Source organism: Cupressus sempervirens, chromosome 5, assembly GCF_028749045.1.
Source record: "Cupressus sempervirens isolate cs-2001-9-10 chromosome 5, ASM2874904v1, whole genome shotgun sequence".
NCBI classification, from domain to species: domain Eukaryota; kingdom Viridiplantae; phylum Streptophyta; class Pinopsida; order Cupressales; family Cupressaceae; genus Cupressus; species Cupressus sempervirens.
In genome coordinates, this window is record NC_143122.1 from 863,409,118 (window position 1) to 863,553,296 (window position 144,179).

Genomic DNA, 144,179 nt, shown 5'->3' on the forward strand with positions numbered 1-144,179 from the left:
TGACATATCATGATGCTAACTTCTATGCATTCTAGAAGCTCTCCTGAGGCCTTTATATTTAGGCACTCCTAGTGTACTCTTAAGCACTTATTGAATGAATATCATCATTATGATCATACTCTATCTATTTTGGTTTACTGTGTGCTTGTGTTGAGTTCTTTAGTTCTTGGGTGAATTCTGGCCTAAGCCAAATTCTTATAGCTATCATATCCACTATCATATCAATGTTGAGAAGTGAAAAATCATCCCTTGGACATGCTAAATTCAAATCTTGGAAGTCTGTACAAATTCAAATAGACTTGTCATATTTGGAGACTGGAACAATGTTTGATATCCAATCAACATAATCGATAGCTTGGATGAAACCATCTTTTAGAAGCTTTTCCAATTTGGATTTAACAAGTAATGCAACATGAGGATGCATTTTCCTAAGTTTCTATCTGACCAGTTTTACCCCTGGTGCAATAGATAAATGATGCATTATAATATCAGGATCCAAGCTTGGCATGTATGAGTATGTACACACAAAATTTATCTTTTTCTCTTGAAAGAAGGCAATGAATTCCTCTTTTTCTAGTGGAGATAAAGATTGTGCAAGATGTATCATATGAGGTTGTTCCTTTGTTCCCAAGTTGATCAGCTATGTTGGCTCTATCAACACTAATGATCTCTCTTGAAAATGTCTAGCAAGTGCATCAGATATCTCATCTTTAGGCACCTTAGAGAGGTTTTCACCTTTGGATACATCTTTTATTTTTACTATTTTAGGTTTTGATACTACCACAATGTCATTTCCATCATCAGACCTTCTATTTCTTTTTATTTTTATTTTATGACTAGGATATTCGATGAGCTTTAGTCATGTTGACACTTTGTTCACTGATGGAAGACATTACTGTGTAAGGCCCACACTTGTACCCTATTATAAACCATAAGGAATGCATGTGATTAGGAGTTAAATTAGGTCATGATTGATATTTTCATTACTTAGAATGATTTATGAGATTCTATTAGGAACAAATATAGATTTTGAATATTATAAGTTTAATACCCTATTCGATAATATGAGGTTGATGAGATAAGACCACATGAAACGAGACTCAATATGTTCAAGCTGAGAACTTGGTTAGGAATTCAAGGTATGATCTACTAGACAATTAGAAAAGAGGAATTAACATTTACTCTTGTGAGAAATAACAAGGAATTTAGATTATAATGACAAAAAACCATAAAGGTTGTATTCAAGGATGGGTTCTAAACCATGATAACATAATTATGAAAGTATTCTAATGACCTGAGAAATTGACCTGAGGAACAAACACCTCATAATGTGATAAAAAGATACTAGTTAACATGTTTGCATATTAGTGATTTTCACTTATGACATATTCCAAGATCCATTTAATTATTTTAATGATTCAATCAATGTGACTTCAGTGTTTCATTGTTATGATAGAAAGGATTGTGATAATATTTAGAATGTTAATTTGGCTACGTTAAGTTAAGATAAATGCTAATACACATATTTTGATATTTCAATGTTTGAATATGTTATGGAACTGATTAGAAAGGGGAAAAAATTGTGTATGTTAATCTGATAATGGATTATTATACACCTATATACATGTACTTTTATACTATTTTCATTAGACTATTGACATTTAAGTTAAGTGTGCAGGAAAAGTTGAACCATGGAAATTATTTGGGAAACAAGGTTCAAACCTATGTGAACACGGTAAAGCCAAAGTGAATCTTTAGAAGATTCAAAACCTCATTTTATAATTTTTATTTCATAATGTGATTGTTCATGGGTGTAATAAATTTAGAAATCATGAATAATTAGAGACATGCAATTTTTTTGTGTAAAGTATCTTAATGTGTGTCATTTGACACTTGTGTTGTCTATGTGTAAATGAAATGTCATATAGGGCTTTTGTTCATGAAGTCACTCAACCTAAATCTAATCCACATTATGAGTTCAAGTGAACCCACTTGGGAGAGTGTCAAAATGAGTCACCTTCATGATGGAATTCGAATTCAAATGTGATAGGAACTTTAGAGAGTCTAATAGATATTCCCAAGTGTTATTTTTGTGAAAATAAGTCACTCATATGGTAGTAGTATAGGTTGGGGGTCTAAATATTACCATGAGTTGGTCTAGGGGACTTAGGAGACCCTCTAAACTAGTTATTTTCAAGTCAATTCGAAAGTTAAAGTGTCACATGACTTCTTTCTCACCCCTCCACTTGGTTAAGTTCCTATTGGTAGAAAGGGACAAGGGGGTAGGAAGGGTTGGTGGGTGCTACCTAGGGTTTTGAAACCCTAAGTATTATCCCTCCCAAACAATTAAGAATTAAAAAAAGAAAAGAAAAGACCTTAAAAGCAAAAAGCATTATATTTAATTATTTAAATAATTAAATATTAATATTTGAAAAATAATTTAAAATTACACTTTTAATATGTTCTTTCAAATAATTAATTCTTTAATTCCAAAAGAATTAATTATTACTATTGTAATGTGATATTAAAGGTCAAATGATAAATGAAGTTGGTGGGGTAAGGTAAATGTAAAAAAGGAATTTGAAATAATTAATTCTTTTATAAGAATTAATTATCATATTAAAGTGCCAAAGAAGATATAGAAGTTCGGTAAGAAGGTGTGGTAGTTGTCCAACTTCTTGGAAAATTTATTTAATAGGGTCAAAACATTTGTAAAAGGGTTCTTTTTTGGGTTGGAGTTCTACAATTGCTGCTACAGGGAGAAGACAGTTCTAGTTTGTAACAGGGGAAGCAGTTTTATCTTATGCATATTGATTGTAATAGGGGGATAGAATAATACTATTATTATTTTATCATGTTTCTTAAATAAAGAGAAACACAAGTGTGTTTGATCTTGTGGTCATGTACATTTATATTTTTGATTTGGAAGGATTCTGAGTTGTTTTAAATTTGTTTTAGATGATGTCCTCTATTACCATGTGGAATGTGATATACGTAGTCCTGTGGTTATGTATTCACACTTTTTCATAAAGACATTTACAAATCTCTCTCTCTCTCTCTCTCTCTCTCTCTCTCTCTCTCTCTCTCTCTCTAATATGAAAGATTGGGTAGATAGTCTTGTGGCTATTTTCTAATTTTTCATTTATTAATGACTTATTAATATGATAATCACATTCATTCCATATTGATGGATGAATGTTAGAAAACCCTTCGTGTCTTTAAGTTAAAGACATAATCAATTTATCACATTCATTAAATATCTTTTATGAGGGAGCCGTACCTCTCAATTTAGAGGAAGATTATCAATAGAATGATAATCTATCCATTTGTTAGTTTATTTTATTCTTCTTTTGAAGCATATCGAGTCATTGTTTGCATTTCTATCTGAAGGACAAAACTGTTTACTAATAGTTTTTGGCAACTCTACTAGGGAAAGAAAGCAACTTCTACTGCTTTCCCTTTCCTTGGATATCTGAAGGTTACCTCCCTGAGGATAGAGGTTGGCAATTCTAAGTTATTTTTGATTGAATAATTTTGGTGTATATTATGGCTGTGGTTGCCACCCAACCATGGAGGGCTTGAATCAGACCATTTGCTTTGGTCTAGTATTTAGCCCTGCCTAAAAGATCATGGGAATACCTTCCCAAGTTTTCCAGAGACAAGACTCAGGATCCAAATGACCACATGCAAGAAGAAAATGTATCCATCAGGCTGTTTGTTCAAAGCCTTGTAGGAAAAGCCACTGAATAGTTTTAGAATCTACCAGCCAGATGTATCACCACCTGGGATAATCTTAAGAAAAAGTTCCTTGAGAAGTTTCAACTTACAATTGATGACTATCAATTTGTAGTGCCTGCCCCTAGTTCGCATTTTTTAATTGTTGTTGGACTCTTTTTTTAGAGCTAATTTTATGTTGTTGGTTAGTAACATTCTTTTGAGATTATCAGATATTGTGCTATGGATTTAGTTTATTATGTGATGAGATTACTTAGACTTTACATTTCAAGTATGCATGATGATTATTTTCAGTGCTTTCAGTTATTAATGATGATTAGTAAGATGATTTACCATAAGTGTTTTCTTATGGATACTTACCCCATACTTGCATGTGTATGGTGTGTGTGTTTGCTTTGCGTGTTTGCTTTTGTATGGCGTGTCTGATGTGGTTAAGTAAGGGAGTCCTAGTCACCTGCTAGTCAGGATCTACACGATGCACCACTTCCTGCCATTGCCTGTTTAGTTTAGTATATATTGTGTTTGTACATGCATGGTTTTTATGCAGGTTGCAGGTACTGGGTATCGACTTCTCTGAATTTGCCAGGATGAGCATACCCTATCATATTATCTTAATGATAAGAGAGGGGAGATAAATTCTCAAGTCTAAATCCCTACCCTTTAAGCCATTTGTCCTAATTGAAAATTAGGACAAGTATCTGAATTGAGTAACCTTTGAATGCGTCAGATGACGTAATTCGTGATATTAAACCCTTTAGATTTATTTTGTATGATTTGTTCTATGATGGGTTTTCATATTTTATCTTGGAGGTCTATGGTGAATTTTCCATTAATTAAGTCTTAACAAATAGATTTAATTAATAAATTATTTATTTGAGAAAATTAATAAAATATCATGATCTTTGATATTTTGATTGTGATTAATTAAATGTGAATTATTGAGGTAAGGAATTAAATAAAAGAAAATTAGAAATTAAAATTAATAATAATTATAAAATAATAATAAAGTAATAAATAAAATAATAATAATAAAAGTTATAAAAATTAAAATGAAAGTTATACAATTTAAATAGAAATTATTTAAAAAGTAATTGGAGTTATAAGCTTACATGAGAATTAACATGTGCCAACAACACGGGGGTTAGTGCATTAATTAAGCACAAGGTGTCTACAACTCTATGACTCATCAAAAAAGTTGGAAAAGACCCATGCTTAGTTGGTGACACCTTCCAGCTGTTTCAAGAAGCATTCCAAAGGTTTCTTGAGAGCTCTTTATATTCAGACATTCATAGAAGCTTAGGGATAGCGTGGAGAGCAATTGGAGCATTGGAGGACTCAAGAACTCTGAAGAAGGGAGCTTGCTCTGTGGGTTTTTTGAGGAAGAGCAAATTAGCATCAGAATCCGGTACTTCTTGTCATGTGAGAATTTCGGTTGGCTTGGATCATGGAGAAATTTGCGAATGTTGGAGAAGGAAGGCATTTTCTATGGACTTCTGAGGCATGACAAATTAGCATTAGTGTCCAGGTGCACTCATGATATTCTCATATTCCCTTTGCACTATTTCTCTTCCTGTCTTCATCATGTTTTTTTTATATGTGACTGAATACTCTTTGTGATTGAATCTACAATTAAATTGGAATCTAGATATGTATGGTTGCAAAGAAAATAATAGGAAAACCTTAGATCCAATTAAGGAAGAAATTAGATCTAAACGGGTTTGGGTTCAAATTAGAATCAAATTGAAATAGATTTGAAAATGGTTTGAAGATTTATGGCCAAATCCATAAGTGAAATTATTGGATAAATTTAGAGAACAATTATTTAAGAGGAAATTCTTAATTCATCACAAATTGACCTGTCACTGCCCCTTGGATAGACCCGAACTCAGTCATTCATAACTTTTTATTGTTATCTAATTTATTCGATCGCTCCAATTAAAAGTGGCGCAACTTGGCCCTCTCCAACATATTTAAATTTTAGCCCGATCCAACGGTTCATTAGGAAGATATGGCCGTCGTACTAAGACTGTTTTATTTAAGGACAGATATTTCTCCATTTTTCCATAACCAAGAGTTCTTTATGCTTAAATTTCACAAAAATAATATATCAAAGCATGGAATGAATTTAAGATATTATTGTAATTTTCCCTTATTAGAATCTTATTAATATGAATTAGTTTTATATGGTTTATTATCTAATCTAATTAAACCAAATTTAATTAAGATTAGTTAATAGTAGAAGAAGTGTAATTAATTGTTAGTCAATCTAAGTAAATAGATTTTTAAATAAGAGAAAATTAAAAGAAAAGAGATTTTAATATAGTTTATATAGTGGACTTTTTATAATGTATATTAAATACTATTTAATATATATTAAACAATTTTAGAGTTGTTTAATGAAGATGATAATGTTAAGAATTTGGAGATTATTCATGTTAAAATCTACAATGAGTCTTATTGGTTTGTGATAGGGATATTTTTCAAACAACGTTTATATAGACAAGATATTATTAAAACAATTAGAAAATGGAGTCTAATGGTTGATTTTAATATTGATTAAATAATTGTAAGATGATAATTTATATTATGTTGATTTAAATTTAGAAATTCTGAATGATATTGGATTAAGACTGAATTATTATGTTATTGGTTAATATGTTTGAATACCTTAATGGAGTTAAGAGTTAGCCAAATATTAACTAATGAGTTTATGGAAGGATTCTATAGATCAAGTATTTATAGTTTGAGGAGTTTATTATTTATTAATGTTTGTAAGGACTAGCAAACTATTAATAAATAATGGTTTAAATAGTTATCAACAAATTTGATTAGAGATAATCTAGTAGAAATTATTTAATGATTAAAAGTTTTGTAAAAGATATTAGCTTTTGGTTTGAAGTATGATTGATTTTTTAATAATATTCATTGAGTTGTCAATATAATAATGCGATTGAGATTTATCTTGAAATGACTATCATTAATACGAATTACTTAAGGAAACATTAATATTCATAAAGAATGACGAATATGATCTATTATTAAGATTTTCCATATAGCTTGTATTTAAACATATTCAAGATATTATTATTGAATTATTAATATGATCATTTGAGTATTGAATTATAGTTGACTTTCAACTTATAGAATTCTAGTTGGTTATTAGTCAACTGATATTAATTAGAACGTTGCTATGGTTATGCAATTATTAATTAAATCAATTAATGAGAGTTAATTATATTTAATTAGTAATTAAGTTATGTAATAGAGATTTAATTGATATAATTTTTTTAACGAGATTGTAGATTATCTATATCGAAGTTGATAAGTCTTATGACTTGAATTATGACTTTAGATATTATATGGTTGTCAATGATGATAACGATTAAATTAAAACAATCAAACTTTAGTAATACTTAATTAAGTTTCTAATTGAAAACTAATAAGATGTAATAGGTCATGGATGGTGTACCTATGTTACTGGATTGAGATAAATAAAGTTATCTTCTTCTTATTCGAAGATTGATAATTGGTTCTTTTATAAATGAATAATGGTCCTTTGATTATGTTGAAATGTAGAAGTAACATTAAGGAAAAGTTATCCAATTAGTACTATGGATCTTAGCAAATAAAGAAAATGATTTAATAAGTAAATATTTATCCTTAAGTTATTCTTAGAATGTAATTCTTAATAATGGAAAGATAATGCTATCGGGGAACAAATGGGTTGACTTGTAGGTCAAATAATGAAACTTAAGACACTTGAAGTATACTTGCAAACAGAAAAATGATACCTCCACACATTATTCAACTATGTAATATAGCAAAATCAAAACATGTGTTTGCATCATGTATTCTATATGCTTCTTGTTTTGGATTTTGGGTTGACTAGTGTTGACCAGTCCTAGGTTGTTACCAGAGGCTTGGGGGTTATGAGATGTGATGGCATGTTGATCTTATTTGGTCTTGATCTTTATAAGCCCAACCATGGTATGTGATCGTATGCTCTATGAAATGTTTGTATTTACTGATTGTTATTGTTCATCAATCTTCATGTGTGAAGATGAGATGTATATGTATCTGAGACACTTGAGCTAATCATTTTTGAGTCATCGATCAGTTATCCTTGGATTATTTTCTAGTCGCCATGATGGGACTGAAATGTTGATTTATTTCTTGATGATGTCATCTTGTGACATGTTTGACTCAACCATTTTGGAGTCTTCGATCAGTATGATTTTGAGATATTCTTGGTTGCTTGTTGAGAACCAATGGATATTGTGATTTATCTTGAGATATATTTTGGTTACTGAAGAACCAATGATTATTATGATTATTAGTGATACCTTCAGTTGTTAATAGAGAACTGTTGTGGTCATGATTTTCTATGAATGTTTTTCAAATGCTCATGGAGATTTGATGATTCTTATTATGGATATTTGATGCTTTTATGCATATTTGATGATTTTATTATGAATTATCTTTTGTGATTTTGAGATTTATGGTTCCATGAGCTTAGGGTAGGTTATCTACTTGTAGTGTTGGGAAGTGGCTTGCAATGGGGGTCGGGGCCCTAAGTGGCTGCCAGGGTAACTCATTGTAAGTTTGGTTAATAAGTGATAACATTTACACACTAAATGGGGATTAAATGAACCTAAAAAGATAATTGTTGATTTTTTTGCCCATGCCTTGAGCACTTGTACAGGCTAGGATGGGAGTAGTGAGAACGCATGGTTGTGACCTTGCATTCTGTAGTATGCTTCGTCAGTATGAGAGGATACTAGTGGCCGCATGAGATTATTATGGACCCATGGAGTTTAGCTAACCGTCAGGGTAACTTGTACGTGATAAATGCGATGACACTTTCCCGCTTGCATAGTAGGTTTCCTACCTGTCATTGTTGTGCCTCTAGGAAGTAGATGTCGATTTTGTGTGATGGAACCTTTGAGTTAGTATACTTTTAGGATTCCTGGACTTATAGAGATTTGTGCTTTATGAATTGATAGCCTATTTGGGACTTGAGATTATCTCCTCAGCACGGTGGGAGTGGACCACTTAGGTTCCACACGGTTGGGTGGTAGTGTATTTTTCACTCTTATCATTTGAGATCCATCTGAGACATCGTGGCTGATGCTTTCTTGGTTGGTATTTATCTTCATTATGTTCTTGGATCATTATGATAGATGATATACCTTATGATAGATGATATACCTTATGATAGATGTATTTACTGGTATGTTCCTTACATGGATGATTTGCATATGTTAGTTGATGATTTATTATGCTTTACTTTGCATGTTAGTAGGATGTTTTTAGAAGTGACATTCCTACTATGTTAATACCGATGATCTCTTCGGCGCTTTGGAATGTTACGCACGGAGGGATGCTAGGATCCACGATGGTCTAATGATGCTATTTACGGTTGGGAGGAACCATGCACTTAGTTATTTATGTTTTTGATGTCTGGTTATCTTACATGATGGATGTCTATATCTTTATGATGATGATGTATCATGTATTGTTTATAGTTTCATTTACTTTTATTGCATCATGGATTAATATTGGATGATGATGTACTTTATTTACGTGGATGCTTTATTCTTTTAAGCTTTTCATACCTTGTAACATGTACAGTGGATGATTGAGCAATCTAAAATGTAATTACAAAAAAAGGACACTTGTATGTAGTTTAAGAATGTTGGTTGTATCATTGTTATTTCATAAGGATGTGATGTTAGATGAATAGTTAATTTAGATGTGATACTACGTTAAGGGATCCATGAAGAATGTAATCTATTATGTTATGATTACTTTCAATTGGATGTTACTATTGCTTCTGCGAATGTTATGAATGGTTTATCTTTCATGTTTAAAAAAAAAAAAAAATTGTTTCGTAAACTTAGTGTAATTCTTTGGATCCCTTGGCGGGGCATTACACAATTATTGACAGATCTTTTTCAAATTCAGATGAAAGAGTATGAATCTGTAAGGGAGTTTGTTGATAAATTTAATCAAAGTGTTGGTAAAATCCCTCTAGTCCATCAGCCTAATGAAATCAATTAGTTAGGCAGCTTTACTATTGTAATGGAGGTTGAAGTTCTATTTAGGTTAAGGCATCTTGCAATGAAAAGTTTGGCAGATGCTCAAAAGGAGGCAATCAAGTTGGATGATGACTTGATTCTTAGTGGCCTAAAATCTACAAGGACTCTTCCAATGAAAGATTGCCTTGGTGGACAACAACATTATCTAAAGGTTGGGCCTTCTAAGAAGAAGTTTGTTCTAAAAAAGAAAATAAAATCAGCACCTCTTGTCTCTTCTTGTAAAAATTTGACATTTTTCCAAGAAGAAGATCTTCTAGTACCTCCTTTAATTGAAAGCAACCACTGTGATATGGTGGGATCATATCATTTTATTTTTGAGTATGGTGATGAAGACTTTCATGAAGCCACACCTACTGAAAATGATTCTTTGGATATGGTAGAAGAATCTGGTTTGCATGCTGACAATAATGATCAACATCTTCCTCAAACATTTGATATGATAACTTGCTTTGCTAGGTTTTCCACCGAGGGAAACTTGGTGATAATCAACTACATGAAAGCTCTTCATTGGTTGTGTCCTTGTAGGAACTCAAATCTTTTTCTTTTGAAATATCTAATGATGTCTTAGCTATTGGTGATAATTGGGAAAATGTTGTAAATCAACATAAAAAATAAGGTAGCTATTATCTTGATACACAGAGGGAAAATGAAAATTTTCATCTTTATTATACCTCTCAAGAAGAAAGATTAAATCTTGAATTACCACATGAGCAAGAAGAACCTCTAAAGGGCATTGTTGAGGTTGAATCAAGTAAGAACTTGTTGTGAAGTGTTTTCTTTTCAGAGTTAGAATCTTTTAGATCTGATACTTGTGATATATATTTAGTTGGTTACTCTGATCAAGAAAGTTTAATAGTTCATCAAGATCAAGAAACACTTAAGGGTGGTAATGCTAAAATAGAAAATTTCTAGCATGCTGATTATGAATGCTTATATTTTGGTTACATGGAGATTAATGAAAAATTTCCATAGTATAAAACACAAAAGGGTCTTGAAAATACTAAGGTGTAGACTATTGGGAATCCTTTCTTTTTCACGATGTGTTTATGTGCAAAGCCTGAATTTGAGTCTTATCAGGCTCATCATAAAGGTGTGTGGGATACAAATCACCTCATTAAAAATCATTTTAGGACACTACAACTAGATTTCTTTGGAGCTAAGTGGTTTTTTGGAACCGGCATAGTGATTCATGGTTTGCTCCAAAATATGACATTTGAATCTATGCTTTTATCTACTGCTCAATGGTTGCTTGGAGTGGTGCATCTCATTTTCCAGCTAGTTTTTCATACCAACGTATATTTCTCTCAACCAGTTGATGGTTTTCCATGAGCAACTAGGTACATTCTTCTGAGTATGGGTTGCTTGTCCTATTCTTTGTCCATAAAGTTTTTGTTGTGGCTAGGTGTAGTTTGTTTGTTAGTTTTGCTTGCTGCTAGTGTAGGTGTTTTTGTTGTTTTCCTTCAATAAAGTTGCATCAGCTTTAAGCCTTTCCCCTTTTCTTTGAGTCAATGCATACTCAAAATTTTCTAGAAAATATAGGCCCTCTCATTGATTGGTCATATCCAATGCTCCTTGAGTTTCATTTTCAGAGTTGTAAGGTTCATTCCTTGTTTGAAATTCATTTTTATTTCTTGTAGGCCATATGTGGAAACATAATAGAGTGTACAATTTAGTGCAAGTTATGTGCATTGAAAGGTTCAATTCACCCACAAGAAGAAGACTCGAGACCCATAGCAAGTTTTCAAATGGTAACTTTCTCTAACATCACTAATTGATGTTAACCCTAATTAGGGTTGAGATGTGGTGGCTAGAAAATAAGAGAAACCAGTTGGAAATAATGATTTGTCAGTGTAATCATTTGCAAAAGCATTCATTTGTGAGACCTTTGAGAGTTTCCATTGTAGAAAATGCTTTAGTTACATAGCTCCCTAATTTTGGCAATGACACATCATAATCTCCCACTACCATTACCAAATAGAAATGAAATGATATCGTATATTATTATTGCAAGGGATGGTCCAATTGATGATGATGACAGACTGAGTGAGCTAAAGGTTATAGTTGATCATAACCTCATTTCTCCAGTAGAAAATGACATGGACATTCTCCTTAGAATGTATATCCTAGGTCTTGATGAGGCAAGGATGTTGTAAATGTTGAGGCTCGTGATCCATTAGTTGGTGCTTTGCACACCCTTATGCCACCAAGTTTTGATGCTAATCATGCAAATATGAGGGTAGTCAAAACCCAAAAGTTTGAAAAGTACTTTTGAGCGTCTGAGTTTTTAAGGAACTATTTTTCTAGTTTAGTAGATTGTGATAAAGAATTGATCTAGGTACACTCAGTCATATTCATTATGGAGGCAACAAGGATAGCTTGTAAATGGGTGAGGCTTGACAATCCTAATGATGGCTCTTTCTAGAAAAATGATCATGAAGTTGACCATATATTTGTTAAGTTATGAAAAGAGGCATCTAAGATTCTTGTAACACCTAGTACAGGCTCAATAAAGAAAATTGGTGCACATAATTGTGCAACTTGCTCAAGGAATTTTGCCATGGAATCGGTAGTGTCATAACATAATGCTACCAAGCATGGTGGAAAGAAAGGTTGATAATGATGCTTTGTCACCAACCATTGATGAGTATTTCATAGATTTCAAGGATGAGTTGTAACTATGTGGATATGGTGGATGTTTATATGTGGCAATTTGAAGATCTCAAACACACGGTGACAACTGAGATTCTATTTACTAGCTATTGTGTTAATATAACAAAAATCATGCTCAAGATGCCTCAGGATCTGGAACACCAAAATATTCCTATTTATCTTGCTTTTCCTCTATCAAAAGGTGGCAGAGCCTAGTTCGAGTTCATCCCATATCTAGACCACATGGCTATTGTGCAATGTGATTTGATCCTCAACTAGATTCACAATGAGCTACTACTAGCAATGTCAAAGTGTCTTCAAAGAGTTAGAAATGAGGAATCTTGTTCAATCAAGGTTGTGCACTGAGATAAGAGATATCTAATAGTTGCAAGTTTTATGAAGTCTTTTGGCACAAGCACGAGTTCACTTTGAACCATGTGATTTATGATACAATGACATAACTCACCCAATGAAGGCACCAACTCTCAAGGAAGCTTGATCCATAACATATTTGCAATTATAGAGTCTCCAATTAAAATGCAATAACCCTAATTAGGGTGGTGACATGATAGCTGGAAGATATGAGATGCTAATTGGAAATAATAATTTGTTACTATAGTCACCTTATGTTTATTAGTTTGGTCAACCAACAAAAAAATAATGGCATGTTTGAAGCACTAAAAGATGATTGAGAATTGTAATGCCCCACCAAGGGATCCAAAGAATTTTACTAAGTTTGCCAAACAATTTTTTTTTTAAAAAACATGAAAGATAAACCATTCATAACATTCGCGGAAGCAATAGTAACATCCAACTGAAAGTAATCATAACATAACAAATTAAATTCCTCATGGATCCCTTAATGTAGTATCACATCTAAGCTAACTATTCATCTAACATCACATCCTTATGAAATAACAATGATACAACCAACATTCTTAAACTACATACAAGTGTCCTTTTTTTGTAATTACATTTTAGATTGCTCAATCATCCACTGTACATGTTACAAGGTATGAAATGCTTAAAAGAATAAAGCATCCATGTAAATAAAGTACATCATCATCCAATATTAATCCATGATGCAATAAAAGTAAATGAAACTATAAACAATACATGATACATCATCATCATAAATATATAGACATCCATCATGTAAGATAACCATACATCACAAACATGAATAACTAAGTGCATGGTTCCTCCCAACTGTTAATAGCATCATTAGACCATCGTGGATCCTAGCCATCCCTCCATGCGTAACATTCCAAAGCATCGAAGAGACCATCGGTATTAACATAGTAGGAATGTCACTCCTAAAACATCCTACTAACATACAAAGTAAAGCATAGGATACCATTATCTAACATATGCAAATCATCAATATAAGAAACATACCAGAAAGTACATCCATCATAAGGTATATCATCAATCATAATGCTCCAAGAACATAATGAAGATAAATACCAACCAAGAATACTCCAGTCACGGTGTCTTGGACGGATCTCAAATGATAAGAGTGATAAAACACTGCCACCCGACCATGTGGAACCTAAGTGGTCCACTCCCACCGTGCTGAGGAGATAATCTCAAGTCCCAAATAGGCTATCCATAACACATAGCACAAATCTCTATAGTCCAGGAATCCTAAAAGTATACTAACTCAAAGGTTCCAATCACACACAAAATCGACATCTAATTCCCAGAGGCACACAAAGACATGTAGGAAACCTACTCTATAAGTGGGAAAGTGTCATCGCATTTATCACGTACAAGTTACCCTAGCAGTTAGCTAAACTCCATGGGTCCATACTGATCTCATGCGGCCACTAGTATCCTCTCATACTGACAAGGTATACTACGGAATGCATGGTCGCAACCATGCGTTCTCACTACTCCCATCCTAGCCTGTACAAGCACTCAAGGCATGGGTGAGAACATCAAAACAATTATCTTTTTAGGTTCATTTATTCCCCATTTAGTGTGTAAATATTATCACTTATTGACCAAACTTACAATGAGTTACCCTGGTAGCCACTTAGGGCCTCGGCCCCCATTGCAAGCCACTTCCCGACACTACAAGTAGATTACCTACCCTAAGCTCATGGAATCATAAATCTCAAAATCATAAAAGATAATCTATAATAAAATCATCAAATATGCATAAAAGCATCAAATATCCATAATAAGAATCATCAAATCTCCATGAGCATCTGAAAAAAAGCATCCATAGAAAATCATGACCACAACAGTTCTCTATTGGAAACTGAAGGCATCACTGATAATCATAAGTATCCATTGGTTCTCAATAATCAAAATATATCTCAAAATAAATCACAATATCCATTGGTTCTCAATAAGCAACCAAGAATATCTCAAAATCATACTGATCGAAGACTCCAAAATGGTTGGGTCAAACATATCACAACATGACATCATCAATAAATCAACATTTTAGTCCCATCATGGTGACTAGAAAATAATCCAAGGATAACTGATCGATGACTCAAAAATGATTAGCTCAGGTGTCTCATATATCTCAGCTTCACACATGAAGACTGATGAATAACAATCAGTAATACAAACATTTCATAGAGCATACGATCACATTACCATGGTTGGGATTATAAAGATTGAGACCAAATAAAATCAACATGCCTTCACATCTCATAACCCCGAGCCTCTGGTAACAACCTAGGACTGGTCAACACTAGTTAATCCAAAACCCAAAACAAGAAGCATATAGAATACACGATGCAGACACATGTTTTGGTTTTGCTATCTTACATAGTTGAATCAAGTGTAGAGGTTTCTAGTTTTCTATTTGCAAGTATATTTTCAAGTTTCTTAAGTTTCATCATTTGACCTACAAGTCAACCCATTTGTTCCCCGATAGCATTATCCTTCCATTATTAAAAATTACATTCTAAGAATAACTTAAGGATAACTATTTACTCATTAAACTGATCATCATTAATAAATGAAAACAATATAATGATCATCATGCATACATGAAATGTAGAGTCTAAGTAATCTCATCACATATCAACTGAATCCATAGCACAATATCTGATAATCTCATAGTAATGTTACTAACCATCAACATGAAACTAGCTCTAAAAGAGTTCAGCAATGATAACAAAATGCAAACCAAGGGCAGGCACTACAAGAATGGAGTTGATTTTTCACTAGGTGCTACTAGAAAATTTTCCAATGGTTGACTTATCTCATACTTTCTCTATGATATGATGGGTATATAGCCAATTGAGACATATTGGGTTCTTGACTATGTGAAAGAAAAGTGCTTTCACAATTGGCTAGAGAATGCAGGGGATTGGGCTGTAAGTTGAAGCGGATTTTGGGGTATACCCCTTCCCATATGGATTAGTGATGATGGACATGGAAAGAATAGGTGCCATACTACAAATATATTTTTTTGGTATGGCAATAGAGGTAATGATAGTTGGAAATATCATTTGAGACTAATGCAGGCTGGTTGAGAACTCCAAACTATCAAAGTTGTCTAAAAAATGTGGATGCACTTTCTATGCAATATAAGAATGTCAAAGAGTTACTATTAAAAAATCTAAATGTGGTGTGAAATAATTTATGTCCCTGACATTTATACTAAAAGAACATGAAGAACTTTTCAAATAGTGTGAATATTAATATATCTCAAGTGAGCAAGTGATAGACCCTTTGGTTTTAGAAGATGCTGAATAAATTCTCGAATGGAGATGTTTCATACACTAATGGGAAGGCATGTACAGAAGTTACACCTGCAGATATGAAAGCAGTGCAGAGAAACTTTGGTGATTTGTTGCATGTCTTTGGTGCTCCACATTTCACAAATGATGGATCAGGATATTCTCTTGTTAAAGGAGCAAACATAATATGATCAAGAGGCTTTGCAACTAATGGATGAAGTCCTAGTTAAGTGGAGAAGGTATAATTTATTCTCTTGTTAACTTTGTGTGGCAATCTGAAGTTGTAATGGTAGATGCAATCAACGCTGCCAAAGAAGCTCCTTCCCAAATTGAATCTAGGTCAAGTTAAATCCTCCATGTCAGGTACATACAATAATCAAATCTTGGGAACATAAGGAAAGCCGATTGATTAATGACTCTATACCCAATGGACAACACTGGACAATAGAAGATAATTTTTTTGGAGTTCTCTACATCCTGGCACAAAATGTAGCCCTCAGAAAGAGCCACTATTACTTAGGGTTTTGAAACCCTAAGTATTACCCCTCCTAAACAATTAAGAATTTAAAATAAAAAGACCTTTAAAGAAAAAAGCATTATATTTAATTATTTAAATAATTAAATATTAATATTTGAAAAATAATTAAAATTTACAGTTTTAATATGTTCTTTCAAATAATTAATTCTTTAATTCCAAAAGAATTAATTATTACTATTATAATGTGATATTGAAGATCAAATGATAAATGAAGTCGGTGGGGTAAGGTAAATGTTAAAAAGAATTTGAAATACTTAATTATTTTTGTGAAATAAAATTGTAAAAGCTCTTGGGTAATTGATTAAAGTTCAAAAAAGATGTAAAATAATTAATTCTTTTATAAGAATTAATTATCATAGTAAAGTGTTGGAGAAGATAATAGAAGTTCAGTAAGAAGGTGTGGTAGTTGTCCAACTTCTTGGAAAATTTATTTAATAGGGGCAAAACATTTGTAAAAGGGTTCTTCTTTTTTGGGTTGGAGTTCTACAGTTGTTACTACAGGGAGAAGATAGTTCTAGTTTGTAACAGGGGAAGTAGTTTTATCTTATGCATATTGATTATAATAGGGGGATAGAACAATGCTATTATTGTTTTATCATGTTTCTTAAATAAAGAGAAACACAAGTGTGTTTGATCTTGTGGTCATGTACATTTATATTTTTGATTTGGAAGGATTCTAATTTTTTTAAATCTATTTTAGATGTAGTCCTCTATTACCATGTGGAATGTGATATACATAGTCCTGTGGTTATGTATTCACATTTTTGCATAAAGATATTTACAGCTCTCTCTCTCTCTCTCTCTCTCTCACACACACACACACAGACACACACACACACACACACACTTTTCTCTATAATATGAAAGACTTGGTAGATAGTCTTGTGGTTATTTACTAATTTTTCATTCATTACCAACTTATTAATCTGATAATCGCATTCATTTCATATTGATGGACGAATGTTAGAAAACCCTTCGTGTCTTTAGGTTAAAGACATAATCAATTTATCACATTCATTGAATATCTTTTATGAGGGAATTATACCTCTTAATTTAGAGGAAGATTATCAATAGAATGAATCTATCCATTTTTTAGTTTGTTTTGTTCTTCTTTTGAAGCATATTGAGTCATTGTTTGGATTTTTATCTAAAGGAAAAAACTATTTACTAACAGTGGGAATGAAAGTGGAGGTGCTTTTAGGGAGCTTGTGCCAAATTAGTTGTTGTTCACCACTCTCTAATTGTAGAGACAAAGAAACTTGGAAGCCAAGGAGGGAAAAAGTTCTTCATCACCATTCATCAGCCATTAGCTTTGAAGGAGGTTAGTGTTTCATGCCATGGTTTTTGTCTCATCTCATGGAAGTTGAAATATGGAACTTGTGATAGTGTTCATGTATGAATTATGTGATTTGCATATGGTGTATGTTGTAGATGTTTGTGCATGTAAATTAGCATGTTGGATTCACTTGCATTTGGTTGGTTTTCTTTGATTTGTTGTAGTGGATTGTATGTTGTGTTGGGAGTGAAGGCTTCACTCACCCTTGGGAGGGAAGAGAAGCCTTGGGGTGAAGGGGATAGTTGGGCTCAACATTGAAGTTGAGAAATCCTCCTCTTGGAGAGGGGATAGTTTTCATGGAGTATGGGCTCCATTGAAGCCACATACCTTTCTATTATTCCATGGGAGGTATAAGTGAGGATATGTGAAGAAGAGTAAGTGTTGATAGTCTTGTTGAGGCATGTGATTATTGATAGCCTTGTTGTGGCATGATTCTAGAAAGCTTTATTGGCATATTATAGTTGCAAGATTTGTTGTTCATAAGGATATGTCATTCTCCTCCTTGGAGAGCCCACCTTCACCCAATGTTTATGGTTAGATTTGTGAATCATTGTGTAAATCTTGGGTTGGGGTTTTAAATGTGTTACAAGATACTTGTATCCATTTTGTTGCTTGGGTTGTGATGTTGTTTGAATGTATCCCAGTTGAGCCTTGTTTCCCCTAGCTTGGTGGGTGGCCTCCTTGAGGCCTAGGTTGGGAGGTGAGCCTCCATGGTTCTCCACTTTTATCTCTTAGTTGCAAGTTTTATTTGATGATCTTGGAAACTTAGAGTTCTTGTAGTCTTTCCATGTGCATAGGAGAAGACATTATTGTATTTGTGTTGAGATAGAGAGAAAATTCCATCTTGTTATGTGAATTTAATTGTAATGCAAGAGTAATTTTATTGTCTTATTCATTGTCAATAGAAAAGTGGTGAACCAACTATGTTTAGTAAAAAGTATTTCCATTGTGTAAATTTTGATATGGTGTTTTCACCACCTTATGATCATGCTTGATAAGTGCATTGGATGGAAGCTTGAGAGTATCATGGAAGAGAAATTTATTGTATCAATGTTGTTGTTTCATTATCTTGGATATGAGTGTATTGAAGAGAAGAGATAAACATCATTGTAGATATTAGTAAAATGTAAATATAACTACCTCTTTGTTATCCCATTATTCTCCATTCTCACAGAAATAAGTAGATGCATTCTATGATCAATTTAGATTCATATATAAGTGTAGAGTATGCATTCGATAGATAATAGAATCATATTTAGTTATAGTCATGATATGGATATCCATCATGGAAGTAGAATACTTGATGTTCCTTGAGTTGCATGCAAAAGATTGCCAAATTGAATTTAATATCATAGAAGAAATTGTAATGATAGGAAGATCATCTTTTTTGAATGTTATTATCATCTCAGTTCTATTGTATAGTAGTTGTGTATGCATACTAAAACTGAATCTTGGCATGAGAATACAATATTAATTCTTGAGCCAATGGTTTCTAAACTTCATTATCCATAGATAAGAATAATTAGTTAATTTCATATATGATCCTGTCATCATATATATATATTCTTGTATTGAGTCTATTAACCAAATGATTAAATAAATCCATCAATCTAGACTATACATAGTATATTAAGTAACTCCAAATTATCATTGAAATGACATATCATGAATACCTTAGACTATAGGGATAGAAAATCAAATGGTTTCCATTAATGCATAAGTGTATAAGAAATCAACTTGTTGTAGGTGCCCATTCAACTCTTTGGAATTTGTATGGAGGAAGTGAAATATAAGACCTAGCCAATATAGACCAATAAATAATCAGAAGAATATGCCAAGGTATCTTCTAAATAGAGAAATAATAAAATCTCTAGGCAATAAAGTATGTTCGAATATAACACAACCCAAGAAATCAATTTTAAGTACATTACATTATGAATTTATTGGGTAGTTAGAAAACCTAGAATAATGAACCCCATCTATGGGTCAACCATGCAATTTGAAAAGGACATAAAGAAAGTAAATTATAAATTAACATATATTACTCTATCCTATATCATGCTAGGCATGGATTTACTAGTTAAAAAAAAAAAATTCACCCACCCAAGCACCTACATTTCTCCCTTGAAGTTACTTCCAGCATGTGACAAAGGTTATGGGGGAGGGAGCAATTCTGACATCATGACAGTCCCTAATCCCAAGCCAAAACTTTGACCTCCTACATCCCATTTCACCTTGGAAGGAGGGACCATGCCCTTGAAAAAGGAAGGAGTGGTAGTGGCTTGGGAAGTGGGAGGGAAATCAAGGAAAACAAGTGATATTAATGTTCCCACCACCTTAGGGTTAATGCTGGATATTGCCTAGAGAGAGATGGGACTTTTAGTCACATCCACTTTTCAAGGAGTTAATGAGTGGGCATGTGATCCTAAGCCTAGAAAATTTTGCATGGGAGAATGGGGGGGTTGGTTAGGACATTTTTTCATGCAAGGTGAGGTGTTGGGTAGTGTATGGTTAGGAATTTATGTTTAGGACTATATTTTAAAGAGCATAATGGGTTGGTAATTATTAAGATTATGTAACCCATTGAATGTTAATAATGTTTTTTTTAAAATTAATGGAGTAGATAAAAGCATATGTTAGAGAGAGTTTTGATTAATATTAAGGAAGGTATAATCTTAGGTAGGCTAATAAGAATTTTAATTCATAACTAATTTTATGTGATTAGTAAATGAGATGATAATAATAATAATAGTAATAAAATAAAATAAATTAAAGGGTATGTAATAATTATGTTTGGGATAAATATTCTAGGAATCATCTATATAATGCTAAAATTTTGTACACAAATCTAATATATGAAAGGATATAATCTATATAGGATACATTGAGTGGCATACACAAATTTATATGATTAGCACCTTGATGTTGAAGGGCTATGATATAAACATTTTATGTCCTAGAGTTCATCTTGTAAAATGTGTAAAGATTGTTATGAAACTATATAACAAGTGTAAAAGTAAATCAAATGTTATTCTTATATTCATGTAATTTCTTGAGTTGGATACTTGGGATTTTAGAGATATTTAAGAAGGTAATGTGATTTTATCATTTTAACAAAATGGACTCATAAGAAAATCTAAATTAATTACATCAATATATTGACTAGGGTTTTCATACAATATTAGAGATTAAATAATAAAGGTGTTGGATAATTAATACATAAGACTATACTTAATTGATTACTCCATACAAAACTTTGTATTGAACTCGATCTTATACATGGATGATGTCAATTAAATGGGGAAGAGATTTCAATGGTTAATGGGGAATAGTTAGTAGAGAGATTGGAATTATATAATTTTTAAATACATGTATCAGATTAATGATAGGTTACATATACTGAATAAAATGTATGTATGGATCATGCTATTCAAATATGTATTTATGTATAGAAACCTTATATAGATGATTTCCCCTACAATTTTAGCAAAACACATGTCTTGTAGAACATAATGGAAGTCCCTTACTGACACTAATAATGATTAGTTATTAATTTTTTATATATTTATTATATGTCATGTGATGTTGAATACATCTAGAATATATATCAATAACACCTAGGGCTTAGTTGGGTTAGTGAGCGTAAGGATGACATCAAGCTCGATTAGGTCTATTCAACTACTAATACAACCACTCTATATTCAATGTAATGATAATTCAACTCATCATATCAATGTAATGTTTCATTATATTTATTTATTTATAAATTTAAAAAAGGGGTTGTGTTTTGGCTTATAAATTTTGGGCATGACACATTGGTTCAATAGTGTTTAAGTAGTTGGCAAGAGCATAGCCATTCTAGAATGTAGGGACTTCACTAGATGCTTTGGAATTCCAATCTATGATCTTGGGATAGGTGAGTGAAAGAGATGTGACAGGTTCGATGGCATTCATGATATAGTCATCAAATGCTTGGACCAGTAATTTGAGACCTAAAGTGACTTCATCCACAAGTGTATTTCAATGTCTTTGAGTTCTACCAACATTAATCAAAGGCTCATTAACACTAGTTGGATGAGACTCATCCAACCTAACCCTAGACAATTCACCTACTTTGAGTATATTTTCATAGACATGAACTTGATCTATATTTTTGTCTATAGTTACTTCTAAGAGAGAGTTGAATTCATAATCTCGAGAGTCTGTGGTGCATGAAGACAAACTATAGAATTCCCCAATAGTAATAGGGACAAATTATCCTTCATAATCTATATTTTTACAAAGTCACTTAATGACTATAGTGTAACTAGACTCTCCTTGTTTCTATTGAATGTGAGGAGGGTCAATAGTATTTTCAAAAGAGTCACTGTCAACATCCACATTGCCAACATGTGGTACAAAATCATTAGGTTCTACAAAGAATTTAGTAAGATCAAAAGGAATTTGATAAGGATAAGTATCCTCACCATCATAACTATCCTCATGAGTTTTTGACTCAGTTTGTGACTCATGTTCATATGAACTCTCAGATTCTAGTATAAATTTGTTAATCCCTAGATGAAAGGGGGTCTTCTTAAACCCTAGGCCTATTGTATCTCAAGACCTTATAGCTATTGCTTTGATCAAATCAATTAAGCCATTTTTGTTACATCCAATTGGATCATTCCCTTTGTAGCCAAAGCATTTCATGAGTTTAAGACCTGGACCATACTTTTCAGGAGTAATCTCATGAGATTATTCAGTGAGATTCACTGGAGTTTTCTCTTTGTGTATCCATGCAAAAATGACTCTATTTTCACCCTCCTCTTCTAGAGGTATAGTAGCTTTAAGAAAGGTACCATTGTACTTAGTTTGAGGTGATAGCACAAAAGGTCTCTTTGCTTCAAATGGTCTCCCATAATGACAAGGAGACTTAGGAAGAGATCTCAAAAACAAAACAAGTTCCATGTGATACTCACCCATCCCAATTTCTTTCAACTTAGGAGACTTCTCAATTTTTTTTAGCTTATCATCACAGTGATCTGTAGATTCCCTATTAGCAAGTACAAAGCAGATTTCAACATGTTACAGGTGTAACTAGTATTAGCAGGTGTGTTGACTTAATAGCTATGAAATGGAAACTTGACACATTGATGGTATGTGGAGGGCACAACTTGCATCTGATGTATCCATGGCCTTCCTAGTAGGATATTTTACACTAATGGAATATCAAGGACTTAACAAGTACCATCCCTTTCTATAGTACCAACTCAAAGAGGCAACACAACAAGACATAGGGATTTACGCTTGACTTCATCATATGCCTTGATGGTTATTTTGTGACACAGATCAATAAAATATTCAGAATAGCCCAATTTCTTGAGAAAATTAGCAAAGTAGATGTTTGAACGAGCTCCATTATCAATGAGCACACACCATACATGATTTTGATGTATCATAACTTCAATGTGCAATAGTTGGTTATGCAGATGACATAGTGAATTATCGTCCTCTTCAAAAAAGGACAAGTAATTAGGTGAAGCCAGGTGACCCACCATAGACTAAAACCTATCAAGATCAAGATCTTGAGGTACATTTTCCTCATTGAGGGATTTTTCAAGAATCTTCCTATGAGAAAGTGATATTTTGAGTAATTCAAAGATCATTATTTGAGCACTTGTCCATTGCAATTGGTCAAGGACACTATAGTTGGTAACTATAAAAGATGTTGCAATTTTTGTATTTTTTCCAGATGGACTAGCAAGAGGTTTGTCTTTGTGTTGATCAATCTTAGGAGCATAAGGCACAGGGCCTTTGAGTACTACCTTGGCATGAGAGCATGTAACAACAATGGCACAAGATTGTGATTGTTCATGATAAGATGTAGAGGATGTAGCACCTCTTAAGACAAATGACGTCTTAGGTTTTGTGTTATCTTGTTTTCCCTTAATTGTGATGACATCAATATATTCAAAATCCACAGGTTCAACCATGTTGATTACATCATTATCATTAGTGTATGTATAGTTGACCTTGTTATGATCTTTCTATTTAGAAGTTTCCCCTTTCTTGTAAGATGGAAATGGCTCCTTGAAAGCCTTGTGATCTGTATTCTTATTGTGCACATCCATAATGATTTCACCATCATCAATTAAGTCTTGAACTTTATGGTGCAAGTTGATGCAATTTCTAGTTTTGTGACCTTTTTTTGATGATATTCACAAAATGCAATCTCATTCTATCATGAAGGCCGTGGTTGTGGATCATAAGGATGAGAATTATCCGATGGAGAAATGAGTTTTTTTTGCAACAAAGTCTTATAGAATACATCTAGAGATTCACCAAGAGGTGTATACTCTCATTTTTGACATGTAACCCAAGATGAGTTCTTCATTTTGTTTCCAAATGTCTTATTGTCAAGAGGAGATTTGTCAACATTTTTAGATGCTTTGAGTTTGTTTGTGAGATTGAATGCTATTTTGACAACTTTAGGAGTAATGTTATCAACTACTCCATCATGTACTACCTCTCAATTCTTTTTAACATACTTGTATTTATCCTTATTAGAGGTTGTTCCTTTCTTAGTGTCCTTTTCAAGGGTTATCTCACCCTTTTTTACCATGAACTCTTCTATTCAGATAGCTTGTATGGTCATATCTTCCAAGGTGCATGGACCTTGAAGTTGAACTTTATAACCAAATTTAGGTAAAAGGTTATCCATGAATATGGTAAGTTTTTCCATTTTAGGAATCTTTCATGAGTATTTGGTGTATAGTTATTGCCACCTCTAAAGAAATGTGAGGAAAGGTTCCTTGACTATTTGTTTAAGGTTACACAAGTCACATATGTTAACTTGATGTTGTATGTTGTGTGAGTACTGCTAGACAAATAGGTTAGCAATCTCATCAAATGTTTTGATACTAGTAGGAAACCTTGAGAACCATTACATGGCTTGACCACCTAGAATTTGTAGGAATAAAAACATGAGATATGTTTGATTATGCATGAATTCCATAGACAAAGCACTAAATTCCCTCAAATTATATTAGGGATCGAAGGTTCCAAAGTATTTTTCATACTTAGGAAACTCAACTCCTCTTGGAAAAGGAGACATATCTAAACTCTTGTTGAAAGGAAATGGACAAAGAGTGTCTAAGGTGTATGTTTTCATTAGTTTGTCCTTGTCATGCATCATATGGACTAACTGTTCTTGCATGATTTTTAGTTGCTTTTCTAAATTGGATGTTTCAATTTATTTTTCATGTGTGATGATAGTTTTATCATTAAAATGATGAGGTAGTTTTGTTCCTTCTTGAGGGAGTTTGAGAAAGTATTTCTCTTTCTATTCATTAAGAAAGATCTCCATTAATTTATGAATGTGTTTATCCTTACAAAAAAATTTGATGTCTTTGGGAAGTATTTCTTCAATTTCTTCATTCTCATTAGTAAAAGGTTCTTTATGTCTTTCATTCCTTTGGTAATCTTGTCCTCTACCATGTTCTCCATTTTTATGGTCTTGATCAACTATTCTAGGAATGTGGTAAGTTTCAATGTATGTTGGTTAGAAAGGTCTTCTAAATGAGAATTCAACTATATTGTCTAGAGATGTAGGTATTCTGCTAGTTTCAGGATTCTATTGATACAGGGGATTACAAGTTTGCTGAAATTTTATGGAAAATATTCTTTGAACATGAGTTGGACTAATGGGTGAAGGAGATCTTGAAGATTCCTCACTAGATTCACTAGATTCAGACTATGTATATACTAGGAAGCAACCTCGGATGTGATTCTAACCTCTAGCTCTACCTCATCTAAGTCTATAGGGAGGAAACACATCTCCACTCCTTATTGTAATAGTCATAGACAATGATGAAAAGAAAATCTTAGACAAGGACCACACTAGAGCATAGCCTCAAAGTGAGAGAAGCATGTTGTACACCTAGGTATGAGTCATCTAAGAAATGGCTATAACAACCAAGAGTTATGACTATCATGACACAAGGTATGATGAACACAAGATAACAAAATAAGATAACCAAGTAAGGAGTGTAGACACCTAAAAACCTTTAGAAAATAAAGTATTTTTATTTTCTGAAAAGTCCCTGATGACATCATCATTTATTAATTAATTAATTATTTAATTTATTTATTTATTTTTATTCCATTAAATCCCTTTATCTTAATTAAAAATATTTAATTAAGGAATCCCTCCCAAAAATGTTTAAATCTTATTTAAACATTATTTCCTTATTTATTAATTATTTAATTAATAAATTGACCAAAAAACTCAAAATAAATAAAAAATTTATTTTTTGCCCAAAACTTGGCCAATTTCTTTAAGACCACTAACCTCTTCCAAAATCTTCTAATCCTTCTTTAATTTTGATTAAAAGCTAATTCCATCATTTCCTACCCCTAATCCCAACTCAAAATATTTAATTAAGATTAAATATTAATCCTCATGTTTATTAAAAAAGTTTTAATAAATATCTCCTCAACCCAAACCCTTGAAATAAATAAAACTTTATTTATTTCCTAAAAATCTAATTTATCCTCATCCTAAGAAGTTCTAGAATCTTCTAGAAAGTCTTCATCCTCATCCTAGGAAGTTCTAGACTATTCTAGAAAGTCTTTATCCTCATCCAAAGTCTAGACTCTTCTAGAAGATGTCTTTAAACCTAATCCTAATCCCCTCCTAACCTTGTCACATTCCCTAAAAATGGGTTAAGACTTACTAACCCAAGCCAAAGTTAACAAATATCTCCTCCTTCACCCACCCTCATTAAATGCCATCCACTTGCCTATCCCTAAGCTAATCCCAAACCATCCTAATCCATCCTCTAATCATTTGTACAATCCTAAGCAAGCTTAAAACCTTCCTAATCAAGCCCAAGTCAAAATTCCTCTCATCTCCCTCAAAATATCCCAACTATAAAACTTTATGAAGCCCACTAGGCCATAAATGACTCTTCCAAAGCCCTTTTATTGCTCTTACAAGCCATTATGAGGGTCTTTATGAAGATTTTATCCCTTGAGCCTCCTTTGTTGACTCATCCTTACCCTTTCTTCCATCCTCTCACCCTGTGACATGTGTCACTCCCTGATTGGCTGTAAGGAAGCACAATCCATGTGCTCTCCTCTCATGCAATCTGAGCCCTCCATGGGCTTTTCCCCATCCTTGCAGCTTAGCCCTCAAACCCTCAAGACTCTTGCCTATAAATTGGATCCTTCCCCTTTGAAAAATAACACAATCCATGAAGTAAAGTCATAATGCCATTTTAAGAAGCCATTTTACATCAAAACCATGCACTCACACCCAAATTCCAACTCCATTTGAAGCCCTTTTTGAAGCATAAGCTTGAGCATACATCCTATCTATTTAGACAAAGCCACTCAACAAGAGAGCTTCTTATTAAGAGAGCCCATTAATGGCTCATATTCTTAATTAAGAGCTCATCTTAGTCTATCTTGAAGTTTATGAATTTTGTTTAGTTTGTAGAAGCTTTATATAAATTTGGTTTATATTAGCATACTAACATTGCTCATATACAAGGAGACTAGTTCATGTGTAAATCACAAGTTTTCAACTAAGCAAGAAGTTAGAGTTGGACATTGTTGCAAATAGAGAAATGACCAAGTGTTCTAGACATAGATTAGACTTAGGTCAAGTTTTGAAGAGGGAGTTCAAAATAGCTCACAGTTTTTAAAAGTTTTGGATAGACTCATGTGAGGAAATGACTCCAGGGTGAGGAAACATAGAAAATCAAGTGAGAAAATACCTCTAGTAGAGTAATTTAATAGTTTTAGGACAAAATCTCATGCGAAGATTCGCAAAGAACCACATGAGGAAGTATAATGTATAGGCAAAATTTTAGAACAATAATTTTAAACTAGTTTTCTCACACAAAGAATTTCATAGAGCTACATCAAGAAATAAAAATTTGACTAAAAAAGATAGGGTTTTGGCATAAAAAGATAGTGTTTTTACATAATCTCATGTGAGGATTCATAGACAAGCATGTGAGGAACTGCAGAGAACTCTACAAGGAAGTGTAAAAAGACAGGTTTCTCACACGAAGTTTTGTAGAACTAGACGGGAGAAAAGGATAAACTAATAGGTTTCTAACTAAATTTGAAGATATTTTTAATGGTTTTGATAGTTTTTGAATAGAGGAATGACAATGCTTACAAGTTTCAGGCAAATATCAACGTTGTTTTCAAATTTTGGACATCATTTTGGTTTACAAGCAGTAGTCACAAACAATCGAACCAAGGACAAAGCAACATAGAGGGACAGGGGAGTCTTAACCTTTTATTTGTTTGAAAGATTTGGACAAGTTTAAAGACTCAAAAAAGACACTCTTTATCCCTATAACAAAAAATTGTAGAGAAGGCAAAACCTTTGTCTCACAACTTATGTGCATGTGTTCACCTCACACATCTGTGTCACCCCACTAGAGGGTGCTTGTATTTTTTGGTGTATTCCAAGAACTAAATAACATATACATTGAATGAGAACCCTTATGGTAGGGTTCAAGAACATATACCACCTTCCAACATCTAGGTACATGCCTATGGTGAGTATCTATAGGAGATATTCTTCCCCCTCCTTGCACAAAGATTATGCCCCCTTTTAGAGGTAAACCAAGGAGCAACTATCTAAAAGATTTTACTTGGCTTCTATTCAAATTAATCCATGGTAGCTTCATGAATGAGGTTGAGGCCAATAAACCACACCAACATCTAAAAGTTCACACACTTGACTAGCAAGACTAGGGGTGGGGTTGCCTAGTGTAACAGACACAGCCTCCTCTTGATATGTGATATTAGGAATCAAGAGGAAGAAATTAACATGGCTTTGGAGTCTTTCTCTCTATAAAGCTTCTTTATTATAGTGATTTGGAATCCCCAATGAAAGGTGTGTGCTTACTTGGGTCATTCCCAGAGGTTGGATTTCTCTAACATGCCCTCTAAAGGTTGACTCAAACTGGTGGTTCAGATTCAAGGGTCCAAGTTTTTGATTTTCGTCAAGGGGAAAGAGAGTACTCCTCTACCTCATTACCTTACCCAAACACACAGAAAATATTCATCACCGAGTTAGCTTATCAATCCCAACTTGTCTTTTCTCAAGATTTTGATTACCTTAAAAGGAAGTCATCATCTCTTCATAAAAAAAACTAAAATACGAGAACCACTAACTTTCTTGCCTCCCTCAAGTACCATCTTCCAAAGGCATCTAGGTTTTTAATTTACTCTTGGACATCAATTCTAAGTAGTAAAGAGCATACTCCCCTATTCCTTTGTCTAGAGGCCTACAAAGTTCACAAGCCCTATTAAACTATGTGTGAGAAAGTAGTAAAAAAGATGTGACATTTTAGTGGGTTTGAATTCATTTTTTGACATGTGATTCTTCAACTAATCATCCTACAATCAAACCATTAGTAATGTTTGTGAGTTGTTAATAGGGTGTCTTCAAAAAGCAACCTACACACCATTGTTAGGTTGTTAAAAATTAGAAATTAGAAATAAAATGCTTCAAAAACAAACATCAGATTAAATCAGCATGATAAAAACATAATGTAGAAATTTCATTTTGCAGTTACTAGTGTTAGATTTCACATCAAATTCTACACAAACCTGCATAAGAAACCACACAATTATACACTTTTTCATGCAATAAATGCAGTACTGGAGGGAGAAAAAAAAATCTTTGCACAAGAATTGGATTTTTCATGCAAGAAACTAAGGAACTATATGGACATAAATGACAAAATATGAAAAATTAGTAGAATAAACAATAGATGAGGCCAGAAACTTGATTTCTCGGCCCCACGGTGGGTGCCATAAATGTGGGTGTTAATTGTGGCCTAATGTAATCAACCACACTTCAACATGATCATTATCTAAAGGATCATCTTGAAATGAACATAGGATTGTCCATCCAAAATAACCAATAGGTTGATCTTTTGCCTCCTAATTGGATTGATTTTGCTATTCACTCTCAGATCAAGAAGCTAGCAACTAGACATTTAGATTGAAAGATTTTAATAACTATATGATGTTTAAGATTAAGCTAAATGAGATGCAAATTTAATCTAAGAAAAGGAAAGAAAAATTAATCTAAATGAGTACATGTCTAAGCTAGATGAGATTAATATGCAAGAAAATAAAAGCTATGAATGTAAATATGTGAGTAATTAATTCAATATAAGTTTGATACAATTCATTTGCCACCTCTAAAAATGAGGAATTGAGGGTATCTTAAATAGCATTCTAGAATTGATCAATAGTTAAGTTCAAACTAAATGAACAGTCGAGATTAGAAATGAGATCCAATTAGAACGGAAAGTTTCCTTATGAAAAGGAAGTTAACTAATTTCTTCAGAGTGTAAGAAAGAGTTAGGTGAATCAATTCCTTTTCCAATTCTAGTTTACTCAAAGTTTCCATTTCTGAACTGAAGAGAGGATTTGGAGATTACATTTGATTTAATAAAGTTAAATATGACCTCATAAATGCATAATCTTAATTAATTGAATAATTAAAATCAATAATCAAAATGAGGATATATTTAATTAAATCACATACATTTAATTCCTTAACGTGTATTTGAGCCAAAGGGGTAAATTTAATTTAATAAAAGTGCTAGGACTCATAATTTAATTAAATTAATTAATAGGTTCACCTTTTCTAATTTGATTAGATTTAGGAATTAAAGAAAGTATGTAATTAATGCAAATTAGGGATTTTTCATATTTGACACTTAGGTCAAGTAGTGATTATTAGAATTCAAAATTGCTGAGTAAAATAGGACTTTAAGATTGATTAATAGACTATAATTGGTTTAGCATGGAAATGTGTCATTTTTGGGGTATTACACCTATAGTCAAATCATTGCTGATCTAGAATGAGTTAGGGGAAAGGGTAGGAAAATGGATGATCATCTTATAATAATTTAATTTATAAATCCAACCAATGAAACTAGTAAGAGGATAAGGGTTAACAAAAATGATAATGCACAATGAAGAACAAAGCATGGTATCTCAAGTAGACATTAATGAAGGGATAATCAAAAACATCTAGTATCAAGGTATTGTATTTTAGCTCTTTCAAATCAATACCTTCAATTGATAAATAGTTCCCAATGTAGAGGACTAGAGATGCAATGTGAATCCTATATTCTTCAAGATAGAAAGCTTCATGGAGGGAATTTACTTGAAATGTTTTGGTTGTGAAGAAGCAAGAGAAGTACTACAATAATACCATGTCAAATATAGTACTAGGCATAGATCAATGAAATCTATAATGAATCAAATTCTAAGGTCAAGGTACTTTTGGCCTACCATTTTTAAGGACACATATGAAAATGTATGTTCTTATCACATTTTCCAAACAAATTCCAATAAGAAAAGGAATATGACTATGCCATTGTAACCATTTTTTGAGGTACACCCTTTTGTCAAATGGGGGCTAGATTTTATAGGGCCCATTACCCCACCATCATCCATAGGACATATATTTTTTCTAATAGCTATAGATTAGTGCACATGTTAGACTAAATTTTAAATTTTTAGGAATTGCACAGCAAAAGTGGTCACCAACTTCCAAGAATAACACATTGTGACTAGATTTGGGATGTTGTTCTTTCTAGTGTGTGATAATGGGTCATATTTTTCATCATTTTTTCTTGCTCAATGGGCATTGGAGAATAAATTCATAATAAAATTCTCATCCAACTATTATCCACAAGGGAATGGCGTAGCTAAGTCTACCAACAAGAATTTGATAATATTTTTAAAATGCTTGCTTAAAAAAATCCAAAGGACTAGCACACCCAATTGAAATATGCATTGTGGATGGATATGGTCAAAATAAAGAATGCTTTAGGGACATCCCCATACTTACCAATTTATGACCAGGAACTAGTATTGCCACTCAACCTCAAGATCCAAGTGCTAAAATTTATGAGGGGATATACTGAGAATGTCGATAGGGTCCAAGTCAAATGAATGAATCTTTTGGAATTGGATAAGAAAAGGAAAACACCATTAGAACATGTGTCAAAACTTCAAGCTATCATCAAATGTTGGTTCGACAAGAGAGCCATGATCAAATCTTTTAGAATATTAGATCTTGTTCTTGTATGAGACAAAGAAAAAGAAAAACTTGACAATCATACCAAGTTTCTATGTTTATGGATTGGTCTTTACTAGATCACAAAGATTTTGGGGGAAAATACTTTTAGGATAAGTACTTTATAAGGGGAACTGATTCCATTTCCAATTAATTACCAATTTCAAAAACATTATTTTGAATTCTAAAAGAGGAATTAAAAAAACTTGTGTTTTATTTAAGTTGTGTATTTGCTTTAGGTTGTTTTGTTTTACGTTTGGAGTTAGTGTGTAATCAAAATTATTTTTGGTAACAATACCATCTCAACTATCTCAAATTTTGGAAAGGGTATTTCTTTGTTAAACCATTTAGATAACTTTGTTTCTTGTGCAAACTAAATATGGGTGTTACTCGCAAGAAAAAGAGGACTTTGAGCCTTAAAATTAGAATCTAGATTGATCACTCTACTTCCAAAATTTAATGAATTGACCATCCAATTTGTCTTCAAATGTAGATGGACGGTAGCAAAGAAAAATTAAAAACTTACAAGTTCAAATGAAGGATCTCCCCTTAGACCTATAAAGATTACTATTTGGCATGTGAGTTTCCCAAAAGTTCATTAAAAGAGGAACACAAGAGTTATTAGACTAGAAATAGATCCAAAAAGGAAAAACCAATGCCTTGGCCACATAATCTAAACATGGTCAAGGTTAGAAAAAAGAGGAATAAAAAAAGAAAATCAGCATGGTGTCACATAAAAGATTCTATATTTTTGCAAGGAGAATCAAATACAAAGCTAGCACGTCATAATCACTAACCTAATTCAATAAACAAAAGAATTTAAGGAAGAATCAAGTGGAAATTTGTAAGCTCCATGAAGCAAGCTAAAGGATTACAAAGAACTCAAAGACAAGCAATCAATAACTCATTAAGAGCCCTCTCGATAGATTCTCACATTTGGTCATGCAATGATTAATAGAAGGCTTATGGGGATTTTTTATGCCTATTCTATTTAGAAAAAAGGTTGTTTATGTATTTTTGGATACTCACGGTGGTTGGCACCTAGAGATGTCAAGAGGAATTAAGACATTGAACACAAACTAAGCATGAAAATTGGAGATTCTAAGTTTTTGATTTCTAGGTACCTAAAGGCCCACTTGTGTTGTCTTGAATCAAGCTACAAACTTGACACAAATTTGAGTACTTGCTAATAAAGAACTAACTTTGTCATTTCTACCTTTTGTTGGGGCTATTTGTTGTGGTTTCAAAATGCACACCCTCTTTTGAGTCCATAATAGGGACCCCCTCTTTTAGGAAAGGGATCCTATTCTCCAAAATAAGGCACCCAATCAAGCGCCTTGGTGAATAAAGGTCTAACTTTGAGTCTAGGTTAGTTTAGGCTATCCAATCAATCGATCCAAAGCAATTCCAATTGGTCAAAAGAGCTTTTTTTCCTAAGTCATCCAAAAGTATGCATGTGTGCACCCTTAAAATGTGCATAATGTATGCATATAGCACTTAAATCCCTAAAAGTGCATACATGTGCACATGCACACCATTAGAGGCATGTTATGTGCATTGGATGACTCCCCTACCTATTAAACTAAGAACCCCACCTCTATTCACTCATTTGTTTGCATTGTTGACTCCAAAGATTTACACCATCTAAACCCCTGCAATATCAACGCATTTGCATCCTCATTCCTCAAGCCTTCCAAGGTAAACACCTAATACACACATGTTATATGGTGAAAGTTTGGGTAGAAAAATAAGAACATGCATAAGTCCACTCAACCACACATTCACATGTGCACAACATGCAAAAATATCCCAAAACACTTTCAAAAAACTAAGGAACCTAGAAGGCATGTATTGCATACCTTGCACATGTGTGTAGGTACACTTGGTGTACAACATGTGCAGTTGTGCATTTGAGTTAGGCCGTGTTTGTTAGATACTCTTGGGATTCCTCAATAAAGATACAGACATTTGTCTTTTGTGAAGATAAATGGCATCATCTTCATCTTTAATGGTCAAAAAGATTTCACCCAAACTAGTAGCTCTCAAATATCAGGGAGCACCAAAGAAGTCCAAATTCGAGGACAAACACTCAGAGATCTAAGATACCAAATTAGGGCACATCAAAGGGAATGCATTCCTACTTTTTTAGCTATCATTTTGCATGATGCTAAATGAAATAGATCCTTTCAAATCTCTCTCTTGAAAAGTTGATTGATGACCAACTCCAAGGTTCTAGATTTCTTTTCAACCTATTGGGTAACTCAATTGAAGATAAATGTGTATGTTCACAAGGAGGCCTTTGCTGGTTCCAACCAATCTGCACACATGTTGCTGAAATGCAACCACAAAGGAGTATATATATATTTATTTTATGTTTTATGATGAATGCAATTTACCAATGCAACTATATGAATTCCTATTTTAACCAAGTGTTTGAAAAGAAAATAATAGAGATAGAGTAGTGAGAGATTAAAGAAAATTGCTTGAAATGGAAATTCCTAATAGACATAAGCCAAAGTAACAACACATCTACGAATTAAATTATCAAAAGGATCTGGTGGAAAACCAATGAAATTAGGAGAAACACTTCCTCAAATCCATTGATGCAATCATCGATGGGAGCTTCAATAATAACCAAAAGATGTTTCACTTTCATTAAATCAAAAGACCGTGGAAAGTATGCTCACACCAAATAAAACACTATGAAAGAACAAAGATGATCCTTTCTCAAATTCATCACAACATCAAAGTTCATTAACATAAAACAAACACCAAAACTAAAAGATCACATAATCATAACAACACAATAAAACCATTGGCTCCATTATTATTCATGAACATGTATTCACAAAAATAACACACTTTGGAAAGAATAACTACACTTAGAATGAGAGCACCAAAAGCATACATTAATTTTAGAGTAATTAGATATTTCCTAATTAACTCTAGTTTACTTAACCTAAACTTTAGGCATCTAATAATTAATTAATTATTAATTATTATGATGCAACCTAGGTTAGACCTTTTTAAGGTTTTGATCTCCTTTATAAGGATGATCTCTCATCATAAATTCATTCACTTTTGATAATAGCAATCTATTTTTTGCTCATCAAGAATGTCTCATCTATTGATCTAGTTATTCAAGCCTCCATAGTGTTTTGCTTTTCTCTTTATGTGATAGGTGTTTGCATGTAGGTGATTCTTGGGAGCTATGGGGTTGATCTTTCATCAACTTCAACATGGTATCAAAGCTTCAGATCTTTATGCCCCTATTCTATTCTTGAGAGATTTGCAATTAGTTTTCATATTTGAGCTTTCAACATTTTTTTATTGGATCTAGGGGTCACTGATTTTCAAGGCACTTTGAGAAAAAGTGGACATCATCGTTGAGCTTAAAGTGCTAAAAAACTCCCATTTCCATATAAAATATGTTTAGTTTGGATGCTATTGAAATATCAAGAATTTTTTTTGTAACTGGGTCATCTTGACCTAGGCTCAAAAATCAAGGCAAAAATTATTTTATTTTTCTAAAATAAAAATTGGAGCATTTTTTTTGGGTTATTGTTTTTTTTTAAAAACAATTATTTGCATGGTTTAAAGAATCATCATAGATATGATGGCTCTTTGTTGCATCATGTTGTTTCTATGGTGACTACGACTAGTTCTATTTCCTTCACTTCATTTGATGGAACCAGAGCAGCTTTGGCTCTTGGTTTGAAGGGCATGAATTTGAGTCATAGTGGCTACTTAACCTCTCCATGAGGGCATACTTGGACCTCTAGCTTTAACATTAGCACCTCAAAAGGTTTCCTTTGGAGGCCCCTGCCTTGATTTTCACACTGCACCCAATGATCATTAGTCTTCATAGTACATGAGCCTCAGTCGACATTGTACTCTTCCCACTCAACAATCTATGATTTTTTGGAGGTTGGGAATTTTATTTTGGAGAGCCATGATTTATGGGATTTTTGGCACCATTTTGTACATCCCTCATGGATTCTTTGGAGTTATCATTGATATCAATTTTTTATTTGGAACATTGGAGAATGCATGTGAATGGACAATGATTTTTTCTTGGTTCTTTGTGTGAGTTTGGGATTGTGCCAAGCACCATGTCAATTTACTTTGATATGTAATCCTTGATTGGAGGTGTCTTTTGGAGGTAACAAGTCAAAAAAAAATTTTGCCCACACCTCACACCTAATTTAACTCCCATGGGTGTTTGCTTTGTTGACTTGGACTATACTTTTTTTTGGAGTGTTGATGGAGTGGAGTAAAGGCAATCTATTTTTTGTATTTCATGACTTCTACCTCGTATGTGAGTTGAGAGGAGAAGGTGCATAGGATCGATCACTTTGGTGGTTGGCCCATAGATAATGAAGTATAAATCCCTAGAGTGGTTCCATATTCTACAACTTTAGGTGCATTAGCCTCATTTACAATCCATGTGACTAGCATATGGCTAGGTCCAGCCCATTGTGTTGGTGACATTGTTGTAGAAGTAGAGATATTGGTAGTCTTGTGAGCATGTTTTGCGTGGAAGAATGATGCAAAGGGAGGAGTTGCATGGGATTTTTCCAAATGTTATGGATATGGTGGGGTTGAAGATTGGGTGTGGCCAAGAATATCAATTGTTGCAGGGTTTGTATTATGGCCAAATGAGATCACTTCCCATGTCAAGTATTGGATTGCTGATGGGTTTGAAGGTTTCCACCATTCAATGCATATGCTCGATGATTTAATGGTCTATATTGGTACCAACTTTATTGGAGGAGAAGTGGTAGAGATGCCTTGGCAATTTATGAATTGGATGCCACATTTTGTGCAAGTTTGGAGGGCAAAAAATTACACTTTTATGGTTGACTGTGGGTTCTGTAAGACTCATTAAAAGTCTTCATGATTCTGTTAGTGGTGGATGGCTAGCAATTTGGGGTTCCTGTGGCAAGTTTGGTGATAACATTTTTTTGCTTCCGCATGGTGTTTTTTTTGAATTGGAAATCCTTCCAGCTGGGACCACATTCTTAAAACAAACTACATGTGCATGCTTTGATGGGCACACTTCCTCTTTTAAAATGTATGGCTTTTTTGGCCATTATTTGGTGGACTCCCAAACTCTTCTATATTGAGTAGGATTTTATGGATTGTGAACCCTGATTTGGATGATTTTTTTATCTCTAAGATTTTCTCAAACTCATGTTTGACATTTGCATGCTCACATGCCTTGGTGTTTTTTGCATTTGGTGTTTCTTTTAAACACATGGCATATAATTTATTGCCCACTAGATTTTTCTTCTAGCACCAACTCTTTGATCTGATGATAGTAACTTTTTTGACATCTCTATCTTATTTTTGGCAGTTGTAATTTTTTCTAGCAGGGATCATTTTATGGCATTTTTTGCCTTAATGACCATTTTCCAGTCAATTTTGAGCTTGTCATTTACTAACATCAGTGCTACATCAACATTGTATCAATGATTATGTTACCTCCTTGGGCTCGATTTGGACCTACCTTCACTTTTTTTTCTCATATCTTAGGCATATAGACTCCATTTTCAGCAAACAAGACATCGTCAGAAAGATGGTTCCAAGCATGTCATTGTGGTACAGTTAGTTTTTAGTTTTGATGTTTTTTATGGTTTTTTCTTCTATCAAAGTTAGGGTACATTTTTTCACTCTAGGAGACATCTTTAGTATTTGATATCTGATTTGGGAATTCTTTATATTGTTTGAAAGATCTATTTGAGCTCTTTCTAGTGATGCTAGTTGTTTTTCTAGATTTTTCCCCAGGCACATTCTATTCAATCTTTTGTATTTTTGCATTCTGGTGGATATCTTGGTTGTTTCAGGTTTGAGGATTGATTTTGTTGCTTTAGATGATTCATCATGACTTGTACTATCTATTGTATTAGTCTTATGTCTCTTCTGGTCCATTTAGACATCATTTGTATGCATTCTTTCGAACATACTAAGATAAAGTGTCATATTCCATCTGTATTTTCATTTTAATTATATTTTCTCATTTTGCCTTCTAATTTGAGTAAAGTCATTTAAGGACACTCGTGTAGATTATTATATTCTTGGGATTCATCATGTCTTGTACCTTATTGTACATGCATTACTCATGATTAAAGTGCCATGGGGGTTAATTTTTTTCTTTTGTTTTCCATCTTCCTTTGTCCAGTGAGTGTCCCTTCCATGACATTATCGTCATGTTGCGTCTAAGATTGACCACCTTAGTACACACATATATACTCTTTTATGCATCTTAATCGTGGTTCCTTGACATGCAGTTCTTTTAGCCCACTTTTCCAGTTGCCTGTCATATCACCCTTGTTTGCATTGCGGGGGGGAGTTATCCTCTTGTTTCTCCCACTTCCTTGGTTCAATTGATCAACTATTTAGGCTTTGGTGTTTCATGCCATCTATATATTCAAGTATAGTTGTTTACCTTGGTTTTCCCCTTTATTTGATCTAGATTATAGTCTTCTCTAGCTAGTTAGGCTCTATTTCAGTGGAGGTTCTTTATATTAGAAGTTACTTTTGAAAAACCTTTGTAGCTTCTACATGTTTTAATGGTATTCTTCATGATCATCTTTAGTTCTTATCTTATGGAAAATTCCCTAGTTTGAAGGCTTCTTCAGTCCTTCACTAATTTCTTTTAGCATGTTTTTCATCTCTATTTGGAGTAACATTTTTGTGGTTTTTCTCTATTTCTCCTCTATTAAGAGATTTGGTTGTTCTTAGGTACCTCATTAGGATTTTTTTAGCAAGATCCATTTCCCCTTTCAGTGTTACTTTCTAGGTTTTTAGGTACTCCCTAAGTTTATCTTATGGGGGGGGGGGGGGGGTGGGGTGTTAGAGTAATTAGATATTTCTTAATTAACTCTAGTTTGCTTAAGCTAAACTGTAGGCATCTAATAATTTATTATTATGATGCAACCTAGGTTAGACCTTTTTAGGGTTTTGATCTCCTTTATAAGGACAATCTCTCATTGTAAATTCATTCACTTTTGATAATAGCAATCTATTTTTTTTCCTCATTAAGAATGTCTCATCTATGGATCTAGCTATTCAAGGCTCCATAACTTTTTTCTTTTCTCTTTCTATGACATTTTTTTTCATGTAGGTGATTAGTGGGAGTTGTGGGTTGATTATTGCATCAAAATAATGACCTCAACTATATTTTACATCCATGAATTTAAAAGAAATCCTCTCCTCCCTTTGTATTAGGGGAGAGAGCTCTGTAAATATAAAATCATACCAAGAAATAATAAAACAAATCTAACTATATACAAAATGACTCTCTAAATGGTGCTAAGTAGGTCTCCACCCTTGTTTAATCCATTAATCGGTGCATGAGCCTTTACATGACACAGAAGAATAGTAGAATGAGAAGATATGAAGATAGAAGTTGTAAGATGATGTAGAAGTCTCTGGGAGCTCCAAAAATGAAGCTCAACCTTCTTTAGGCATTTTTAAGAGTTTAACTACCATCAAAATGTGTTTTTGATGCATGGAATGCTCTAAAATAGCAACTGGTAGTTAACTATTGATGCACTGCTTCTTTTCAAAACTATCAGCACACCTTCAAGAAAAGTGCACCTGTGCACCTTGGTGATAGGTTCTAAAAATAAAAAATAATCTTATAAGTGTCAAAATTGAATTTCCAACATCTGGGGTTTCTTCCCCTTTATACCAAAATGTTGTCTAGATGTTTTCCCTTGAAATTATTTATTATCTTTGCTACTTAACTAGCTTCTAGTAAATCTAATGCATCATAATTATTCTTTACTACTTGTCAGTAGTTGTTTTCTTATATCCTTGTCCCCATAAAATCCTCAAGCATAGTATCTAGTTCCAATAATGCTTCTTCTATTTTTAATGTTTGTCCTACATCATCTTTTGACAAAGCATTTTTGAATGTGTCTCTAAATTTTTGAACTATTGATTGCACTTAGGAAATATTCATCTTTGACTCATCTTGAAAAATCTCAAGGCTATCAATGTCATACTACTTTTTCCACTTCCAACAATTACTCTTGATCTTTATTCTTTATTTGTTGGATTCCCTCATGTAATCTCTCTATATCCTTATTTCCCAAGGATATATTCTCTATCCAATTGTCTAGCTTATCTAGCTCCTCTACTGGGTATACTTCCATTAGCATATAGTACCTTTGACCCTTTATTGATCTGAGTGCTTGTAAATCATTGGCCTAGGTACACACTTCATCCATTAGCACAAAATATTGGTTTACAATGGAAACCATCTTGTCAGCATTAGTCTAAACATGGTGCAACATTTTTAAATTTCCCTGTAGTATTTTGAATCCTCTTTCTTCAAAAATTTGACACCGTTGCTGACATGCGTCCAAAAATGAATAAATTTATAACCCTACCTACTTCCTTCCAAGTGTAGCTCCAAGAGTGATCTTAGGATTTTCTAGGTCAATAGGTCCAACCACTTCCTTTAGTTAGCCTCTTAACATCTCATTCTAGTTTCACAACATTATCAACTCTAATTGATCTGGATCCATATTTTTAAACACTTCCTTGAGGCCTATGGTGATCAACATTTAGCTGTGTCCACCATGGGCTTTCCCATATTGATCTCCTTCATTTAGTAATCCTTAAGAGTTAGTTCTTTTGTGTTGGCATGAGGAGGAAGAATGGAAATATGGGCTAGAAGGTCCTAATCTTGATTCTTAATAACTAAGGAAAGTATTCTAGCATCACCCTTAGGTGGCTTAGGCTTCTTTAATGCTTTTATCAATTCCTTCATTCCTTCCTCTTTTTTTATCTCCATTTGCTTCTTTTGTTGAAACATGAACTTCTTCTTCAACCATGATGGTGTGGTCCCCATTGGTGACATATATTTGGCTAAGTAATTTTTTTTTGTAGGTTCCTTTCTCTTATTACTCCTTTCCAAAGTCTTCTCATGTTGAGGAAGTTCTTCAAAGAGAGTTTATGTGCTTAGTTGGGCTAAGGATCTAGCCTTTGTATCTAAGGTAACTTTTTGAGTTTCTTCTATTATTTTCCCTTCTTTAGATACTTCATCAGCATGAAGCTTTTGATATTCTCCTTCCTCAATGTTCTAATTTTCTTCTTCTACTTGGATTATCAGAGCAGGTGGAGCTACTAACCCTTTATCCATTATTGTGACCATGTCCTATGGTGGTGGTGGTGGAATTCTAATAGGTTTGTATGGTAGAGGAGGTAATTGATTCCAATCCTCTCCCAACAACTCATTTTTTGGGGTATCCCTTATCTTCTCGCCTACCATCTTGATGCCTATAAGTAGGAAGTCAAAATCTAAGAGGTCAAAAAAAATTTCTCCCTCACTTTTCATTTTAGATATCCATTTATGTTGTTTTTCTTCTGAAGTTTCCACCTAGATAGGTTCTCTAGGGGTATATGGAGGTGTTTGAATTGAGCTTCTCCTTCTTTCCTCCTATGCCACCTTAGTTGAGCAGGTTCTCTTATTAAGGAGAAAAATTCAAATTTTTCTCCTTCTTTCTCATCCTTTGCTTTAGGAATGGTTTATGGAACTTGTGATCTCCTCTTTGTAAAACCTACCATCATTATTTTCATTTTAGCTCTCTTTGACACAAATGGGGAGGATTCTTCCTCTGAGGTCCTTGGTGGTAGAACTTCTTGCTCTTCTAGTGCTTCCACTTCATGTTTCTCTAACTATTGCTCTTGTGATTTCTCTAGAAGTTGCTCCAGTTGAGATTGCTCTGCAAGCTTTATCCATGACTAGGCCTCTGTTACTTGGGCCTCAGTCACTTGCTTCCTTTCCCTAGGGGCTTTCTTTTTCCTTTTTCCTTTTCCCTTGTTAGCCTCAAAATACTCAACCTCCCACTCATGCTGGTGTACCATTTCTGACCTCACTAGTGATTTAGTAGGGTAGGCTAGTATGGTGACCTTGACACCTTTTCCTTTCTAAGGCTTGGTAGTATCTTGTAATGGTGTGACCTATGGAATTGGGTCCATTCAAAATGGCTTCTAGATCCATTCCCTCATCAGTTCCACTACATATCTGCCCTGATGATCTATGTCATCATTCTCCTCATGCCCTAATTCTACATTCATAATGGGTCTATTTTAGATCTTATCCCTATTATACAAGGGATCCATTACCTTTGTGACATCCTTTTCAATGGCTTTTGGGGTACCTTCATTTTGAGAACATTTTCTACTAGATGAAGACTTTTCCTATAATAGTTCCTAATGCAGATATCATAATCATCTATCACATTCATCTAATTATTTTTGAGGGCTTCTTCATGGATGAACTACTTCCCCACTAGATGTTGAACCATCCCAATATTATCAAAATATGGGTGGGGAGCCTAATAGTCTTTTATTGAGCTGTCATTTTGCATGATGTTGAATGATAGAGATCCTTTTTAATATCTCTCTTGAAAATTTGATCAATGACCAACTCCAAGGTTCTAGATGGCTATTTTTCAACATACTACATAACTCAATTGAAGATAAATGTGTATGTTCATGAGGAGGCCTTTTCTGGTTCTAACCAATCTACACACCTGTTGCTAAAATGTAACCACAAGGGAAGATATATTTTTCTATTTTCTATTTTATGATGAATGCAGGTAATCAATGCAACTAAATGAATTCCTATTTTAACCAAGTGTTTAAAAAGAAAATATAGAGATAGAGTAGTGAGAGATTAAAGCAAATTGCTTGAAAGGAAAATTCCTAATAGACATAAGCCAAAGTAACAACACATCTATGAATTAAATTATCAACAGGATGTGGTAGGAAACCAAGAAAATTAGGAGCAATCCACTCTCAATTTCATTGATGCAATCGTCGATAGGAACTTCAATAATAACCAAAATATGTTTCATGTTTCATCAAATTATGAGCCCACACAAAGTGCACTCACATGAGACAAAATGATATGCAAGAACAAAGATGATCCTTTCTCCAATTTTTCATAACAACAAAACTCATTAACATAAGGCAAAAACTAGAACTAAAAGATCAGACAATCATAACAACACAATAAAACCATTGGCTCCATTATTCTTCATGAACATGCATTGAAAAAAATAACACACTTCGACAAGAATAACTACACTCATAATGAGAGCACCAATAGAATATATTATTACATCAAAATAATGGCTTGGAGTACATATTATATCCATGTATTTAAATTAAATCCTCTTGTTCCTTTGTGTTAGGAGTGAGAGCTCTTTAAATGCAAACTTATGCCAAAAACTAATAAAACAAATCTAATTATATATAAATTGACTCTCTAAATGATACTAAGTAGGTCAAACTAATAAAACAAATCTAATTATATATAAATTAACTCTCTAAATGGTGCTAAGTACATCTTCACAATTATTTATATCCATTAATGGGTGAATGAGCCTTTACATGACACAAAAGAATAAAAGAATGAGAAGATAAGAAGATAGAATCTATAAGATGACGTGGAAGTATATGGGAGCTATAAAAATGGAAGCTCGATCATCTTTAGGTGTTATTGAGAGTTGAACTGTTGTCAAAATGTGTTTCCAATGCAATGGAATGCTCTTAAATAGTAACTTCTAGTTAACTGTTTGCACATTGATTCTTTTCAAAACTATCAGTGCACCTCAAGAAAAGTACACCTGCACACCTCGATGATAGGTTTCAAAAATCCAAAAAAATCTTCTAAGTGTCAAAACTAAATTTTCAGCATCTGGGTTTTCTTCCCCTTCATACCCAAATGATGTCTAGATGTTTTCCCTTGAACTTCTCTATTATCTTTTATACTTCACTAGCTTCCAATAAAAGTAATACATCATACTTATTCTTTACTACTTGCTAGTAGTTTCTTACTTCTATCCTTGCCTCCACAAAATCCTCAAGCTTGGTATCTAGTTCAAATAATGCTTCTTCCATTTTGAATCCTTTCCATACATCATCTTCTAATGAATCATTTTTTAATGTGTCTCTAAATTTTTGAACTATTGATTACACTGAGAAAAGCTTTCTCTTTGACTCATCTTCAAAATTCTCAAGGCTAGTAGCATCATAGTACCTTTCCACTTCCAAAAATTACTCTTGATCTTAATTCTTTATTTGTTGGATTACCACATGTAATCCCTCCATCACCTTATTTCCCAAGGATATCTTTGCTCTCCAATTTTCTAGCTTATCTAGCTCCTCCACAGAGTATAATTCCATCAACATCTAGTACATTTGACCCTTTATCGATATGAGTTCTTGTACATTATCCTAGGTATGCATTTCATCCATCAACCCAAAACCTTGGTTTACAGTGGAAACCAACTTGTTGGCATTAGTCTAGATATGGTGCAAAAAGTTCAAATTTCCATGTATTATTTGAACTCCTCTTTCGTTAAAACTTTGACACCATTGCTAACATGCATCCAAAAATGAATCCATTTGTAACACTTCATGCTTCCTTCCAAGAGCGATCTCAAGATTTTCTTGGTCAATAGGTCCCACTACATTTAAGTAGCCTCTTAACAACTCATTCTACTTTAACGACATTATCAAATCTAACTCATCCTGATCCATATGTTTAAACACTTCCATGAGGCCTGTGGTGAACAACACTTTAGTCGTGTCCACCATGGGCTTTCCCAATATGATCTCCTTCATTTGGTAACCTTAGGACACAAATCTTTAGTGTCTCCATGAGGAGGAGGAATGACAATATGGGCTAGAAGGTCCTGATGTTAATTATTCATTATGAAGGCAAGTGTTTTAGCATCATCCTTAGGTAGCTCAAGATTATTTATTTCTTTTATCAATTCCTTCATTCCTTCCTCTTCTATTAGCTCCATCTACTCATTCTATTGAAACATGATCTCCTTCTTTGGTCATAACGACGTGGTCTCCTTTGGTGACATAGATTTAGCTCAAGAATTTAGTTCTGAAGTAGGTTCCTTTCCCTTATTACTCTTTTCTGAAATCTTCACATGTGAAGGAAGTTATTTGGAGGATTTTTTGTGCTTAGTTGGGCTAAGGATATGGCCTTTGTATCTAAGGGAACTTGTTGAGATTCTTCTACTATTTTCCCTTCTTCAGATACTTCATCAGCATGAACTTGTTGATATTCTCCTACCTCGGTGTCCTAAATTTTTTCTTCTACTTGGACTATTAGAGGTGGTGGAGCAACTAACCCTTTATCCATTATTTTGACCATGTCCTATGGTGGTGGTGGTGGTGGAGTGCCAAGAGGTCCCTAAGGTAGAGAGGCAATTGATTTTAATCCTCTCCCAACAACTCATTTTTTTGGGTATCCCTTATCTTCTCACCCACCATCTTGATGCCTATGGGCATGAAGTCAAAATCTAAGAAGTCAAACATATCATCTCCCTCACTTTCAATTTTAGCTATCCATTCATGTTTTTCTTCTTCTTAATTTTCCACTTATATAGGTTCCCTAGGGTTAGATGGAGGTGTTTGAGTCAAGCTTATCCTTCTTTCCTCCTCTGACACCTTAGCTAAGTGAGTTTTCTTATTTAAGGTAAAAAAATTTATTGTTTCCCCTTCTTCCTCATCCTCTACTTTAGTAATGGTTTATGAAACCTATGGGGAGAGTACTCTTTTTCTTCAATATCCTCTTTCTGACACCTACCACAATTGTTTCCTTTCTAGATCTCTTCGGCATAGATAGGGAGGTTTCTTCCTCTAAGGACCTTGGTGGCACAACTTCTTGCTCTTCTGGTCCTTCCACTTATTTTCGCTTTGTAATTTCTCTTGTGGTTTCTTTGGGAGTTTCTATGGGTGAGTTTTCTCTATGAGCTCTAGATCTAGATAGGTCTCTTCTTCATGGGCCTCTGTTGCTTTCTTCCTTGCCTTAGGGTTCATTATTTTTGTTTCACCTTTTCCCTTATCAACCTTAAAATACTCAACCTCCTACTCATGTTGGTGTATAGTTTGCAGCCTCACTGGTGATTTAGCAGGGTAGGTTAGTATGGTGACCTTGGCACCTTTTCCTTTCTAAGGCTTGACAGTTGCTTGTAAAGGTATGGCCCAATGAACTAGACTTATCTAAAATGGCTTCTAGATCCATTCCCTCATTAGTTCCACTACATGTTTGACCTGATGATCTATGTCATCATTCTCCTTACACCATATTTTTGTGTTTATAATAGGCATGGTGTAGATCTTATCCTTGTTATACAAGGGATCCATTACCTCTTGGATATTACTTTCTATGAATTTTAGGGGTATCTTCATTTTAAGCACATTTTATACCAGATGTAGACTCATCCTAGAATAGTCTCTAATATGGACATCATAGTCATCTATTGCATTCACCTAATTATCTTTGAGGGATTTTTTATGGATGAATTACTTCCCCACTAAATGTTGAACCATCCCAATATTATCAAAATATGGATGACAAGGCTAATAGTCTTCCAAGGGATATTGATCCTACTCTAAGAAAAAGGTAGCTATATCCTATTTTTGTTTTACCTTAAATGCTTTGATGGTGATTGGCCAAAACTAGGTCTTCTTGTGTTGTTTCTTCACTCTGTCATATGCACAAGTGAGTTGGTAAGCTATTTCCAAAAGTATAAGTGATCTACAGGGTACCTTGGAAGCTTCTTGGGGCACAAAATAATCCCAAATACCTAGAGATATGTAAATGTTTTAAATTGGATGTAGTAGGCTCCTTGTTCATTTATTCTCATCACCCACTCGATGAATCTAATGATGGAAAATATGAATCCATCATTAACTACCTTTTATTTCACACTTTATAGTGGGAGCTTCTTCTTCACCAATCATAGGTAGACCACATGGGCCCAAGCATTTGTTTCTTGCATGATCCCCTTCCTATATAGCCATGGGTAATTTATGGTTTTGGCTACTAATAGATACACCATATAAGATGTCATATAGAAGTGTGGGTATGTCTTGACCAAGACTAATTGCTCATCCAAGTTGTCACTTGGGGTGGTGTCCAAGTCAATAGGCATCTTTGTAGTCGTAATGGTCTCAATGAAGTGAACCATCCATTTTTGAAGGTGACCTACTATAGGGAGGCCCATTCCTCTACCCAGGAGAACAATTCAATACCCAATGTCCTCCTTCATGTACCCTTGGGTCATGTCCACCTTTCTAACTCTCCAACCTAAAGGTGTTATATCGATCAAGAATGTGGATTGTACTAATTCCTTAGCCTATTTCTTTGTTTTCCTATTTCATCTATTCAATCCATCATAAAATATTTTGAGGTATTGAACTTCCCTCAGAAGGTGGAAAATATTCTTTATGTTGTGTGGTATAAGGTTGATGACTATCTCTCATGTGACACTCTTGACAAATTTCTCTTCTAGCATGTAGTGTTTAGCTAGTGTCATGATTAGTTCTAATACTGCAACATTTGGGGTCAAATTGTGACAACAATGTAATTTGTGGTCATTTACATGTTTTTTCTGAAATTGTCCCCAATGTCATCTTAATATTGACATTAGCATTGTAATTGCAATGCCCTCGTGAGCATAAAACAAAAAAAGAAAACACAAAAATCATTTTCCATTTGTTTTGATTTTGTAGAGCTACATGTGAAAGAGGTGGAGAGCTTTGAATTATGAGGGTGGAGAGCTGTGAACGTGTTTGTGGCTCTTGTGATCGATGTATTTGGTTGTTGTGCCCTTGTGATCTCTATATTTCATTATCATATCCTTGTTCTACAATTTTATTGTCATACCATGCTCTTGCTCTGTGATTTCATTGTTGTGTTGTGCCCTTGTGGTCTAAATGCCCTTGCTCTACAATTTTCTTCAAGGGCGAGAAGAGATACATATGTAAATGTTATTTTTCTTTTCCTAGTAAACATGTATCTCTTTATATATTCAAAGAGATATTTTTCAAGGTGCTTATTACATATATGATCTAGCTGCATACATATTCCAAAATTTTAATTATAAAACAATAAAACTCACTCAACCCATGTTAAGTGACTTACCTTAAGATCCTGCACAAAAATAATGTAGAACACAAAAAAATGGGCAAAGTTTACAAGAAATTTTACAAAAACATATCATAGTAAATTTTTTTAGAAAGAAACAAACCATAACCTAGTTAAATTGGTCTAGTTACTAATTAGTTGGGTTGATTACAAATTCTTGTAGAATTATCATCACATGAGGTACAATAAAATGAACAATCAGCTTTACCAAAAATAATCTAGCTACATACATATTATTGAATCCAAATAATAAAAAAATAAAACTCACTCAACCTGTGCTAAGTGACATACCTCAAGATCTTAAACAAAAATAATACAGACCATGAAAAATGGGTAGAGTTTGCAAGAAATTTTATAAAAATGTATCATAGTAGATATTTTTAGAAAGAAACAAGTCATAACCCAATTAAATTGGTCTAGTTGCTAATTAGCTAGGTTGATTACAAATTCTTGTAGAACTATCATCAGATTAGGTACAATAAGATGAACAATTAGCTTTACCAAAAATAATCCAGCTGCATACATATTCCATAACATTTGCCTTTGCATCATTTCACTTATTGTATAACAACATAATAGGGATGGTGAATTTTTCAAATAGATGTACAGAGTGCATTGTTGCATAGAAATATTCATGAGGAGATCTATATGGATCAACTATAGGGATTTGTTTAGGAATTATATGTTTCTTGTAGTATCCAACATTCATTATATGGCCTCAAGAAAGTCTGTGGGGCTTGGCAGCAGAAGATGAACTTTTTTCTCTCTCTTCTAGTTTCACTCATTGGCATTTGTTGGTTAATAGTTTGTCTGCCTTGCTAAGTTGGCTTTGCCTTGACTCTAGATGCCCAAAATGTAAGGAAACGAAAGGATGTTACCAAAAAATAGGTCAGTGTATGTGTTATATCACTACCCTCTGAATTGTAAGGTACAAATCCCTTATATGCATTATATGCAATGAATTATATTTTTACTAGATCATTAGAATATGAGGTATTCTCGTAACCTAAGAGCAGAAAAGGATAAACCAAGACGTTCATAACTACAAACACTTTGGGAAGAAATAGATTTGGGAAACTTATAACACCCAGTGGAATGGATATCACAAGCTACCTTGAAGTTTTTCTAACATCTACTCCTACTTCTAAGTGCATATTTACCATCTAAATGTAAAAGAGGAATGGATAGATATGCACATTAGGTCAAATGGAATTGCTTTTACTATCAACCTTGAATGAAATAGAATCCAACCAATAACTAATAGATTCATATACATTTATCTTTCATTTCCCAATGAAACTATCTAACATGATATGAAATGAACAAGAACGTAAGAAAAATCATATATAAGGAAAGCAAATGGAATCACTTCTACTAAAAATATCAAAATGAAATGGAATCAACTTGATTATCACAGGTTCACATATAATTGTCCTTCAACTCTTAATGCAATACTAATCTATGCATGGATAAAAAATCATGACAAGAAAATAGGGTAAATGGAATTACAAACCAATTCACCATCAAGTTTGTTGACCCTTTCATTATCAAATGAGGTAACATTTATAGTTTTTTGTTATCATTTGTAAATTCTAGCAGAGCAATAGTTATATAATAGAGAATAAAATATGGAAATATCAATCTATATCGCAATATGAGCACATGATATCTCTTCTATTGATGATTATGAATCCATGATATTCTTGAAAACACACCATGACTTTTCATCTTCATGCAATCTCAGAAAATCCTATAGAAAATCATTTATTCTTCATTTTCTATCTTTTCACACCAAATTCATATATTTCATATTCTAACGGTCACCGCATTTTCAAATTTTGAGCATCGATGTTAAATCAACAATCATGATTTAAACATTGAGACTTTCCTTTATGGTTTCCACTATGGGTCCGCAAGGTACATGTGCCTTCTTGTCAATTTGTCTCTAAGAATAATAGTCAAGAAACTTTGTACAGTGAGATACTGACAACCATGGATCTCTTTCCAACCTGACGGTGATAATAAAAAAATGTTAAATTTTTTTACTTTGTGTTGTGGGTCCCTCATTCCAACTAGGTACACCATGGAAAATAGATGACAGAATTTATTATCTGATATCAGACTATTTTGCCTTATTGGCACCTCGTGAGTAGACTCTGAATGTGTTTCATGAAAAGTGATGGCCCACTAGACACATGTCATTTCCTTGTTATGTCGCTTTACTTAAAGATCGATCAACTTTTTATAGCAACACGACAAGAATCGTAGATCTATTTTAATTAGGTAGTTGAGAACTTACTCAACCTTGCCAATGACATGCAGTTTTTCATTAATTTGAATTTTTTCCACTACTTATTTTATTATGATTTTCATCTACATTGTCGATTTTATTTTCAAAAGAAGTCGTATCACCTTTGATTGGTTTCTTTCACCATTTTTCATTTTTAAGCATGCATTCTATATTAAATTCTATGGAACTTGATTCTAAACTATTTTCACTATCTGTATATCAATCTCCAACTTCAATCTTCAGTTTTATCTTCTACATTTGCTCTGTATATATCTATGAAAATTTATCCTTCTCTAGATATAGATCCTTGAACATGGAATTATAAACTTTCAATGATGAAGAAATGATTTCATAAAGAACTACTCCTCAACATGAATCTTGTATTCAACATTATTAGGAACAAAGAATATGAGTCATTAGAGATATTCATACCTTCTTCTCATGAGGAAAATGCATAACAAACCCTCCCAAAACCTAATCACCTAGCCAAGAAATAATGTATTTCTCATATGATTTCTTGCATTAGGTTAACTCAAAGGGAGATGAGAAGAAAGACCATTTTAAGGGAATCTAGACTCAAATTCAATACTTTAACTTTTGACTGACTTAAAAACCCTAAAGTAATGATATAGATTGAAACTTAGGAAACAACATTCCAATCCCATAGTTTACACTCAATAGCAAGAGGGAAACAACAAGAGGGGTATAATGTTATCTTGGTACTATATGTATATTATTTGGTCCTTACAAATAGATCTCACTCTATGATTCAAAGTGTTCAGTGAACATTGATGGCAATTTTTGATATGAGAGATCTTGGGCATCTACATTATTTCCTTTGGATTGAGGTTGTTCAATATTTCCATGTGATTTTCAGTTGTTAACAAAAGTGACATGCTTTCAAAGGTTTGGCATGCTTGATTCCAAACCTATTGACACACTCTTTCAATTGGGTATTGTTTTGAATACCAAAAGCACTTCTTTATTATTTGATATGTTGTTTGGAAATCTTTTATACCTAACACATACTTGTCCTAATATTTCTTTTATGTTGACCTTTACATGCTCACTTTTCTCATGATCCACATGAGTGAGTGACAGACTATCAAATGCATTTTGAGGTAGTAGACTTTCTTTATGCATTAAGAGGTTTTACTAATTATATGAACCAATGCAGTGTCCTCATTGTTCTGATAGGGTTCTAAAAGCATCCATTAATGGAGATTTTTAGGGAAAACTTGTCAAAATGCTCAACAGAGCTTGAAAAAATAGAAAAACAAAGAAATCCTTATTCAAAAGATAGGGCTAAGAATAGAAATTTATGGTCATGGTCTTCTAGTGGGTAGTCCTTAACCTAGCTCATTCTCTCTTACCTACAAAGCAATATCAAGTGGGTTCTCATAGTGCATCGTAGTAGAATTCATCTGACCTCTCATCAAATGGGTATAAACACTACCATTCATTTTTTCAATATTACTTAGGGAAATTAATGCATCCTCCTCTATTTTAACCTTTGAAGATGAATAGGGTTGTATTGTGGTTCTACAAAGAGGACACGTAGAGTGAGAGTAAAACCACATATCAATACTTTTTTTATGGAAGCTATGGTTACAATTTGACAAAATTCTACATTTCTCATTCTCTTGGAATTCAGAGAGACAGACTACACAATCTTGTCCTTGATTGCAACTCTTTGGTTTTTACTCAAATATAGGCAAAGCATCTAGACTTTCTTTATTCAAGCCTATGGTGGGAATAATTCTAGGATTTTCTTTAGAGTCAGATTCATTAGGCTCTGTCTAGGCCACACTACCCATTATACAAAGATAATGTTGTAAAAATGCTAGAAAATTTACCAAAATAAGTATAGCTAGTCCTCCCAAGGCGTGATCTAGTCCTAAAAAAATAAATTCATCATTTGAATCACCCACTGTTGCTACAAAATATTTGTCACTCAAATTACACAATTGGATAGTGCTTTTGATGATTGAAAAAGAGGTTGTGGGCAAGGATTTTATATGTTTTCCTATGCCATAGAAGATTTTTGAAATTCTTAGAGCATGTTTAGACAGGTTTGATCATATCATTCTTAAAGAGGAATTACATTGCTTCATAACTTTACTTATCTTGGTTTAGGCCTTATTGCATTATCATTTACAAAGTATAAGTAAAAAGAAACAATTCTTAATTGTCAAAAGGTTTTATGGCTTAATTGGTTAATGATAGAGTTTCTCTTTCATCCTAATGGTCACATTATTCTTTTGTGTGATAATTAGAGTGTTATTGACATTTTGTGAAATTTAGTGGAGCATCAGAGGATTAAGTGTATTGAAATCCACATGTTCACTATATTTAACAATAGATTCAAGATGATATTCTCCACTTGGAGTACACATTGATAGAGGAACAAGTTGTAAGCATCTTTGTAAAGCCTTTGGCATCTCCATGCTATTTTAGATGTGTTTGGTTATTTTCAATGAAGGAATTTGTCTTTGAGGGGTCCTCTAGAGGCCTCCCTTTATTTTACATTTCATATAGTTACATCTCTCACTTTTGGAGAGGGTTTTTTTACCATGTGGTTTTGCTCCATTTTCTTCACTTTGAGAGGCTTTCATTGTGCAAGGGTACTTAATAAGGTATTTTGTTGTGAGGACCTATTAATGCATTTCATGCTTAGAATATGTTCAAGAATATCATCATAGACATTTTTATACATAATCAAGAACATTTTTTTACATTCATGCTATAACTTAAGTTCAATTAATCGAGCCTAAATTTATAATATTCTAGTCTAGGCTCTAGTTTATACATTGTGCATATCATGCACTTCTAACTTGCATATCTAGCTCTATTATATTATAAATTTAGTTTGAGTTATCTCTTCATTCTAATTCATATTTCATATTATGACTTTTTTTTAGGAATATGACTCCCTATTTGATTTTTGTTCCCTCTATTTTTTGCTGAAATTTTATGTACCAAGTGTTGATCTTAGATTGGTTTTGACAATTGAGTGTCAACACACTTAAGAAATTTTCTAAGTTCATGCCAAGTATAATATATATGTCGAGTTGCAATGAGTGTCGAGTCACTCATGTGCCAAGTAAACAATAGGTGTCAAGCAAATAGATAAAGCCAAGCAAGTTTCAAGTGCCGAGTGAACAATAGATGCCAAGCATGTTCAAGTGTCGAGCCAAATAAAAATTTTGTTAGAGCCAAGCATCGGTAATCAATAAGTGTTGAGCAACATAGAATTAACATAAGAGTTTGTGCCTTCACAAACTAAGATGTAAACCATTTTTTAGCTGACATATAGATAAATCTAGAAGCTTTGAAGATAAGATTAAATCTATTTGATTCCCTATGTAATCTACATGCAACCAATCATGAAAATGGAAGGAATTGAGCGAGAAAGTTGGATGAATCTCCATCATAGATTCATACCTAACCCTAAGTCATGAAATCCTTTTAAGGAGAGACAAAGCCCCATAATTAATAAAGTGTGAGAAATAATGCATGTGAGAAGATGATAGCAAAGATTTGAAGAAAGTGAAAGGGGTGAATTGATTAGGTTGAAGGTGACTTAGAAGAAGGACAAAATTGAAAAATTAGTTAGTAGAACAAAGGATCAAGGTTACAACATTTTTGTATTAGATTAGATAGGATCAAGATGAATTGAATTGGGATCTAAAATCACCAATATCATATTTTAAGTGTATTATGTCAACCATTCTATTGTACTCTCTAATAGTTATTATAGCGGAATGAAATCCTATGGACTTAGGTTGTTTTAACATCCATTGTACAAAGCCTTTAACAAAGTGACATTCCAAGTGAGTGTTTTAAATTCCTTTAGCCAGGCACACGTCTAACAGGGCGTTAAAATCCTTTAACAGGGTAGGATCTAACAATCCTTTGTAAGCCTTTAACAAGGCAGGCCTTTCATAGGGCCAATCATGAGAATGGTCAAAACATGTAACCTTAATAGGTAAAATTTATTGATGTAGTAGTGAAAAATTGTGGGTGTCATCCCCACCCCAATTTTACCTTCTCATTGGAGGCTTTCTAGGTAATCATATCTAGTCTCAAGTGTTTTTGTAGATGCATTTGATTTACATGTTATTTCTATATGTTTATGCATGCAATATTTTAAAAGTTAAAAGTTTAGTACTTTTCACTCACACCCCCCCTCCCCCCCCCTTAGAAGTATACTTCCTACTTGTTAATTCCAAAAATTGGTATCGGAGCTTAGTTCCCATCAGGAGAAGCCTTATAGCTTGGAGAAAAGATCTTGAGATTGTAATATCCTCCCCTGATTTGAACTTTGACTTGCAGAAATTTAACTTAAGGAATATTGTCAAATACTTTGTATGCAAACTCATAAAGCTGATTTCCTCAATAAATTTATTTCCAATGAGTAGATTTACGAACAACTATGAAGTGACATTAAAATGCATAATACACATCATAACATTTTCACAAACACTTGGCACACATTCAATAGTATATGAAAAATCTGGAAACTCTTTCAATCTACTAATAAAGGGTGATTTTTAAATGTAGATGTGCACTTACAGCTGCCTTAAAGGCTACAACAACTATTCAGACTTGTATTCAACAATTATTATGCAAAATATCAAAATTTGATAGAAGAAACCTGGAATTAGTTGCCGTAGTATTTTGCAAATGTAGTCGGCCAGCCCTCCAAACTTCTAATCAGTCAGAAAAACAAGTAAACTTGATACCAACACTGTTCATGTCATACTATAGCAAAATACTATTCATGCCGACTGTAGCAAAATACTGTTCATGCAGCACTATAGCAATAACTAACTTCAAATCTGCACCTCAAACCTTTGTAAATTTCTTTATGCAAACGCCCCAAATGAAACTCAGTGTGTTTTCTGAAGTGAAAACACCCTTGATCCTCCTGACTGTGTCTTCCAACAGTGAAGAGAATGCTAGCAAAGAGGGATTCTGTCCTCCAAGCCTGATAATCAAATATCCAGCAACATAACATTAATCTTCATCCAAGCATACAAAAAAAAAGCTCTTCCATTTCTTTTATAGTGTTCTCACAAGAGCTCAATCCTTCGTTTTCTCAATGTGGGATAAAACATAACTCCCTTTATGTACCTTATGTCTCCAATGTGTTTTAAAAATAAAGGAAACTCTTTTAATTTAAATATTTCCCACAAACTATAGTCTATGCATTAATAAAGTTAAATATTTAAATTTAACTTTATAAAATGGCTTTATCAATGCATAACCAATCTTATCAATGATAAATAAGTCTTCCTGTCGATTTTAAACAATTACCATCGACATACCACTGTGACTAAATGTCTGGCCATCTCCAAGATGACTTACTATAAATAGTAAGTATGCCTAAAGTTGCCTCAGAACCCCTCAGAAAGACCTGCAACTGAAACTGTCTAGGCCAAATGGCCTCTAAGCCCCTTTAATGTCCTAGTTAGCCTACGGGACTGTGGGGAAATAGGCTAACGACAACATCATGCTATGAATGCTGGAAAGGGGGCATTACAAAGATGGAGGTTTACAAGTTAGGAAAGACCATTGAGAATCAGGAGATTGAGATACATCTCTTACTGCAACAACTAGATGAAGCTAGAGATTCCTTGAGAAGTTTGCTAAAGAGAAGGAAATAGATTGCCATAGTAGAAAATGACACTCAATACAAGGAGATTGACACCAAAAAATTATTTTCATATGGAAACTCATGTGAATTTGATGCAACAATTGTAGATTTCATGGACAAGAACAGAGCACAAGCTGAGGAGATCAGAAATCTCAAGTTAGAGCAAGAATCACAAGCAATATTGCTATGTGAAGTGATTGAACAAAAGAATAAAGCCATAGAGGACAAGACCATGATTGAAGATGACAAAAGAATCTTGTCAAACAAATTGGAAGAAAAATTAGCAGAGTTGTCTAGGATCTCAAACATGCAGTTGGATACCCTAAGCCAAATGATGAATGTCCATCATGAGTTGAATTTCAAGGACATTCAGATAACTAAATTGAAGCTGCAAAATGAACAACTATAGAATGATCTAAAAAGAGAGAAAGATTTTGCTAAAAGTTTCAACAAGCCAAATGAAGCTATCAAGTACTTTGAACAATTACCAAAATCCCTAGATCCAGAAAAGACACATCAGGATTGGGCTATACATGTACTAAAGAAAGAGAGTCATCTAAGACTACTAAAAAAAGGAATGACAAAGGTAAGAACTCTAAACCTACTTTTCATCATTGTGGAAAGAAAGGACATTCAACTAATGTTTGCAGGAACAAGAATGCTAGTTAGAATGACAAGTCAAGAAACATGATCCATTGTTACAAGTGCAACAAACAAGCTCATCTGGCACATGAATGCATAATAAGGACCATGCATGCACCAAGATTTGAAGGACACTGTTACAATTATTATAAGTTTGGACACAAAGCCTTTGAGTGTAGATCCAATACCACATGGTCATCAAACAAGGGAAGAAGCCATGAAAATTCCTACAATTGGGACTACAATACAAGACATAGTTGTCACTACTATCAAGAGTATAGATACATCCCTAAGAATTGCATAAGAACACATTTCAGTGGAAGCTACAATAGATGGTTAAGTCAAACTACATCCTTTAGTTGTTTGAAGACTGGTTATATCAACAAGCACTGCCCAACAAGGACAAAGGCACCCAACTCAGAGTCAAACAAAGGAAAAGGCAAGGTAGATTTTGAGCACATCATAGGAGAAATGAATAAGACATGGAAGAAGAAAGATGGATGCAACTCATCAAATGGAGGGATAACTTCACCTAAAGGGTCAAGTGGTCATATTTCATCCAACTAAGCAAGAGAAGGTATGTGGGATTGATATTTAAATTGTTTATCATACATCAGTTCCTAAATAAGTTAGTACTAAAAAGGATAGATCAACATAAATAAAGAGACAAGTTTAAATCACTAGTACATTTGAGACCATTTTTCGACCATTATTGGTCAAAATTACAACCCAAATTTTGACCAAACTTCGACCAAATTCGACCAACCCATTGGTCAAAAAAATTTTGGTCAAAATTTTGACCGACCTATTGGTTGGTCAAAATTTTGACCAATACGTTGGTCAAAAAACTTCCATAGCCATGGTGCAAGTTCTGCTAGGAATTGGTTGAAATTTCGACCAATGAAGGTAGAAAGTTTTGACCAATGAAGGTAGAAATTTCGACCAATGAAGGAAGAAATTTTTGACCAATAAAGGTAGAAATTTTGACCAATGAAGGTCAAAAATTTTGACCAATGAAGGTAGAAATTTTGACCAATAAAGGTAGAAATTTTGACCAATGAAGGTCAAAAAATTTGACCAATGAAGGTAGAAATTTCAACAAATAAAGGTAGAAATTTCAACCAATGAAGGTCAAAAATTTTGACCAATGAAGGTAGAAATTTCTACCAATGCCTGGGTGTAAATTTTTTTCAGGCATTCTATAAAACAGTTCAAATGCCTTGCGTATGATATGACATTTTGCATGCATCCTGCACTCTCTCATCCGGCTGATGATGGATTACGGAGAGTGATCTGAAACCATGATACTAAAAAACACACACAATCAAATCCAAAATGAACTTGCATTACAAATGGATTGTGGAAATCGGATATTGTTGATTTTGCATGCATGTCTACTAGGACAATCACAACTTAAACATATCTATAAGTTGTGATTGTCTTGGTAGACATGCATGCAAAATCAACAATATCCTATTTCCACAATCCATTTGTAATGCAAGTTCATTTTGGATTTGATTGTGTGTGTTTTTTCAGCATCATGGTTTCAGATCACTCTCCGTAATCCATCATCAGCCAGATGAGAGAGTGCAAGATGCATGCAAAATGTCATATCATACGCAAGGCATGTGAACTATTTTATAGAATGCCTAAAAAACATCGACAATAACTAATCAAACTATCATAAACACCGACAATAACTAATATGCTTCTTCATTGATATGCCCAATACAATAAGTGAACTTGGCAACTATGCACAACAAGTTATATGCTAAAAGGAAATCATTTAGGAGATACAGAATTTGAACAACCATATGTTAAGATTTTACAATTTGTATCACCTACCTAAGTCTGACTGTTGAGAATAAGTTTGTCATCCTCCCTATAGTATACTCTGATGGCTTGCACATCCACAAAAGTTCCAACATCTCAAATTTGTAGAATATGAATTGTTTGGTAGCAAATGGACATGATTGACAATAAATCATCATATAAAAAGACTCCAATGTTGTGACCTAGATGAATAAAGTCATTGCGAAAATTTCGTACATCCATGACTTCCCCATCTGTCAACCTTCAAACAATGCCAAAGTAGGTTAGTGCAAATTTTCCTAGACTACAACAGGAAACTTCAATCATGGTTATTGTGATTGAATTAGTCATCTATCACAAGCATATAAATAACGTTTTAGTTCAATTATAACTTATTACTATTACATTAGATTCTATAATCACATTGAGAAGGGCAAGCCAAATGGCAAGGGACACCAACTACAACATCTATGTTTACTAGAAATGCTTGTCCATACAACATCTATGTTCACTGTAAATGCTTGTCTATGCACTAGATACCTCTTCCGTGGAAAGTATTTCAAAAGCCTCTTCATATTGTGACTTTTCAATTAAATGTTGACCTTTTGCATGAAGCATTAGTCCCATCATAATAGCCCTATTCAAGGAAAAGCATCCTTTAATTCAATATGGTTCACAAGAAAAGACTTATACAAGTTTATACAATTAGGATGAAAAACATTAGTAAGGGACATTGATTGCGTGCACAACAAATATATTGTTGATGGAAATGGCAGTGAAACTGACATTTGTATTTGTTCCAAGTACAATTAATTATGTTATGTATCACCACATGGGTATCATATGCAAAAGAAACATTAAAATTCATCATAAAATACTACCTTTGATCAGTCTCTAAAATAGATGACATCTTTTCCCCATGTTGATTCTCGAGTTTGATGCAAGGCCAATGATTCAATGCTCTTCTATCCATCTGACACTTTAAGTCAAAGATATGCAGTTGTTCCCTTGACACTACAATAAAACTTAACTTGAACATAGAGATATATTCTATGTGCAAGTTAACTCAAATACATTCTACAAGCTAGGCTGACAATAGCACAATTCTCTAATGAGTTATTCTTCACCAATATATTGATACGATAAAAAAAAGACAGAGTGTTAACCATGATGAGATACTAGGTGCAGACAAAGGAGAAATAACATAAAGAACAAAACTAAAGTGTTCTAATTACAAAGCATAAGACTGATAGTCCATGTTAAGGCCCGAAGAACACACACACACACACAGACAAGAAGGCATACCTCAATCATGCTCCTAATTTGATTAACTCTTCTCTCAATAGCCTCCTAAGTCGTTCCATCACTAACTATTCTAAATAATCTTGAATCTAGATATTATGTTGTATATGAAAAAAAAATAGTAAAGTAGTTCATTTAGAATCTAAAATCTAATTGTAGACGCACAAACAATGTATATCTCAAACACATTTACTAACACAAAGAAACAACCTTGTTGGAGTGCTTGTCAACAAATTACTAAACACCTAAAGTTGACCTAAAAGAATCTCAATGGAAGAATAGCTTGATTGTTTGTTTTCTTTGCTTGCCTACTTGTTCAATTACAAGCTTACTTCTTGAATATCATCTAATTGATTAACATGGATTGCATTCGTCTATTTAACATAAGCTCTAGATTTGTCTTATGCTTGTTGTCTGCTTTGAGTAGGTAAGCTGAGGAATCATTTATCTAATTAATTTGTCTTCATTTCTCTCTCAGAAGTGAAGGAAATAAAATCTTATGATTTTTACACATCTCTGTGAATCATTCACAAAATTTTGGACAAAACATAGGACAAGAGTAAGCTCTTTCCTTCAGTGTAAAATCTCTACTAGAAATATAACAGATTTTAACAAAAATGTATCCAATGCTGAGGATTAGAATCCATTTCAGCAGATTGCTTCTTTAGACAAAAAAATACTGTTGTCCATTCTAATTGCTCACAAAAATTGTTTGTACTCTCAACCAATACATTATAACTACTAAACAAGTGGGCTTCCAAAATCTTTTACACTCTTGCTAAGGAAAATCCAAAACAAGCATTCACTAAACACGCTTTCATTTTGAAATGTTATAAATTCATAACCCATTTGCTAAAAAAACTTAAAAGAGTACCATTCTTAATAGAAATAATCCATACTGTCAAATAAATCATTGAAAAGAAGCAGTTGTTCCACATGGGTGTTTAGGTTTCAACTTCCAATAATAAAAGAATCTGCAAATTTTGTAGGTGCCTTACAAACTCAATCTTGTCTTAAATGTTGAGGAATCAAATAGACTTCCAATCCACATTAAAAAATTAAAGAAGCTTGTTTCTTAAATGTTTTTGAAGTTTCAATAACAAAATCCAATAATTCAATTGACAAACACAATTTCCAACATAAAATGTTAAAAAACTCACAAAAAAATCCAATTCGCTATAAAATCTAATGAAAACTCATCCACAGTGAAGTGTTGAGGAATTAAATAGACTTCTAGTCCATGGAAGAGTTTTAAAATAAAAAATAAAAAGCCTATTTCTGTCATGTTTTTAAAGTTTTAATATCACAAGTACAATAATTCATCTGAAAAACAATTACCCTCTTTAAATGTTTAAAAACTCATACAAACATTCGACCAACAAAATCCAATGAAGACTCATCCAAAAAATTATAGAATCATTGTGCTTGTTGATAAATATGTAGTATCTCTAATTGTGAAAAAATATTTGACTACTAAAACTCAAGACACACATCCAAGAAACACATTTTCATCCTGAGATGTGATAGTTCTCAATTTGTCATCCAATGCACAATACAATGTTGTCCAGCAGCAAGCACATCAAATATAATTCATATGAATATTATGAATAGCAAAGGAAATAAATATGTATTATCTTGGGTAGAGAAGACTACTATTGTTATGTTGGCAGAGAAGACTACTGTTGTAATTGTATCGTCTAATATGATATTTATCTTTGAATGGCACACCCCCAAAATTATACATGTTATGCTATAATAAATTCTTGTTCATTAACAAATTTTTTTTGGAAGAAGATTGTAGAAAATTTTACATTAAACTAAGAATGCAAGCCAGCTCATACTTGATATCCGTAGTCTTGAAAGATTCGTATCACAATTTGAGTGGTTCTAGAGGTTTGGGAACCAATGAAAGTGCTTGTAAGACTTTCGCATTTGATTGATCTCTTGGTGTTTGTTGTTTGTTCCTTATATCTTTTTCTATATCGTTATTGTTATGCACTAATTTCATTGGTTTTATGGCTATCAAAAATAAAATAGCTTTTCATGCATGTTTGACCCTATGTTCTAAGTGTTCCTTGGTGGGGTAGTACAGAGGATTTAAGATGAGAACTTTATGTGAAGCGACGAACCGGCAAGAGGGAAGGAAGAAAAAGAAGCATGTAAAATTGTAAATGGTATAAGTCACTATAACAAAAATAGGGATACTTAGGCATGATGGAGCAGCAACAGGGTGTAGTTCCAGGCACTTCACCTACTGTTGCTCCTGCGCAGGTAGTTAATGCAAGTGTTCCAGTTGTTGAACTCTAGGCCCACTGAATGATTAGTGCGTAGCTTCCATTCTATATATATTTAGAAGCTTATTCACCTAATAATGATTTGGAAATTAATGCAAGGTGTATTCACTGCAAAGCTCTTGTTAGTAGCCTCTCATATATATATATATATGGACACACACACACACACACACACAAACACACACTATGTTTAGTAGAATAAGGTAGCAGATGTGGACATAATCTCCAAATTTTTCTATGTATATATCCATCACTGAATGTTGTTTGGTGCCAAGTAATGTCTTGCTTTTTATAAATACAGGAGGGACCCATTTAGCTCTCATTTTATTGAAAAAATAATAATCAAGTTACAGTGCAATGAAAGAAAATATGCAAGTATCAAAAAGTTGAAAACAAAAGCTATATTTATTTTCTATATTAATAATAAAAGTAATAATACCTGAAATAAGAAGTCATCTCAAATCACTTCCCAAGATCCACAATCAATGTTGGAGAGACGCTACCATTGGGGGTGTTTGCTTCAACAAGCTGAGTCAGACGTCATAAGAATTCAATTAAATTAGGGGCAAATATGTCTTCAAATCTCATATCACATGAAGGTTGCTGAACATGAACAACATTTGAACTAGTCATTTGGAAGATATGGTCCCATTAATTTGAACAGTAGTGACCATATATTGACAAAAGAGACCTCTGTTAATGGCAAATAATCAAATAGGCATAGAACAATATATAAGATTACCTAAATGATGCATCCATTAAAATGGAATAATTCCAATTCTGCATAATGTAAAACTTTACATAACAAGTTTGGTATAAAAGTGCACAAAATTCTAAGTGGTGATGAACTGACTTGTAGGAGAGTTCTTCCTGACCATATCATGACATCAAGGCTAAATGTATTAAGGCACACTAACAAAGAAGTAACAGTCACAACCTTCTATATAAATCCTACCATTCACACAAAATCAGGCTAACAAATCTTGGACAACACTTTACAATTGTCAGTGGTCACCAACTAAGGCTGGGCTCATAAAAACAAATATCCTTGACTACATTAGACATATTATTCTAATTGCAAATTAAATTTAATGGTCATCAATCGAAAATGTTTCAACCATGTTACATGCTAATTTAAAAATATCACAAAGAAACGGTTAATGTTTGTCAAATTTATCTATACACTAATCAGTAAATCTCTAAATCTCTTTTTATGTCACTATCATTTGTATGATGTTAACCCTAATACAAGCATACCAAGTTGTACAGAGTAGCATGTGTCCACTGCAGAGCAAACAGGGCATTAATCCTTGGTATGAAATAAAGTAATAACCGTGACAAATTATGACATTCCAAAAATAAAGATCAAAATATACATCATATATCTAGAATAATTGGTATCAGAAAAATCCTAAATCTCTTTGTTCATAAATTGTTGAGCATAATACAGTAGCACTAAGACAATATCCACTATAGAGAAAACACAAATATTCTTTTTTATGGTAAAATAATTGACAATAGGAAAGAATGGCATTCCACCAATGTGAATCATGTATCTAGGATAGTATAATTTAGGAATTTTGGAATTGGTTACCAATCATGAGGACCAAATTTCTTCACCTTGTACCTTAGAATCATTCCATCATTAGAATTAATGAGTGAAAGTTGGGTAAACAACCCTATAGAAAAGGATATAGTGCTTTCAGATAGCAATTAATCTCATCTCAATATGAATCACTTTTCTCAAAGTTGGATCTAGTTATCTGAAGTAAACCAATCTATATAGTTTAGCACAAACTAAGATCTCTTTCAGCTAACTTTCCTCCAAACTATATATAACTTTTTGTTTATAACTGAATTGTATATGATAAGCATAGCAAAATATACATATATTGTTCTATGTATGTTGAGTTATGATGTAGTTGCAGGATTTTGGAGCACAACTGTTGTCTATTATGACCTGTATGGTCCACTACTAGGCTAAGAGAATGTAGTCTATATGTTGTAGCTCCAGGATTATGTTATAGGACACATTCATATAATGGCCCTGTGTGGTCCGTGATTAGATTTTAGGTTATGATACAGTATCATAAGCAGATTTCATAATGTAATCAATCTATCAGGTGACCCTGCATGAGTTATTTTCTATACCTAATTTATCACCATACAATTCCCTAAAATTTCATCATTTTATCAAGTTTATGGTCAATATTTTCACAATCCTATGACCATAAACCTTTTTTACATTATTTACACACTGGACTTTGTTTTCTCTACGGTAGTTGTAAACACTAACTGAAACTATTTTCATGAAGATTCAAAATAAGTTGTGTGAATTAATTTTAGGGATGAATAGAACATGGTTCAGATTTCAGTCACAACAAAGAGGTAGAAATTGAGTGGACTGCATTGGGTGTCCAAAAAATGTACACTCCACTACAAAACAAATTGCCCTATAATTCTAAGTGTTGTCCATTGTGACTTGGGTAACATATTTAAGGCCCACCATTACAATGCATTTTTAGTATTTTGGCAATCCTCACAATTCATGGCCTTCAAAAACATCACCATTTAGTGGGCACTACAATTACATTGATCAATGATCAATGTTTGTAATCTTCCAATCTATCAAAAATGGACATACCTACTTTGAGCCATGTTTCCTTCATTGCTCTCAATAATGCGCCTATTAAAGCTCTCTCATTTCCCAAAAAGGTGGTCCACACCTTTTCATATACAAGACTAAAATAATCAAAAGGTGAATTGGTAATGACTGTCCATCACCATATCCCCCAGCAATATGATGATCAAATGAGGTCAAAAGGAAGTCCATTGCCATAAATGCAATAAGCATCACTCTCATCTACAACTTCCTTGCTTCATTCTTGAAGGCCTTTTCCAATGGGCCTAGTTTACACAAAACATTCTCCCCTCCTTCAAAAGATAGTGTCAATGGCATGAAAGGAAGTAGGCCAATAGGTTGTGATAAGCCACTAAGAGGTTTGTCCAAAGTTTTCTTCACATGAGGATATGCTCTTTTCTTTGATCTATTATTTATCATACCGAGATCCTCCTGCTCTTTAACATAAGCCAATATGTGATGCTTTGGCAAGACCTTTTATTTGGCCTAGAACAAAGTCTTATTCCTATGCAAGAATAGTGTGATGAGATTTCACTTGAGAGTATGAGCACGTGTTTTCACATTGGCTACAAAACCAACAATAACTCCCAGCACCAAGAATTTGTTCAATCATTAAGTATGTCGCCAAAGATGTGACAATGCATCAGATTAATTGAACTCTGCACTTGAGGATTAAAAACTAACAAGAACTACCATTATGTATGAACCTAAAATAAATAATAATTAATAACCTTGCAACTTTAAAAAATTAAAAATTAAAAATCAGCATTATAACCCCTTATCATGCATTAAAAAGATCAAAAATATATATAGAACTCACCAAATAAATTTTAAAAATATTCAAAAATCTTCAAAAATCTTCAAAAAAAAAATTCAAAACTTAAAAAAATAAAAGATCCACTCACCTTTGTGATTATATCTTCTCAGTGCAGCTATTTCCCCCCTGTTATCAAAGATTTATCTCTCATGTAGCCCTTGCCTTCAACAAAAAATGAACCAACATTTCAAGCCCATGAATGGCAAATTGGACCAAAATAAATCTGGTTCACCCAAGTTTGCCTATCACAGGAGAACTGTGATTAGGCCCAAACCCAAAGCCGACCCATTCTAGTAGGGGGAGGAGGGGTTCCAATGAACCTAATAACATAGATTGGCAATTGTTGGTTTTCACCACTACCTCATCAAGCAATTTCAATTGACCCACCTAATCCTACCTGTTGAAATAGTCCACCAAAATACGATATAGCTAGCTAACTCTCCTCTCTGGGGCACTTGTCACCCTAACTTGTGCATCCTAGAGTTTATTTCTTGTAGTTGATTTCATTTACTCTTGACATTCACCCAATAGGGTAAGATTGTATTTAAATCAAAGATAGTTGATGAGCTGGCAAATAGCACTCACTGATATTAAGTTTTCTCAAAGAGTTCAGGCTCTCCAGAGCTAATATTTAGGCCTTCCACTCTTATTTGGCCTGAAATGATTAATACAATATCATGGTACTTCAATTCCTATTAATGAATATGCAATTTACAAAATATGTCATGGAATATCCTTCTACATTATAGATCAATGTCCATAACCATCACACCAATTGTAATAGCAGCTAGTTACAAACTTGTTGAGGTTGTTTCAACGCTTAAACTTTTTTGTTGTTTAGTTTTAAATATCAAAATCTATTTGTGCTTTGATGTTTAAAGCACAAAGGATTAACTTAGTAAACTTATCCTATAGTACCTGCATAATCAGAATCTTAAATGATAGCCAAATTTTCATTTATTATCTCTTTATATTGATTTTTTATAACCACTCTTAGTACACCATTGCTGTTTAAATATTCCTCTTTTTACCTTATATACTTGCTATCTATTTTTAATACCACTCTTTTTTATATCCCAAATATGTTGGATTGAACATTTTGTTCCCACTATCACGCCCATCTCCAAAATAAAAATCTTGAAGAAATTTGAGTTGGGAATTTTGAAAATGAAATACATTAAAAATAATATCAGTTTACATTGATTGCTAATATAAAATATAATTCAAAACAATTAAAAGAAACTAGCTTATGTGAATATTGAGGCATTATTAGCTTCCTCTACAATTTAAGATAAAGGAAAGAATAAATATTTATGCATAAGGTAGATAAGAAGAAACTGGAAATATAACTTTTCAGTTTCACCCATTTTAGATTTATCCATGAACATTGAAATTTTCTCTTCAATGTTATCACATCACAATCCTTCCAATTAATTTCCATCTCTACTTTTTACTAACAAGGACTTGAGAAAAAGTAAACCTATTTTTAAGAGTTGGCAGCAGATGAAGTGCAAAGTGTTGCTTGGCAGCAATGTCATGTCCTCTTCTAGCAATTAAAACTCCTACTTGTTGCTAAACCTATTCTATCAACCTGATACGCTTAAGTGAGTTACTAGGGGTCTCTCGGACGTGGAAGATGCATAACAAGTTAACTATCCTATTTTCTACCTCATTTTAATTTATGCTTTCTAGCTCGAGCTTTGCCATGGTCTTTTGTGTGGTGTGGCATCTTCTCTCTCACCACCTCATGATAGTTAAAGCGTTATTACTTCTCTCCTTCAATTACATTGGTTCGTAATGGACATGTAGTCGAGTGCTTGTTAAGTTTCTTGTAACATCCCTGCCACCGAGCATTGGATGTGCTGAGTCCCTTTTGGAGCCATCATGGGTGTGGAGGGGGACATTATGGACAATCACCAATGAATTTGCTTACTAAGGTAAACTTGCGACCCTTTAAGGGCCTAGCCCCTTCCTATTCTCAGGCAGGACAACACCCCTGCTCTGAACATTTCATGTTAGACTACTATCATTTCACACTTTCACATGGTCAATACTACATAGGAGACCACTAGAATAAGGAGCTAAGAGGTTGTATTACCAGCCATGTGGATTGCTTTCATCCATATTTTGGGATATCGGAGCCACATACAATCAACCATTAGCAATAGAGATTTCTTGGAGTGCTGAGCATATATGGTTAGCCATAGATTGGGAAATGAAACTCCAACCATCTACAGGTGTGAGATATCACCTTAAAAATTTTCTATGGATTGCAACCAGACTAGGTACCTGACATTCATCTCAGGTATGACAATGGACATGTACATCAACATCCATTAACCTCTCAGTGTCACTCAGTACCTACAGTCAGTATTCTATAAATGTTTACTGTTACTAGTTACCATCAAAAACTATATTACTATTCTATAAAGGTTCCAACAATACTTTGGATATGTAGTTCTAATATTTCATGTTTATAATGGTAGTTTTGTCATCTTGATAAGTAAAATCTGTAGATGCAAACACTGGATTCAATATCACTGTTTGGTTTATCAACACTCATCCTTTGATCCTAGAACTTCAATTCTTAGAAGAGAAATTAAGAGAATTCTGATAATTTAGTAAGGATTATAACAAGAAAACTATAGAAAATGCATTGGAGCTTTCAACAGGGAAAAAGTTTGAGAAGAAAAATGAACAACAAAGGCTAGGAAAGGCACAGGTGTTAAAGTGGCATCATGCACCCCAAGCAAAAATGAGGAGTTAAAAAGTTTGATATTAACAAAATGAAAAAGGTAGGAAGGAATCCTATGCTACAGTGGTTGAGGAAAAAGGAGAACCTTCAGCATCAATATTTAAAAGTAAGGCTATGTTTATTGAAAAGGATAGTATGGGGGTAGGGAGAATAAAAGTACCAAAAGAGCTACCTGCATTGCTGTTGGTTGACGAAGTTACAGTTCTGGAGCATTACACCAAGATGCCTCTGATTTACAGATTCAACTTTCTCTGGCCTAGCCTTCTAGAACTTAATGATTGGATAATGTCTATCTTCTTATTGTTTCTTGAAGTCCCTATTGTTATATATATTTATGCTCTACGGTATTTTGTATTTGTTTGTGATTCTGTAGTAGAGGATAAAAAATTAGGAGATTGGAAAAAGATACTTGGATTTAGGACATGACAACTCTCATTGTGAAACCCCGGTACCAAGAACAAACCAATAATAGAATATTTTTGGGTTTCTCCTACGTGGGTAAGAATAACTAATTCTCATCTTTGCTTATGGTATTTCAACACTGAAAAACATTGATAGATAGCTGAGGAAACATATTTCTATATCCCCCATGTTGCATAGACATTTTTTGACCTCAATGTACAGAAAATTAGACAATGGCAGAAATAACATTAAGGGTAAGGCAAGCATTGTGGAAATAACCACTAGAGTATCAGAATCTAGCATTTCCATGCTGAATGTGCTTTAATGTGGGTCATTTAGCAGAAGAACATATGAGAATCAAAAACATTGACGAAGGGCCACTTGTTGGAAGAATGCAGAGATGCAGCATTGGCTGATTGGTAGTTCTATTTGAGCCGAATAGTCCAAAAGAGTACCACACAGAGAAAGGTCAAGCAGTTGAGGAATCTTGCAAGGAAATAGCAATTAATGCTAGAAAGGATAAAGAGCACGCTGAGTGGTATGTAGAAAGAGAAAAGTAAAAAATATCTTTGGGCTTACAGAAGTCATTCAATAAGAAACTAGATCCTCAGAGCTTGATAAAGCAGATCTCACTAAAATGCTTGTTGTTTTCTCAGCTAATCAAGGAAAGTTTTTAGAGCAGGTGTAGCTAGATATGGTAGATCCTTTCTCTTCTGGTGAGGATTCTCCCTTGAAGTCTATAAAGGGAAAATGAAGAAAATCTAAGGTCATCCAAAGTCTCATCATCATTTGCAAAAAGGTCATCATATTTCAGGCAACACTGACATCTATTTAATACTTTTAACAGGTAAATTCTAAGGACCTAAAAGGTAGTTATACTCCAAAAAAGTATATTGTGTATCATATTCATCAGGAAATGAGGTCAAAAAAATATGAGACTAATGAAACATACTTCATATCCAAGCGACCATTTAGTAACTGCTGCACAGCAGGGATAAATGCATGCAACAGAAGATTCTACATTATAATGCATACAATATCCCTTCTATTATTATTAGTTTCTTTATGCAAATATTTTTAAAATAATCAAAATGGTATTTCATTACACTCGCATAGCCATGGCCAAAGAACTAGGATGGCTCAACAATTTGAATATAAAGTTCCCTATCCTTTCTCCTATGCAAAAATACCAGATAGGGCACAACTTAGTTGATTGTCAGAAAAAAGAAATAAATAATTAATACTATAAATAAGACATGATATGATAATGTACTTGATACATACTTGCAAAACAATATATGAATCTCCAGTATAAAATTTACCATATTCAAATTTTGGTAAAGGAACGGGTTGAAAATTTTCAATGCGCCAAATATCCATACCACTGTAAACAATATGTTAAGTAAACAATATGATAAGTAAACAAAGGAAAAAAAATTACCCATGCTTTACATGTTAGAGAGAAGATGAATCCTTTACATGGTTTGTTTCTGTATAAACTACAGAGTAAAATCTATGTTCCTTACAAGCATGTAGAAAAAAAATTGTTGCTGCAGAAGAAAGCATCAAGGAATTTGATCCATAGCTTTTTTATAAGAGAAGCATCCAATTGTTAGTTTTTAAAAGGATACACTTTTTGACCCACATCTTGAAAAGCAGGATCAACATTTTTCATTGACACAACCATTGTAGATGCTTTCGACTTCCACTTCCTTTTACTCAACTTCAACTTCCTTTAATAGATGTCAAGTTCAATCACATAGATTGAGTCTGTAGTATCTCTGTAGCAGGTCAATAATCAGATGCCTTGTAACAAAGATTTAGCTATTAAAGAAAATCAACAATTTTCAGTAGCCTACAAAAAATAATGTTCATCATCCAATCAAACCTAAAGTAACAAAAATATCTACAACTGTTGCCCGTTTGGTGACAAAAATAATCACGCTAATAGATTTACATGAGAGAGTAAACAAGAGAAGTTGCATATACAATGACACATACAACAATAGCTATTGCCTACAGTATTTGTACAAAGTACTCGAGTAGGCATAGTAAGGTCTATCCAATTATAATACAGAAAACCATTTCAAAAGCTTGGAATAAACATATAACCTAACTTGTAGCTCATGCCACGATGTCTGTGTTCAGTAAAAGTATCAGAATAAGATTTCAAGCCAACTTGCATTTCAAGTCTGTGGGAGGCATAGATGGAAGTCTAGTCATAGTGTAGTTAGAAATCATTTTGAGGTTAAATTCAATAGATGAAGTTCAAAAAAATGGATAGACCTATTATAGTTTTGTGAAAACTGAAGCTTTAATACCTTGGAGAAAATAAGAAATATCATTTTCTCCACTCCAAAGTATTATTTACTGTTGAAATTTTTTGATGAACTAGGAGATTGTGTATTTAACCAGCTGCACAAATGTCCACTGCTTCAAATCCATTTGGACTAAGATATTCCCAAGATGGACATATTTACCATCCATTGGTGACATAATGAGGAATCTCAGATGAACTCACTACTCAATAGTAATTCTAAATGACCAACAATCTAACAACTAGTTTCTTATTTGTGAAGAAATTTACAATGATAAATATCTCTCAAAGACATATTGGTGTTTTAAATATCTCATCAAATATTTGTTATCCCTGATGCTGCTACTAATTCACAAGTAATTGTTATCTATTTTTTCTGCCTTGATTTTCATCACTACTTCCTCTATGATAACTCTTATAATAGAAGATTCATTGAATGAATACATGATCAAATATATGTTATCCCTAATGCTGCTACTAATTCACGAATAATTGTTATCTATTTTGACTGCCTTGATTGTCGTCATTGCTTCCTCTATGATCTCTCTTATAATAGAAGATTCATTGAATGAATGCAAGATTACACATGTTCCAATCATCAAAAATCATTAATATGTAGTAGCTAATCTACAGAACTTGCAAATCACTAAGAAATATGATTGAACAATGGTTAATAGAGAACCTAAATGTTCACTAGGAAGTTCCCTACAATGAACATTGAAACATTGAAAATCTTCTAAAGAAATCTCGATTTTCAGACAATATATAGTCTCAAATTTCATATAGTTTCCGTTTAGGTTCAACAAAAATGGACGTAAGTTGTGCATTCTCACATATAAAATTTTAATAGTTCTTCCTTAATGAATCCAAAGACTCACTGGGGGTAATCTATGTGGATGTCAAATGCACATGAGACAAAAAATATCATCAATAAAAGTTGTCTCTGTACATTGTCTCTGTTACTTTGCAATCATTTCTAAGGCAAACTACACACCTTGTTACAATAACATATCAATGCGGGACTTGTAGATCTTATAATAGTAGAAACTACTCTTTCAACCGCAATTAAAATTAAATAAACACTAAAAATAACACTGGAATTATGATTCTAGCTATGAGTAGGAATTCATATGCAGCAAGCAAGATGAGATTGACATACTATGTAAACCATTGTAGCTCATCATTAGCATGCTAACTACATTTTACATATAATTTACATTAGAAAAGGCTTCTTGCATTCTAATAGCGGTAATTTTGAAATAGAACTCAGCCATTTTTATCTATTGACACATGTGGCATGGATTGTGAATCATGTGAATGAGGGAGGGGAGTTGTGACTTTGCGCAACTCATCCATGCACATTGTAACCTATGATATTGAAGAATGAGAACACAGTAAGGCTGCATGATAGGATGAAATGGCCAGTTGCACTAGTGCTGGCACTACACCCCCTACAAGGTACATATAAACCATTCACAAAATTGAAAATAAGTAAAACATATGGTTTAAAAAGAGTAAAATTGATGCATTTTTTATTAGAAAATTTCTTTCACAATGCTGACTAGTTTTTTTTCTCAAATTTCATATAGTTGCCATTTAGGTTCAACAACAATGGATGTAAGTTGTACATTCTCACATATAAAATTTTAATAGTTCTTCCTTAATGAATCCAAAGCCTCACTGGGGGTAATCTATGTTAATGTGAAATGCACATGCAATAAAAAAATAGGGAATAAGTGGATTGGTTTGTCAGTAAACTGACCAATTTTAGGGGTAAGATTTTATCAGTTAGCTTGCTTGTTTGTACCATGCCAAGATTCAAATTAAACAAATTGAAACAAAATGTGAAGGGGCTTACCTCAAAAGTCTTTAGAGATTGTATGCGTTGGGAAAAAGGTAGAGCTTACGGGTGTCAAAGGAATTTTTTTGACATGTATCTATTTGTAGATGTCACTTTCTCACCATCCAATTTGAAAAATCAAAGTTCCAGTACAGAAGAAATTTAACTGATAGGCTTTCGAGGAGGGTTTTCAAAGAAGATGAGATTTTCACCTACAGAAAAGATGAATGTCAACACAGAATGAAAATGAGCGAAAATTGCAAATCTAAGAAAGACCCATTTTAGGAAATCATGCTTCCCATTTGTAGTAAATATCTCAGATTCATATGAGGTCTTTGGAGTTGTCGACCAGCCAAAAAATCAAGAGCTATGTGGAAGGAAGTTTATCGACTAATTCTTAAAGACTTTTTCTTAAATTTTATAAAGAACAATGTCTTTTCACCCCAAAGGAGCATTGAAACCACTCAACCGCATTTATATGTGGCATAAAATGTGAAGATAAAGACCAATGGAAGATGTGGTGGAGAAAATGGACATAAAGATCTCATTCACCACCATGAGTGCTGCTACGGATGTAGGAAACCCCAGGTCATTCAAACTCCTAACTCTAAAACTCGCGCGGAAAAATGTTTTTGTTTTTAACATCTAACATCTAAACCCCATGTTGGTCAAAATTTTGACCAACACGAGGCTTGATGTAAAAAGAAGAAATTTTTGCCTTCTACATTTTGACCAACCTAAATTTTTTTAGTTGATGGTCAAAAATTTTGGTCGAAAAATAAGGGCAAATGTAGTAGTGAATGCTCAAAGTTTTTCACATTGTTGCCAAGTAAGGAAAGTTGCCTTTAGATGCCAAGTAAAATCCTAGTATGTGCCAAGCTGCCAGCCAAAGCTAGTTGGAACCAAGTGTGTAGTTCCTATCGAGTAAAAAGAAATTCCTATTGAAGCCAAGTAAGGGCAATTCCTATAGTTGTCAATTGAAGTAAAATTTGCATCGATGTTAAGTAAAGAAAAAATAGAATAAGGAGTTGAGTGTACAATTGTATATGCACTAAGCATTAAATGCTAAGTATTAAAGGGTATAAGGTCAATTTTTCAATCATTTTTCATCATTTTAACACAGAGCAAAGATCGAGCAGATTAGAAGAGAAAATTTCAAGTGAAGAACAAGATTCCAATAGTAATTGAGCGTAATTTCATCGATCTAAGGTATTTCTCAAGTGCTGAGTTACATAGTTTCAAAGTTTGTTGAAACCCTAGATTACAAAAATGGCCTCTAGTTCTAGGAATCCCAAAGACAAGGAACCATTTGAGGTTTAGTTGGTTAGTAATGAAGTCAAGCAACTAGATTTTAGGCCAATACCTAAAGTCACATACAAGAATAGCCCTACTGGTGCGCTATCCATTATTCCACCTAAAGTTGTAATGGTCCAAGATGTCAGAAAGTGTTATAACTGCAAGGTTGGATCAATAAGAGATATGGAAATTTGATAGGCATATGAAAAACTATATGAGAATGGAGTGTTAAAGGAATAATTTCAAATTGTTGAGAGAAAGGACTTAACCCATGCCCTAGATTTTTGCACCATCTTCAAGATTGAATGCATAAGAATTGTGTTAAGAAGAATCCATGATGGTTTTTTATGGTTAGAAGGAGGACCCATCAAGTTGTCAAAGAGAATTATACATAGGGTAACAAGATATCCAACCCTAGATTGGCCAAAGACCCTAAGAAGTGACTCAAAAGAAGCTATTGAGAAGAATATTGGGGAAAAATGGAACAAAAGGGCATGACCATTGACACAATCAAAGATCTACTTCTAGAATTTGCAATAAGGGTCATATCTCACAAATTCTACTAGTCAAGCCAACTGAATAGTGTGCATGCATTGTAGTTGATTTGAGATACAAAATTGTTAAGAAGGATCATACATATGATCTAGCAAAACTACAACTATAGCAAATTATGGAGAATTTGGGAGCAATAAGGAGATCCAAAAGTGCTTAGTGTAAGTTTGGATCTATTTTGATATGTATCTTTTTCTATGTTCAAAATTAATTTCCCTCTTTTGGTAAGATAGGATAGAAGACCAATAGGTCTATAGCTATACAGATAAATGAGTACATAGAGCAGATGGGAGCTAATTTTGAAACCATCATGACAAGCTATTTTGAGGACTTTAAGAAGTCCATGAAGCAAAGACTGAGGATTCCAGTCTCTCTAGTAGAGTAGCACATCAATGATATTTGTTTCTTAATTGATATTGATTATACTTATATCCAAGCAATAGTACCAAGAGTTAGATGGCTAAAGCCATTAAGATAAGAGATAAACATTGATGAGGCATCTACAACAATTATAGCATTTCTAGTAGAAGAAATTGACAAAGAAACAAAACCTTTTGGTACCTATGATGTTGTATAGTCTAAGGTGGAAATGGAGTTGAAAACTACCTCAACTCTAAAGAAAAAGGATAAATTGGTCAAGAAACTTAAGGCCAAATTTGGAGAAGGGATTGTAGAAGGAGAAGAAGAAGAACAGGGCCAAGAACCACTTGCTTTGACACAAGGCATGGGTGAAGATAAAGAGAAAGAAGGTGTCAAGGAGGAACAAGCCAAGGAAGCACCAACTAAACTAGAGCCTAAGAAGAGAAAAGCTTAGAAATAGCCTGCAACTTAGCCCAAGGGCAAAAACATTGCAAAGCCAAGCCTAGCCAAGCTAGCCACAAGAGCAACTACAAGGGCTACCACTTGAGAAACTACAAGGGCTACCACTTAGAAGAAAAAAAGAGAAAACAAAAGAGAAAAATAAGGCTACTAAGAAAATAGGTCCAGTGTAGAAGAAGATAAGAAGAAAATATGTTGCACAATCTATCCTTGATGAAGAGAGGACCAAGTCAAAAGACACAAGTCAATTTAGAGTGGTAAGTAATTCCACCAAGTCTAATTTAGAAAATATTTGTGATAATATTAAAGATAATGCAAACTTAACTGGCTTAAAGAATATTGATTTCAATAAGTTAAGTAGGGAAGAACAAAACATGGTTGAGGAATTAATCTATACCATGATGGCTAAGTTCAAGAACACCCCACTTGAACTTTACAATTCAATGCCTAAAGATTTATATTCTATTGTTGAAAATAAATGGCATTATTGCCTCAACATGGAAAAAGAAATAAGAGAGTCTACATTGGCTCAAGTAATGCTAGAGCTTACTAAAGGGAAAATAACCAAGGCTAACAAGAAGCATCAGAGTAAATTTACACCCGAATATAGAGCCTTTAGCATTCTTCAAAATAAGATTGAAGATGTTGTCAGAAGTCTACTCAAATGTGGAAGTTAATATATGGGCTAACTACTATTAAAGAAGGAGAGGAAGATCCCTTTGAGGGAAGAAATAATAGAGAAGAGGAAGAGAATGATAATGAAGGAGAAACTAAGAAAGACAAGGTAGACAACACAATGGAGGAGGAAACATAAAAAGGAGATGAAATGGAAACTACTAAGGAGAAACAAACACATTAGAGTGTGCAAGACACACAATTGCCACCACCAAGACCTCCACATGAAGCCTCTACACCTAGAGATACAATAAAAGTAAATGATGTTCTTGACAACTATGGTCATAACATCAATCCATTGACTGTAGAGGATCTCAAAAATATCCTTGACCAATCAACTTTACAAGCAAAGTTGTGTGACAACCCAGTATTGGTCAATGTAGATGATTTGCAAAAAGTAGTAGTTGACCTAACCAAGGACAAAGTGGCCACACAAGAAACATCCCCTACAATCCCTACAGCTACAAGTGGACAACCTCAAAAGAAAACACCACAAGATAGATCAACTAAGGTTGATACCACAATTAAAGTTGCTACAACTACTGAGGAGCCAATAAAGGAACAAACATGACAGATGGATACTTCTGTTCTTACTGCACAAGTACAAGGTGCACCACCATAAATAATAATTATTGATAAAGACAAAATAGAGGAGGAGAAGGAGATTCCAAAGGAAAAGGAGAAAGAAACAATTCAAACTTTGGTAAATCTACCAACTACTAGGACTCCTACAAGAATGCCTCAGAAGTCAAGCACTGAAGCAATGCCACTCCAAATTTTAATACTAGGCTCAAGCTCCACAAAGGTTGCAAGGGTACTTCACTATGGAGACCCTACATTAGATGAAGAAATAGTCATTCCAAAGTATTATTATGCAACCATGAACATAGACCATATCAATGACATGTAAGAGGCATTGGAAAGAAAGAAAAACCAAGAGATACTCAAAAAAGAGTACAAGAAAAGACAAGCACTAATTGAGATAAAAGACATATTTCTAGATGCATTCAGCTTGCAAGCACCTAATGAAACCAAGCCAATATTGGAACTACTATTAGAAATTGTTTAACAAGTGACCAATGAAGACCAAAAACAAATGTAAAACTCATGGAATGGTCTAAGAAGAAGTTTCAAGGAAAGGTGAATGAGAAAATATCTCGTAAAATAGCACTATCACAAGTAGAGCTAGCAAAGAAAATTGAAAATGTGAAGATAGTACTTGAGAATATATTCTTGTTTTAAATAAAATTGTGTGATACTTCAATCTTCACACAAGAAACTAGCCAAAGAATAATGAGGTTGGAAAGAAATTTGAAAGCATCAGGCATACAATTTCCAAAAGATCTAGCTCAAAGTGAGAAGTACTTTTATAAAATGCTTCACAGATAGAAGGAACTAGCTATATTAATAGCAGAAGAGGCTAATATTAGAGCCAAATTAGTTCAGATACAAGCCAACCTAACCCCTCACATGGAGATTCTACAAAAGGAACTAGCCTATGTAGAAAATGTATTAAAGAAAGATCTTAATCTTTCGACATTAGATGACTTAGTTCACCTTGTAGCTAAGACATCAATACAAATCAAATCCCTAGAAGTTGCAATACAAAACTGGGATGCTACTCTGAGAATTGTGATGGAAGTAAACAAGACCTTCTTGGATAAATACTCAGTCAACACATAGACCCTTTGACATAAGTGTCAAAAAGGGGGAGAAATTGTAAAAAGGGGTATATAAATCAAAAGGCCATAAGGAGACTTAATCTACAAGGGGAGACATGTGAAAAGGGGGAGCCAAACAAATGCAAAACAGTAGTAAATAAAGCGTAACAAGACACATCAGATAAAGAGTATCAGAATTTAGAATTAAAAAAGGAGTATCAACAGAGGCAAATCAATTTACTTAGAGAAATTTTAGATATAGAAAAGGTACATTAACTCAGGAGGAGTTATAAAATTTTGAGGTATATAGTCCTTCACAAAATTTTGCACAAATTTTGAGGTTTTGTATATACGTCAAACTATAATTGTATTATACTTAAGGGAGATAGACTTATCATGCACAACTAAGTGTTTTTGATACTCATGTCAAAGGGAGAGATTGTTGATGTAGATTGATTTTAACAATTGAGTGTCAACACACTTAAGAAATTTTCTAAGTTCATGCCAAGCATAATATAGATGCTAAGTTGCAATGAGTGTTGAGTCACTCATGTGCTGAGTAAACAATAGGTGTCAAGCAGATAGATAGAGCCAAGCAAGTTTCAAGTTCCATGTGAACAATAGATGCTGAGCATGTTTAGGTGTCAAGCTAGAAAAAATTTCAGTTGGAGCCAAGCATCAATAATCAATAAGTGTTGAGCAACACAAAATTAACATAAGAGTTTGTGCCTTCACAAACTAAGATGTAAACCATTTTTGAGCCAAAGTGTAGATAAATCTTGAAGCTTTAAAGATAAGATTGAATCTATTTGATTCCCTATGTAATCTACATGCAACCAATCAAGAAAATGAAAGGAATTGAGTGGGAAAGTTGGATGAATCTCCATCATAGATTCATACCTAACCCTAAGTCATGAAATCCTTTTAAGGAGACACAAAGCCCCATAATTAACAAAGTGTGAGAAAGAATGCATGTGAGAAGATGATAGCAAAGATTTTAAGAAAGTGAAATGGTTGAATTGTTCAGGTTGAAGGTGGCTTAGAAGAAGGAAAATATTGCAAAATTAGTTAGCAGAACAAAGGATCAAGGTTACAACATTTTCTTATTAGATTAGATAGGATCAAGATAAACTGAATTGGGATTTGAAATCAACAATATCAAATTGTAAGTGTATAAGGTCAACCATTATATTACACTCTCTAACAATTGTTACATCAGAATAAAATCCTATGGAATTAGGTTGGTTTACAACCATTGTACAAAGTCTTTAATAGGGTGACATTCCATGTGAGTTTTTTAAACTCCTTAAGCCAAGCACCTTCTAACAGGGTGTTAAAATCCTTTAACAAGGTAGGATCTAACAATCATAATTTGAACAATCAATTGTTCCCAGCTAGCAAGATCAAATACAAATTTTCAAGGTGATAATATTGCATATACAAATGCATCACTTGCATGCCAAGCATGAAGTGCATTACCCAACTTATAATGAATGGTTGGATATAAAGGCCCATACACTGGCCCAACAATGGAAGCCAAGGATGTTGAAGAATAACTTCAGTGAAGAGTTGAGTGACATTACCTCTAAACGTCTAAATATATTGAGAGACATTTTTTGGTCAGCATTGAGGCCCTTTCAAATGATGATAAAATAGGGCCCTAAGGTGCAAATGTCTTGGACATTAATTTGAGCACCTCAAATCATGATTAAGGAGTTCAAATTCATGAGGATGAGTTAGGCGAGATCACCTCTTTAACATGACTATCAAAGTGAATGTGATGGGGACAAATAATAATAGCCCAACCCATTAGGAGTTAGCAAGGTAGATCTAATATCAACACCATGTTCTTGCTTCTAAGCTAATAGTTCTTCAAATACATTTTCTTGTAAAACATTAATTTTGTTTAACAATTGTAAACTCTTATAAAATACATTCTTGTTTTCGATTACCATTGATGGGCTTCCCTTGAAAAAAATCAAAATTAAGAGGCATAAATACACCAAATTTTTCTTTCAAAACCATATGTGTTGATATAACATTAAGTACAACACATCCAATATTTTTGTAGATATACATATTAATTACACCAAATTTTTCTTTCAAAACCATATGTGCAGATATAAACATTAAGCAGATGATGCTCTTGATGCAAACAATGTTGCTACTGATCATGATGATAATGCTTCTACTAATAATGATGAGGAGGAGGAGGAGGATGATGATGATGATTATAATATTTTACTATTTATAATTCATATGTGATGCTAATATTTGATGTAATTTTGAGTATATGTATCATGAAATTTTTAGCTAACATAAGAAGTTTGATTTACTATTGCAAAAATGTGAAGCCCTTTCATGAGCATCCCATATAGTCTCATGGATCATTAGGTATAAGTTAGTAAACCTCATAGAGATTAATGTCTTTTACCATTTGTAAAATATCTCTCTTGTTTCCACCTATCTCTCTTATTTTATGGATTCCAAGTACCAACAAATACCTATTTGTTAGATTTGTCTTCCTTGAGCGAGAAAAATGTAGGAATGAAAGAAGAAAGTGAGACATTTAGTATGTCTAAATCAAGGAGATTGACTTTAGGTCAAAATATCATAAAAAAATTCAATTATAACATTAATTTTTTCCTTTCTCAAGGGGGGTCATGTTCTTATGATGATGAGAGTAAAGGCAACTTCGATGTGCCCTTTAGGTACAAACATCTACAAAAACAATGGTTACCAAGTGAACTTCCTCCAATAAACATTTATTTTTGTGTTGGAGAGAGGAAATATTGCATAACACAATCCTCATTACATGGTTTGAACCTATTTTCCATGGATAGCATAAATATCTCTTATAGTAAGGTTGTTGAGTTGATTGAGTATGTTGGACCTTGCTATGATTATAGTAGTTGGATGTAGATTGAAAGATAATAAAAAGTATGTGGAGGTATGTACTCATGGAAAATTATATACAACAAAAAGTTATTGAAAAAAGTAAAATAGTAGCTATATACATTAACAAAAAGCCAAAAGCATCAGGGAATCTTGTAAGTTTTATAAATAGTAGATGGCCTATATCAACTAAGAAGCATCCCAATTACATATTTGAGGCACGTGAGGAAAATTGTGTATCTATAAGTGTGATAAAATCAATACATGGCAGTGAAGAGCTTCTTATTTATTATACAAACAAAGCCACTATCATGGGTGAGGTGGTACGTACTATGCACATTTAAAATCAACTCCAAGCAATGAAGATAAACACACCATTAAATTAGTTTTTTTTTTTGCTAACTTAGAATAATAACACATATTTTAGCATGTCTTGATGATTTTTTTTTGAAATGCAGGGCTACAGTATGGATCAACAACCACAAGATCTACACGGTGGTGATTGTTCTTATTCTTGATAAGTAAAACTCATTGTTGTTGTACAAATTAGATACATGAAATTTGTTAATGCATATTTTTTATTATGTTTTATTCTTCACTACTATTTTTGATTAATTTTAAATATAGAGCTAATAATATTGCTCTCACAGATGAGCATTGATCAAGAGAAGGGAAATGAAAAAGTAGTCCATGGGGATGAGGAGCTACACCATGATGAGCTGGCTAAATTTACTATTGATTTTAATTCAGCCCCTAATCATGTGGTTGCATTGAAAAGGTTGTTATAGGAAAAATTTATCAGAAGTGGCATTAACTCAACCTCAGACTCCTACAACACAAGATACGATCAATAGGTTGTTAACCCTAGTTCATACATATTCAGTAAGTATTAAAATAGCTTTTAATTATAACAAAAGTTCAATAATAGTTTTTATAGTATATTATTTTATTTATCTCATTAAATAAAACACATGTGTTATTTTTTTAGAGGATGGTAAGGATGTTAAGGGGCAATCCCCTAGAGGATGATACTTCAGGTGGTTGAAGTACATCACATGTTGTATCCTACACTTGTGTTTTGCTCAAACAATTTTTTTTAATAGCTCTAACAATCTTATTTTATTATGCTCTAACAATCTCACTTTTCAGCTCCTCCTATTGATCCTCTATTCACTATGCCACTTGATATAAGGAACAAAACCAAAAAGGCACTGCCAACTACAAATTTGACAACACATAGCTCATCAACAAATGTGGTGGCACCACCTATTGGTAAGTTGATTCCTCTTTTTTCTCTCTTTTTTCTTGTATTTATTTCACTTCAACTATTATTTATAAAGGGGAATTTTGTAATATTGGATTTATTTTATGTAGGAGGTGATGAGGACCTTCTTGGGTGTTCCTGTGTTAGATATAAAGGAACATAAAGGAATTATGATCAATTGCTCATTAGTGTTGATTTTTGCACAATGCTTAAGGATAGGATCCTTTCAAAATCCTCTCTTGAAAGGTCTATCTGGGATCAACTTCAAGGTTTCAGATGATCTTGTAACCTACTAGAATCCACTCAGTAGAAGATAAGTGTGAGTGTTCATGAGGAGTCCTTTGCTAATTTGACCAATTTTGGATAAGATGTTGAATCTTCTTGCTATCTCAAAAAAGTATCCACACAAAAAGAAATATATTTTTGTATTATTTTGTTTATAATGAATCTAATTTTTACTTTGCAACTTTATGAATTCCTAAATTAACCAAGTTGTAAAAGAAAATAACAAAAATAAGGTAACAAGAAGTTTAGAAAATGACTTGTAAAGTAAATCACTAATAGACATAAGCCATAGAAACAACATGTCTATGAGTTAAGCCTTTGAAAAGATTGGTTGGTAACCAATGAAAATAGGAGCAATGCTTCCTTAATTCCACTAATGTAATTGTTAGTGGGAATTTAGTAATTGTAAGATGTTTCACTTCTCATCAAATCACAAGGACATGGAAAGTGTGCTCATGTGAGACGAGAAGCTATGTAGGAACAATAGGGTTATCTATTCTCTAAATTTGTATGTCAGTGGAATTTGTAAACACACAGAAAACACCAAATTTAAAATATTGCTCAATCAAAATAACACAAAAAAACTATTGGCTCCATTACTCTCCATTAACATACATCCACAAAATATAACACACTCCAACAAGAATAGCTACACTCAGAATGAGAGCACCAATAGCATATATTATTGCATCAAAATAATGTCCTAGAATACATATCACATTCCTAAATTTATAAGAAATTGTCTCCCCTCAATTTGTGTTGAGAGTGAGAGATTCCTTCATGCAAATATATGCTTAAAACTAATAAAACAAATCTAATTATATACAAATTGACTCTCTAAATGGTGTAGGAATCCACCCTTGTTTGTATTAATTAATGGGTGCATGAGTCTTTACATGACTAAAAAAATGAAATAAGAAGTAGAAAACAAGAAAGAAGTTGTTAGAGGATATAGGAGTCCCTAAAAATAGAAGCTCGACCTTCTTTGGATGTTTTTAGGAGTTAAACTATTATCAGAATGTGTTTCTCGTCCATGAAAAACTCTAAATTGTGAACTAGTATTAACTATCAATGCACCTTTGACTTCTTCAAAAACTTGTGATGCACCTTTTGGAAAAGTGCATGTTGTGCACCTTTGAAGAAGCAAACCTTGTGAACCTTAGTGACGGGTCCAAAAAATGAATTTTTTTCCCAAGTGTCAAAACTGAAATTCTAGCTTCTAGGTTTTCTTCCCCTTCATACCAGAGGTATTTCTAGATATTTTCTCTTGTATTTTGTATTTCTCTATGATCTCTACCATTGGGGTTTTATCCAAAAAATAAAAAGCATCATACTTATCCTTCACTATTTTCTGGTAGTTGCCCACTTCTATGCAAGTCTCTGCAAAGTCTTCCAGCTTTACATCCAATTCTAGCAATGCCTCCTATATCTTAAATGCTTATCTAATGTCTTCACTAGTCAAACCTTCTTCAAAGGTCTTCCAAAAATATTAGACAATTGTTTGTATAGTGGGGATTTTATCCCTTGGCTCATCTTCAAAAATGTTAAGGCAAGCATTGCTATAATATTTCTCAACTTCCAAAACATGCTCTTGGGTTTGATCCTTGAGCTTATGAATATTTTCATGTAATTCCTCCAATACTTTGTTACCAATAGAAATCTTCTCAATCCAATCATCTATCTTATCCAATTCATCCCCCATATATACATCCATTAGCATACGATACCTCTGGCCATTTATTGACTATAATGCTTGAAGTTCTTTACCCCAGGTATGTACCTCATCCATTAATCCAAAATCTTGTTTCAATATAGAAACCAACTTATTTGCACTAACTTGCATATGGTACAAGAATTTAAGGTTTTCCTATATTATCTACACACCTTTTTCTTCAAAAATTTCTTGCCATAGCTGACATGCCTTCAAAAATGGATCCAATTATATACTTGCATTCTCCTTCCTATCAAGTGTTACACCTAGAGTTTCCTTAGGATTCTTAGGGTTTAAAGGACCAACCACTTCATGCAAATAGCCACTTAGAAGCTCATTCTATTTTTGAAGCCTCAGAAATTCAAACTCATCTTATTATAGGTGGTTAAATACTTCTTTAATTTCTATAGTAACCATCAATTTAGTAGTGTCCATAGTGGGCATTCCCAGCAAGACCTCTTTAATTTGATAATCTTTCAAGGTCAGATGTTCAGTATCTGCATGTAGAGGAGGGATGGTAATATGAGAAAAAAAAGTCCTACTTTTGGTTCTTCATAATAAAGGCCAATGTTCATGCATCACCCATAGGTAGCTTAGGTTGCTTAAGGACTTCAAGTAATTCTTTAATTCCCTCATCCACACTACAATATAGTTGCCTTTTATGCCTAACCATCACCTCTTTCTTTAACTAGCTTGGAGTAGTTCCCATCAGAGACATATATTTAGATAAAGAGCGAGTTTGTACTACTAGAACCTTTCTCTTATCACTCCTCTCTAGAGTCTTTTCTTTCTACTAGAGATCTACAGTCAGTATCCTTGTGTCTATTGTGTCAAAAATCCTTACATTTTTATCTTGAGAAGTTTGTTGAGGTTCTTCATATATTTCCTCCTCTTCTAATACTTCATTGGTAGGTCTTTGTTGTGGTTATTCTTCTTTCCTAGCTTGTACTTTCTTTCATTAATAGGAGCAAGAGGAGTGGTTGAACCTTTATCCAAGAAAGTAAAATCTTGATTTGGTGATGGTGGGGAAAGTAGAGGTCCTATCCCTTATCTTCTTTTAAAGGTTGATTTTTTGGTGTATCCCTTATCTTTTTTTCGATGTGTTTAGTACCTATAGGCATGAAATCAAAATATGACATGCTAAATACATCAATCCCTTGACCCTCATGTTCATCAACCCATTGCTACTTCTCATCCTCTGAAGTTGTAAACTAAATTGGTTGTGTGGGAATAGGTGGTGGTGTTACAGTGAACTCCTCTATTTTGTCTTATTATCCCTAGTTAGATGAGTCCTTTGACTCAAGGTAAGGTTATCCTCTTCATCTTCTTCATTGTTTTCTTTATGAATGGTTTTTGGGACTAAAGGAATAGGAATAACCTTTCTTTTCACTTTATGTCTTCTACTCCTTTTGATTGGAGTTTTAGTCTTAGCTCTTTGAGGAGTTGATGGAGGAGCTTCTTCCTCTTGAGAATGTAGGGACACCTCTTCTACTTCTTCTTCAGGTCCTTGTCCCTATTCCAATGGTGGCACTTGTAGATTATCCTGAGTTTGAGTGGATTCTAAATATTTGGGCTCTTGGTTCTTAGGTGCTTGAGTTTCTTCTTGGGCTTGAGTCCCTTCAACTTTGGGCTTAGCTTGCTAAGGAGAATTTATTTTCCTTATATTCTTTCCCTTTTCCACTTTAAAGTTTCAAACTTCCCTATCATGATGATACATCATTTTTTTCTTAATTGGAGACTAAGCAAGGAATGTTAGTGTTGTAACTTTTGGCCCTCTTCCCTTTACTAGTTGGGTTGTAGCCTAGAAGACTATAGTTTAAGGAATTGGGTCCAACTTGAATCATCTTTTAATCCATTCCTTGGTCAACTAGATGATATGCCTCATCCTATTATTGATATCTACATTTTCTTTTGTATCAGTTTTTGTATTCATGCTTGGTCGATACCTTATCATATCTTGATTATTTAGGGGATGCAAGACATCTAAAGTGTCTTGTTGAACAACCTTCAATGGGAGCTTTATTTTCAAGGCATTGCCTACCAAATAAAGAGTCATCCTACAATAATCCCTTATTCAAATATCATAGTCATCTACTACATTCATCCAATGATCCTCTATGGCATCTTCATGTTTAAATTATTTTCCTGCCAAGTATTGAACTCTACCAATATTATCAAAAATGGACGAGGGGAGTTATAGTCCTCCAAGGGATACTGGTCCCATTTTGAATCAAAATTCATGATATCCTACTTCTACATGACTCCAAATGGACCTATGGTGATGGGCTATACCCAGGTCTTCTTATGTTGTTTCCTCACTCTATCATATGCAGATGAGATTTTTCTGGAAATGTCTAGCAAAATTAGTCTATCAAATGGATGCCTAGGGAGCTTCTTCAGATTTATAGTCGTACCCACTACCCTTAGGTAGGTGAATGTCTTGAATTGGATGTAGTAGGCACCTATTTCTACAATTCTGTCTACTATCTCTTCTGATATTCTTTTTGCATAATATCCCTCAATGAACCCAATGATTGCAAAAATGAAAGAATCATTCACTATTCTATATTCTTTTTTGTGATCCAAAAGCTTCTTCTTTACTAGCTGAGGGTATACCACATAAGGCCATGCATTAGCATCTTGCATGCTTCCCATTTTAAACAATCCTAGATAATCTATGGTTCTTGATACTAATAGATACACCAAATAATGTCATATAAAACCTTAGATCTGTTTTGACTACCACCAAGTGTTCAACTAAATTTTCACTGAGAATTATAGCCCAATCAATTAGCATTTTAGTCATTCTGATGGTCTCGATGAAAATGTACCTGTTATTGGTAATCCCATGATCTTGCTCAGGAGCACTATGGAGTATCCAATATCATTCTTCATATAACCTCTTTTCATGTCGTCTTTTCCCACTCTTCACCTCATAGGTGTTCTATCAATTAGATATGATGATTGAATAATTTGAGTAGCCTTCTACTCATTGTCCCTATACCACCTTTTTGCTTGATGACAAGTCAACCTAATGTATTAATCCATCCTTAGGAGATGGAAAAATTTCTTGATATTCTTTAGCCTCATATCTAAGATGATCTCTCCTATTATGCTTTCACCACTCTCTCTTTTGATACACGATTCCCTTCCATGGCTATAACAAGTTCTAAAGATTGCACTGAAGTAGGATGTGAGGCTGCATTAACCAACCTAGATCTGATAAGTCCAAAAATCATTAATATCTCTCATTTGGTTTGTTTCAAAGTATTAAGAATGCATTCTAGTGAATATGACCTAATTCAGTGTCTCTAATCTCTGAATGTACATCTTGGAAGCATGATTTTTATTGGACACATTGAAAATTGAAGACAACTAATTTTGGAGCAATCTTCACTACAAGAGAGGATGAGGAAAAAGCCATTTTATATGCATAAAAGCATAAGCACATTAGTTTAAGAGGTTCAAACTAAAACCCTAATCAAGCCCTAATTAATAACACCAAACCCGGAATGCAAAAAGATCATAAAACACCTTTAAAACCTCATTTTAACCTCTGATATGCAATTTTTGGTGTACCTTGTGCACCTTAAGGGTGCACTAGGTGCACTTAACCATCTACTCAAGCTTTCAAAAGTAAGGGTACACACCTACACACATTGTGGTGTGCACTCTTTTTATTTGCAAAGTGTGGAGAGTGTTGGAAGTAGGTTGTGCACATGTGCACCTTGTGGGGTGTGCATGTGTACACCCTAGCTCTACACAAGGAGTGCTAGTTTTAATGGTGTGTAGTTACACACCTTGGAAAGGTGCACACTTATGCACCATTATAGTGAAGACTTAGAGTTTTTGTTTTTTAAGGTGTGCATATATGCACCTTACACTTAGGTGTGCTTCTTAGTTTTTCTAGTTTTTTGAGTAAAAAGGAGCACATTTGCACACCTTGGCTAGGTGTGCAACTATGCACCTTCTAATGTTGGTGTTTACTATTTCATGCCTATGTAGGAGGGAAGAAGGCATACCTCTAAGGGTGTGGAGGTTCACTTGCTAATAGCCATAGTAGATAATGAGTGAGGAAGAGGGATGTTTCTTGACCTTTTATAAGCCTAGGATGAAGTGCACCCTTTGGGGGTGTGCACCTATGCATGTGCGTAGGTGTACACTCTCGCACTAGCATACCTTGAAGGATTCATTAGGTGTGCTAGTGTGCACTTTTATCTTACCAAATCACATTTACTTCTAAAAAAATTCAGTTTTTGGCAATGGGTTCTTCAAGAAGAGGACCAGGCTAGACTCGGACATTATATAAAGCCCTAAAAAGACTGACCCCAGACTAGGGGTCTTAAAAAGAAAAAAAATATATAATAGGGGGTCCCCATTTCTCTTTAAAAATGGGGCCTACATTGTGAAACCAGAACAAATAGCCCCCAAAAAAATGAAGAAATGATAAAGACATTTCTTCACTAGTAATATCCTTCTAAAATGTATCAACTAATAGTTGAGTTTGAACACTTTGAACAACTTTCAAGACCCTTGATAGTCAAAACTTTGAAATCTCAAATCTTCAAGCTCTATGTGTGCTCAATGTATTTATTCCCTTTTATTTTTCAAGGTGAAAACTTGTCATTAGTCTTTAGCAACTTCAAAATAATCTTATGCTCCACTGATCCACTCATCTAGAATCTTCACAGATCATGTGTATCAATCACTACTTGACAAGATGAGTTAAATTGTTCATGAGGGCTCTTAATGGGTTATCACTTTGTGAATTTTAGGTCCTAAGAAATTTTTTAAGTTTTGCTTCACCAAGATCGCATGTTTCCATTTGATTCTTCCATGAAGAGATTGGATAGACATTAGATAGCCATTTTGGAGTGCATATCTCTATTGTCAGATTATTTTTCTCAGACCCTTTTAGAATCTTTCATTCTTAACACCATCTTTCTTTCTTTTTTTCCTTTTGTACCCTAACCATGCTTAGACTGTATGGCCAAGGAACTCGTGTCATTTTTTAGATTCTTTTAAATTTGATAACCACTTGTGTTCCTCTCCTATGAACTTTATGAAGACTCTTACACCAAAAAGTGATCTTAATAATTCCTTGAGAAGACCTTTTTGTTTGGATTGGTAAGCTTGAGATTGTCCCTTGATACTATCAACCTTGATTCAAAAGCATCAAGATAGTCAATTCTTTAAACTTGTAAAGTGATGAGAGTTATCGATCTGCAACCCTAATGTCAAGACTATAAGTAATATCCTTCTTTAGTTGGTAGAAGATACATATCACTTGAATATTTTGGCAAAGAAATACCTCTTCCTAAAAGTAGAAACCACAAGAAAATGGTTCATGAAATATGTCAAGATACAATCTTGATTGCACCTAACCCCTAGACTAACAAAACTTCGAAAATAAACACACAACTAAAAGCAAACACACTTGCTGAAATAAACACACATGCATTTTTTTTTTAGATGTTTCCTACTTTTAGGCCTCAAAATAATGTTTCAAGAACTTCCCATTCACTGGTAATGGAACCAACTCCCTTGTAAGGAACTCAACCTAAAAGTATTTTCTCTTAGAATTTCTATGATTTGATAAGTGCCAATCCACAAGCATTGAAACTTAATATGGTTTCTCAACTTTTATTTCACTTTGTCCAATAAAAGAACAAGATCAAATATTCTAAAAGATTTAATTGCGGCCCTCTTTTAGAACCACCTTTTAACATCAACCTAGTATTTTTCCATAAGCTCTAAAGAAGTTGTCTATTTCTCATCCATTTCTAAGAGATTCTTTAATCTAATATGAAGCTTTTCAACATCTTTGGCATACCCACTCATGAAATTCAAAATAGAAATCTTGAGGTTAAGTGGAAACATTGGCTCTTGTCCATAGACAAGTAGATAAGCATTTTTGACCCTGACTCAATCTGTCCACAAGGAATATTTGAGCTGAGTATGCCAATCTCTAGGATTTTCCTTCATCAAATGTCTTATTACTATGATCAAGTTTTTATTTGTGGACTTAGCTACACCATTCCCTTTGGGATAGTTATTGGAAGATTCTTAATTATAACTTGATTTTCCAATGCCCACTGGGTAAGTAATATTGATGCAAAGGTTGACTCATTATCGCAAACAAGGAAGAATGGCATCCCAAATCTAGTAACAATATGTTCTTCCAAGAAATCAGTGACTATTTTGGCAATGCAGTTTCGAGAAATTTTTGCTTTTGTCTAGCATGCAATAATCAATAGTTGTGGCAATTAAAGTGTGTCTAGTTGACAATGGTTGGTTTATTGGACCAATAAAGTCCAATCCCCACTTTACAAAGGGGCATACCTCAAACACTAGTTTTAATAGCATTGCAGGATGTATTTCTCTATTAGCACTAGTTTGACAAATGTGGCAAGTACGCACATATTCAAAAGTATCATTGAAGATCATAGGCCAAAAATAACCTAATCTTAAAATCATATGGGTCATAGCCTCTATTGAACCATGCCATGTACCATGCCTATCATGAAATTGTTCCAAAACTTCTGTTATTTCTTATCATCCCAAACACTTTAGATAAATTCCTTCATAGTTCCTTTTGTACAATTTTCTATCATGCAACATGTAGGATTCACACTTCATTTTGAGTCCCCTACACTATGAACTATTCATCCAATTAGGGTACTAGTTTTGTAAAAGATAATAAATAATATCTTGATACCACACATATGTTATTATACCTTGATAAATATCAACCTAAGATACTACAATATTCTTTTGATCTCCCGCATCAGTTTCATCATCAAATCAAAATTTCTTCTCATCCATGACCTGGTTATCAGCTATCATTTTCAATAATCCTTTCCCTTTCACCAACTTCATGGGTTGAATCTCTAAACTAAACTCTTTTAGGATTGCCATCCATTTTCCTCACCTTGCACCCAATTCATTTTGCATCAGCAATGACTTAACCACAAGAATAGGCACAATTACATATACCTTGGTCCTGAGTATATAATTATAGAATTTCTTTACCACTTTAATCAAAGCAAGAGACTATTTATTGAGATTAGAATAGTTTAAATCAGCACTTTTTAGAGAGCAACTCATAAAAGAAATGGGCCTTTCATCTGTTAGGTTGCAGTGACTAATTAGGGAAGTACTACACATACTTCATAAATTCTTTGGGGCTTGGGGCATTTCCCAAAAAAAAAATTGGGCTACTATTCTCCAATTGGCTATTGCTTATATTCGTTGATATATGTCCAACATGTTGTAACCCTAAAGTGGCAAAAATACTTATATAAAAGGGATTAGGATTAGGGATTGTTCTAGAAGGTGATGCAAAAATTGGTCCTTATAGCAATATTGAGTTGCAAGGGATTATAGATTGTAATCAGGTTGTAATCACTAGATCATAATAATATTGGACTTGTTGTTTGGTGGACGCAACCCAGGGTTTGGGTGAACCACGTTAAATCTTGGTGTCTTCTGTTCTTTTCTGTGTGATCTATTATTTTCTAAAATTATTTATATTTGCATGTAATTATTATTTCTGTCTAAGGTTTAATCCTAACAAGTGGTATCAGAGCAAGGTTTTTTTTTAGTTATCCTCTACAAGAAAGTGTCATGGTTGAGTGGGAGTCTCACAGTTGAGTGGGAGTGATGGAAGACAAGGGTAAGCTGAGGGTTGACAAGTTTAATGGGCAAAACTTTTAGTTATGGAAGATGCAAATGGAAGACTATCTTTATTAGCAGGATTTATGGAATCCGTTGGAAGGCAAAACCAAGAATAAGGGATCTATGTCAAATGACGACTAGGATCTTTTGGACAAAAAGGCACTTGGAAGCATTTGATTATGCCTAGCACCATTAGTGGAATTTAATATTACAAAAGCAAAGACAATAGAAGAGTTGATACAAACCCTAGAAAAACTATATGAAAAGCCCTCCACTTCAAACAAGATATTTCTCATGAAACATTTATTTAATATGAAAATGATAGAAGGTGGATTTGTTGCAAATCATTTAATGAGTTTAATACTATTACTAGTTAGTTATCTTCTATGGGTATCAATTTGGATGAAGAAATTAGGGCTCTCTTGATTTTGTGTTCTTTGCCTGAAAGATGGAATGGCTTGGTAATGGTTGTGAGTAATTCTATTCTTGGATCTTGTAATGCCCCGCCCAAAGATCCTTGGAAACAAGGATTCAAATCAAGCCAAGATATATTTTTTTACAAGTATGAATGCACAAGACAACATCATACAGGGATCACAAAGATCGCAACGGAAGACTTCAACACAATCCCGGTAACCAACGAATCTCTAAACGCCACTACCCAACTGACACACCCAAAAAAAAGCCAATAACCACCACAACAAGATGAGGGCACAAGAAAAGACCACTCATCAAAAAAACACCAAGCTAGGGTAAAATGCAAAATCCCGAAATTTGGCTAAGCCTGAAATCCTGAAGCCCTAAAAATTGGCTAAGTCTGGATTTATGAAGCCCTAAAATTTCCTAGAATCCATAACTTATCTCTGAGAGGTCTGAAACCTATCTCAAATGATTTGTCACATATATTAAAATATATCTTAAGTATAATTAAACGATATATTTTAAACTCCAAGAGACTAAAATAGAAACACGAAAACTTGATTTCAAGAGAAACCGACAGAATTCAAAATACAACAGCATAGGGTCGAAGAACGCCCACAGCATAGGGTCGAAGAACGCCCAAAAGGGTATCCAAAACCACTCTCAAAAAGATTGCATCACGAAGAAAAGTGCTCGCTGATGGCACATGCAAGTTTTTCACAAAAACTGTGCGACACTTTTTACTAAGGGAGGGTAATACTTCTCCTTAAGGCGTGTGACACTCTTCCGGTGTCGTACGACATTTCTCAAGAAGGCATGTAACACTTTTTAGCATAGTATGACATTTCTCAAGAAGGCATGCGACACTTTTCCAGTGTCGTAGGACATTTCTCAAGAAGGTGTGTGATACTTTACAGTGTCGTACTACATAGTTTGCATGGGCGTGCGATACTTTTTAAAGTGTTGCACCATGCTGAACAAATGTCGACCATAAAAACATGAAAACACTCCTAGAAGCAAAAAGGACCAAAATTAGAGCAAAGAACCTCCACAATAGGGAGTATCGGATCCACAAAGGCTTGAGGAATGAACACTCGAGTGCAAGAACAACACAGAAAGGAGAACATCTATCCATCTAAACTATAGCAGCAAAGAACACACTGAAATAAACATCGCAGTGAACTAAACAACCAAACTAAGTACACAGTTCCTCCCAACCATCAATAACATCATAAGACCATCATGGATCCTAGCCATCCCCCGCGCGTAACATCCCAAGCCACTGACCAAATCATCAGTACTGTCATAATAGGGACGTCACTACTAAAACATGCATAATAACAGCATAAGAAAATTTAACATGCTAGTGATAATGTATAAGATAATCCTACAATAGATAACATCACCTATCACATGCTAAACAGCAATAAGCAACAGATATACTACTAAAGCAAATCACATCATCTAATTATATGCTAAACATCATAATAAGGGAATGCGCCAAATAAAATAACATCATCTAAACATTATATACAAGCATCCCAATGAAAGCATAAATCACAAGAAAGCATACTTCGAAACTCGAAGTACCAAGTGAAGACATCCAGCAATGGTTGCACTAGGACAAAAGATCATCTCTGTACACCGATCCCTAGCAGTGGTGAAGGTAGCTACGCCTCCCAACCACGTAGCACCCATAGGTCCACACCCACTATGCTGATGGAGATAAAGATCCAACCACAAACACACAAAAATCACAACATCCATGGCTAACACTCACGCCAGACAGTATGATGGTTGAACCAAGAACCTAAGACAATGCAAGGAGTACAGGTCCTAGTCAAACACTCAATGGGCTACTATATAGGGACTAACATCATGGAGAGTCACTTGGCATCAAAAAGCCCAAGCTAGGACTTGCACAGATTCAACATCCCTCAACGGAAAGGCTCTTGCACCCCAAAGATTTTATTATCTTAAGTTTTATTACTAGTCACACATTTTCTTTAGTTATCACTTAAACAAGCTCCTCTCAGCCATACCCATGGTGTCATGATCGTCGAGTTGCGAGATAGAAGCCCCCTCCATATGCTACCCTACCCTACCCATGCTCATCCTATGACAAGTGCCCATGGGCATGCATACTCCCATCCCAACCCTAATGATCATAACTTCTAACAAATCTATGAAAGATCGAGCCTCGCAAGTCACCCAATAAATGTATGTGCACGTACTCGTGTGTGGCGCACCACCATCACGAAGATCATAACACAAGGACAGGAATGAGAACACAATGCAAAGAAAACACCCAACTGAAAGCAACACGAGAAGGATGGATTCTACATGAATCCCAAAGCCAATAAAATCATACATCATGAAATCACTCAACCGACCTCAATCTGAGAGTATGGATTCTACACAAATTCCAATGATGTAATAAGACCAAACATCATGAACTCACTCAACCAACCTCAATTCGAGAGTATGGATTCTACATGAATCCTAGCGTTCATGAAACAAAAGCAAAGGTCCAACAAAAACCATAACAAGTATAAAATCACTCAAACGAACACAACGTCGAGAGTACGGATGCAACATGCATCCCAATGCAACATAAAAGTGCAAAAGTGGTCTGACTGATATCCAAATGGATCATCAAGGTCCACGACCCACATTGTGCCAAGAAAACTTGAGAAAATAGGGCGACATGCAAAACGAGGTGAAAACCCCAAAAATTTGGAAAACTTCAAAATTAAAACCCATTTGGCCTTTGGGTTCAAAAACCCCAAAAATCCAAAAATTAATGGAATTGAACACTGTATGCAAAAATGGCTAGCATAATGGCGTAAAATTCCAAACCCTCATCTCAAAAAATAGGGAAATGTTCATACCCACCCAACCGAGTAGAACTAGCATATAGAAACGAAGGGGAACACTAGTTCTTAGCCTCCAAACAAATGGCTACCAAAAACAGAAGTAGAAACAGAGCAGAAACAATAAAACAGGAAAGCCCTACCTCACAGCCGAAAGGGTAAAACAAAAATCTGAACCATAAAATAAAATGCCTGCAGAAGTGGCTGAAAATCGTGGCAATCCAAGGTTTCCTCGAGCTAGATCCAACGAGCTCAACCTCGCAATGATACCATGCCCGTAGCTCCCACAATGAACAAAACAGTAAATCCTCATGAAGATGATTTTGGGTTTTACTCTCCAACTTTCCAATTTGAAAGTGAGAAGTGAGGAATTAAATTCCTCTTTGGATACTTATTCACTTTTCGGGTGAATAATCGATTAGGGCATTTAACCAGCCAATCTAGTTAAATCCCAAATTGACCCAAACGAAAATAGGCTATTCCTATAAATAGGAATTCATCTATGGAAAAGCTACCAAAAATTAAAATAAATCAATTAAAAAGCTCGAAAACCCAAAAACACATAAATCTCCTTAAACAACTTTCGTGCCAATGCGAACCTCTAAATGCACAAACACGCTTACTGGTCTAATCACATAATGCAATGAGTTCAAATTTAATAATCATTGAAAGGTTTCAATTAAACATTTTAATAAAGGATATGTCAACCATACAAGGACGACATTGGTAAAATATGAAAGGTTGAATCACTAACTCCATGTGCCACTGCCAGTGATATAAATCCTACACACTAAACAACATGATCAAGTGCAATTGCATATAATAACATAGTCAAAGAAATAAATGCATTAAATCACCTAATTTAGCCATTTAATTAATTATATTAAAAAAATCTATTTACATCACTCACATTCGCATAAAGCATAACAACGTAGGAATGAAGTAAATAACCATAGCATTAAATCCATCACATAACATAATCAAAGGTATGTCCAAATACCAGATAACCAGATATCATCATAAAACACACTGTCATCTCAAAATGACATCATCATGCAATATGATTAACTGAACAGCATAGTAGTCTAATATCTATGATACTGGAATCAAAGAGTAACATTTGACCCTCAGGTCATCTCAAATGTAAAACATCACATAAGAACAGATATCTCTCAGATCAAAATAAAACAAGGTAAATGTCCACAACACATAACCAAATAATCCAACAAGAACAATCCATTCTAATTACTTAAGCATTTAATAATGATTGATTACTCTACATTAAAAAGGCATTTAAAACACATAAGAAAACACAATCATAAACATGACCAACCACTGCTACAAGAACCTAGTCCAGTGTAGCATGGTAAAAGAACATAGTGCAATCTCTGAACACATCTCAGGGTAATCACGGAAGAGCCTCATGATACCACATCAATCCTGGTAACCACTGGCAAAAACCTTAGTGAACCAAAAAATCACATCATAATCTCAAAGATTAGTCAAAAGCATAATCAACGCAACTGATAAAGAAACATAAATCCAAACACCTCAATGGTGTAGACCACTCAGGGTCACAATCATGATCCATCACAACAAAATATCAGCAAGGGTGCATCCATCAGGACGACTTACAAAAGTCAAATGGGAGAGGCACTACAAATCTAGTAACCTAAAATATGATGAGGTGATCAATGTTATTTTGAGTGAGGAAACTCATAGGAAAACCTCAGGTGGATCTACATCAGGAAGTGATTTGAATCCACAAAGTTGAGGCATAATGATTGAGAGAGGAAGTAATTTCAAAAATAGTGGTAAATCAAGAGAAAATTCAAAGGGGAGGAGGTTTCAATTGAGAGGATCGAATGACTACTAGTACTATGGGAAACCAGGGCATAAAAAGAAAGATTATTGGACTTGAAAGAAAAATCAAGGAGATAAACCAGAAGGGAACAAGGAGGCAAATATGGTAAATAAAAAATCTAAAGAGGATGATTTGCTTCTATCTTTAGAAAGTGTTGATGATTAATGGGTTTTAGATTCTGGTGCTTCATTTCATGCTACACCTCATAGAGGCTATTTCATTGATTATGTCCAAGGGGATTTTGGACTTATTTATTTGGGGGATTGATGAGGCTAATTGTTGCCTCTATTTCATGATAGTTTTTAAACACTTTGTTAATACTTTGTTTCATTCTCACCAAGACATTTATGGATCTATATTTACCTAAACCAATGATTAACCTATGGGTAGATAGTAGGTCATCTTTTGCCAATATCATATATATGATGCAGTATTTCATATAATTATCAAAATGTGCATTCTTATATTTGAATTTAATTTGGAAATGCTTATTTGCAATTATCTTTGCATTCTAACTAACCTGTTAGCAATGAAACTGAAGCTAATTGGAAGAATTCAAAGATGAGTGTGAAGATAGCCAATAGCATTCAAGGAGAAAATAATGTTGAGGTGTAGCCATGGTGGAGGAAATTTATAATGGTACCAAAGGACATGGAAATGAGTATGGATGAGCTATGAAGACTTACTGCATTCTCTGCATTTATTCTTATGGCAAGCGAATGTTTAGACTTTATTATTCCTGTCTTAATTCATTATCTCTTCTTCCTACCTTGAGTTGTTATTTTCCTTCTTTCTCTCTTGTAGATTTATAGCTAGGTTTTTTAATTTTCTATTTTTTAATAAGCGTTGATCTCTTATATATAGGAATTAGGTCAAGTATGTTAGTTTAGTCTGAAGGAAAAAGTTTATGAGAACATACTATTAACTTTTATAGTGAGTTGTGTTTTTACAGTTCTATGTGTTATTTCCATGTAATGAATTTTTAAAATGTAAATAAATAGTTTTTGGCTTCTATCCTATGTTAGTAGTTTAGTTGAAGCCAACCAAGGGGGCCCACTTGGAAGGTGGATTAGATTAGAATAGTATGGATTTATTTCCAAGAATTTTTAGTATTGTGAGTAGAAGTTGCAAGTTCCTTCCTGTAGCATCACACTTCATGAATGTTCCTACAACATCTATGAGAATAGTTAGAGTGGATGAACTGAGTTAGAATATCTATTATCCTTTCATTGTATTTTTAGTATTCATAGAGTTAAGTGTGTTAGTTTCCTGTAGCAATAGTGTAAGTTCTTTTCCTTGCATTTTACTTTCCTATAGCATAAGCATAATGACTCATTAAGAGACCTAGTGCACATATTGTGCCGACCATTTCAATTATATGTCCCTAGGTTGACAAGATTAAATGCACCTCATAGTGGGAAAAATAATCCTTAGATTGAATACATTATTCCTAAGCATGGCCTAGAGCCTGATTATTATATACCTATTATGAGGCAGGTCAGGGATAATGAACCCTGTCAAATTGTTGGAAAGGGAAAAGTTAAGATTAAGTTACAAAATCAGAATCATTGGCTACTACATGAGGTAAGACATATTCCAAGGCTAAGTAGGAATTTAGTTTCAATAGGAAAACTCAATGATGAGGGTTGTGTAGTTACTTTTAATGATAAAAATTGGAAGTTTTCAAAAGGTTCCCTTCTAGTAGAAAAAGGTGTGAAAGTAGGCACCTTATATCTTTGTAAAGTTCATATTTTTCCTTCTACTTTAATTGTTTCTAAGAAAAATGAATATTTAGGAATAGTTGTTGCAGTTGAGCAAGGAGAACAAATAACTACTGTAGATTCTAATACAGCATTGTGGCACAATAGACTTGGACACATGAGTAAGAAAGGTATGAAAGTACTTCATTGAAAGAAAGTTTTACCAAGTTTGAAATGTGTTAATATGGATTTCTATGAAAGTTGTGTATGGAAAACAAAGGAGAGTGGGTTTTTTGAAGACCGTGAAGGAAAATAAAAGGGAGAAATTAGAGCTTGTGCATATAGATGTATGGGGACCAGCTCAAGTATCTTCCCTAGGTGGCTCTCATTATTATGTTACATTTATTGATGATGCAACTAGAAAAGTATGGGTTTATTTCCTTAGATAGAAATCTGATGTATTTCAAACTTTTAAGAAATAGAAAAGCTTGGTTGAAAATGAGACTGGTAAGAAATTAAAATGTCTCAGATCTAATAATGGTAGTGAGTATTGTAGTCATGAATTTGAAGATTATTGCTCCACTAAAGGTATTCATAGATAGAAAATTGTTCCAAGGACTCCATAGGAAAATGGACTGGCTAAACACATGAACAAGACTATAATGGAGTGTGCAAGGAGCATGAGGTTGCATGGTAGGTTGCCCTTACACATGTGAGAAAAGACTATTAATACTACTATATATTTGATTAATAAAGTTCCCTCTACTCTTTTGGGTTGTGGTATTCTAGAGGAAGCATGGATTGGTAAGAAGGTGAGTTACTCGTTTCTCAAAACCTTCAATTGTGAAGCATTTTCTCATATAGATTCTAAAAATAGAACCAAGCTAGAAGCTGAGTTAAAGAAAAGTGTATTTTTCAGATATGGCATTAATGAAGTTGGTTATAGGCTTTGCAATTTTGAAAATCATAAAATTGTAAGAAGCAGGGATGTCATATTCAATGAGAAAGTGTTGTACAAAGATTTGTTGTAGCAACATGAGGAGAAAGAATATGATTATGTAGTTCTAGATGATACTCCAAAAGATGATGTTCCAGCCATTCCTCGTGATGTGCAACAACTACAACAACAAATACCACACACACTAGTGATTGTTAGATGGCTAACAAGGCTAATTAGACCTCCAGAAAGATTTTCTCCCTCTTTGTATTCTATTTTACTAATAGATGTTGGTGTACCTAAATGTTATAATGAATTTGTCTAGGTGGATACTAAGATTTAGTGAGAATCTACAATGAAAGATGAAATGGACTCTTTGTTGAAAAATAAGACATGAGATTTATGCAAGTTGCCTATAGGTAAAAGGGATTTATAGAATAAGTGGGTTTACAAGTTAAAAGAAGAGTATGGAGGTAAGAAAAGATTTAAAGCCAAGTTAGTTGTAAAAGGATTTGCACAGAAAAAGGGCATTGATTTTGATGAGATATTTTCTCCTTTTGTTAAGATGACTTCTATCCATATTTTTTTAAGTATTGTGGCTACTAATGATTTGCGTTTAGAGTAGCTTGATGTTAAAACAACCTTCCTTCATGGTGATTTGGATGAAGAGATATATATGGCTCATCCATAGGGATTTTAGGTCAAAGGTAAGGAGAACTTAGTGTGAAAATTGAAGAGAAGTTTATATGGCTTCAAGCAAGCACCTTTGTAATGGTATCCCAAATTTGATATTTTTATACATGAGCATGGATATATTAGGTGTCATTTGGATCATCATGTTTAATTTAAAAGGGTGGATGATGAAAATTACATTATTTTGTGTCTATATGTTGATGATATGCTTATAGCTAGGTCTAACATGGATCAAATTAAGGGGATGAAATTCCAATTAGCACATGCATTTGCTATGAAGGATTTGGAGGCAAAAAACAAATTCTTGGTATGAAGATTTGTAGAGATAGGAAGAATAGGAAATTGATTCTATCTTAGGTTGATTATGTTGAGAAGGTGTTGCAATGTTTCTCTATGGAGAATGTTAAAGCTGTCGGCACACCTTTACCTAGTCATTTGAAGTTGACTAAGTAGATGTGTCCCAAGACACAAGAAGAGGTAGATAAGATGTTAAAGGTACCCTATGCTTCAATTTTAGGAAACTTGATGTATTCTATGGTATGTAATAAGCTAGATATTGCACATGCAGTGGGAGTCATTAGCAGGTATATGAGTCATCTAGAAATTGAGCTTTGGAATGCAGTTAAATTGACTCTCAAATATCTAAAAGGAACATCTAGTAAGTATTACACTTTGGGGCCTCCACTACTGACTTACAAGGTTATGTTGACTCATATTTGGTAGGGGATATTGTTACTAGGTAGAGTACTATAGGTTATGTCTTTACTATTGGTGGGGCAGCCATGAGCTAGATTTCTAGGTTATAGAAGGTTAATGGTTTATCCACTATAGAGGTAGAGTATGTTGCTACTACAAAGGTAGCCAAGGAGATGATATGGCTTTAGTTCTTTTTAGAAGAATTGGGACACCAATAGAGGGATAATTATTTGTTTATAGATAGCCAGAGTGTCATTCATCTTGCAAAGAATTCAACTCTACATTCAAAGACAAAAAACATTCAGTTGTAGTACCATTTCGTTCAGTTAGTTTTGGATAAAGGATAGTTAAAGTTGGATAAGATACATATAGATGACAATCCAATGGATATGTTTACAAAGGTTGTGACAAGGGAGAAGTTGTATTTCTCTTCATCTTTAGTTGGTCTTCTACACTAAACAAGAATAAAAGAACATCAATGTTCAGGGTGGTTTTATCCAGTGGGAGCCCCATGTGGTAGTGGTATTGCTACTAAATCAATCTCCAAGTGGGAGATTATTGTCTAGTGTGGAGTCTGATCAGTCCCCAAGTGGCAGATTGTTAGGTTGTAGTGACTAATCAGGGAAGTACTATACGTACTTCATAAATTCTTTGGGGCCAAAAAAATTTTTTGGCTACTATTCACCAATGACACAAAATTTTGGGGTATTATTCACCATTCGCCAATGGCACAAAATTTTGGGTTACTATTTGCCAATTAGTTATTGCTTATATTTGTCAACATATGACCGAAATGTTGTAACCCTAAAGTGGCAAAAATACTTGTATAAAAGGAATTAGGTTAGGGATTGTTCCATAAGGTGATGCAAAAATTGGTTCTTGTGAAAGTACTAAGCTATAAGGGATTATGGATTGTAATCAAGTTGTAATCACTAGATCGTAATAATATTAGACTTGTCATTTAGTGGACATAACCCAAGGTTTGGGTGAACCATGTTAAATCTTGGTGTCTTGTATTCTTTTCAATGTGATCTATTATTTTCTAATATTGTTTATATTTTCATGTAATTTTTATTTTTGTTTAAGGTTTAATCCTAACATCATCTTCTTTATTCTTCTTCTACATAAGAATCCCAACACATGAATGTTCTAAAGCAAAAGAGTATATTTTGAAAGGCACTCCATAATCCAGACTCACAAGCACTAGGGTCATGGAAATAGCCACTTTGATATCCTCAAATGATTTCTTAATTTTTGGACCCATTCTATTTTTGCTCCCTTTTTGAGTAAATCATTAAGGGGGCAACCTATCTCTATAAATCCATTTATAAAATTTCACACAAAATTTATCTTCCTAAAGAAATACTTGAGTTCTTTACTACTATGTGGAGGTGAAAATTTTAGAATGGGTTCAATTCTCTCAAGATCAATATAGATTCCAACTTCAAAGATGATGTGACCTAGGAGCTTTCCTTTAGTAACCCCAAACGAACACTTCTTGGGATTAAGAGATATTTCATACTTCTGACATCTGTTGAATACCTACTATAAATTAGCAATGTGAGTACTTTGATCCTTTGAAAATATAGTTAAGTCATCTATGTATATGACTATACATTTTTTTGTTAATCCTTTAAAATCTTTGTCCATGTCTCATTGAAATGTAGCCCTTGCATTAATCAACCCAAAGGGCATTCTTCGGTAAGAAAAAGTCCCCCATTTTTTCATGAAAGTAGTCTTTATCCTATCTTCTTCATCGACCATTACCTAGTTATATCTAGAATATCCATCGAAGAAAGATATCATCTTAGAACCATTGACAATTTGTAATACTTCATCCAGTGAAGGCAAAGGGTAGTTATCCTTTTGAGATGCTAGGTTCAAATTATGAAAATCCACATAAAGATGAATCTCTCTAGTCTTTTTCCTCACAAGTACCAATTTAACCACCCACATATAATGGAGAATCGGAAAAATAATCTTATCTTTTAGTAATTTCTTAACTTCCCTCATTATCAAGGGTTCAATAATGGGATTAACAGGTCTTTTCCTTTGACAAAATGGTTTGGCATCTAGTTTCAATGGAATTTCATGCATGATGATTTCAAAATCATAGGTTTTGAGCTCTTCATAACTCCAAGTGATGACATCCTTGTATTCCCTAAGCAATTTGAGCATATCTTCCCTTTCTTGAGCACTGCATGCCTTTCCAACCCTTACCATTTTAGGATCTTACTCAATACCAAAATTATATGAATTACATTCCTCGATCCCCTTTTCTTTGACTAATTTTTTGTTAAGTGTTGATTCATCATGATCAAAGATGTGCTCCAACTCAACCATCCCCTTAGGGATAGTGTTGGTTTTCAAATTTAGGATCCCATCTTTGTCTTCAAGTTCATCATCCTCAAGTTTGTCATCTAGAGTGTCATCAATCTCTTGCCCTTTAAAGTGGCCATTGCATATGATAAATTTGAGTATATATTGATCATCCTAAAAGACTTTGAAGTTCATAATATTGTCTAGGATAGATGGGGCAGCAACCAATTCTACTGAAAATATTTTTAATTTTTTTCTCTTGACAGGTTGTAATGCACTAGATGAAATTGTGAGGGCATTTGCTACCATATTTATCCTCCTTGGAATGGACTTGATGTTCAAAGCTTCAAAGTGATCCATTAGATCCCATACTCCTTTTTGGTAAGTGAGAAACCTCCTATCATTGCAAGAGTATATCAATTTCACTTGTCTTATCACTAATTGGGAGTCTCCTTTGATTATGAGAGTTGTGATTCCCTTCTCTAGAATGAAGAGAAGTCCTCAAATCAATGCTTTGTACTCTAAAACATTATTAGTACATCTAAACTATAATTGATATGATTCATAGAAAGACCTAAAATTTTGGGTTGATTAACTCAATAGCTACATTGGCTCCTAATCTACACTTGGAGCCATCAAACCTGAGTGTCCAAATGGGTTCTTCTTTGCATTTCCTAGACTTATGCTTATTTTTTCATAGTTTTTCTTTTACTTGGAATTTAAAATATTATTTATTTGGAACCCATTGTAATCTCTCGAGGGATGGACTTGATGAATTTCCATTATTATATCCTAATACGAGAACTATATGTTTCTCTTTTTGATCCTGAATTTCCCCAATCAATTCTATGATTTTGTCCATTTAGGATTGGGATGAATGACTACCAAAGTCCAACCTTGACCTTTTAAATAACATCTCCTTCTTTGGACCTTGATCATTCTTGGAGGAGGAGAAGACAAACCAACACCATCTAAAGCAATATCGCTATATGATGCATTTAGATCTTCAATTTCCTCTTCAACTTTTTCCACATATTCAAATATTTTTGTAGAACTTTAATTTTCTATAGGTATTTCTTTTGGGACTTGGCCATTCTTTATTTCCATTATCTATGTTAATACCTTAGCTACTACTTCCTGGCAATGTGAACATTCAAACTCTGAATGACTAACTTTATGTAATCTGCAAAATCCTAGAAGAAGCAAAAAATTTGGATATGCTTCTTCACCTAGGAATTGTATTTTTGCCACCATGCTATCTATGAATTACGTCATAGTTTCTTCTTTTGGGACCAGAATCTTGGATCTTCCATTTTGATCAACCAATGTTTTAGTTGAAGTTGTATCAAAAGCCATAACTTTATAAGAACCCAAATCTAACGATAAGAATACCACCTCATTTGGTGCATTATATTCAATAATCATTATTTTTAACTTTGGCTCTACATCTATCTTGATCTAATTATTCAACCCTTTCCATGGTAACCACAATTGAGTGAAATCAGTAGAAAACCATCCTCTTAGGCATTTTGTCCATTCGCTACTTAGTGTCAATCTGTATGTCTCAAGAATTTCCACCACATGTATGTCAATGATGTCTTGAATTCAAGGATCAATAGTTAATTGTATCTAAACATCTTTCAACACACCAATGACTTTAACTTCCATTTTGTCCAATTGTATCACTATTTGATTAGAGGGATAACTCCCAACCTTTTTGCTATCAAAAGTGGCATGAAATTAGAAGAATCTCCTAAATTATTTAGGAGATTATGAAGATTCTTCCCATATATTTTGATGCTAAGAAAAAAAGAAGGCACCTCAAGCTTGTCTCTAAACATAGTTAGAATGGCCTCTTAAGCATTAACTTGTTGTGAGACTATTTTCTAAGGAACAACATTCACATTAGGGGTTGTCTTTGTATTCTAGGGTTTTCATTAGTGCTTCCTACTGATTAGGACAATTTTGTAGCATGTCAAGCATGGACATGTTAGCATTCATTCATTTCAAATATTCCACTACACTATAAGTTTTAGTTGACCATGTAGGGTTCTTGAAGATTGTAGGCACATTCCCTTGGTTCTTATTTTCTTATCCTCCATATAGGGGTTTGATTGGTACTAGATTATTACTCGCTCTTAGATCTAGAGGAGCTGGTTGCAATGCTGGAGGAATCCCATTTGTCATAGGTTCTTTTTTACTTCATAAATTGTAAATATTTTTATTTTTATTTTGGAAAAAAAACATCTCTTCTGGTTGTGTATCTAGTTCTTGGTTGAATGGGAAAGAAAATTCTTGGCTGACTTATGGTTCCATTTCCATTTTATGTACAATAACGTAGGACTCTAGTAGCATGGCATTGAATTGCATGGGAGGTTCATTATTATTTCTTAGCAAATTTTGATTTAGTTTGTGTTCTCCATTATAATATGAGCCATCATTGTTAGGTGCATTTTGAGTATTGTCATATTGATTGATCTCCACATACTAAGCATTGTTGTTATTGTTATCTACAAGAATGATTCCATTATTTGGACAAGTGTTCCATTGTTGATTCTATCTTTAAAAAATGTTGTTGCAATCAGGAGGATTGAAATTGTTCCCTCCATTATTATTTCCTACATTATTGTTTCACGTATTGTTTTTTCTTGCATTATTGTTTCCTGTATTGTTGTTTCCCATATTGTTGTTTCCTACATTGAATTTCCTATTGTATTTCTTACCATAATTATTGTTATTGTATGAACCAGAATTATTTCTTTGAACATTGTTATTTTGTCCTTGTGACAACCTTAAATGTGTAAGCTCATTATTCATTTGAGACATGTTCTTCTTCATTTGACCAAACTTGGAGGTAAAACTATGATCTACTTCAACAAAAGCTGCTACCTTTTTCTCAAAGAAAGTAGCTTTTGGAGGTTCATATCCTGGGTATGTTACAGCTGAGGTTTGTGGAGTGGGTGCTTGCTATATTGAACTAGGTTTATTGGTATAAATTGGATAAAAATCATAGGTGCTCCAGAAAGATATGCAGGCATCATTGTAATAGCTTGAGTTGGAGGCATCAATCCTCCTCTATTAGGATTAGCTTGCTTTGTGAAGCTAATTGCTTCTGAGAAGACTTTGTCCAATGTGTCAATATCTATCATAGGAAGTATTCTTTAGAAAATAGTAGTAAGATGGTCCATAGAATTTAGGTAAATCTAAATTGTGGCATCAACCAATATAGTGTATGGTGTTTCCAACTTGTTGTATGCCATATGTAAGTGATAGTTGAAGCATGAGACTATCTCGTATGGCCCTCTTTTGATTGATATGAATTAACAATGTATCAATTCATATCAATCAAAAGGCACCCAGCCAAGATAGTCTCATGCTTCAATTAATGATGTATCATAGTTGGGTTGATGAAAGTTTTGAATTGTTACAAGAACAATTTTTTGAAATTGTCCCTGTCCCCAACACACCTTGGTAGTAAATTGACATACCAATTAAGTGCAACTTCTCCCAATGAGTATGGGAATAAGTGAGAACCACATTCTCATTAGCAATCTTCTTTCAATTACAAATTCCTTGAATGCCTTGATGTGATCTTCAATTGTTTTGTCTCTTCATAGATGAACTTTGGGAAAAATTTCTCAGGATTCTTATGAAGGTCATTGAGTACACCTATTAAGTTGATTGGTGAGTCTACAACATTTGCAAAAAAGGCCACTGGTGGAGGACTTGGTGGAACAATAGGTTGTTGATGTGGAGGTGGAACTGAGGAAAATAATGAAATGTTGAATAGAAGTGGTAGAATTCTAGATAACCCTTTGTCACTGCAAGGCTTGCAAAAGTGACTAAGTTCAAGGAACTCGTGTGTACTAGGTGAAGATCTTAAAGCTCATTGAAATGGAAATGATGAATCAAGATTTTCTAGTTTGTATCAAAATATTAAAAAGTGTACCTCTATAGAAGTGCACCTCTTCAAAAAGTGCAACTTGTGCACCTTGGAACAGTAACAATTTAGAAAAATTTCTAAACTTGTGAAAATACAAAAAATTTGAAATTGATTTTTTTTTTTTTGGTTTTTCTATTTTGAATGGTAAAAGGCCCTTCTTCTAGTGCCACTTCTCTTGAGTTGTCATTTTGCATGATGCTTAACGGTAGGAATCCTTTCAAACTCCTCTCTTGAAAAGTTGATCTGGGATCAACTCCAAGGTTCCAAGCAATCTTGTGACCTACTAGAATCTACTTAGTAGAAGATAAATATATTTTTTCACAAGGAGGCCCTTGCTAGTTCTTACAATTTTGGATAAGATTTTGAATTTTCTTGCTATTTCAAAAGAATAAACACACAAAAAGAAATATATATTTTTCTTTTTTTTAATGAATGTAATCCAACAATGCAACTATATGAATTCCTAAATTAACCAAGTATTTGTAAAATAAAATAACAAAGATAGGGTAATAAGAAGTTCAAGAAAATGACTTGACTATTAAATTCCTAATAGACATAAGCTATGAAAACAACATGTTTACGAGTTAAGCCTTTGAAAAGATCAATAGGTAACCAATGAAAATAGGAGTAGCACTTCCTTAATTCCACCAATGAAATCGTCAATGGGAATTTAGTAACCATAATATATTTCACTTCTCATTAGATCGCAAGGCCACAAAAAGTGTGCTCATGTGAGACAAGAAGCTACGTAGGAACAATAGGGTGATCTCTAATCCAACTGATCTTTACATCAGAAGAATTTGTAAACATGTGGCAAACACCAAAATTAAAAGATCACTCAATCAAAATAACATAACAAAACTATTGGCTCCATTACACTCCATGAACATACATCCACACAATATAACACACTCTAGCAAGAATAACTACACTCAGAATGAGAGCACCAATAGCATATATTATTGCATCAAAACAATAGCCTAGAATACATATTACATTCCTAAATTTATAAGCAATCATCTCCTCAATCCATGTTGAGAGTGAGAGATTCCTTCATGCAAATATATTCTTAAAACTAATAAAACAAATCTAATTATATATAAATTGACTCTCTAAATGGTGCTAAGTAGGACTCCACCCTTTTTTATATTAATTAATGGGTGCATGAGCCTTTACATGACTTAAAAACAATGAAAGAAGAAGTATATAAGAAGAAGAAAGTTTTTAGATGATGTAGGAGTCTCTAAAAATAGAATCTCAACCTTCTTTGGATGTTTGTAGGAGTTAAATTGTTGTCAGAATGCATTTCTAGTGCATAGAAAGCTCTAAATTTGGAATTGGAATTTCACTATTGGTGCACCTCTGGCTTCTTCAAAAAAAATTGGTGCACCTTTTGGAAAATTTCACCTTGCACACCTTTGGAGAAGAACACCTTAGTGACAGGTCCAAAAAATGCAAAAATTTTCCAAGTGTCAAAACTAAAATTCTAGCTTCTAGATTTTCTTCCACTTCATACCAAAGGTATATCTAGATATTTTCTCTTGAATTTCTCTATGATCTCCATCACTTGGGTTGCATTTAGAAAATCCAAAGCACATACTTATCCTTTGGTATTTGTTAGTATTTTCCCACCTTTATGTGAGTCACTGCAAAGTCTTCCAGATTTACATCCAATTCTAGGAATGTCTCTTCTATCTTAAATGCTTGTTAATGTCTTCACTAGTCAAATATTCTTCAAAGGTCTTCTAAAAATATTCAACAACTATTTGCATAGATAGGAGTTTATCCCTTGACTCATCTTCAAAAATGTCAAGGCAAGCATTGTTGTAATATTTCTCAACCTCCAAAATCTGCTCTTGGGTTTGATCCTTGAGCTTATGAATATGCACATATAATGTCTCCATTACTTGATTACCAGTAGAAATATTCTCAATCTAGTCATCTATCTTTTCCAATTCATCCTTGTATATACATCCATTAGCATATGATACCTCTAGCCCTTTATTGATTATAATCATTGAAGGTCTTTACCCCAAGCATGTACCTCATCCATTAATCCAAAATCTTGGTTCAATATAGCAATCGTCTTATCTACACTAACTTGCATATGTTGCAATAGTTTAAGGTTTCCCTATATTATTTGCATACCTTTTTTCTTCAAAACTTTCCCATCATAGGTGACATGCCTTAAAAAATGGATCCAATTGTATACATGCATTCTCCTTCTTATCAAGTGTGGCACCTAGAGTCATCTCAAGATTCTCAGGGTCCAAAGGACCAACCACTTCATGAAAATAGCCTCTTAGAAGCTCGTTCTATTTTTGGAGCCTTGGCAATTTAGACTCATCTTGTTCCAAGTGGTTAAATGCTTCTTTAATTCCTATAGTGACCATCAATTTAGTAGTGTCCACAGTGGTCTTTCCCAGCAAGAGCTCTTTAATCTAATAATCTTTTGAGGTTAGATCTTTAGTTTCTACATGTAGAGGAAGGATGAAAATATGAGAAAACAAGTCTTGATCTCAATTCTTCATAATAAAGGCCAATATTCATGCATCACCCATAGGTAGCTCAAGTTTCTTAAGGGCTTCAACTAATTCTTTCATTCCCTCATCCACACTACAATACAGTTACCTTTTATGCCTAACTGTCACCTCTTTATTCAACCAAATTGGAGTAGTTCCCATTAGAGACATATACTTAGATGAAGAGGGGAGTTGTACTACTAGACCATTTCCCTTATCACTCCTCTTTGGAATCTTTTCTTTCTGTGAGAGATCTACATTAGGCATCCCCATGTCTGTTGAGTCCAAACTCCTCACCTTTATATCTTGAGAAGTTTTTGAGGTTCTTCATAAATTTCCCCCTCTTTTGATACTTCATCAATGGGTCTTTTTTGTGGTTCTTCTTATTTCCTACCTTGTAATTTCTCTTCATTAACAGAAGGGAGAGGAGTGGTTGAGCCTTTATCCAAGAAAGATAAATCTTGATATGGTGATGGTGGGGCACTTAGAGCTCCTTGTGAAAATAGTGACAATTGACTCCCTTCTTCTTGTAAAGGTTGATTTATTGGTGTATATCTTATCTTATTTCCTATGATTTCAGTACCTACAAGCATGAAATCAAAATTTGACATGCTAAAGACATCAGTCCCTCAACCCTCTTGTTCATTAACCAACTGTTGTTGCTCATTCTTTGAAGTTGTAACCTAAATAGGTTGTGTGGGAATAGATGGTGGTGTTATAGTGGAAATCCTTCTCCATTCTACTTCATTATCCCTAGCTAGATGATTTCTTTGACTCAAGGGAAGGTTATCCTCTTCATCTTCTTCATCCTCTTCTTTAGGAATGGTTTCCAGGACTAAAGGAATAGGGATAACCTTTCCTTGCACTTTTTGTCTTCTAGTCCTTTTGATTGGAGGTTTAGTCTTAGCTCTTTTAGGAGCTAATGGAGAAGCTTCTTCCTCTTGAACATGTAGTGACACCTCTTATGCTTCTTCTTTAGGTCCTTGTCCCTATTCCAATGGTGGCACTTGCAATTAGTTCTTGGGCTCTTGGTTCTTAGGTGCTTGAGTTGCTTCTTAGGCTTGAGTCCATTCAACTTTGGGTTTGACTTGTTGAGGAGAATATATTTTCCCTATAGTCTTTCCCATTTCTGCTTAAAAGTATCCAACTTCCCTATCTTTTTGATACACTGTTTCTAGCCTAATTGAAGACTAGGTAGAGAGTGTTTCTATTGTAAATTTTTTCCCTCTTCCCTTTACTAGGCAGGCTATGGATAGGAAGACTACTATTAAGGAACTAGGTCCAACTTGAATGGTCTCTTAATCCATTCCTTGGTCAACTAGATGATATGCCTCACCCTATGATTGATATCTACATTTTCTTCTCTATCAATTTCTACATTCATGATTAGTTGATCACATATCTTATCTTGATTATATAGGGGATCCAAAACATCTAAAGTGTCTTATTGAACAACCTTTAATGGGATCTTTATTTTCAAGGCACTACCTACCAAATAAAGAGTCATCCTACAACAATCCCTTATCCAAATATTGTAGTCATATACTGCAATCATCTAATGATCCTCTATGGCATCTTCATGTTTAAATTGTTTTCCTGCCAAGTATTGAACTCTGCCAATATTGTCAAAACATGGACAAGGGGAGTTATAGTCCTCTAAGGGATAATAATCCCATTCTGAATCAAAATTCATGATATCTTGCTTCTACCTAACTCCAAATGGACCTATGGTGATGGGCCATACCCAGGTCTTTTTATGTTGTTTCCTCACTCTATCATATGCAGATGAGAGTTTTCTTACAATCTACAACAAAATGAGTCTATCACATGGATACGTAGGGAGATTCTTAGGATTTATAATTGTACCTACTACCCTTAGGTAGGTGAATGTCTTGAATTGGATGTAGTAGGCACCTATTTCTATAATTCTTGTTACTACCTCTTCTGACATTCTTTTTGCATAATCTCCCTTAATGAATCAGATGATTAAAAAAATGAAAGCATAATTCACTATTTTGTAATCTTTACTATGGTTTGAGACCTTCTTCTTTACTAGTTAAGGGCATACAACATAAGGCCATGCATTAGCATCTTGCATGCTTCCCCTTTTAAACAATCCTAGATAATATGTGGTTCTTACTACTAATAGATACACCAAATAAGATGGCATATAAAACTTTATATCAATTTTGATCACCATGTTCTATTCATCTAAATTCTCACTGAGAATTATGGCCCAATCAATTGGAATTTAGCCATTTTGATGATCTTGATGAAATGTACCATCTAGATGTGTGCATGCCCTATTGCTAGTAATCCCATGATCCTACTTAGGAGCACTATGGAGTATCCAATATCATCCTTTATATAACCTCTTTTCATGTGAACTTTTCCTGCTCTTTTCCCCACAAGTGTTCTATCAATTAGATATGATGATTGAATAATTTCAATAGCCTTCTAATCATTGTCCCTATACCACCTTTCTGCTTGATGATAAGTCAACCTAATGTATTGATCTATCCTTTGGAGATGAAAAAATTTCTCAATATTCTTCAGCCTCAGATCTAGGAAAATCTCTCCTATTTTTCTTTTCACCATTCTCTCTTTCGATACATAATTCTTTGCCAAGGCCAAACAAGTTCTAAATATTGCACTGAAGTAGGATGTAAAGCTACATTAACCATCCTAGATCTGATAAGTGTAGAAATCACTAGGGATTTCTCATTTGGTTAGTTGTAGAGTACTAAGAATGCATTCCAATAAATATGACCTAATTTAGTGTCTTGAATCCCTGAATGTGGATCCTAGAAGCATGATTTTGATTGGACACCTTGAAACTTAAAGACAACTTGTTTTGGAGCAATCTTCACTATGAGGGAGGACAAAGAGGAATCCATTTTATCTACATAAAAAAATAAGAACATTAGTCTAGGAGGTTGAGAATAAAACCCTAATCAAACCCTAATTAATAAAAAACCAAACCTAGAATGCAAAAACATCACAAAACAATTTAAAACCCTCATTTAAGCCTCTAATATGCAATTGTTGGCGCACCTTGCATACCTTAAGGGTGTGCTAGGTGCACTTAACCATCTACTCAAGCTTTCAAAACTAAGGATGTGCATCTACGCACCATGCACACCCTTTTTCTTTGTAAAGTATGGAGAGTGTTGGAAATAGGGTGCACACTTGCGCACCTTATGGGGTGCACATGTGCACACCCTACCTCTACACAAGGAGTGTTACTTTTAATGGTGTGTAGTTGTGCACCTTGGAAAGGTGCACACCTATGCACCATTATAGTGGAGAATTAAAGTTTTTTTTTTTTGTAAGGTGCACATATGTGCACCTTACACTTAGGTGTGCTTCTTAGTTTTTTTTTTTTTTTGAGTAAAAAGATGCACAGTTGCAAACCTTGGGTAGGTGCACAACTACACACCTTCTAAGCTTGTTGTTCAATGTTTGATACTTGTGTAATAGGGAAGAAGGCCCATCTCTTAGGGTGTGGAGGTGTTCTTGCCAATAGCCAGAATAGATAATGAGTGAGGAAGAGGTAGGGGTCCCGACCTTTTATAGGTCTAGGATGAAAAAAAACCTTTGGGGGTGCGCATTTGTGCATGTGCAGTATACAGGTGCACTCTCCCAAAGGGAAGCGCTCCCATATTAGCACACCTTGGAGGGTGCATTAGGTGTGCTAGGTGTACCAGTGCATCCCTTTATCTTACCAAATCATATTTACTTCTAAAAATTCTCAATTTTTGGCAAATGGGTTCTTCAAGCAGAGGATCAGGCTAGACTCAAACATTATGTAAAGCCCTAAAAAGACTCAGACCCTAGACTAGGGGTCTGAAAAAGAAAAAGAAAATCTACTAGGGGGTCCCTATTTCTCTTAATAAATGGGGCATGCATTGTGAAACCACAAGAGTTAGCAATGAAGATGGTCTTCCCCTAAAAGTACCCCAACTTCTATGTACTTTAAAGATTGATCCTTTCTTTTAGTATACAATCTTATACTCTTAATCAAATGCACTAACCTCCCATGTAGTCCCTTGCAATAACTACTAATCATATTATTATTTTTTCAAGAATAATATATTTTATGAAAAACTTAATGATGAATGTTTGTGTATATTTGGGCCAACCATACACATAGGGAATCATATTTTGATTTCATTGCTAGATCATGTTTCCTTAATTTGATCAATTTCTTCAAGTAAATTTAAAGGTAGCTTTAGTTCATTTATGAATCTAACTATTTTTTCTTTTCTTAAAATGTGGAATTTACAAGCAAAAGAGTTAAAGGACCAACTCATTGATGCCATGACATCACATTTTGGACCTAGCATATTTCAAAGATTTAGGCTCCTTGAGAAAGTGGTCCATTCTTTGAAGTATATTAGGTTCAACTATAGGACCCAAATGAAAAAAAAAACCTTGTTAGCAATGGCCCACCTATATTCCTATTATTGAGTGGGACAATCTTGTAAAGGATCCTATTGAGATAAAAGCAAGAGAAGATGGAGAACCAATACCACCTAAGGAAAGAAGGTATGTCACAATATTAAGAATGAAATTATGTAATAATTACTCTTCCTACTTATGTGATCTAACATATTTCAAACTTCACATAGGTTACCTAACACATCAAAGGCAACATTAGAAAGAAAATAGAAGCTTGACTAGCACAAGCTCGGCTCGGGTGGATATTCAAAACTCGTTGCCCAAGTTGTAAGTATAAGTAAATAAAAAATTATATGAAAATATTTATAAATTGTAAAAAATTTGGTCTTGATGAAATTAATTTTAAAAAATTCATGATACCAAGAAAAAATGTAGGTCATGGAGTTTTAAAAAGCAATCTCTGAAGGCGACAACAAATTAGGCTACACAGAAGGCTATACAGTCATGGCTAAATGATTCCGAGCAATGAGTGCACAAGGATCTTTTTTTGGATCGGTTGATGAGGAAAATAAGTCAATTGATATAAATGCACTAATTATTTACATTGGATTGCAGCCTACAATCCTTATACATTAGTTAAGCACCGTGGATGCAACGATTTGAATGTGGATCCTAGTACTTGAGGTATATATTTTCTATTCAATTTTTTATTTATAAATTATTAATACAAGTAAACATTTTAAATTTAATTTGGTATAGTAATAAAAATTTAACTATAATATGTGTTGGGATTAAAATAAAATCTTTCATTGTACTTGTAGTTGTAGGGGATGCAGAGGTTGTTCCTAATGAACGTGATGAGGTCCAAGCTAACGGGCAAGATGATGTGGTTGGACAAGATAAAGAGTGCTACAATGTTCTTTAAAATCTTTAAAGTCTCATTTTAAAAAAAAATAACCCTTTTATTTTTTATTTCAGAGGACTTTCCTTTGCAAAGGACATCAAATGCACATTCACGGGTGAGAAGAAATATTGATGACAACATGGATATGCCTCTACAACAATATAGGGAAGAACGAAAAAAATAAAAAATAAAAATAAATGATTCATGTAACTTATGTAACTTATTTGATAATGATTAATGTTTATGTATAGTTTTTTTATTAAAGTTCTATTGAAAGTTCATGTGAATGTTCTAATGAAACTGATGTGTTATTGAATGTTATCATGTGATAATTCATGAATGTTACATTTTATTAGTAGAATGAATGAATTTTAGATGTTGGGGGTGGGGGGGAGAAAATGAGCTTCCACTTTCATAGGGTTGGCCCTAATTAGTAGAGAATATTATACTATTCTTGAAACCAAGTAAAGCTCAACATTAACCTATGATTGCATGACAACTAACTATGTGAATCTCTTGGTTTCAAGAAATGTAGAAGGATGCCATAGTCAAACTTTTTTGTTTCCTCTCTAAGGTATTCTATTATTTCTATTTATTTGCAATCATGTTTAATTGCATTTGATAACTTTGTTGTACATTGGGAGACATGAACAAGAATTTGAATAGTGGAAACAAATGATATTATCATTCTAAAGTATACATTAATTCATGAACTATTCTCATTATTTCTTTTGAGTGTGGTGATATGTTGAATAATATTACAAGGAGGAAGTAGAGGATCCTAAATTCTAGTCAAATATTTGTCTTCAAAACATGGCCAAATTAGAAAAGGAGGTCACCACAATACAAAGTGTACTTGAACCTATGTTTCATTTTTTTGATAGTGGGAAACATTAGTCCCTTCAGAATTGACTCATGCTATGTGTTCTATATGACATGTAACACTTAATGGAGAATGCAAGTAACATTTATAATTTCACAATTTATAATCCTTGTTGCGAATTACAATATGCAAAAGTCAAAATTCATTGGATACATCTCTAGCTAGGTTTATATATGATATCTACCAATTTGAATTTTGAATTTTACTTTCAAAATATTTTGGTTAAATTATCATTTATATGTGAATATTTCAATTTGTGGGCCATTATAGTCACTTTCTATTGTCCATGCTCATTAAACATCTTGATCACAAGAATGTTGGAACACTAATGAATATTTTTAGAAACTTTGGCCAATGTTGTAACTTTGAATTCTCAAATATTTTTAGGGATTGTGGTGAAGTCTTCATTGGATTGATGCTTAGCTAAGAATAAAATTAGAATGCTACAAGACTATCGCACTTCACAGACTATCATAAACATTTACTTGGCAGCACTAATGTTAATGACCTATTATTATTTAGTGTGTTGGAAGACACTCATTGTCATATTTTTTGGAACTCAACAACCGACATGCTTCCATGCAATAATTGTATCTTATCTAGTGACGGTTACTCAACAACGTGACTATGACTTTTTGAATAAGGTTAATCTTAATTCTTCCTTCATCATAAAATATCCTTGTTGATTACATTCTTTATCAAGCAAGAACTAAAAATTTTAATGTTCCTTATATTAATTAATTCACACATGCTTCATAGGAGGGTCTATTCATATATTTCCCAGTCTTATGGTTATCCGTCTTGTGCCTAGGTTACTCTGTGATCTTACATACTATTGTCTGATTTTGGAGTATAGTCATTGTCTCAAGAAATAACAAAAAACTATTGAGATAGCTGAGCTTGTGTTGACAAACATCAATAGACATTATTTCAAACTCCACAGGAATATTCCATCATAGAAGAGGTATCTCTCTAAATAAATATGATCTTTCTCTTAACTAGGCTTTGATACCATGTTAAATATCCCATTTAAGATCAGAATTCTTATTATTCATCAAGTTTAAAACCACCAAACACCAAAATGAGATAATATTAATAGATTTTGATATCTCTCTTAGCTTTTAGAAATTGGTAGAAGTATGTCATGAAGGAGACATGTCATGAAAGGACATGTCTCCATGATGTAGAGACATGTTTGTTTATAGTATGGCTTTACCATTAAATAATCAAATCATAAAAATGGCCTAGGTCATATTAGTCAACTTTAACCAATATAATTATAAGCTCAAGTCATTGATATGCATAGAAGAAGAATGGAAAATATACCCAATCCCTTTCACGTATCAACATTATTGCATTCGATCCTTTCTTGATCAATTCTATGCATAAATATTAGATCATTACTTGATCTATTGCAAATAAAGGATAGCTATAAGCAATATTTTGATCCCCTCCCAAACTACATCTATTGGACTTGTCTGAAAAATAAATGTGGTTGAAGCTCTATTAGAATAGAAAAGAATCTTAAACACAAAATACATAAATAATTATATAACATGACATATCCCTATTACAACTGAAATAAGAGTATTGCATTATGATATTTCTAGAAATAATGATTCTTGGTGACTAACATATACCAAACCAATCACAACAATAATGGATTTGATACCAATATGATGCAGAGGGGATTGTGGTTTAACTAATCAAACACATTTTTTCTTAACAAGGTCTTAATGACCATCTAATAGTCTACTCATTAGTGGCCTTCCTAAGGTATCTAACAAGACAATGCAACAATTCTTGGTAGAGTTACAAACTCTCCAACCAAACAAACCTTGAAACCTATTCCTTCCCAAGGACTACCTTTCCACAAGCGCTTTAATAACTAGGATATAATAAAATTAGAATTTATCATGGAGAATTAATGTTTTTATATGTTACTTAGACCTAACATGTAACCATAGATATTTTGGTTCTTGTCCACAAAAAACCCACAATCCAATTTGTTGCAATAAAGGCTAAAAGAGACATGATAAAATTAGCCCTCCTAATGAGGTATTTGATTTTTTTTCCTTCAAATCCTAAATGACCCCAAATTTAATTGCATATTTAGAAACTCTTTTCAGGCTATGAAATAGTATCAAAGAATGGGAATTTGGTTTTTTTCTCCTAACTCCCTTCACCTAGATTGAGCAAGATTCGGCCCAATTTGCAGGTTTAGGACCAACTCACTCTATAAGTTACTATTGAAAATATTCATCGACATCTCGGTTACTAAGGACAAAATATTGTACCCTTTATGGTATTACTTTTTAAAAAATTCATTTTTGGTCAAAACCTTTATATTATGTTGTATGACATAAGGAGAAGTGTTATCAGAGAAGTGTTACTAATAAACTTATAATGGGGTCTAACTTCCATTAACTTTAGATATAAATAGATCATTGGATTCTTCATCTTGTATTTACATTCTCACTGGGACTTATTTTTAGTTTTCTATTGATTGTTCACCATTATATTTTCCAATTTGCTTCTAGTGTTTTCACATCATTCTTTCTTTGTTTCTACCCAATTGTCCATTTGTTCTCATCTTGAATGCATCCTTTTGGCATAGGGTGAAATTATTTGTTAGAAAAAGGATTTTTATTTTGTGGAGTAATATATTTACAAGAGTAAGAAATAACTCCTTGTGTTGTTGTCATTGTAAAAAAAAATTACATCTTTGATCTCACACAAACCTTCATCCAATATGTGATTCCCTTAAGAGACTCCCTTCCTGGTGATGTGGTACACTATGATGGCATTTTGGAGGATGTGTGTTTCTTGAGGGTGAATATTCCTTGGCCATACCCCAAATATTTCTTATGGGATGAGCATCTCTATGCTCAAACTTTTTACAATGACTAGCTTATTGAGGCTCCACATGCTAGAAAATAGAAGCTTCTCATGATTCTTTATCACCAAATTGATATTATTTATCATTGAATTGGGCTTCCTTCTTGATTCCTCAATTCTAGAAAATGTTTCTTTGCATGACCAAGAAATATTCTACAATTTTTAGATACCAACAATTCTTTTGGTCTGAATTTGTTCGTGGCATTTTTGTTAAGGCATCACATTCTCAAAGATATTCTTGCAAAGAATTGTAGTCATTTCCAAATTCATGGAATGATTCTTGAAAAGGTTACTCATTGGTTTTGTCATAAATGGGGCATGATATATATTATGAATACTATCCTAAAACTAGTCCTTCATTATTTCTATTTTGATTATTGAGATTTTCAACTAATTTTATCATAAATTTCTTGAATGTGTGTTTTCATTATTGTGGAAAGTGCTCTTAAATTGGTTTGTACATAATAGTCATTCATTATTGTTATTTTGATTAATGTGGTTTTCAAATATTTTAATTAGAATTATCTTAAATAAGTGTTCTTTTTTGCTATATCTATAAAATTCATTTGAATTATAAGCCACATATTCTTTATTAATAATGTAAAGACATTTCAAGCCTCAAATCCAACATTCTAAGTTAAAATTGTCACTCTAACCCAAAATTCCACTTTAATCATTCATGTATGACATCTTAGGATTTTTTTCATCGACATGCAGTCTTACCATGGAAAACCATTCTCGAAATCATGTGGTGTAAAGCCACCAAAAGAATAAAATTTTACATATGATTGACTATCAATCACACACACCGATTAGACCAGTGGAATTTGAATCAAGTATGCAAATCATACTCTTGCATTGTTGATTGTTAGAAATAATAGTCCACCAAGATAATGTAGAGGGGGAGGGGGTGAATCAGTTATTCAACAATTAAAACATTTATCTTCTTTAAATAAATTTAACCATTCAGCCAAAGTAAATAGCAACCATAACAATATGCACATGGACAATTACACTAGATATGTTAACTAGGGGAAACCCTTGATCAAATGGAAAACCCCAGTGGGAATGATTCCCACAAGATGATGTACTAGCATAAATATTCCTTGTCAGGGGATGGATCTTGTTAGGATTCTATTACAACATTTAGTACATATGTGTCCCTATTAGGAGACTTTGATTCCCTGTTAGGAGATTCCAACCCTGTTAGGAGTTTTGCCAACCCTATTAGGAGTTGTAGTACAATGTATGCAAGAAGAGCTCACCACCCAAACATGCAATTTCAATTACAAGAAAAGCTCACTACCCAAACAAGTAATTTACTATTAAGTACCTTTTTCCTCTATTCTTTTAATTGAACCAATCACTATCAAACCTTGTAGACCATGTCATGAACCCAATATCTAAATATCAAACCTTAGATCACACAATAAAACTTTGGCAATGAAGTTTCTTTCACTTCCACTCTACTCAACTCAACTTCGCATTCTTCTCTTACTGCTACTTATAATAACTTTTCATCCTTCTACATGACAAATTAAAATGTCCTTCCTTTATATCAAATCCATAAAACAATTCCTTGATTCAGTTGTTAAACCTTCTCAATTAATTATTATGGGACCACATTAAGAACATGTTACACTTAGTGATAACATTAATCTTCCACCTTGCAAGTTGAATAACTTTCCATACACACAATATTATGATGAGTGAGCTTAGCTATGTCATCATCAATATTTCTTCTTCACATCCTCAACATTGATTCTCAAAATAATAATTCTACTAAGAGATATAACAAGTTTACCAGAATATGCCTCTATAAACTCTATCTCAAAAAAGACATCACCAAAACTTGCATAATTTTTTCCAAACTTAACATTTATTCACCCGACATTAACTAAATATACTATATACTTAGAAAGTATCATCCATAACCTTAGATAGTGAGAATACTCAACTAGTCATCCATACCAACTTGATCTTTTTGTTGTTCTTCTATCAAATACCATAGAAGACTACTATGTTGACATCAATGACAAACTTAGTCATGAATGTAACATATCATCATCTACAATAATAACCCATAGGAATATCATCAGCATTCATGCTTCCAACAATCTCCCCATTTGGAATTGGTGACAACATAGATGAAAAACATCTACTTCCAAGAATACCAACTATGAAAGACGGTTAATCTTTCTTTTCAAATCCTCATCATCAATCATTCTCCCCCACTAATATACCTCAATGTTCTTTCCATCAAATTTTCATTCCATGGTGTACTTGTTCTTTATGCTAACTTCTTCACCATGATGTTTTTCCTCATAATGTTTTTCATGCAGAACTTCTCCCCCATTGACATCAATGTCAAAGGTTTCAGTAACCATCAAAACTTTGCAGAACTGATTCTTACTAGCTCAAGTGTTCAAGTGTACACATTGTTCAAAACAACATCCAACAAGAATCCCAGATGACTCTATCATAGATACTTCCCCATACATGAAGCATCAGCATTTAGTCTAGACAAACAATGGTGCTCTATTACACTGGACTAATGCACTCTTAAATATTCTACTCAAATGTAGGAAGGGGCATAGCCCCTAGCATACCTCGCAAATACTCAAAAATCTATTTGGGAAGAGGCTTAGTGAAAATATCTATAATCTACTCTTTCATGCTTACATACTCCAATCTAATTTCCTTTTCTACAAATTTCTCTCTTAACATGTGATACTTGATAGAAATTTGGTCTTAGAATGTAACACTGGATTCTTAAACATATTTACTGTGCTTGTGTTGTCACAGTATATGAAAATAGGTTAATTGAATTCTATCCTTATATCCTTCAACATCTATTTTATGTAAACAACTTGATTACAATTGTTTGTTGCTACAACATATTCTGCTTCTATTGTACTTTGTGAGATAGAATCCTACTACTTCTTGCTTAGCCAAGAAACCAATCTTCCTCTAAGAAAAAAAGCTCCACCACTAGTGCTTTTTCTATCATCCATATTGCCTACCCAATCAGCATCAATATAAGCACTTAGAGTGAAATCATCAAATTTCTCATGCCACAATTTGAACTCTAGTGTTCCTTCTAGGTATCTAAATATTCTTCTAACTATTCCATAATGTGCTTCTCTAGGATTAGCTTGAAATCTTGCAACAATTCCAACTACATTTGTTATATCTGGCCTTGTGTGAGTTAGATATTGCAAACCTCTAATCATAGATATGTACTTCTTCTACTCAATAGTAGGTGTCTCATCCTTTGTAGATAACTTATGTCTAGTTACCATAGGTGTTCCAATAGGTTTACATATTTCCAAACCAAACCTTTTCAGTAAATCCTTCAAGTACTTAGTTTGAGAAATAAAGATTCCTTCTTTATCCTGTACAATCTATAATCCTAGAAAATATTTCATTTCTCCTATCATACTGATTTCAAATTCCTTCTTTATTTCTTCTACAAACTTGTCACTTTCATCATCATTTGTTCCAAATATGATATCATCAACAAATATTACCAAAATCATTAATCCATCATCAATTTCTTTCCAATAGAGATTTTTATCTTCCATACCATTTCTATATCCAAGCTTTGTCAAATGTCTTTTCCAACCTTGCATACCAGGTTATGGGTGCTTGCTTTAAGCCATATAATTCTTTCTTCAGCCTGTATACTATGTCCTTGTCATCTATTAAAGGACAACCTTCAGGCTTCTCTATGTACACTTCTTCTTCAAGTTCTCCATTTACAAATGTTGACTTGACATTCATCTAATAAATTTGAATTTCTTATATGCTACATATTCTAAAAATAGCCTTACTACTTGTATTCTTGCCACAAGAGCATAGGTCTCATCATAGTCTATTCCTTCCTACTATGAGTAACCTTTACATACCAATCTTGCCTTGTTCCTTAAAACTTCTCCTTGTTCATTCATCTTGTTTCTAAATACCTATTTAGTTCCTATCACATTCGTCTCTTCTAGTCTAGGAACCAATTCCCATGTCTCATTATTTACTATCTAATCTAATTCTTCTTTCATAGCTTGTTTCTAGTGATCATCTTTACATGCTTCATTCACATTCTTAGGTTCAACTTGAGATATTAAACATAGTCCTTCATTGACTCTGCTTCTTGTCATTACACCTTTATCTCTGCTTCTGATGATCTTCTTAGGTGGATGATTCTTTTTCATATTTTTACCCAAAGTAGGAGTTGTAATCTCAACTCTTGGCTCTACTAAAGGTTTTCAACTTTGTTCCTACCTTGGCTCTCCTTCATTTTGCAAATCATTATTAGTCTCAAGAAATACTTCATCATTCCTTGGTTTAGTAACAACATCATCATCTAAATTGTAATCAAGTATTCTTTCTTATATCCTAAATTTCTCATCAACTCTCACATTTGCACTTTCCATAATAGTCTTAGTTCTCAAATTATAACATCTATAAGCCTTTATTTTCAATGAATAACCAAGAAACATACCTTCATCACTTCTAGCATCAAACTTACCAATATCATCATCTCTTTTGATATAACACTTATTGCCAAAAATTTTGAAATACTTAACTGTAAGTGAGTGACCAAACCACAGTTCATAAGGGGTCTTTTTTGAGTCTTTCCTAACCTATGCTTTGTTCATAGTGTAGACTTTTGTATTCACAACTTTTCTCCAAAAAATCTTTGATACAAAATTTCCCAGCTAACAAAGCTCTTGTTGCTTCTTTCTTCTCTCTGTTATACCATTCTATTGAGAGGTTCTTAGAGTTGATAATTATCTTTTGATTCCATTAGCTTCACAAAACATGTTAAATTCATTTGAAGTAAACTCTCCTCCTCTATCTAATCTTAAACATTTAATCTTCATACCTGATTCATTCTCAACTCTATTCTTGAATATCTTGAACTTATCAAATGCCTTAGATTTCTCTTTAAGAAATGCAACCCACATCATTCTAGAAAAGTCATCAACTAAGATTATGAAATACCTTTCACCTTAGAATCATTTAGTCTTCATAGGACCGCTAAGATCTATGTGTACAATCTCCAATTTTGTTGTAGTAGTAAACTTCTTGTAGGGAAAAGAAGTTTTGTTATGCTTTTCCAAAATACACTCCTTGCAAATTGTGTTAGTAGGTTTTATAATCTTAGGCAAATCTCTAACTGCAAACATACTACTAGTCTTCACAATGTTGTCAAAGTTTATATGAAAAAATCTCTTATGCCATAGCCAATTGTCATCTACCTTAGCAACCAAACATGTCATTGTAGTTGGATTCAACTAAAATGCATTACCTCTAGATTTGGTTCCTATTCCAATTACCTTTCCATCTTTGTCTTTGATCATGCATGTCTCCTCTATGAACTACAAATGATGATCTTTGTCCACTAGTTGTCCAAAACTCAAAAGATTGTGTTTCAAACCATCAACAAAATATACATTCTTAGTGTTAGTCTTTCCATCAAGAGTTATAGATCCAATACCTTTAACTTGGCATGCTACATTGTTTCCAACTCTAACAATGCCTCCATCATGACTTTTGAAGTTAACAAATTTCTTCATATCACCAGTCATATGATGTGAACAACCATTGTCAATTATCCAATCAGATTTCTTTTCAACCTATGATGCCAAAGCCATTTTCTTAGGACTTTCTTCTTTAATAGCTACAAATCCAATTTTATTATCACTAGCACGTATTGCTTGTTCATCAGAATCATCTTCTTCATTTGCATACAAACATTCTCTATCTTTTCTAGGTTTGAAATTACTTCTATATTTTTTCTCTCTTTTAGGACACTTAGATGCATAATGACCATACTCATCACAAGTCCAAAATTTAAATATTTTCTTACAACCTTTTTCTCTTCTTACTAGAAGGGCTACTCTTTCAATTTTTTTGTTCTCATCTAATCTGCTACTACTAGCATAATCTCCTCTAGCACTTGTGCTCCTTGATAGACTAGGTCAAATATTCAACGCACTAAAAGTTGTTTCAGTTTTGGTCAATTCTCTAGACTTTCTAAGCTCATTCTCAACTACTTCAAGTCTTCCAAGCAATGTCTCTTTTGTGAAATATTTGGTACAAGATATCAACAACTGTATCATTTGAACTACTAACTTAAATGGTGGTGTTAAGCTCTTCAATATCTTCCATATCACCTCATCATCTTCTTTGGTTCCTCCTTGGGATCTAATACCTGCAGTAATTTCTAATATTTTGCCTACACATGATCTTATAGATTCATCTTCCATCATTTTAGCATCTTCAAATGCACAAATCCAACTTTGTAGCCTCAATTTCTTAGAATGTCCATCACCTTCAAAACTAGTTTCCAAATCTTTCCAAATCAAATGTGAAGTAGCAAGTGACTTTACCTGATTGTATTTAATTTCAAGAAGTGCAGTCAATAGGGATTCTCTAGCTCTCATGTCACACAAAAATATCTCTTTCTTCCTTGATACAAGTTTCCAAATCTTTCTTAGCAATGATTGTTGTTTATGTTTTTGTCAAGAACCAATATCCTAGACCCATACACAATAGATGTGTCTTCATCTTTTCCTTCCAGCTATCATAATTCATTCCATCAAACTTTAGACTATCTTTTCTGAACATGCTTGTCATGGATCTCCAAAAGTTGTTAAAATTTATCTTCAAGGACCTAATGTTCTGATACCAATTGGGGTGTGAATCAATTACCCAATAATTAAAAAATTTATCTTCTTTAAATAAACTTAACCATTCAACCAAAGTAAACAACAACCATAACAATATGCACATGGACAAGTACACAAGTTATGTTAACTAGGGAAAACCCCAGTGGGAATGATGCCCACAAGATGATCTACTAATATAAATATTCCTTGTTAGAGGATGGAACTTGTTAGGATTCTATTACAATATTTAGCACATATGAGTCCCTGTTAGGAGACTTTGAATCCCTGTTAGGAGATTTCAACCCTATTAGGAGTTGTAGTACAATATATGCAAGAAGAGCTCACCACCCAAACATGCAATTTCAATTACAAGAAGAGCTAACTACCCAAACAAGTAATTTATTATTAATTTCCTCTTTCCTCTATTATATCAATCAAATCAATCACTGTCAAACCTTGTAGACTAGGACATGAACCTTAGATCCAAATATCAAACCTCAGATCACACAATAAAATTTTGGCAATGAAGTTTCCTTCACTTCTACTCTACTCTACTCAACTTCACGTTCTACTCTTACTACTTCTTATAATCACTTCATAGCCTTCTATATGACAAAGTAAAATTTCCTTCCTTTATATCAAATCCATAAAATAAATCCTTGATTCAACTATTGAACCTTCTCAATTAATTATTATAGGACCACATTAAGAACACATTACACTTAGTGATAACATTAATCTTCTACTTTACAACTTGAATTCCTTTCTATACATGCAATATTATGATGAGAAATCTTAGCTATGTTATCATCAACATATCTTCTTCACATCCTCCACCTTGATTCTCAGAATAACAATTCTTCTAAGAGATATAACAAGTTTACCAGAACATGCCTCTGTAACTCTATCTCAGAACAGACATCACCAAAACTTGCATAACTTCTTCTATACTTAAAATTTATTCCCCTGACATTAACTTCATATACTAGATACTTAGAAGTATCTCGCATAACCTCATATAGTGAGAATACTAAACTAGTCGTCTATACCAACTTGATCATTTTGTTGTTCTTTTGTTAGATACCACAGAAGACTGTTATGTTGACATCAATGACAAACTCGATCATGAATGTAACATATCATCATCTACAATATTCCCCCATAGGAATATCATTAGCATTCATGCTTCCAACATTAACCCTGTGAGATCAAACCAAGCAAAGAAACCACCTGTTTCAACTTAGTCTAAGATATGTATCCATCTTCATTCCTATCAAACACTCTAAATGCTTCCCTCATATCCTTTGATATAATTTCACAAATTATTCAAAATATTCAAGTTTGGATAAGAAGCTTCTAATTTCACCAATAGGTCACAACCCCATCAACATTCTCATCTATAATTTCATAGACTCTTTTGATCTCATCAAGATTGGCCATTAATTTTCTAATGGGCAGACGATGGAAACCAAAATTAGGAAATACTTATGTAATTTGAAATAATGTACCTTGTTGTATGAATGTATTTATAGTGTGAGAAAAATATATATTTTTTAAATATTTTAGTAGGTCATCGCAATATGATGACCTAGCCCAACGAAACATTGTTAAACCAACAACAGTAGCATCACATGTCTGTCTCACTAGCGATGGATAAACTAATGAATTGTTGTCACATCTATGGCACTAATATGGGTTTCACCTAGACCCAAGAGAGGGTCCAAAATGACCAAGGCTTTAGACTAGATGCCATGTAGAGAATTTTGAAACTATGGGCCCCCCATTTTGTGACTCAAAATGGGGTGTGCATTATGGGACCACAACATTGCTATTGTGTAACAAGCCCAAGGAATGATCAACAATGGTATCAATATTGATCAGAAGAAGGCTAGTGAACTTGACCTCTCATTCAGTATCCTTCTAGTCATCAAAATTGATAATGCCTCTAGAACACCACTATGTAGCAGTAGAGAAAGTGGTCAAAAGTGTAACATGAGAAATTGTGCTAAACATATGGTAGTGAAACATTGAAAAGGTCTTCCATCTACCAAGGGTCAATCAATATTTGTAGATCACCTATGACATGGAAGACTAAGGGTAAAGGGAGAATGAGTCAGAAGAAAAAGAGCTTGTATGGGGGAAGTACCTAATCAATAGGTCACTATTGAACCAAAGAGGTGGGAATGTTGACATGACTTGAGGATACATGATTGACGATAGTGGCTACTCTATAGTCCTTTTGAGTAGAGCCATGGGCCTCCTGATAGTGAGTCACCTAGAAAGTTGGATGGTAAATTTCATATAAATTGTCAGGATAGGAAAGATGCCAATCGATTGGGATGTGATCCTTAGTGATAACTTGGATGAGAAGCTTTTCTTAGCAAAGAACCACCCACGATTCTACATGACCTCCTATGCCACGTACCTCCTAGCTGCAAGGCCAACAAATTATCTTGGTTTGGTTAAAAGAGGTAATATGCAAGATACAAATGCATGGTCATAAATAGTCTACTCCTAACTTGTGAAGAAGAAGCTTCTTTTCAAAAAGCCCTGAATACAAATTGGTTAATGATAGATTTATCTTTTCCATCATTCAATTTATCAAAGGGGACTATTCTAAGAGTGTCAGTGGAAGTGACAACTTGGATATCACAAGTAGGAGCTTACTTCATTTAGTTTAACACATTCTCATATGTCAAAGTAGTTGGTACCCTTCTATGCCCAAAAAATCTCTCACATTATCTATTAGAAAAATTGTTACTATTGGAGATAGCAAGGCAACTGACCTCCACTTATGACAAGGTGCAAAAACAACATAACAAGACATGGGTCTAGTTGATCACCATTGGAACCTTTGTGATCAAGAAAATACAAGACATAGCCACTTTCAAATTAGAATGGGATCAATACACCTTAGAGGATTCTCCATCACCTTGCCCCTACTTCTATAATATTGGGATGGTACAACATCTTGTAGGGAAAATGTTCATACCTAAGATGGAAATTGAAGATCATTGGATGAACTATATAGATGACTATGATGTTTGGAGTAAGGACTATTGTAGGATGAGTCTATAGCTAGTAGAAAAGGTTCTTAATTTGGAGATACCCCTTTAGGCATGGAACAATGATACTTATGATATGATGGACCTATTCTTTAATAGGGATAAGATCTATGAGCAGCCCATTATGAATGCAGAAATTGGTTGAGATGAGAATGATAATATTCATCATAGGGACAAAAATATTATATAATTAACTAGGTAATAGGTCATGAAGAATTTCCTCTTGGATCTAGTTCCCCAAGCTCTAACTTTGCAAGCCACTGCTCGACCAAAGAAGGGTAAAGAAACAAAAGTTACAGTTCCTACGTACCCTGTAAAGTCATCCATAAGATTAGAGACAATAAATTAGCATGAGTAGGAGGTGGAGTGCTTAAAAAATAAGAGGGTAAAGAGAAAAAAGGGGGAGAGAGTTACTCTAGAGAGAGCCCAACAAGAATAGGTTTAGTTAGAACTAGTCATACAAGAAGAGGCTCAACCTAAGAAAGAAGAAGCTCTGTTAGAAGAAGCCATAATAGCCCCAACAAAGGCCACCCCATTAGTACCAAAGAGAGATCAAAATGAGATTATGAGGGTGGGAGAGAAAATGAGTAAGTTGATAAAGAAGAGCACTCCATTCCCATATATTCTAGAAACCATATTCGAGGCTCAAGATGAGGAAGACGGGGAAGAAATTGAGTATGTCCCACTCAATAGGAGAACCCAATCTGGAAGAGCTATGAAATAAGAAATAAGGAAGAATTTAAACCAAATACCACCTTCCCTCCTAGACTATCCAATTCAAATAGAAACCTTGGACTAGGAGCAAGAAAGATGGATTTAGGAGATGAGACGAGAAGTGGCTGATGCCTTTGACATTTTAGACTTTGATTTCATGTTAGTGGGCACATAAATGGTGGGATAAAGGATATGAGATACCTCTTGGAATGATTCATTGGGAGAAGATTGGGAATAATTACCTCCTTTACCTAAAGGGCTAGTTGATATACCTCCCTTGGCATCAAAAGACCTCCCATATGTAACTCATTAATAAGAACAAGAGCAGCTACTTTACCTCCTTCGATAGAAGATTCAAAAGGCTAGACCATAAAGGAAGGTGAGTATGTTTAGTAATATATCAATGAAGTATTAGAAGAAGGAAAATTTGTGAAAGAAGAAGAATAATTTCTTCCTAGAGAAGAAATAGAAGCCCAATCAGTAGTTCTCCCATGATAAGAAAAGACTCCTAAAGCAAATGATAAAGGGAAAGGAATAACTTTTGACCTACATCATCATCTCAATTTATTTCCCCTATGGTAACTACTTGATGTGGTTGAAAAGTGAGGTCTTAACTCGACAAAGGAGACATATGGAGTTGACAAAAGAGGAGGGTGTGATAGAATTGATAGAAGAAGTCAAGGTCCGAGAACCTATCAAGGGTGATAATAAGACATTACCTTTTATCATGAAGAACTAGAATGAGTATCTCTTGGCACACATTGACATCCCTCCTCCCTATGTTGATAATAAGGAAGTATCTCTAAAAGAATATTAGATGAAGGAGATAATCATGGGAAAACCTACAGTTGATGTTGCAAAGGTTCTGATCACCACAAGCCTCAAGCAAGTGTTTTTGCACTTCGATCAGGGCGAGTAAGAAATTTTGGTTTTAAGAAAGTAAACAAATTGCTAAGGGGATACTTAAATGAAATAGTAGGTACAATTGACCCTAATTATCCATAGGTTTCTTTAGGGACCTCTCTAGAAAAGAAGAGTGAGGACAAGTTGCAGAAGAAAGTGATCCATTTTTGGGTGCTTCCCAAATGTGGCATCACATTTTGAAGATAGAGGGGTACAGATAATAAAGGGTAATTTGAACCTTCTACACAACCTCCAAATAATGCCAATAAATTTTTTATAGTAATAAACCAAGATTTTGGGCTAATGGATGAAGTACGTACCTAAGCAAATGATTTGGAAGCATTGAAGACTATTAAAGGGAAAAGGTATCAGATGTTGATGGTGGTATATATATAGAAGAGGGGTTAGATAAAATAGATTATTGGATAGAAAAGGTATCGGTCGACAATAAAGTTATGGTAGGGCTATATGAGGATATCCAAGAGATAAAGAATAAAGCTTAGAGGAAATATTTGGAAGCAGATAAGTACTATAATGCATTTAGTCTAGAGATTTTTGTGGATGAATCAAGAACTCAACTTTCTTCAGTGGAAACAATTGTGCAACATTTTAGATCACTATATGAGGCAACTTCATTCAAAGATGATATTAGAGAGATCTTTAAAATGGAAGAAGTACTACTCAAGTTAGATTTTAGGTTGGAAATATTTTTTGGATACTAGGTTAGAGATTATTAATTTCTTCCAAGTGGTATGTAATAAGTATGAATCCTTGGATTTTCCAAAAGCTCAAGAAATCATGGCCATAATTCAAATGTTTAGAAGAACACATCTAGACACCATTTTGGTTCAAAGGGAAGAAAACCTAGATGCTGGAAATTGAGTTTTGATACTTAGGAAAAAAATTTAAAAATTGGTCATGTCATCCAAAGGTGCATTTTTTTAGATGTGCACTTTTCTCAAGGTGTAGCAAATTAAGAGGTGCACCAATAAGTTTGGAGAAGAAGCAGTGTGCCGACAATTAATTTTCAGTTGCTATTTTTAGCATTCCATGCATTAGAAACATATTTTGATTATAGTTCAACTCCTAGAAATGCCTAGAAAAATCCAAGCTTCTATTTTTAGAATTGTTTGTGACTCCCAAATCAGCTCATGACTTCTCTCTTCTTATCTTCTTCTTCTTTTATTGTTTTAAGTCATGTAAAGGCTCATGCACACATTAATGTATATAAACAAGGGTGGAGACCTACTTAGCACTAGTTAGAGTCTCAATTTGTCTGTAATTAGCTTAATTTTATTATTTTTTAGCATAGTGTTTACATTAGAAGATCTCTCACTCATAACACAAAAGCAGGAGAGAGTTTCTTATAAATACATGGATGTAATTTTTACTCTAGGATGATATTTTGATGCAATAATAAATGATATTGGTGCTCTCATTCTAAGTGTAGTAAATCTTGCCAGAGTGTGTTATTTTGTGAATTCAGGATCATGAATAATAATGGAGCTAATAGTTTTATTGCATTGTTGTAACTGTATTATTTTTTAATTCTAGTGTTTTCCTTATGTTAATAAATTATGATGTTGTGACAAATTGGAGAAAGGATCACTATTGTTCTTGCACAACATTTTATCTCATGTACATGCAATTTTTGTGGTTGCACAATTTGATGAATTGTGAAACATATTTCAATTTTTATTAAAGTTCCATCAATAATTGTATTAGTGGAGTTGAGAAAGCACTCTTCCTAATTTTATTGGTTTACTAACATGTCCTTTCAATAATTTAATTCACAGATGTGTTGTTACTTTGGCTTATGTCTGTTAGGAATTTTCATTTCATTAATTTGCTTTGATCTCTCATTATTATATCTCTATTATTTTCTTTTTAAACATGTGGTTAAAATAGGAATTCATATAGTTTCATTGATTAGAAAATACATTCATCATAAAATAGAAAACATAAAAATATATTAGTTTTATGGTTACGTTTCATCAAAGTTGTGTAGAATTGATAGATACCAACAAAGGCCTCCTTGTGAACATTCATATTTATCTTCAATTGAGTTTCCCAAAAGGTTGAAAAATAGTCATCCAGAACCTTGGAGTTGATCATTGATTGTCTTTTTAAGAGAGAAATTCATGAGAATTTATGACATTAGCATCGTGCAAAATGACTGCTCAACACCTTGTTACTTGTGACTTCACCTTTCTCATTTAGCTTGTTCCTAAATACCCATTTTTTTCCAATTATAGTCTTGTTCTTTGATCTAGGTACTAGAGTCCATGTCTTGTTATTTTCAATTTTCTCAATCTCTTCAATTATGGTTGCAATCCAATCTTTAGTTTCAAGTGTATTCTTGACTGATCTAGACTCATACTCACATAGTAAGCAGGTATGACTTCTCAGTCTTCTTCTTGTCATCCCTCTTGAATCCTTGTCTCCAATTATTTGATCTGGTACATGATTTCTTCTCACATGTTTTTCTAGGACATGTTCTTTTCTTCTTTCTTCTTGTTGCAGTTCACTAGCTTCACCTATTTCAACATGTTCAATCACTTCAAGTTCCTCTTGTTGTATTCTTTTTTGTATCACAAGTACATTATTTAGATGGTCGAGATTCTCTACCTATTTCTCATCTTCTATATTCTAACACTCGATAAGTTGTTGTTGGTTAGTGAGGCCTTTTTGGAATGCCTCAACAATGATCACATTTTGTATTTCCTTAGCTAGTTTCTCAAGTTTAGGAATGGTGTTAGGTTCTCCTTCATAGATACATACACAATTTCTATAGTATCTAGTTTATTTCTTGCATTCCACCTCAATCTTCTCTACAAATTCATCAAATCTAACATTTACACTTTTCAAAACCTTGTTAGTGTTAGAATTCAAATATATGTATGCCTTACTCTTTTTACAATGACCTAGGAATATACCTTGATCATGTTTTGCATCAAGCTTTCCATTCCTTGAATCTTTCAAAATATAAAATTTGCTTCCAAAAACTTTGAAATAATTTACATTAGGAGCATGTCCATACCATAACTCAAAAAAAAATTTGTTCATACCTTTCTTGACTTGTACTCAGTTCAATGTATAGACTGCAGTATTGAAACTTCTCTCAAATACTTTGATGAAACAATATTTTCCATCATCAATGTCCTTGCACAATAAATTATAGATCTATTCCTTATTATAGAAATACCATTCTATGGTGGAGTCCTAGGTGTATACATATGCCTTTTGATTCATCTATCATTGAAGAATATGTTAAAGTCTTCAAATATGAACTTTCCACCTCTATCTGATCTCAAGCACTTTAGACTCTTACTTGTTTCCTTCTCCACTCTAGGAAAATACCACTTAAACATTTGAAAAGTATCAATTTTTTCTTTGAGAAATATTACAGTCATCATTCTTGAGAAGTCATCAACAAATAAGATAAAGTACTTATCTCTATAGTAACTCTGCACTCCAATTGGACTACATAAATCACTATGAACTAATTCCAAAATATCATCAAAAGAAAAAAATTTGTTCTTGAAACTATAATTAGTCATTTTTCCCAATTTCCATGATTTTTACATTATCTTATCCAATTTACTCAGACTTTGAAACCCTCTTACTCTTCTTTTCTTGCTAATCTCAACCAAATTGCCAAAGTTTACATGACACAACCTCTTATGTCATAGCCAAACATCTTCATATTATGAAAATAAGCATGTATCTTTAGGTTGGTCTAGATAATAAAAAAATCACCTCTTGGTTTCTCTCTACTTCCAATTAGTTCACTAGTAGCATCATAGATCTTTTCTTTCTTGTTTTGAAATTCAACCCTATAGCAAAAACTAATCATTTGTGCCACACTCAACAAGTTATATTTCAGACCATCAACCCAATTTGTATTATCATGTCTAATCTTGTCATTTACAATAACTGATCCTTTACATTTCACATAACATGTTTCATCATTTCCAAACTTAACACTATTACCATTGTAAAGTATCAACCTTTCAAACTTACTTGTATCGCCAGTCATATGATGTGAACATTCATTATTTATTATCCATCTATCATTTTTGCTTATATGTGGAATTAGAGAAGTATTTTCCTATCTTTCATCTTCATTAGAATAATATTTCATAGAAACATACACAACTTCTTTATCATTTTAATCAATAACACTACCAGAAATTTCTTCAACAATGTAACAAGATTTCTTACCTTTTCCTTTGTGGTCTATGTTACCTCAGCCATCTTTGTTATCTCTCTTGTCTTAGTACTTTTTGTCCTTTCTCTCACCCTTGTCTTTTTTTCCAAAACACATTGCAACAATATGACCAACCTTATTACATGTGAAACATATAATAGGAACTTTACCTTGGTATTTACCTTTTCCTCTAGGTATCCTCTTAGCCACTAACACCTCAAGTTCATCAAGTTCTTCATCTGAGTCACTTTCAAGATTCACATGTCTTATTTTCTTCCCCTTTCTACAACTATCAAGAGTCAATTTTTCTTTGAAAGAAATGTCAACATTAGTAAGGGGGTATTATCAAAATTAGCCAACTCAAAAGTTGTAAGTCTACCAACTACACTATCCAATGCGAGATCATTACCAAGTGTGCACCTCAACTCTTGTATTACAGATACTCTAATAGAATAATTAGGAAGTAAATTTCTTGGTACCTTTATAATCACTATCTCCTTAGATATTTCACCTCTATAACTTCTTATAGCATTCACAACTTCTTTAATTCTTGTAACATGTTACGCTATATTCTCACCTTCATTCATTCTCACATCATCAAACTTTCCTCTTAGACTTTTTGCCTTACCTCTCATCACATTTGAGTCTCCTCCATGAATCAATGTTAGTTTATCCCATATTTTATGTGATTTTTTATAGTCTTTTACTTCATCAAATTCAAAATAGCTTAGAAAGGATGAAATCTCAATCATTATTTGGTTATTTTTCTTCTTCTCTTTCATCTTCTCAATAATCATGGCTCTCGAAAATTCAATGTATTCATTTTCAAGATAGTAAAGTGCATAATCTTCAATACCTTATAGATGTAACTTCATCAGCCTTTTCCATGCTCAAAACTTCTCCTTTCCTAGCTTGGGTATCTCTTTGTTATACATCTTGATCTTTAGCTTTAAGTCCTTTAAACTTTCACACAAGCACCAAGATCTCTAATACTAATTGTTAGAATATTTGGAATAACTAAGAAGGGGGTGAATATGTATAAATAAAATACTTAAAACTTAACTAACTTAACCCAATAACTCACCAAATAAAACTATTCACAATAATCCAACTTATTCATTCCATAATAGCTCTTTGTTCTATATGTATCGAATTGCTAAAACTTATCATAGTCAATAATAAACTTAAAATTAAAAATAGTAAGTAGCATTAACACACAAAAAAAATCCACACAATGTTTGACACTAGGATTTAACATGGAAACCCAATTTGGGAAAGACCACTAGTAACATGCGACAACTTTTTCACTCTTTTGAAGTGAGCTATGTTAGAAACCAAACCTGATAAAGGTTACAAAACACATTGTTAGGTGTGACACTATTGAATGATTCAATCACCCTATTAGGAGTGACCTTGTTAGAGGACTTAAGAACATTCCAATGGAATGTCACCTTGATTAATGAATTTACAAATGATTGTTAGGTCAACCTATATAAACTTAAAAATTGTCAAGTCAATTAATTAAATATTTTAATATTTAATTAATAAAATCTCTTCTATTAAATTTAATAAATCATTCAATTTATTTAGTTAATTCACTTTTTCCTTTATTAATTAAACATTATATATTTAATTAATACTTTTTCCACTATTAACTTTAATAAATTATTCAATTTATTAAGTTAATTCACTTGTTAACAATTAACTAAATATTTTTATATTTAATTAATATTATCTATCTATTATTATTAATAAATTATTTAATTTATTAAACTAATTCACCTAAGTCAATCACATTATCCTAAGTCTCTCAAATGATTTTATTAAGTAATTTATTTAAATTACTTAATTATCTAATCACCCAAAGGACTAAGTCTTTCAGTTCACTTAAGTAGTCCAAGTCATGTGCCACCTCATAGTTGCACCAATAATTAATTTTAATTAATTATTAAAAATCCTATTTATCCTCACCCATGTGTCCTATTTTATGGGATTAAAAGAGGAGATATGGCCTTGATTAAGTCAACCTCTGAGGCACATGTCTCTAGGAGATTAAGTTCTCTTCCTCTTCCTCTAGTAACTTGGAGTTAGTCAATCCACCACATGCTGTCAATAAGGGCTCATGAAACACTTGTCCTTGGATTTTTCTCTAGAACTGGAGTCCTCTAAAATGGTCTTGATGAGATGACTGCCAAGTGTCTTCCTTTTTCCTAATTTTCCTCTCATAACTCAACTAAATCCTTGATTTCCTCCATCTCTTCAATCAAGTCAATCTCATCTGTCTATGTGTCCTTAGTTATCTCTCCACTGTCAAATGTTGCCACCTAGGCTAGGGTCTGTCCAAATTATATAAAAGGAACCTTTTTCTCCTCATTTCGACATCTAATTCATACTCAATTGTAGCATTTTGAATTAGCATTAGAAGAATTATCAAGCAATCAATTATCCATTTTCATAACCCATTTGCATTATCATCACTTTTCAACATTTTCTCTCACCTGGACTATTTCTTTTTGTCACTTATCAAAACATTTGTCATATTCATACCCTAATCAATCTTCTGAGGGGGCAGAGGCAATAGAGTCAACCCCTAGTTGTCTTTGAAACATTGTGTTGTCCACACATTATTACAAAGAGGAGCAAAATCTATACACTTAAAAATTATCAAGTCAATTAATTAAATATTTTAATATTTAATTAATAAAACCTCTTCTATTAACTTTAATAAATTATTTGATTTATTAAGTTAATTCACTTTTTCCTTAATTAATTAAATATTATATATTTAATTAATAATTTTTCCTCTACTAACTTTAATACATTATTCAATTTATTAAGTTAATTCACTTGCTAATAATTAACTATATATTTCTATATTTAATTAATATTATTCATCTATTAGTATTAATAAATTATTTAATTTATTAATAAATTATTTAATTTATTAATAAATTATTTAATTTACTAATAAATTATTTAATTTATTAAAATAATTCACATGAGTCAATCACATTATCCTAAGTTTCTCAAATGATTTTATTAAGTAATTTATTTAAATTACTTAATTATCTACTCACCCAGAGGACTAAGTCTTTCAGTCTACTTAAGTAGTCCAAGTCATCTGCCACCTCATAGTTGCACCAATAATTAATTTCAATTGATTATTAACAATCCTATTTATCCTCACCCATGTGTCATATTTTATGGGATTAAAAGAGGATATGTGGCCTTGATTAACTCAACCTCTAAGACATATGTCTCTAGGAAACTAAGTTATCTTCCTCTTCCTCTAATAACTTGGAGTCAGAAAATCCACCTCATGTAGTCAACAAGGGCTCATAAGACACTTGTCCTTTGATTTTTCTCTAGATTTGGAGTCCTCTAAAAAAATATTGATGTGATGACTTCCAAGTATCTTTATTTTTCCTAATTTTCCTCTCATAACTCAACTAAATCCTTGATTTCCTCCATCTCTTCAATCAAGTCAATCTCATCTATTAGTGTGTCCTTAATTATCTCTCCACCTTTAGATATTTCCACATAGGCTAGGATTTGTCCAAAGTCTATAAAAGGAACCTTTGTCTCCTCATTTCGACATCTAGATTCATACTCAATTGTTGCATTTTGAATTAGCATTAAAAGCATTCTCAAGAAATCAATTATCCATTTTCATAACCCATTTTCATTATCATCCATCTTCATCATTTAGTTATTTTAGGATCATTCCATTTGATCTAGTATTGAAGCTCATAAATCTCCAACATCTTGAAGCAATCTTGTAGAAGGGAGCTAATCCAAATCTGAGGGCTTATAAATCAAGAAGACTCAAGACTAGGATGACAATGGAGGCAAGTTACATATGGCAAGGAAAGGTAAATATTTCATTTTGATTTTCAATCATTCATTGTGTGTGTGTTTATTAGCTAAGATTTGATATTCAAGCATTAACACAAATTTGCATACACAACCTTATCAAAAGGATTTTACAACTACCACAATAGTTAGAAAGTAATATTGAAACTTTGATCTAATAACATACAAATCACTTTGAAAATTCAAATCTTTTTTTAGCTCAACTCTATTTTATTGACTAGACTCCATCATTCTCATCATTTAGATCTTCTTGGCAACTCTTTAAGCAATCTTTCACCTCAAAAACTTTGCAAAACTCCTTGCAAATCTATCTACGACTTTTATTCACAAGCTTCTAGTCCAACAACCACAAAAAAGATACCAGATACCTCCTTAAATAGGTATCTTTGATCTTTTTTCACTTAATCATAATAATAGATCTTAGGGTTATGAACATATTCAAAGCATGTATTGAATCTGCCCCTCTTCTTTTTCTTCTTTTCTTCTCAACACTTCTAGAAACATATCCTCAAATCTTAGCCTTTATTTTCTCAACTAATCCTTTCCTTGAATAAAATAATATAGTTCATCAATCCTTATCATCAACATTTTTTGCTTATTCAAAAATTTCAACTATGTTGGCTACAAATCTTGATTCTTTCAAAAACTATTCTTTTTGCTATCGCTCGATCATCACTATGTCTTTTTGCTTGGTTTTCACTAGATCACTCAATGATTACTAAACTATCTCACTTGGTCATCACTATACAACTCGTTTGACACTATGACTCGACAATCTATGTCACTCCACAATCTCTGATACTCGACCAACATTGTTCTACACAACAATGCTTAAGTTCCTTAATCTTTTGCTTCAAATCCTTCATTGACTGTGCAACACTAATACTCAGTCGAGCTTATCCTTATGACTTGTTTCAACTCTTAGCTTCATCTAATTGTCTCCTAAACTTCATGTGTTGATTTGAACAACACATTAGCTTGTCAAATACTAACTTATCAAGTGCCCATTGTAATTTCATCTCACTTACACATCACAACTCAACCTTTCACTAGGTCATCTCATGAGCTCTTCTTTACAAATCCTCTGCATCAATCAAATGATATGGCACTCTACACTATTAGTGAATGTCTCTCTAGTAGGTTTGACACTTGTCTTACCAATAGGTTGGATATCAATGACAATGTAAAATTTGTTCCAATTAGGCTCTCGACAATTGTAGCTCCAAAAATATACGTGTCTGTGTCTGTGTCTATGTGTAGACATTAAAATTTATAGGTAGAAAGTTACATGGATAATTGTTTAGATTTATGCAAATTTTAGTTATTTATATTTTCTCCAACTGCCATAGGAATTTTATTTACTTTCATTCTTTATATTGTTTCTAAGTGTCTTCACCTTGTTTACTAAGATTGGGGCTCTATCACTCACTGGAATTTGCATTACCTTTTTCAAGGATGTTTTTTCATGATTATCCCTCATCTTGGTTTTGAGAATGGTATCATCAATCTAGAAGCTATAATCTAGGAACTTTGTGCGTTCAATTATTTATTTCTTTATCAATTAAAGAAGCCTCTAGATATTTTCAATTGTAGGTTTATTCTTTTTTATTTTTCTACCATCAGATTGAAGGACCTCTATCAGGGATACCGTCATAGTCTTATTTCATTCCTTTCAAGCTAAAACTATGTCTTTTAAGGGGCAAATTAAGCTATAAATAATGGATAACTTATGGCATATTAAACAAATGATCATTTCACCTTTTCCCTATAGTTAAATTCATACTTAAGTCACAAACCTTGAAAACCCATTTTCTAACACGATTATTCTATCTAGAGACATGTTAAACTTAGAAACATTGAAATCTTTATCTTCTTTCAAATGGTAAATAATATTTGGGACCATATCCTTGTACCTAATTGTTTGTAAAAAATATGAAGTTAGCCCATCATAGCATGACCTTGTTCTCCATACCATCCCATACTACAAAAAAATAAAAATAAACCCTTATGATATTTATACTAACATAAAAAACAACATTTAAATTATTTTTTCATTTTCCATTGGGTGATTATACTAGTAATCTTCTAGTTTGAATTTGATGTTATTTTCTCCTTTCAAGTTCCTCATTTTACCCTACATTCTCTAGAGCTCTTTGATCTCAAAAAACTTAAGCAATGACTCCCTCCCTATAAGGCATTCCTCATATTGAGCATTATTGTAGTTGATATATTTGGTTGATTCAAATTTTCATTTGTCTAATATGTTCAAACCTGGTGATGTCATAGAGGTGGAATGACAACTATAAAGGTGTATATCTTTTTTTCTTGGTTTCGTGCTCTTGAATACTATCAATTTGTAGCCCTATGATAAGTTTGTTCTCTATTTTTTGTGATCTACAATTTTGGAGATTTTTCAAGAAACTTGTAGTCTTGCTCTTTGGTAAAAGGTTTATATGGAAGGATAGTGATATTTTCGTGCAATTTTGAATGTAAAAATGTAAATCAATTATAAATAATGATCAATTTGAATCTTGGTATTTATCCTTCTCGGGATAAAAAATTTTGTAAGGGATAGTTTTTTGGATAGGATATTTTTTATTTTTTTAGTCTATATGCTTGGCAACAATGTGCAAGTTTTTTCTATGTTAGAGGTTAATTGGGTTTCTAGTTATGCCTTTTGGGCATGTTGTCAACTTTGAAGCAATACTTCATTTTACAAATGTCATATTTCTGCAACAATACATTGTAATCTTTTGTGGGCATGGATCAAAGGTTTTCTTTTCAGTTCTTTCCTCTAGTAGCCCTTGAACTAGTGAATAATAATATAAATATTAAAGTTTCACAAAAAAAGTTCTCTTATCCATTCTCTATTATTTTCTCTTTTCAAAAGCTCACTTATGTCAATCTTAATTATAAATATATACATATATAGGTATATATCTATATAAATATAAATATATGTGTATGTATATGCATATATCACTTCTTTTTGTGAGGTTGGGACTTTATCAGTCAATGGAATTTGCATGATCTTTTTCAAGGTTTATTTTTCATGATGATCCCTCATCTTTCTTTTGAGAATGGTATCATTAATCTAGAAGCTATAATTTAGGCATTTTGTACATTCTATTATTCATTTATTTCTCACATTAAGAAAACCTTGTAATGTCCCCACTAGTAGAGTTAAATATAACCCACAAAATAATTATTAGAATCATAATAATAAAAAATCTCATTATACTATCTAGGCAAAAGCCTACAATGCAACGGTAACTTGCGAGCCTCTTATGTTGGAGTTCTTGGGTTCGAATCTACCCTCATTTAACATATAATAATAATTAATTTCAATAAATAATAATAATCAATCTAGGCTTCGGCTATTTACCGATCCAAAAAATAAATCTCATTATATTATTCTACCCTCTATCTTAGGCCCAACCTTAAAGATGTCTCCAAATCAGATTCCTAACCATTATCTATTTAATCATCTTCTAAGGCGTGCACCCCTTAAGGTTCTTTGTGGATTATACATCCTTTATCCAAGGCCAATCACATGTGCATATGTTGAGATCATCAAAAATAATTAGCACGTCATGAATCTCAAGCATGTTGGTAAGATGGAGATTGTATCAATCTTATATACGAATATTATAGATATGATGATAATATCAGGCATGTTAGTTAGATGGAGATTATTAATCTCACATACTACCACTGCAAATATTCCTTAGTCTTAGGCATGTTGTTTAAATGGAGATTACATTAATCTCACATAGAAACATTATAAAGTTTGTAGGCCTTTAGGTAGTGTTATCCAAATAAGCATTATGCACATCTCTAATACTTATACTATATATCAATCTTTGTCATGTCATCCAAATGAGTGACTACACTAATCTTTGATATTGATACTAAGAGCTTGTATTCTACCTCAATTGTGTCAACCAAATGAGAATTTTACCCATCTAGTCAAATACTAACACTAGAATACTTAAAATCAATATTTTCCTTCCATTGAAAATAATATTATTTATTTTATAATTATCAAATAACTTTAATGAATACAACACCTCCATTTCTAACTTAGAATATATATATATATATATATATATATATATATATATATATATATATGCATGTTAAGTAAATATATGTATATATGTATATATATCTTTGATAGTTTTGTCTCAAAGGATTTATCTAACAGAAGCTACAAAAATATCCACACACTCTCTTTATTAGGGAGGATATACATAAGATTTAATATTACCTCAATGTAATATCAAATAAGACATTGGATATCTTTGATAAGAAGATATCCATTATAATGGTATCATCTCATGATATCACACTAGTACATTTTGGAAACTATGTGACTATGTGACTATGTGACTCTAAAATTTAGTCATATCACTAAAAAAATTAGTCACATGACTAAAACTGATCACATTCTATTATTTTATTGTAATTTACAACTATAGGTGACTAAATAAGTTGTTGATTGAGTCATTAGATAAAATCACAAGATCAACCAAATAAAAGTGACTGAATAAACTACCAAATAAATGACTAAATAGATGATTGAACAATTAGTCACTAATTATTGATCAACCAAACAAATTAATAAATAGTTAGTCGCTAATAATAAATCTCTCAAACAAAAATGGATGAATAAAATATTATCAATAATTTATAATACCATTTGATAAAATAATCATATATTAATTGATGAAAGTATTCTGTGATACCACTTGATGAAGGTATGCGCCACCCTTGCACATTTATAACTAAAAATTTAACAATATGGAGATAGAGAAGATAAAATTCTTCACAAAGAATCCATTAATACTTGAAATTCATTACAAAATTCTTCAAATGAGAGAATTCCAAATTATTACAATATGAGAGAGCTTCCAAAAATAAAGTTTATGAACCAAGAGCTTCCAACTAGCTTGCAAACCAAGAGCTTCTACAAGAAGAGCTTGAACCCAAAGGGATTCACCAAGAAGAAATTCCCAAAAAAGATCTTAAATACTAAGATCTTTCACCTCTAAAGCTTTCTTACAAGAGATTACACCATGAGAGCTTCACTACAAGAGCTTATACTTGAAGAGCTTGATTACAAATTATCATAAGCCTTGCTTAAATAGGCACTTACCATCAAATATGTTACAAACATAGCAAATGTAGGATAAAGGGTAAATACAATTACCTTTAAAAGAATATTAAATTTCCACCCAAATACAACTAAGCACCACCATGTGGTCCAATTAGAAAATTGCATTGCCTTTGTGGATCACAACGAATATTAAATGCATGATTTAAGGACCTTTCCACAAACTTCTAAGACACAAACCTATGTAACGCCCCACCATGTGACACAAGAAAATTAACCTAAAGTTTAACTAAGTTTGACAAACTTTTTTTTTTTAAAGATAATAACTTAACAACAACAAATATAATATAGCAGAAGCAATTAACATACACTCATACATCAACAACACATAAATAGGTTATGACTCTTAAGGGTCCCATGATGATGAATCATATTTAATTTTAATTAATACTAAAACCAATATATAAATATTTAAAAATATCTACAAGTACAAATTTCATTTAAATAATATACAATTATATATGATTCTAGTTGGCAATAAATAGAATGCACAATCATCCATTGTACAGGTCACAAGGTATGAAAGGCTGAAATAATACACATCATGAAATAGATTACATCATCTCATAAGATCTATGAAATCAAATACAATACACTTAGAATATAACCATCCATCATAGAAATACAAGATTAGATAAAAGGAACATCTACACAAACACATCTAGTAATGGTATCTGACGGTCAAATCTCAATGGTATAAGAAAAAGGACTACCACCCAACCTCGTGGAACCCAAAAAGGTCCATTTCCACTACACTAA